Below are 121,896 nucleotides of genomic sequence, written 5' to 3' on the forward strand. Positions count from 1 at the left end.
TGTGATTTGGTTTTGTTTTGTGTCTTTGAGACAGGGCTATATTATATAGTTCAGGCTGGGCTTGAGCTCTCTATGTAGCCTAGGCTGGCCTCAAACTTATGGCGATCCTGCTGCATCAGCTTCCAGGGTGCTGGGATCATAGGCATGCACCACCAGGCCCAGCGTGGCTGACCCTTATGAGGAACTGCTAAGTGTGCCTCCCTGAGTTCTGTGAGCTGCTCTGGAAAGACTGGAACTCGGCCAGGGGGCACAGGTTCCCTGCCTGGCAGCTCCAAGGCTGCTGTCTGATGTGCAGGATGCTCGTAAGTCTTGCACAGGTTTTTGTGTAGATGCCTTATGCAGAATAGGCCTTGTTGGTGGTTGCTTGGGGCAAATTTCAAAGTCCATGCCTTGTACCTAGTGCCATATATATTCTTTTTTTTTTTTTTTTTGGAGTTTTTCCTTTTTATCGGTACCGGGGATCAAACTCACATGACTGCCTGCTTGCAAGGCAGGCGCTTATACCACTGAGCTAAATCCCCAGCCCCGAGATATATTTTCTTGAATTTTTATTTTACTTATTTATTTCTGAGACAGGGTCTCATGAGGTAGTACAGGCTGGCCTTGACCTCACCTGTGAGCTGTGTAGCCCTGGTTGTCCTCCAACTCACAAGCTACCCTCCTGCCTCCGCCTCCTGAGTGCTGGGATCACAGGTGTGCGTCACCACGCCCACCTTTCATCAAATTGTTTAATTAAATATGAGCAGTTTGCTGTGTGTCATTAGATCTCAGTAAAGCAGTTTAAAGTAGACCTCCCCTCCCTGGTAAGTGGAGGCAGGGTGGCAGACTGCAGCCCTTCAAGGGGGAGAACCAGCAGTGTCTCCTGAGATCTGCACCATGTTGGCACTGAAGACGCTGTGAAAACAAATGACCATTCTGCCTCCCTGCTTAGCAACAGTGAACCTGCTACATGGCCTAGAGTCAAATATCCCACTTACCCTATCCTCCCCCCCAACTCCCCCCCCCCCCGGCCCATTAGCAAATGGGAACCAGAAATCTGAGCATCTCCTGGGAGGTTGACCATAGCAAATAAGGGGGATTTCCTTCTACCATTTCTTTGAAGGCAAATATTTTTATTACTGTTTTGCTCTTTTCTAATTAATGGTACTGCTCTATTCAATATTCTGTTTTGTTAAGTCATTTTGATATATGTGACTGAAAGAACAACTGTTATAAAGATAACAAAATATACTGTGATACCTATTACTGTTATCCCGGTAATCTGCTGTGAAGTTCTGTAACAATTTCACTGTATGGTCTTAGTTGGCTTTATTCTCACTTGTTCTGTTGTATACTTTCAAAATTAAAAAAAAAAAAAAAAAAAAGCAGTTTAAAGTAAACAATAGTGGATTCCAGTTTTGACTGGTTCTGTGGGCCCGTCTTTCTGGAGAGCTTTTGCACCAGACTGTACAGGTGCTACATGGCTCTTTATTTTCTTTTTTCTATAGTGACCCTGTATGGCATTTGACTTTAGCGGTTTCCTGCTCTTCACTCTTACATGCAGTTGGTTTCCTGGCACTTTGAGGAATCAGGCCTTTCTGGAGGGCTCTTGGAGCCTCACAAAGCCCTCTCTTTTGCTGTGTTCACAGAATATGCAGAAGCAGGGCAAACTGCTGACTCTGCTTCCCTCCCACGCTGCACGGAGCCAGGGGGGTCAGCAGAGGCCGCGGATTCCTTCCAGGACATTTTTCAGGGACAGAGTCACATCCAGCTAGGGGTGTAGCCGAGCCAGATCTGCAGATGGGAGAGTTCCCGAAACCCGAAACACCCCCTCTCCCAGAAAGACCCCGAAAAAGGACTCTAGCTTCCTGCTGGCCTTGTCCTTCGCTCTGGAATTGACCCCAGTGCTCTCTGTTCCGTGTGGCCCCTCAATGCTGCTGCAGACCTCAGCACAAACCCTTTGCGCCCGTCTGCGTCTCCTTATTGCCCTCAAATGCACGCATGCCTCGTGTACCATTCTAACTAGTGTCAGGGCTACGATCCAGTAGCGCAAAGCACGTTCCTGATGTTTTGCAACCATCGCTGCCACTTATTTCCAGAGCTTTTCATCGCACTGAAAGCCTGCACACGCGGGACAGCAGGCCTGCACATTCGGGACAGCAGGCCTGCACGCAGTGCAACAGCCACGGCGCCTTCCAGTGCCTGCTTCTCCAGGCAGCCCTGCAAAGGGGCCGTCGGCCGCCTGTGCCAGGCACTGCAGAGACTCAGCATGGGGTGGCCTGGTCCGGTCTCGTTCCTCCAGTGGGTGAGCACAGCCCTGCATGGACTCCCCAACACCCCACGTTTTGCTCACGCATCTACCTGCCTCGCTTCTTGCGGCAGCTGCACCACTGTATACCCCCACAAGTAGTGCGGGACGGGGTTCAGTCTCTCCACGTCCTTTGCCAACACTCTCCTTTTTCTTTTTCTGGGTTTTCTGTTTGTTTTTAAAGTAGCCGGTTTAATGCGGCGGAAGTGCCTTGGGCCTGTGGCTCCCTAGTGTCCTGTGAAGCCACGGGTCTCTGCGGTGGCTGAGCCTGCATCCTCTTCACAGAGACGCCTGCTGATCTGTGTGCGCCCGCAGAGCAGGTAAGGGATGAAGAGATAGATTCCTCTGGGCTCCTGGCTCTAGGCCAGTGTGCCTCGTGGTGGCCTTTTGGATGGCAGTCTTGAGGTGGTACAGGGCATCACACGGCAGGGGATGGGGCAGGAGCCTATGGGCCCTCTGGCCTCCCTCTTGTTACAAAGCCGCCCTGAGGACCCCGCCTCACCTGACCACCTCCCTAAGGCCCACTCTAAGTCGCTGGGTTCAGTTTCCACCCTCTTAGTGGAGACACAGTGCTGGCCCAGGAGTCAGAGGGTACCGACACACCCCATGCGGCCCCTACTGAAGCCTGCTCCCCATTTGAAAGCGCTGCTTTGTTTGCTTGCGTGCTTGCTTGCTTTTTTCCTTTCTTTCCTTTTTCTTTTCATTATTGGGGTTCTTTCTAGATATATTTTGGATTGTAATCCCTTTTCATATCTGAACAATGCAAATGCTTTCATTCTGTGAGTTGTCTGTTTTACTCTGGGACAGTGTGTCCTTTGATTATTTTCTCCTTTTTTTGGTTTGCAAGTGATGGATGGGGAGACACTTACATAAATATCCTGTTCCTCATCAAATTTTTACTCACTAGTTTTAGCTGTCCAAGTGAGGTCATTGATTCAACTGATGGCTACATTTTTTTTTTTTTTAGAGTGAGAGAGGGAAAAGCAGAGAGAGAGACAGAGAGAGAGAGAAAGAGAGAGAGAGAGTCTCCTTACATTGGCCAGGCCTCCTGGGCTCCAGTGCTCCCCCAGCCTCAGCCTCCTAAGTGCTGAGAGTACAGATGTGCACACCTCACTCAAATGACAGCTACTTTATTTTTTCAGGACTGGGAATTGAACCCAGAGCCTGCACACTGAACTACATCCCCAGTCTTTCTTTTTCAATGTTTTTTAATTTTGAGACAGGTTCTTGCTAAGGTTACTGATTTGCTCAGGCTGGGCTCGAAGTTGTGATCCTCCTGTCTCAGCCTTTGTGAGTGCTGGATTAGAGGTGTATGCCACCCAGGCCTGCTCTGACAGCTACTGTTTGAGCAGTGATCAGCCGTTTCCAGGCTGTGTCATCTCTGTGTCATCAACATGCACACAGCCGAAGCAGTGGCCCAGTCACCACCAGCAACAAGCAACAGAGAATTTGAGCCCAGCACCAGGGACCAGGCTGGAGCTATGGCCCCTCCGAGGTCTACTGAGCAAGCTTGTTCCCCAAGCTCCTTCCTTGGGTTCCCAAGCACCCCCTCATGAGAGACAATGAGGCAGGCAGACTTACAGCCAATGCCACCCAGCTGTGTTCTGCAGTCAGGACCCAGCTTCCCAGTGCAGTGCCAGCCACTTGGACTGGTCCCTAGCTAAAGTCTCCTGGGTCACTGTGTGTCTGCAGTGTCCAGACAGGTACAGCTGGACTGCGGTGGCTTCTGGAAACCAGAGGCCCCAAGCTGTTCTTTGGCAGCTGTCAGTCACTTTCTCATTGCTGGGGGGGGACACCCAACACCCATGGTGTCCAGGAGGAGAGGTTATATTGGCTCAGGTTTTAGAAATGGGATGGCAGAGGGAAATAATGGGACTTGAGAGAAGGGAGGAGCCAGGACAAGAATCACCCTTCCAGGTCACACCCGGTGACAGCCTCCAGCCAGGCCCCACCCACTCAGCTCTGAACTCACCCAGGGATGAACCCACTGACGACATGGTGGTTGGTCCACAATCCAGTCTCCTTCCACACTCAGGCAACTTTGGGAGACAGTTTAGAGGACACCAGAACATTGGGCGTGATGGAGGCAACTGGTAATCTGGTGGGTTCAGAGTTAAACCCTTCCTTCTCCCCAAGGGGCCTTGGCTGTGAGGACCAGGTCATGGGTGGGGCAGGTTCCGGCCTGTGCTGGGCAAGCAGCCAGTTCTGAGTTGCAAGGCGACCGGGAGTCAAGGCCAGGCCAGGGCACAGCAGCCAGGATGGCTGGAGTGGAACCCTGGGCCTGAATTCACCACATATTGGCCCGGCCCAGGAGGGGTCGCAGTCTGGCCCGGAGCCAGGAGAGGAGTCCTGGGGCCAGGGGAGGGAGTGCGGCCCTAAGTATTGGTCTTTAGCTTGCCACTAACCAGCAGCAAAGGAGAGACCATGTATATACTGTGCCCTCTCTCAAAACCACCCCACATTTGGCATCCACGGGTGACTCTGGCCTAATCCTGACTTTACCATGATGGTTGCCAAATAGCGATTTAGGTACTGTCAGCCGCTCCACGGGTCCCAGCCGCTCCACGGGTCCCAGCCGCTCCACGGGTCCCAGCCGAGGCCTCCAGCTCCTGTCAACAAGAGCGCTCTCCTGTCTGTTTATGGCCTCGGCCTAGGAACTTGTGAATTCCTGTTTTTTCAGCAGTGTATGATTTACTGTTTAATGGTTTTGTACCAGATTTGCCAGTGGCAACTCTTCAAGCTGTCACTCGTGCCCTTGGGAAAAACCCTTCTGGCTTTTCTTTCTTTCTCTTTTATCTCTTCCTTATGTTGTGGCACCACAAGGAACACTTTCAAACGTCCCTGCTCTGCCAGAGCCACCTGGAGCCACCTGGCTGCCACAAGTCAAGCTCTGTCGGTGGCACCTGGGGTCAGAGATCAAGTTCAGGCTGTCAGGCGCCCCCACTGCAACTGGAAGGTCTGCGTTTCTTGGCTTTTTCAGCTGTCCAAGCTAGTGATGTGTACACATGCGCACACCCATTTCAAATTCATGTGTATGGACAAGTGACACGGGCAAGCCTGTGTGTATTTCGTAAATCACTGTTTTACGCTGGCACTTTCCACATGGTTACTCCCTTCAATATTTGTGCTATCTCCTCCTTCTTTGGTGAGAGTCTTGGCTGTGTCAACACAGCTTAATCCCATGTTACATCTAAACCAGTCTTTTGCTTGCTTTGCCGTACTGAGATTAAACCCAGGACCTTTATATTTTGAGACAAGGTCTTACTGAGTTGCCCCTGCCTCAGCCTACCCGAGTGCTGGAATTATAGGAATATGCTACCATGCCCAGCTAAAATACTTCTGCCGAGTCCTTTAGCCCACACCGTTAAAGCAGCAGACCTACTAAAAGGGTTCAGAATTGGTTTGTAGTTCTGTCCCCTCCCCTCTAAATGGCCTCCCCCCAATTAATGCTATGTGCTCAAATACTGTGTTCAATTCCTGGAATTTGTTCTTTTTTTATTCCCTTTCAGTGTGGTTACAGAACTAATGTGAAAAAGAATTGTATTCTTTCAGTTTGTGTTTAGATTTAGTGTACTTTCTTTCCATTCTTGCTGGTTGATTTTTTTAAAAATAGAGGATGTTGCCATGTTTTCAAAAGTCAGAACTATATAAAAAAAGACACCATGTTCAAAGAAATGTCACCTTGACTGGTTCACCCATCCCTGTGATTAAACTACACTCTTTCTGATTGATTTGTGAGTTTTATTTGATGGAGTATTTTTGGCTCTGTCTGAACACGGGGAAAAAGGAAGCACAGGAGAGATAAGAAGGAGACAGAGTATGAAAAGGTTTTTCATGAGGGGGACGGGGAGGCTGTGAAGAAATGCAGGGGCTCAGTGAAAACAAGAGGTGTAGCTGCTTTCATCAGTTCAGGCTGGGGAGGAGTTTGGGAGGTGAGCAAAATGACAGATTAACCACTGATTTGAAGGAGCATCTGCCTGTGCACAACAGGAAACAAAGCTTCACTGGGAGCTGGGGTGGAGGCTTGGGATCGGAGAGGGCTCCATGCATGTGCAAAATGGAAGCGGGAGGTTTATCTCTGGAATGAGAAGAACATTGACGTTACACTTGGGGAGATAAGCTGCTTTTCTCGGTCTGGTACCAAGTGGGCACCTGTCATGCTACAGATATTTAAGCCCCAGGCTAGCAGAATCTCTCATTCTTTAGTAAAGATAAGTGGTTATATGTCTGTTTTATTTTCCCTTATTCCTCAGGCTACACGTAGGTGATCAAAACCAGCAGCAAATGTTTAAATTCTTAAAAATGTATTACAGGAGAAGACATATTAGCCCCTCTAGATCTTCCTCTCACACTTTTCCCATCATTCTTGCCACTTTCGGCCGCAGTTCTGCAAGTCCCTTGCGTGAGGGTCTTCATTTGTGCCCACATGGCCGCCTCCATGTCCCCACTTGATGCAAAATGTGTTCCTTTCCTGGTCATTTTGGCTGTGGGAAAGATCAGAAGCTGCAGAGTGCCAGATCTGATGAATAAGATGGGTGAGGATACACAGTAACATTATTTGACAGAAATTGTTTTGAATCAACTGGTGACTTTCAGGCAGCTGTAAAAAGACACTCATGAAAGAGGAGCTGCTTCAGAAAGTGGCAAGAACAATGGCATAAGTGGGTCTGAGGTGAGGGTGTGCATCTCTCTTACTGTAATAATTTAAATTTTATTTTTAAAATGTAAGCACTCAGTACATTTTTTAATATACCTCCTATATGTTTTTCTACAATTTAAGTTCTTTCCTTAGTATCTTCTGGAACTCATTCTCGTAGAAACTTCCTTCATGCTTTTATAGCCCCAACACATACACCATAATTTAGTCCACCAATTTCCTCTGCTTGGACATCCCTTTGGAGGGGTGCATGTCGGAACCTCATACTTGCCAGGCAGGTGCTGTGCCGCTGAGCTGTATTCCCAGCCCACGCTTGGGCATTTAGGTAGTTTTCAATTTTTAGAAGTTTAAAAAGTATTACAGTGAGTAAGCTCTGCATATGTGTTTTGCATTCGGCAGGGTATCTTCAGGACAACTTCTCAGAATTGAGATTATTTCTTACTGCTGATTAGTCAGTCACCATGAACTTTGGTTAAAACACTCAGAAATCTGGGCAGGCTTGGCTGGGCTCTCTGGTCATGACATCCCAGACGTAAGTCAGGGTGGCGACTGATCTTATTGGAGGCTCTGGGAGAATCCACTCGAGGAAGCTCAGTCCCTAGCAGGGACATCTCCTTGTCTCGCTGGCTGTCCATTTCCAGAGGCCCTCCCACCTTCCTTACCAAGTGGCCGCCCATTTTCAAGGCTCAGCAACTTCCTGATTATTTCTGTCACAGGCTAAGGATGTAAAGAGGTCGCAGAGGGAAGGACACTCAGTGGTAACAACTATTTCCATCATGGAAGGAGCTTACTATGACTGAACTCAACTTTGATCTGTAAAGCAGTGGCTGGGGAGCTGGGCGTGGTGGCACATCCCGGCATCCCAGTACTCTGGGAGGCTGAGGCAGAGGATGCGGAGTTTACACTCGGCCTGAGCCATTAAAGGAAAGAGGCTCCAGGATAGCGCAGTGCAAAGGCCCTGGGTTTGTTTCCTACCACCAAAAAAGAAAAAAGTGAGTGCTAGAAGGAAAGGGGACAAACAGGCACTCTGTAGTCAAGAAATGAAAAATGACAAAATGTAATTAGGCCAACTGCACCTGTCAGCTGTTACCAGTCAGGATTCAGTCCTTCCAGGCTGGGAGACAGAGCTATGTGGTGTCCCACTTAGTCAAACTCATGGCAGCCTTCAGTTTCCTCAGGCAGGCTCTTAGCAGAGGAGCTGAGTCATCTAGGGACATGGCCTTGGGGTGACAGAAATTATGTCACTGTTTGTGCAGATCTACTGACCAAAGTTGAGGCCTAGTGGAGAAGACAGGAGCCTGGCTAGAGTTTGGTCAAGGAGAGAATCCTTGTTAGTTTCTCTTCTGTCACTCACTAAGGGTCTCCTGTGATTGCATTAGTCTCGCTGGATGCTATCTTTGGATCTAGATCATCCCCCAAAAGACATGGGTTAAATGTGGGGTCCTCAGCGTGATGCTATGGAGTGTGGGACCTTTGAGAGATAGGACCTAGTGGGAGGTTGTAGTGATACAGGGGCATGAAACTCCCAACCTGCTAGATGTCGGGTATGAGTTCATGTTCTCTAAAATCGAAGAATGAATTTTAGGAATAATGGAGAAAATATATTCTACTCTTAAATATATTCTACTTAAGAGTAGAATATATTTACTGAGAGAAAGAAAACTTCTGTTTGAGAGCGAGACAGAAGTGGTCCTGAGTGGGTTACCAAAGACCCACTGTCTTTTCTAGGGACTTTTATAGAGCAAAACCACAGGTGAAAGGGGTCTAAGGCGGGGGAAAATGGGAACTCAAAAGACAGACAGGCATGAGATTGATATAGGGGAATAAAACTCCCAACCTGCTATGTCCAGTACGAGTTCATGTTCTCTAAAATCGAAGAATGAATTTTAGGAACAACAAAGGTTGAGAGCAGAATATATATATTTATTTATTTATTTTGTCTTTTCCCTTTTTATCGGTACCGGGGATCGAACTCACGACTGCCTGCTTGCAAGGCAGACGCTTATGCCGCTGAGCTAAATCCCCAGCCCCAGAATATATTTATTGAGAGAAAGAAAGCTTCTGTCTGAGAGAGACAGGAGGGGTCCTGAGTGGGTTGCCAAGGACTCTGTCTTTTCCAAGGACTTTTATAGAGTAAAATCATGAGGTTATTTGGTCAAAGGTGGGGGAAAATGGGAATTTGCAAGGTGGGCATAAGGCATGACAGAACTGTGGTCAGCCAGTAAGATTAACTGCTTAGGTAAAACTGATTAAATTAGGAGCAAATGGGGAAGCTAGGAAGTAAGTAAGCATTCTTAACAGCAGTGACTCTTCCTGTTGAGGGGGTAGGATGCTGACTCCTGGCTTCCTCAGGGTGATAGAGAAGTATTTGGACTGTGGATCCTTAGGATGTGCTTGTGTTTGCTTTGCCTTTTGTCTTGAGATCTGGCCAACAGCAGGAGGTGACTGTCTCTTCCAAGGCTGCAAGATATCTGAACTTCTGCTCTGGCTCCTTTGAGGGCCCAGCCCTGTCTGACTGCCTATAATACTTCAACTAACTCAGCTGCCTGTAATAAGGTGGGACAGAGCTATGCTCAACCAATAAAATTAATTTTTCAGGTAAAATTGACCAAATCAGGGGCAAATGGGGAAGTGAGCCAGTAACAAGCAGGTAAGTTTAAAGAGCAATGACTCTTCCTATGTTGGGTTGGGATGGTGACTCCTGGCTCCCTCGGGATGATCCAGACCCATTTAGAATATCCCTGATGCTTACATTTAGGTGCGGCTGCATCTGCCTTGCCTTTTGTCTTGAGGTCGGGCCCACAGCAGAGGAGTCTGCTCCTCCAAGGTTGCGAGGTATCTGAGCTTCTACACTGGCTCCTTGAGTGCCAAGCCCTGTCTGACTGCCTGGAGTATTTTTAACTCAGCTGCCTGGGACAATAGGTCACACGCGGCAGGCCCTGAAGGGGACAGTAGGATGTTGGCCTCTTCCTCTTTCTCTTTGCTTCCCGTTGGGAGCATACCAGGAGGAAAGGTTGCAGAGACCATCTTGATATTCCCACTCCTCCATCCATAGTGACCAGAGCCACACCCACGAGAGTCAGGTGTGAACCAAGGTCTGAGCTCTGAATGGTATGGGTATTGGGTGAGCCTCAGGATAGGCGAGCCTTAGGTGCTTATAGATCGCGCTGGGCATTGGCAGAGTGAAACGTGGGTCAATTCAGAGTTCAGGCAACCTCAGGGCTAGGGTTTCGATCCAGGGCGTCCCCCAAAGCCTTGTGTGTTAGGAACATTGGCTCACAAGGGCACTGCACTGACAGGGGATTAGAGTCCACAGCGCACTCCTAGCTGCCCCGCTGTTTGGGGCGGGGCCTGTCACTGGGGTACCTCTCTCCCTGCCCCTCCCTTCCTCTCTCCTTCCTGAGCGCCACGACCTAGCAACTTTCCTCGCCCCCTCCTCCCATGCCCTTTTTGTCTTGAAGCCAGCCAGCCACAGATTGAATTTCTAAAAACCAAAAGCCAAAATAAGTAAGTTAGCTGGGTCTCTTTATCAGATGGGATAAAAAAAAAATTCAATGAATGCTGCTAACATCTTAACAGACAGGCAGGCTCATAAACACTGAAAGAAGTGCATCCTCCTCCTCTCTGCTCACCGAATCTGGCTCCCTGTGACTTCTGGCTCTTCCCCAAAGTCAAACTGACCATGCGGGGAAAGTGTTTAGAATCCATTCAAGACGTCACTGGTCATTGTATTTTTTTTTTTTATCACACCTCCTACAGCCCATCCCTGCCATGCCTTTTGTGAGCCGCATGGCCCTGGGACTCCTTTAGGCTTTTGGAATACACAGTTCATACCTTGTCGGTGGAAGCCTCACATACTTCCTTTCTACCTGTTCTGCCCTCTGCTGTGAGAGCCATGTGTGCTGGGCAGGCCTGCTGCTTCTGCCTGGGACCCATGGTGAGAGGCCACCTGGAGCATCACGCCCGCTGCCCCACACTCACGCTGTGTGTGAGCCACTGAGGTGTTGGTGTCCTTACTGCGGCAAAAGCTTGTGAATCTAAGAAGGAGCTTCATAAAAAAAAGAACAACAACAAACCCAAAGCCAAAGCACTCCTTTGAGCATTAAGCATATAGGGAGGCTGAGGCAGGAAGATCTCAGGTTTAAGCCCATCTTGGGCAACTTAGCAAATTAACAAGACTGTGTTTTAAAAAAATCAATAAAACAAACTTTAAAAGAATTTGGAATGTAGGATAAAGGCCCTGGACTCAATCCCCAGTTCCACACACACACAAGCCAGAAGTAAATGAAGTGAAGCATAAAGTTCCCCTTCTCTCCAGAAGGGGTCTTCACTGTCAACATTTCGGGGTTTACCCACTCAAAGAAATTTTCCAAATTGGTGGTCTCATTTTAATGTGAAACAATTTGATAAAACTAATTAGCAGATGAAAAACTTTTAATTAAGTTTCAGTACAATTTAGATATACATAATGACCAAATATAGGGAATTTGTACCAGCACATGCTAGATCTGATTTCTGTTCTTTTCCCGTTCCCCTCCCGGCCTTCAGCCCCTGTTCGCCTCCTTATTTATAAAGCTGGTTTCCATTTTATCCTTCTTCCTCATTTTTTTCTTTTTTCTTCCTTCCTTTTCCCTCCCTCTCTCCAGTTCCCTTTTCCTTTTGAACAATTTCTATTTCACAATTTCTGTTACACATTTTGGTTCTTAGTTACACTTTCACTTTCTCATACCAGAGAGAAAAAAAATGCAGTATTTACACACGTGTGTGATATATTCCACTTAGGCATATGGTCTCAAGGTGCATCCATTTAGCTATAAATGTCTCAAGCTTATCCCTTATGGCTGAGCAGTGCTCCATTGTATTAAAAAAAACCACATCTTTTTAATCCATTCATCAGTTGATGAGCATTTGGGCCATTGCCAAGATTTAGCTATCACAAATGTGCTGCTATAAACACGGGTGTGCATATATTACTGTGGTGTGATGCTTTTGGGAGTAGCTAGTCCTAGTTTTTTGAGGAATCCCTACAATGATTTCCACAGTGGTTCCACACTCCCACCAACAGTGGAGAAGGGCTCCTTTTTCCCCACAGCCTCACCACCATTTGTTATTGGTTGATTTCTTAATAATAGTGTGGTGGATTAACTAATGGTCACCACCCACCTGAACTGAACCAGTGTGGTTCTGGGTACAGAAGGTCCACCTGAGGACTGTTGCCAGTAGCATAAAAAGAGAAGTGGCGGGGAAGATGGTGTGCTGGGTTGATTCTCTGGAGAAGATTGTCACACTGGTTTTTCTGGTAAGAACTCTGTTGTTCTTATCCTTGGGGGAGCTCAGGTCCTTGCTATCACTGAACATGTCTGCAGTTCTCTTCAGGGGAGCTCTGGTCCTTACCTTGAGTGTGGCTTCCTGGCTCCAGTGCAGATCCCTCAGCCTGCTGGCACAGATTTTCTAGCTTCCATCGCTGATCTCTAGACCTTCCCAGTGCGGACCCTTGATGCAGACTTGGACGAGACAATGTCGTGGGCTCTAGGCCTCCAGCTGGACTCATACAGGACAGTGTTGTGGGATCCAGGCCCTCAGCTGGCTTCTCCGGGTCTTAGTGTGTGCACTGATCTCCTGCAGTCTTCTGTGTTTGACTTTTGGGTAAATATTATAAAATACTCCTATGAATTATGTGTCCTATATTAAACCTATTCCCTTGCAAACCCAGCTACAACGAATAGGCATTCTTTAACAGATGAACATATTTTATGACTTTTGAAATGATAAAAATCAAATTTCGTTGTCCAAAAATAAAGATTATTGAAATACAGCCTTGTTTGCTTACAATTTGGGGGGGGGGTAATCAGGGATCGAACTCATGACCTCACACTTAAATCCCTGGTACTGGACCCTGTTTATGTGTTCTTAGTGGCTACTTTCACAGCAAAATTGAGCACTGTTTATATGGCTGCAGAGCCTATAGTATTACCCGTCTGTCTCTTTAACAAAAGAAATCCATTTTTATCAAAGGTTAGCATTTGACATATTGTCACGTTCGTTTTATCTCTTTTATATGTGACTTTTTCCTAAACAATTGAAAACAGTGACACCCTGCCTTGTGCGCGTCAGCATGAGCCGGTATGCTGTCCTACATCAGCCGCCTTAGGTTTTGACACCCAAAGCGTTTAGCGTTAATATTATTCTGTTCAGTAATACTCAGAGTTCCACAAAACTGTCAAAATTTCTTCCTTGCCTTTTTTTCTCAGTCCATAGGACATTAAAAATCATGTGATTGGGGCTGGGGATTTAGCTCAGCTGCATAAGCAACTGCCTTGCAAACAGGCAGTTGTGAGTTCGACTCCCGGTACCGATAAAAAAAAAGAAAAAGACACACACACACACACACACACACACACACACACACACACACAAAGTCACGTGATCATACGGCAGGCATGTCTATTCGGTTGCCTTGGCTTATTTTGTTTGTTTGTTTTAATTCAACCCCGTGTCTAGGGCTGACTTGTACAGAAGCCTGGGAACCGGAAGTCGGTCCTGTGCAACAATTGTGCCCTGTCTCTCCTGGAGAGGTGCATTGTGGAGGGAGAGGGTTTGATCGCCTTTACTCTAAACAGCGCCCCCAATGGTTTTTGTGTCTCTGGTACACGGGATCGAACCGGTTTTTTGCCCTGAGTCAAATAAAGTCTCCGCTGTTTTTATTTTTGATTTATTTCTTTATTTGACAAACTCTTGCCAAATCGCTAAGTTACCCAGAGTGGGTTCAAACTTGCGATCCTTCTTCAGCCTCCCGGAGTAGCGGAATAGAGTCCTGCACCCCTGGTCTTTTTCTACTCTCAAAAAGCAAAGCAAAACAAAACAAAAACAAACAAACAACCCTGATTTGTGTGTGTGGTGGGGGTGGAGTCCGGGCTTTGCACATGCTTGGCAAGTGCTCTGCCTGAGCTACACCCTCAGCCACAAAAAGTGTTTTTGAAGGGCAGCTGTTTTACAGTTGTCTCTCAGTGTGGACTTGTCTGAGTTTTTCCTCTCATTATTAGATTCAGATGCACCATTTTGGGGGCAGAAGTTGTATACAGATGACACACCAGGTATTTTACAACATCATTTTGTCCCATTATTTGTGATGTTAATTTGGGGGAAGGTACTGCTGGTGACTGAACCGCGGGGCGCTTTATGCCTGAACTATGCTTTTTAAAATTGACCCTTTTTAAAATTTTGAGACAGGTTCACACCAAGTTGGCCAGTCCGGAGTTGCCCAGTTCGGACTCAAATTTGCAGTCCTGCCTCAGCCTCCAGACTGTCGGGATTACAGGCATGCGCCTCTATGCCCAGTGTTGACCTTCCAGTTTTTTTGTTTTTGTTTTTTTTTTTTGTTTTTGTCAGTGCGGTGCCTGCCAGATTTGTCTGTTCCAACGATCATTGTTCCCTTTTTGTAGTGAATGAGACACGTGGGGAATCTTCGAACTGTGTAGATAATCAGCTCCTTTTGCCCTGTGGTGGTGGCCTGGTTCTTGCCTCAGTCAGTTGTCTTGGGGGATGGAAATGAACATCCATATTTTTTAAATGGTCCCCAAGGTGGTTTTAAAGCACAGCCAGAGTTGGCATCTCAATCCGTGTTTACACACCCCGGGGAGAGCCTGTTAAAATGCAAACTTGTTCCAATTCCTGCAAAGGAAAAAAAAAAAAAGGGAACAAATTTGGATTTAGCAAGAGTGGCGTAGTTTTCTGATTATGCATTTCTAGCAATGTCCCAAGGCTGTTGATCTTGGCCCACTGGAACTACATTTTTTTTTCCTTTTTTTTTTTTTTTTTTTTTGCAGTACTAGAAATTGATCCTGGCCTTCACAGTTTTTGTTTGTTTGTTATTTTAGCAGATTCTTCCTTTAGTTTTACAATAGAGTCAGTCAAGAGTCTTACTTACAGACATCAGAACATTTTCCAGCTGGGCTGCGCAGAAAGGCACTGGGATCTTCTCAGAGCCAGCCAGAAGCTGAGCTCCCAGGCAGGGTGCCCAGACCACGTTGCAGAACTGACCAAATGAGGGACCCAGCCTGTCCATGGCAGGACAGCAAACCCATGGCCCTGACGGCAGAGGCACAAATCAGCACACCCTGTCCCTCTGTCAGCAGCTCTGATGCCACCTGTGCCTGGAACTGCTCCTCACCACACCGTGAGCCCCACAGCTGGACCCTCTGTGGTCACCTTCACCAGTGGGTGGGTTGTACAGAAGCCTGCTTTCTCTTCCAGATGGCTTCTCCTTGCAGCAGTTTTTGCAGTTCCAAAAGTAATAAGCTCTGCACAACCCTCTGCTTGCCTCCCATTTGTTAAGTGTCCAAAGCAAGTTAGCGTGATCGCAGGCCCTCTCAGTTCCCTCACTTCCTGTCTGTGGCCTGACTGGCAATCACTAAATGCCTTAACCATTCTTGCTATATCAGTCAATTCCTTGTTACTAGGACAAAATACTGAAAACCTACAATTTAGAGGAGGAGAGGTTTATTTTGCCTCATGGTTTAGAGGGTTTAGTCCATGATCTCTACTGGTTCCGAGGCAGAAATGGCATAGTGGAGGGGCCTGGGCAGAGGAAAGATGCTCAAACCTTAGCAGCTAGGAGAGAAGGAAGGAGCTGGAGATAAGAATTCACCCCTCTACGCCACACCCCAGTGACCTGGTGCAACCAGTCCTGCTTCCCAACAGTCAGCTTTGAACTCATCTGTGGTGGATCCATCGGTAACTATAGTGTCCCTGAAAGAGTTTGGGGGGGCTGGGGATTTAGTTCAGCGGCATAAGCGCCTGCCTTGCAAGTAGGCAGTCGTGAGTTCAATCCCTGGTAACGATAAAAAGGAAAAAGACAAAAAAAAAAAAAAAAAAAAAAAAAGAGTTTTGCCCTAGAATAAATTACTGTACAGTTATGGCGGTGGTCTAACGTGGCAGAGGGCCAAAGCAGGAACACTGACCACTTCCTGCTTCTTCTTCAGCCCTAACTGCAACTCCCCTTCAAGTTTGCATGCACAGAAAATTCCAGTCTGTTCCTCACACATCACCAATATCCGCCCCATCTGTCACTTTAATCAGAGATCATATGACCCTCTGCCTCTCTGCTTCTGCTTGAAGGAGACAACCCAGCCTCCATGGGTTGTGTGCTCCTTTCCATGTCCTCAACTCAAAAAAACTGTTCATTTTGTACTTTTGCTTCTCTGTTGTGCCAGAATACTCTAACAGTCCCCATGATTCAGTCACTTTCCACATACAAGAGACTTTGGGGGCATTATGCTAGGAAGCCAGCTGCAGGGATCACCAGTGGGCTTGAACCCGAGTAGGGCTTGAACAAGTCCAGGGACTGATGAAGGGATCTAAGATGTTGCCCCAAAATGTGATAGCTCGGACCCCAGAATAAAATCCAAGGAAGCAAGAAATTAGGAAATTTCAAGCAAAGGCTTTATTTTAGGCCAGGCTTGGTGACACAGCCTCAGGTAGCCAATATGGAAGACTGCGCACCTAACAGCTGAAGGGCAGGGTTTCTATCTTGTAAAACCGCAAACAGCTGCTGGTCTCACAATGCAAGGAGGGAGAACAGGAACACAGCGATTACATTTCTTAGGAAGAGCATGGTTCAGGTAAGGGTGGGCTAACAAGCAAGTTTAGATTAGGCAAACATCCTCTGGGGGAAGGCATGTCCTGCAAACAAGCAAGTTTCCCTGCAAACAAACAAATTTAGATTAGGAAGACATCCTGTTCTGTTCTTAGAGTTACCTTTGATCTTTTTCTTGCCTCAGAAGAGACTTATGAGGGGTTTTTTATATATAGGTTATAACACAAAACACTGAAAGAATACCTTTCAGTGGTGCTGAACCAAGTTCCTTAAACTATCTGTACCCTGGCATCCTGGCAGCGACATGCCAAAGTAGAGCTTCCCTTCCCCAGCTGTCTGTCCTGGGGGTCACCCACAGCCCCTGCAGGAAGAACTAATGGGTACCGAGCACGGTGGACTTAGAGTTTAATGCCTGGCTGGAATCCAAACCACCTCATCTCAGGGATCCCCTATGCCCCAGCCGTGGGGACAACCCCAAAGCCAGAGGCAGTTCGGGAGGTCACACAATGGCAGGAGGGACGCTGACATCTTGGGTAAAGGTCTCAAGACTGCCCTCCTTTAGAGGATTTTAATCAAAACTGAATATGAATAAGGCAAAAAAAAAAAATCAGGGCAGAAAGAACTACCAAAATTTTATTAGTGGCTGCCTCTGAATGGTATTTTAATGCTTTTGCTGTGTGTTGTAAAGTGCTTCTTAATAAGCACTTTTTTTTTATCATTGAAAAAAGTTTAACCGAGAGGTGGAGGGGAGGGAAGAGGAAGTGAAAAGAACCCGAATGTGTTAAGTATGTGCGGCAACCTCCCAGGAAGATGTGGTCACTGCGTGCCGCAGACACACGGTAGTGAAAATTTTAAAAGGAAGAAATTTTGGAAGGAAGCCGAAGGAGGGAGAAGGAAGACTCCTGAGGCTGATTTACAGCTTGGCGAGGTCTTGGTCTCCAGCCCACCTCCACCCTCAGCGGTGCTCTGCACATCTGCGGGGTGCCTCAGGCAGCGCCCAGTGGGGTTCCTCACCGGCTGTCCCTGGGCTGGGGCTCTGGCTTCTCCCAGTCTTTGGATGAATTTTTCTGTTTAAGCTCGGACTGAGGTTGGTGAGGCACGAGCAGCTGGAGATTCCCCGCTGTGGAGCAGGACAGGGTGAGGGAAGGGGCGGCCAGCACCTCCTTGAGTCTCACTGTGAAGAGCTGACCCTGGAGCTGGATGATTCTCACTGGCTCCCCCGGGCCCTGGGCCAGGGGCCCCCAAGAGCATAAATGCCCTCAGCATACCTGGCCTTCTTCCCTGGGGCACTTACCAGAAAGCACCAAATAACTCACTCTGCAGCTAGGTGCATGGTTTTCTATTTCTTGCACTAGAATGTAAGCTCCATGAGAAGAGGAGTCCTGTTTATCACTGCATCTCCCTTTCGTGGCCCCATTCTAGTTTCACGTTATAAATAGGGAATAATTGCCGTGGTTTGAGTGCTTTTCCTGAGCCAAGTACAAAATGCTTTAAATGATAATTTCCCTTGTTTTTTTCTTAGTCTCGAAGATTGAGCCAGACACCATGCAAACACTGGCACTGAGCTACAGCTGCAGTTCTTACAAAATTTTGTTTTGGGGGCTGGGGATTTAGCTCAGCGGCATAAGCACCTGCCTTGCAAGCAAGCGGTCGTGAGTTGGAGCCTCAGTACCAATAAAAAAAAAAAGTTTGTTTTGAAGTGCATGTATGGTGGTACTCACCTGTAATCCCAACACTCAGGAGGCTGAGGCAGGAGGATCACTCTGAGGCCAGTCTGGGCTACAGAGTGAGTTCAAGACCAGGCTGAACTACATAGCAAGACCTTGTCTTAATAAACAAAATATTCATACACAAGAGAGAGAGACAGAGAAGAGAGACAGAGAAGGAGGAACCCAGAGGCCACACCTCACCTGCACACTGTCTGTCCCTGGCCCTGTCCTTTCCTGCGTGAGGCCCTGTGCTGCCTCGGGCCCTTTCAGTACTAAGGAGGTCACCAGATGCCCCCTCGACTTTGGGCCTCAGGAACACGAGTCACAAGCAATCTTTTCCTTATAGTTACCTGTTTCATTATAGTGATACAGAGTGACCCGTGAGGGACTCCAGAGCCCAGACTGCTGACAGCGTCGTAGGCAGGAGCTGAGGGATGGAGGGCAGGGAAGAGTGCTGGACTCTCAGTCCGACTGACGACTGACATAGCCTTGTCTGGAAACTGACAGGGTCAGGATTCCTTTAAGGGAGCAGGAGTGGCTGTCAGAAGAGTAGGGACTGAGCTAGATGCTACCCACTCCAGAGCTGAGCTACCACCTCGGCTCTTTCAGTTTTATTTTGAAGGCAGGCATGGTAGGCGCCTCTGTCATCCCAACTTTCTGGAAGGCTGAGGCAGGAAGACTCCAAGTGCAAGCCTAGCCAAGGCAGTTTAACCATTTAAATAGACCCTGTCTCAAAGAAGACAAAAAGGTGCTGGGAATGTAGCTCAGTGCCCCTGACTGAGTTCAGTCCACGGTACCAAAAAAATAAAATAAAAGTTTTAAAAATCCAGTAGTGAAACCTCTTATATACCCTGATAGAGCAATGAATTAAGACTAGAGTGATTAATTTTCAGAAATCTTGTGAGGCCTACATTTGGTCTAGTCCAAGACTTTTCAACCTCAAAACCACAGACATTTGGGGCCAGGTGGCAGCTCGGCAGCACCCCGGCCTCTCCCTGAGGGATGGTCAGTGCCGCCCCCCTCCCAGCTGATGACCGATATCTCCAAACAGCTGTGGCTGAACTTCCCCGGGGAGAGGCGGCAGAGTCACCGGATGAGAACCACTGTCCTAGCCCCGTGGGTTATGAAGTCCAGATCTGGAAAGGGTACAGCAGCATCTTCTGATAACTTGTTAGAAATGTGAACAGCAACCTCAGCCTGGACCTGCTGGTGGGAAAACCCCATTTTAACCCGATGGGATATGTGGCTGCATTCAAGCCAGGAGCACGGCTCAGCATAGGGTCTAGTGCGGCGCTTATGGCGTTTGATGATCCAGGTGAGCTGACTTTCAGTGGCAGCCTTTGTCCTGTTATAGTCTCAGCACTTTTTAAAATTTTTATGTTGAGACAGAGTCTCACTAATTCACTGAATCCAAGCTAGATTTAAACTTGTGATCTTCCTGCCTCGGCCGCCCAGAGTGCTGGGATGACAGGCCATGCAATGGCCTGGCCTTATTGGTACCACATGCTTTTGCAGCAGCTTTTAACTTGGGACTTGCGTTTGAATCTCCACATCCCTTTATCAGAACACATGGGGTGGGCCCCGGGCCTGATTTGATGAGATTGAAAAGAGATTTTGGATCTGTAGACTCTGAAACATCTCTTCCGGTGACGGGCACCTCACCGTGATCCCGAGATCTGGCTGGGCTTTGCACTTAGCCATCACACACCAAATCAGCTCCCTTGAGAAGTGGCTCTGGCTGAGACATGAGCTTTGGCTACATTTCAGAAGCACGGAAGAAATAGGGTCATTCTGGGACGCTGGGGGCAGATTCTTCACCGTGGCCTCCAGACCTGGAAGCGTGGGTTCTCTCGGCACAGGGACAGTGGCCGGATTCTTAAAGGCCCTGGGACCTGCTCTTTCTGTCGTCACACCCTGCTTTGGACACAACCCGAGGAATCTCTGGCCACCAGGCGCGCACACACAGCCTTCTCCCAGGCTGGCTTGATTCCTCCGTGTCCTCAGAGGAGAGCGGCTGGAAAGAATGAGGGCAGGGTTTCTTGGAAAGCAATCTGGCCTGCATCAGCACTAATGATTAAAATGTGTCCTCGTGGGCCGTGCCCTCACCGAGCGCATGCTCCTAAGCTGCTTTAACCCTCAGTGCACGATTCTGGATCCTTGGTTTGTTTTTTTGTCTTTTTGAGACAGGGTCTCGCTCTGCAGTTCAGGCTAGCATTGGGCTCACTTTGTAGCCCAGGCTGGTCTCAAACTTGCAACAATCCTCCTGGTGCTGGAATTATAGGAGTGGGTCACATGCCCAGCTGCCAATTTTTTTTTTTTTTTTTTGTTCCAGGAATTGAACTCAGGACCTTGCACTTGCCAGGCAGGCACTTATGCTGCTGAGCTATATCCTGGGTCTCAGTTCCTTGTTTTGTTTGAGACAGGGTCTCACTATGTAGTCCAACCTGGCCTCTAACTCACAGCAGTCCTCCTGCCTCAGCCTCCTGAGTGCTGGGATTACAGGCGTGCACCACCACACCTGGACTGATCTTCATTTCTTGAGGTCTGGATTTTTTTCTTTCAAAGGGTCCAACCCAGACATTATTAACCAGAGGGCACTGTAAGTCCTGTGAATGATCTATCTATCTATCTATCTATCTATATCTAATCATCTATCATCTATCTATTACCTAAGTCAAGAGAGTTACAGGGATACTTATAATACAAGGTAACAGAATCTTGATCTGCAAAATGTGAAGCACAATAAACATCTTTATCATCCTGTGCAAGTTCAGCGGCCAGGATCCTTTTGGAGTTACCTGGGCAGCACTGAAGAGGCCAAGGCCAATACAAGCTTAGGAAATTTGACCAGTTTTCTTTGCTTCTTTGGCCACACCCTGCTAGGCATATAGTGTGTTTTCCCAGGGTCTCCTCCTGCATACGGTGGGGCTGGAGAGGAGTTCCCAAAGCCTTTTCAGAGGAGGAAAAAATGCGGGAAGCCACAGACTCACTGGTGTTCATGCAGCCTGTTATTCATCCTGTTATATTAGGTTTCTGAAGGCTCCGTGTGTTACCGCTGACCACGCATCCCTCTGCATATTTTCTGTGCAAACGACACCATCAATGGCTGTGTTGACCTTGAAGCTGAAGTTTGTGCTGGGTACGCAGGAGCCCCCCTGAGGTGACCTGAGGGATCCTGAGCCACCTGAGAGATAAAGAAATTCGAGCCAGGCGCAGTGGTACATACTTATCATTTTAGCACTGTAGGAGGCTGAGACAGGAGGGTCACAATTCTGAGCCCAGTCTCAGCAGTTTAGTGAGCCTCTGTCTAAAATAAAAAGAGGAGCTGGGGATTTAGCTCAGCGGCATAAGCGCCTGCCTTGCAAGCAAGCAGTCATGAGTTTGATCCCTGGTACCGATAAAAACGAAAAAGACAAAAAATAAAATAAAGTAAAATAAAATAAAATAAAAAGGAAAGGCCGGGATGCAGCTCAGTGAAAAGCCCCCAGGTGCAGTCCCCAGTATGGGGAAAAGGTTGAAATGTGCCCTTGGAAACATGCGTTGCACCTGTCAGCACGCAGGGTATGCAATGTGGGAAAGCCTACACTGGTCAGAATTTGAGTTTAGGAAAGTGAAATCTTATCCTGCACCACTCTTCCCTCTGGTCTCAAAATTCAGAGCCTCCAGTCCCATCCCTGGGACTCGGCCAGCAGTGCCGTGCCTGGACCACCATATGAGGCAGTGCTTAGACAGGCTCATTCAGTGCCGCACCTTACCAGGGGCCCTGTGACATTGTGACACACGCAGCACGCGCCTTTTAGGCCTGTGACAGCGCTAGGGTGATTGCGGGGTAATCTCAATGGCAACGCAATTACAGAATTCTAACCAGAGTGATATCTAAACGTAATAGTAAGACAGGAGCTTACGTTAAATAAATTCTGCATAAAAAAGAGGGTGGTGATTCCATCTCTAATACGTGTCCAAAATCAAGGAAGAATTCCTGCAGAAGCTGGGCGTGTTGGCACCTGCCTGTGATCTCGGCACTGCGGGAGGCTGAGGCAGGAGGATTGCAAGTTCACACACACACACACACACACACACACACCCAGCAACTTAATGAAACCTGGTATCAGATTACAAATAATTAAAAGGGCTGGAGGTGTAGCTCAGTGAAGAGACCCTGGGTTCACTCCCCATACTGGAAATAAAAGACAGTGTCTGCAGAGAATGGGAACACTGTCTGCCAGCCCTAGTGTGGGTAGAGAAAGCTAGGCTAGGACACAGGCAGGGGTGGAAAGCCGTCCCCACTGGGAACCTCTGGGGCCTCTATGAAGCCAGGTGCTCAGGATTCCGCACCCCAAATCTATTGCCCAGCACCCACTTCAATTCCTGCTCATCTGTACTTGGCTGGGCTCTTGTTTCAGGTGCCAGAACCCAGCTTACACCAGTTGGATTTTGAAGATGGAGGCGACGGACTATTTTCTTGTCTTGTTTCTAGGTCTCCCTGAAATTCACCATTTGTTTTTTCTTCAGAATTCATCTGTCACCAATCCACCAATCCACATGGTTTGGAACTTCGCGACAGAGAGTTCCCAAATCACACATCTTACACCTCAGATGCCAAAGATGCTTGGTTCAGTTCTCTTTGTAAAGCCTCCAAGCCAGCAGAGGTGTCATAGGCCTGTAATCCCAGCACTCAGTAGGATGAGGCAGGAGGGTCAATGCAAGTTTGAGGCAAACATGAGCTACATAGCGAGACCTGTCTCAAAAAACAAGCCAAACAGAGAAACCCTGTGGTTCTGAGCTCTGTAAGAGGACACCTACTGGGTGGGCCTGGGCGGTGACTCTGCTGAGTGAATCCATTGTGGACAGGGGACAGGTGGTGTGGTGACCCAGCCAGCTGGAGTGGGAAGAGGGAAGTCGGGCTGCTCCCAGAGGTGCGGGGCCAGGCAGACCCACCACCGGTGTCCGCAGAACCCACAACCCCACCACCATTTGATGCCTTCTTTTGCCTCTGCTGGCTTTCATTACCTTCTGCGTGGCTCAGGAGGAGTAGACCATGTTCACGCATCGTAACCATCAATTTTCCCCAGTATTTTTTATTCATCAAAATCTCAACATGGTTCTTCATAGGTTTTGATAAATAGATTCTGAGTTTAGAGGAAAATGCAAAGGAGCAGGAAGAGCATGTTCTAGAAGCTCTGGTCTAGAATTTGCTTTTACTTTTTTTTTCTTTGAGACAGGGCCTCACTCTGCAGTCCGGGCTGGGCTCACATTCTCTGTGATCCTCCTATCTCAGCCTCCTCAGGGCTGGGACTACAGGCGTGCACCACCACGCATCACAGAATTGAAACTGAGTCAGGGAACTGAGCGGAAACCTCTTCTGTACATTATGAAACTGAAGAAGACTGAAACAAAGTAGAGTTTTTTAGAGCAAAATTTACTGATTACTACTAACAAAAGATTGCAGTCTTAGACTTTCTCATGAACTGTAAAAGAAATCCTCAAAGTTGTAAAAAGATAAATAAGATTATTTAAAGGTGAAAGATTTAAAGACAAATAATTAGAGTTATTTCCATACATTTCCCCCAACTAGTAAAGGATCAGAAAAGTTTTTTGGTTTTTTTTTTTTTGCCCAAAAACTCTCACAACTCTAGATGTCCTTTACATTTTTACATAATTATTATTGCATAGTAGTCATACAAATTTATGGCTTTCACTGTGACATTCCATATATGCTTTAACCATGTCTGTCCTGCTCAGGGTCTCACTATGTAGTACATGCTGGCTGTGATCCTCCTGCCTCAGCCTCCTGAGCACTGGGATGACTACTGTGCACCAAACGTGGCCTGCTCTTATTTTTTATTTAATTTAATTTATTTAGTTTTTTGGTACCGGGGATGGACCTTGTGCTTGTCAGACAGGTGCTTATGCTGCTAAGCTAAATCCCCAGCCCCCCGGCCTGCTTTGAACATTTTAATTGCTTTTTTTTTTGTTTGTTTGTTTTGTTTTAATTGGTACCGGGGATCGAACTCACGACCACCTGCTTGCAAGGCAGGTCCTTATGCCACTGAGCTAAATCCCCAGCCCCTTTAATTGCTTTTAAATCAAAAGGCAAGAGCAATAGTGTTACTTCATGTCCAAGGTTGCAGAATTAAAATTCTGTATTTGTCTATTCCACCAAATTAATTACATTAAAAAGAACTTTTTGTTATTGTTTAGCATGCTGAGAATCAAATCAAATCTCACACATGCCAGGCAAGCACTCTACCATTGAGCTATCCCTTCACCCTAAAATAAAACAAAACTAATTTTTATATATTTTATTTGCTAATAATTTATAGTAGGAATATGATATATGACCAGTTTTGATGTTTGCTTGATTTACTGTTTCATTTTGTTTTGATACAGGGTCTCACTATGTAATCCAAGCCAGCCTTGAACTCACTATGTAGCCCAGGATTTAAACTTATGACCCTCTTGCTTTAGCCTCCCAAGGCACATGCTAGGATTACAGGCATGTGCCACCATGCTTGTCGGTTTTTTGGAGGTGGGGTCTCACTATGCAGTTCAAGCTGTACTTGAACTCACTGTGTAGTCCAAGGTGTCCTAGAACTCATGGCAATCCTCCTGCCTCAGCCTTTTGAGTGCTGGCATGACTGGTGTGTGCCACCACAACCAACTTACTTGGTATTTTGTAATGTGATTTTAAACTTTTGCATTTGAAATGTATTTAAATATGCAGTTTGACTTTTTAAAAAAATTTGAAACCCTAGTCACTTGTAAAATCCTACTGTATTAGGGCAGAACTTGAGAGGCAGAACTAGGAAGAGATGCACACATGGGCCGGGAATTTAGCTCAGTGGCACAAGCACCTGCCTGGTAAGTGCAAGGTTGTGAGTTCTATCTTCGCTTAGTGCAAAAAAGAGAGAGAGAGAGAGAGGCACATGTGTACCCAGAATCAGGCATCACCTAGGAGAGCCACAAAGTGGGGCCCACACCTGTCAATTACAGAAACTAACACTGCCAAATGAGTATTCTGCCAGTCATTGAGGAAATGTTCTGTGGCCACAGGACTGCCCAGATGTATGTGTAAACATACAGGGGGGCATAGGTTTATTTTTGCTATTGCTTTGGTGGTCCTGGACATCAAAACAGACAGAGCTATACCTGCAGCCCTTTCTAGTTTTTCTTTCTTTCTTTTTTTGAGACAGGGTCTCATTGTGCAGTTCAGGCTGGCCTTAGGCTCACTTTGCAGCGCAGGCTGATCTTGAACTCTCAATGATCCACCTGCCTCAGCCTCCCGAATGCTGGGATTATAGGTGTGTGCCCGGCTCCCTTTTTAGTTTTTTCTATGTTGAAATACTGGCTGGCTAAGTCACTTAATTGCCCAGGCTGGACTTGAATTTGGGATCCTCCTGCCTCAGCCTCCTAGAGTGCTGGGATTGCAGTCTTATACCACAAAGTGCACAGTGCCTGGGCCAAGGCAGGTGACGGGAGCAGCTGGAGCCCTCAGGTGCCGAAGGGACTCTTCTCCACAGCTGCTCAGGAAGGGAGGTAGAGGGAAAGGAGAATTATGGGCCGAGCTGCTCTCCAGGCTCAGGAATCCTAAACCCGTCTCGAAAACAAGAACAGCAGCGTAGGAGACAAAAGCCTCTTGCTTTTAGAACAGTTTTAGATTCACAAAAAGTTACGTGAGCACAAAGAGTTCCCTTTTCTCCTTGTACCCTCCTGCCCTTTGCCAGCATTTTCTATCTGCACGGTCATTTGTTACAACTAGTAACCCGTCACCGCTACATCGTTACTAACCAAGCCCATCTTGGTCCGGAGTTCCAGGTTCTGATCTCATGTCTTGTTTCTGTCCCAAGAGCTCATCCAGGACACCTTACATTCAGCTGTCCGGTCTCCTCGGGCTTCTCAGCCTCTCCCTGTTTGGATGGCTTTGGTAGATCTGAGGCAGACTCCTCCCATTGTTTCTTTGTAGATTGCCCTGGCTGGGGCTGGTCCAGTGTTTCTGTCTTGATCATGATGGGAAGGAAGGTCACAGAGGCAAGTCAGTTAGGGAGTGAACTGCCAGCGGGGTGTGGTGGCACTTGCCTGTAATCTTAGCACTCTGAGAGGCTGGGGCAGGAAGATTGCAAATCTGAGACCAGCCCAGGCAATTTAGCAATTTATGGAGTCCCTGTCTCAAAAATTAAAAAAGACTGGGGACGTAGCTCGGTCTGGAAGCCCTCGACTCAATTCCCAGTTCTGAAAAACAAAAGAAGATCAAAAACAAAAACTACCGCAGAAAATATACCGTTCCCTGCCCAGTCAGCTCCCCACTGATGGAAGGGGCAGGGGACCAGACAAGTGCATAACGGGGAGAAAACGAAGTGAAAAGGGGCTGCACTGTGGGGGCGCTGACCTTCTGGACAGGGTCCTCTGAGTCTTGGAGAGAGCCGCTCCCAGAGGAGCTGCGCTGTGGTGTGACGGGAACCTGCCTGCCTCTTCCTTGGCGGGGGTCGGCTGAGTGGGCAGCAGAGGGAAGGAAGCGCTTGGGCAAAGGACCGGGGTGGGGACGGCACAGTGACCTACGTGCAGCTCCCCAGTGACCGGAAAGTCGGCCTTGGCCTGAGTGCTTTGGCTAAGTATGTGCACCGTGCTCTCGCGAGGTTTGGGGCTGGAGCCTGTGATAAAACTGAACAAAACCGGATTATGGGGCTGGAGATTTAGCTCAGTGGCACAAGGGCCTGCCTGACAAGTGTGAGGTCATGAGTTCGATCCCCAGTACCAAAACTAAACAAAACAAAAGCAAAAAACCCAGATTAACAGGAAGAAAGGTTAACCTTCTTATGCCTCCAGAGCAAACAAAGGAAACAACTGATTTACTGGATGGCCCAGACTTCACTGGGTTAGTAAGGAGGTTAATAAGGTTAATAAGGAGGGCGCTCAGGGCTTCTAAGGTAAGAAGGTAAACTCATGGCAGAAAGGGGTAACTTAATAGATCTGGTTGGTCTCAGGAGACTCTGAGTTACACTCCTCATCCTGGTACAGGAGAGGTACTCCCCTCCATGGGGCAGGACAGATGTAACCCCAGGCCCCAGTTTATGGCCTTTTACCCATTAACATACAGCACGTGTTCTTCCCTGCCCTCTGGTTCCCCCAATCTTACTGACCTAAGAAACTGGGTGCCACTGTGTGTGATGGTGCATGCCTAAAATACCAGCTTCTCAGAAGGCTGAGGCAGGAGTATCGCAGGTTCAAGGTCACCGTGAGCAATGTAGCAAAAACCAGTCTCACAAAAACAATACGAGATTTGAAAAGCCTGTGCTGGTAGCTCAGTGGTACAATGCTTGCCTAGCATACATGAGGCTTTGTGTTGAACTCCTATTACCATAAAACAAACGGAAAATCCAAAACAAACCATAGACACCACACACACAGGCACACATGCACACACGAACATACAACCATCACCACCACCACCACCAACAACAAATCAGACAGGTGCATTCTGAAAGCCAGAATGCATTTCCCATCATATCTCCAAGAATAAACTCAATAACAAAGTGAAACAGCATCATTGCAGAGCAACAGAAGCCTCATCTTGAACGTTTTAATGAAGCATAAGAAACATATAGAAACCAGGCGTGGTGGCTCACGCCTGTCATCCCAGCCCTCCAGGAGGCTGAGACAAGAGGATTGTTATGAGTTCAAGGTCAACCTGAGCTACACAGGGAGTTCAAGTCCAGCCTGAACTACATAGCGAGATCCTATCTCGGAAAAGCAACCAACCAAACACACACACACACACACACACACACACACACACACACACACAAAGAAGCATGCAGAGAAGCATGCATCTGTGTGCAGCTTGACAAATGCTCACAAAAAGCGCACCCCCACAAATAAACACAGGACCAGCAGCAGCACACATCAGCTGACCTCGACAGAGCTGGCCTGCGCTGCCTCTGTCCCTGTGTCCATCCCTGGCCACTGAGACCATTCGCCTCCAAGAACTGCTGAGTAGCTGCCCAGGTAATTCACATGGCTCACTGGGTCTGGAGCCGCTCCTGGAAATCTCGGAATCTCTTTGGAGTGGAGCAAAACTTAAGGGTGCTTTGCTCCAGCTGCGTCTGCACAGCAGCTGCCTGGCCAGGTTACCAAGAGCAGCGGGCATTTCCTGTCTCTGGGGTCTGCAGAGCCTGGGCTCAGGAAGTCCAATCCGCTGGGCCCAGCCTGGGCATGTGGCTCTCACACGCTGCTGGCAGGAGCTGCATGGCAAGGTATTTTTGGAAGGTGCAGGAATTCTGTAGCCATTCGGAAAATGCCTGCTCACAGCCTGGGCCGGATTTTCATTTGAAAATGATGATGTGGCCGAGGGGCCTGACCTGGCCACTTTTCCGGGAGCTAGGGGTGGAGAAAGTAAGAGACATGTTCAGTTTTTTCCTTTTTCTTTAAACTATATAACCATTTTCTTTTCTGACTGTCTCAAATCCCTCTACCCTACAAGCATCGAGAGAATTCGGAGGCAGGCGCCCCTGCACCTTACAGGCTCCTGGATGCTTGCTGCAGGTAAGTGTCTTATCTTGTCCCAGATTTGCCTGGGCTTTAGGGTCACTTTAAATTGAGTGAAAGCTTAACTCTGTTTCTCATCAAGAATCTGGGCTCAGGGCTGGGGATATAGCTCAGTGGCATAAGTGCCTGTCTTGCAAGCAGGCAGTCATAAGTTTGATCCCCAATACTGATAAAAATGAAAAAGACAAAAAAAAAAAAAAAAAAAAAAAAAAAAGAATCTGGGCTCTGTCGCCCTCATCCAGAGATTCTTTGTGTTTCCAGATAGGAACCCAACTGCAAGTGTCCTCCCTGTCTTGTCCCTGTGTCCCTGTGCCTTTGTGGCCTTCATGGACAACTGTAGCTTCTGCTATTCATCTCTGCATTCATCACTCATCCATCCACCCACTCACCCACCTATCCATGCATCCATCCATCCATCCATCCATCCATCATCTATCCATTGTCCACCCATTCATCCACCCACCCCTACTCATCCATCCATCCATCATCTACCCATCTGTTCATCTGTCCTCCACCCATCCATCTACCCAGCACCAGGCCAGGATGGGCAGTTGGACAGACACAACCAACTTCTCTCATCATTATTTCTGTTCTTTCCCTTGAAAGGGGGACGCCCCTGTCCCCCCAAGTTGCTGCTCCTTCTGAAGCATCTCTGCTCTTGTAGCTGCAAAGGTAACTGTCCTCTCTTATTCCCAGCCCTTCTTCCTCTGCCTTCTTATTTGCAGCTCCCTTGGGCTGGGGTAGGAAATTAAGGGGCCACACCTTGGGCTGGGGACATAGCTGAACATGCACAAGACCCTCGATTTGATCCCCAGCACCATTTTAAAAAATAGAACATAGCATGATGGTTTTCTTTAGTTTTCCATCTTTCTTTCTTTTTTTGTTTGAGACAGGGTCTCACTATGTAGTCTAGGCTGGTCCTGACCTCATGCGGCCCAGACTGGCCTTGATCTTGCAGCAATCCTTCTGCTTCAGCCTCCTCAGAGCTGGGATTACAGGTACCACCACACCAGGCTAGATTTTCCACTTCTAAACCCTGCTGTGTGCCCCCTCTTTTCACTGTGCCAGATGTTGCAATGAAATACCATGGTGAGAGGCGGGGGGGGGGGGGGCAGCCTCTGTCCTTCCCTTAAGCAATGCAATGACACTGTCCCCAACCTCAAGTGCTGGAGGGCTCCAGCTGTGTCGCAAGTGACTTTCCTTCCAGGGGGAGCTGGTGCTGCAGTGGGAGTCACACCTACCTGCACCAGGCTTCCTCCCAGGGTGAACCCCAGGTCAGAGGTCAGCAAGCACCTGGCTGCCTCTTCCTTTTCCTTGGGGACAGAGGGACCAGCTGGGTTTTTCATGCACCTTGAGTTTCAAGGTTAGGACACTGAATTTTCTAGGAAAGAATTCTTTCCTTTAAGAAACTTGTTATTCATTTTAATTAGATAATCCAAACACAGGGCCCCAAACTTCAAAATGTGCCAGAGAGGGTAGTGATGAACAGGTCTTTCTCCCACTGGTTTCCAAATCCTTCGGTCCCTCCTAGGGGTAACCGTCCTTACCTGCTTGCTGCACCTCTGTTCAGAGATAGCCTCTGAAAACAACCATCTGTGTTGTTTGTGTGTTTTTAAAGAATGTACATGGAAACGTGATGTCATGATATGCCTTGTAATCTCAGCACTCAGAAGCTAGGGCAGGAGGATCTCAGAGAATTCAAGGTCAGTCCAGGTGTGCATGGTGAGTTCAAGTCTGGATGATGTAGGGAAACCCTGTCTCAGAACGTGAAAAACAAACAAACAAATAGAATATCCCCAAGCCCCAAATCAAAACAGAGGGGTACCTTATATGCATCACTTGGGACTTCGTTCTGTTCACATAAGAGTATATTTTGGCCAGATGTGGTGGTGGCACCCAGACGCTGAGGTAGGAGGATTGCCATGAATTTGAGGCCAGGCTGGATTACATGGTGAATTCAAGTCAGCCTGGAATACATATCGAGATCCTGTCTCTAAAAAAAGAAAGTATATTTTGGAGACTTTTTTTATTAGCAGATACAGTAGTATACAGTTGGATGAAGGACAATAACAGCAATAACAACAAAACAAAAACCAAACATACGAGGTGTGATGAAAAATAATGGTGAATGCTTATATTTAAAAGACTATTACATTAAAAGACAATCTGATGAACCCCCCTCAAAATACTCCTGACAGGAGTGGTTGTGTCTCACTTATCCCCATCATTCAGAAACAGTTCTAAAATCCTTTTTTTTGGAGACGGCATCTCGCTATGTAGTGCAGGTTGACCTTGAACTCCTTTATGTAGCCCTGGTTGGCCTCAAGCTCATGAGAACTCTCCCACCTCAGCCTCCCAAGTGCTGGGGTTACAGTGCTGTCATGGCTACCTTGATGCCCTGAACTGATTTAGTGTTTCCCTTTCACGGTCATTTTGACTTTGGGAAATGCTAGAAGTCACATGATGTCAAGATCTGGTAAATAAAACGGATGAGGACACACTATCATGTTTTTATGAGTGTGCCTTTCTATTAGATGGTGCTGGGCAGCAGCTTTCACAATATTTTTGATCACACCTCAGAAAGACATTTAGGATAGAGGACTTCCAGAACTGCTTCAGAACGTGGTAAGAATGCTGGGATAAGTGTGTTTGAAGCGAGGGGGATTCACAGCACAGTCCTGCACTGGTATAAACAGCACTGTATATTTTGATCATCCCTTGAATGTCAAGACCTTTATCTTAGGGAAGCACTGGTTTGTTGTCTCATATGATTGTTCTTTAAAAATCACAGCTTTATTAAGATATAATTCATGTACCAAACAGTTCACCACTTCAAGTGTCAGTGGCTTTTAATATAGTCACAGAATTGTGCAATCCTCACTACAGTTACTTTTAGAACATACTCATCATCCCCAAAGAAACCCCAACTCAGTCTCAGTCACTTCTCATTTTCCCTCAAATCCCTCAGCCCAAGCCGTCTATCCTGTCTTTAGGACATTCTAGACATTACGTATAAATGAAATAATACAGTATTTGATCTTTGGTGACTATCTTTTACATACCATATTTTCAAGGTTCATTTTATTTTACAGTCTGTCAATTCTTCATTGCTTTTTTATGTCTGAATGCTATGCCATTGTAGGCATAGATCACATTTTGCTTGTCCACTAATCAGTTAATGAACATCCAGGTTACTTTTTCCTTTTAACTATTATGAAGAATTCACGTAGACTTTTTGCGTGAATTAACGCTGGTCTTTGTAAGGTACCTACTGGACGTCATTCCTGTAGGTAACAAAACTGGTTCCAAGATGATAGGGCAGGAATCTTGGGAGTGAGCTGTTAGATCCTGAGTCCGTGCTTTCTCCAGTGCATGTTAATAGAGCTGAAATAACCCCTCAGGCAGAACCTCGTGTGGACTTGGAAAAGTGAATGATTAATTTGCAGTTGTGCAACTTGAGTCCTTTCCTCTACCTCTTCTCTTTGGCCCTCTCCTTCATAGTTTTCACTTCTTTTCTGTCAGGTAGTCAGTTCCCCACCCACAACTGTCGGGACAGACTCCACTCTCGCTCATTTGCACGTCGGGGTGCAAGGGAATTGTGTGCAATTCAGTGCATATTTGAGAGCTATGACCCAAGCTTTGACAGCAACTGCCAGCAGAGGCAGGAGGTAGGACACGAAGCAAAACCCAAGCAAAGGAGGGGGTTTCGTCGAAAAGCTCTTTCTCTCGTTCTGCTTTAGGGGTTCATGGGTGAAGGCCTTTGTGGCAATCCACGCAGCGGAGGGGACGCTGCGGACCGCCTCCTTCTAGAGACGCGCCTCCATTAGCCCACGTGTACCGTTGCTCCAGCAACCGCGCAGGCAGGTGACGCCCGGGAGCGTTGGTGCATGCGCAGATGCAGGGCGGTGGCGAGGTGCTGGGTGCTGCGGGGCTGCGACGTCAGACCCCGCCCCTCGGCGCCTGCCCCGCTAGCACCACTCTAAACCTCGACCCCCTCGTGGAAGAGATGCCTGGAGCTCACCAATCAGGGAGGCCGACACATTGTCTGGCCGGGCTCGCGGCAGCCAATCGCGACCTGGGTGAGATTCAGTGGCCGCCGGGAGGCTGGCGGCCAGCGCTGAGGCGGGGACCGTGGGAGTCGCTGCTGAGGCGGCCACGCGAGCGGGTCGTGCTGTTGCGTCTCCGCGGGGCCGGGCCGAGGTGGCGGCGTCTGGCGCCTGGCAGTGAAGGAAGGAGCGCGGGAAGGTGCGATGGCCGCCACCTAGGGCGGTGGGAGAATCGGCTGCGACCAGGATGCCGGCGAGGGGGCGCGGCGGGTCCTCGCTCGTCCCAGGTAAGGGGACGCCGTGCTCGCTGCGCTCCGCTGAGTCCCCGCGCCGCTCCCGCGCGCCCTGTCCCTGTCTGCCCGATCCCTGCTCCCCACTCCTTCCCCGTCTCCCATGTCCCTGGTTGCCTCTCTGCCCTCTGCACTCACTTCCTTCCCCTCCAGCTGTCACTGTGTGTCCTCTCCCCAGCTCTGCAGTCTGGAGGTTTCTCTAAATTGAGGTCCCTGCCCTCAGGCATCTGATTTCTGCCTCCCTGTACACCTCAAGGGGTCCTGGGTCGCCTGCGTCGCGTCCCCGGCCGCCTCCACGCACTCTGCCCTTGCCCCTCCCCTCTTGCGTCCCACTCAGCGATCCTGGGGGACTTCTCCTCGGGATGAGACCCCTATCCGCAGGCATCCGTCTTCCTTCTCCCCGTACCCTGTCCTTAGGTTGTGTACTTGTCTCCTCTCCATTTCTGTCGCCTGACCCCTCGGGGATTCCTGGTCGCTCACTCCTTCCTGCCCAGACACCTTTTCCCCATTCTCCGTTTGCGTCGATCAACCACCGCAGCTAACTCCTCTTCCTTTACCCTTGAACTTTCAGATACTTTTCCACTCTGTGAAGGCCAGGGCTGTAGTTTCAGCATCACTGTTCATCCTTAAATCAGCTCCCCCACATAACACGGAAGTAGCCCTGGGGCTGGCGCACAGTAGGCCAGTGCGTAGTGGGTACTCACGTAGGTTAGTCTCTTCCTCTTTCCAGGTCTGTGATGCTGGTAAAATCCTGTACCCACGGGAGGAGTTTTGATCCTGTACCTGAAGAGTGATGCTCGGAGATGGCAGGACTAATTAGTGAAAAAAAGGGATTAAATTACCAGCTAGTGACTACATTTATTCAAGAGAAACTGAATTCTGCCTTTGTGTTCTGTAGTGTTTTATCTTGAAGGATGCTTGGACTGCTTTGTGATACAATCACACCCGGCCTCTCCCGTCTACAGTGTTTATCTTTCCCAGCCGATGTCTCCCAACTGAAATAGCATTGGATGCGAAGATGAGAGCTATGAGAAATTTTCAGCCTTTAAGAGCCAGAGGGAATCAAGTTTGGCTTTCTTAGAATCAGCACCCAAAAGAATCATGTTTGCTCATCAGGACTTTAAGTTTTGACAAGTTTTCTAGGAATTATCCACCATTCCCGACACTGTTCTAGCTGTCAGAGGATATGAAATCATTTTTTTAAGAACAGTACATCTGACCTTTAAAGATTAATTGTAAAAATGCTGTTCTGGGCCTTGTGCTATGCTTGCGTTGTTTGCTCTGAGGATCTCAAGGCTGAATCAGCTTCTTCAGTTCCTGGGCTCTCAGGGGAAACTGGACAAAATCCTGTAACTGGTCAAAATCCTGTAACTTAGTGTTCTGGGTGCTGTCCTGCACTTCACATCCACACTTCACCTGCACTGTTTGGAGATCTTATGACTTCCTCCTCCGACTCCTCCCTAGCACCAAATCCTGTATTGCTATTTACATGTCTTTACCATTCTTTGACTTTTCATCCTACTCTTCACTGCTTATTTTGCCTTGTGCTTCACAGAAGAAACTGTTGAGCATTGGCCCTGAACTGTTAAGGATCTGTCGTTTTCATCTGTGGCTGTACTTAGCTGATTTCGGATCTTTTTCTTTTTCTCTCGGAGGAAGAGGGTTTTCCTTTCTAAGGCTACACCTCTGATCTCTTCAGTGTTATCCTTTCTTTACCCTTTAGATGCATATAAGCTCTAGTTTCCACCATCCAAAACAAACCAAAACACCTTCCCTAGATAGTTCCCTCTTCTCAGAGAACATGGTGTTGTGTTCCATGGTCTCTGCTCTCTAATTTCCTTGTGTGCTTATATTTCTGTTCTTGGCTTCAAGTAGCATCTGTATATTTAAAGTTCTCAAAGAAGTATATTTAGTTTCCACTTTCTTAAGTTTTAGATTACAATTTTTGTGGGTCCCTGTGGGCATGGCCTGGAAGGTCTCTCTCCCTTCCCTGTGCTGTGTGTTACACATAGATACTTCGTACCTTAAGCATGGCTATCTTTTCCTTCCCCATTGACTCTCGCATTGCTCCCGCAAGCACAATATGAACATTCCTTTTTAGATGTTTGCTCTAGATAGTCCTCTAGAATCATCTTCATTTCTCCTGACGTGTTTGTCACAGATCATCACAGATCTTATGGTTGCTACCTTAGACCTTTTTCTGTCCTCATTGACTGTAGATTGGTCCAGGCCTTGGTTGTGTAATTTTCTGGAGAGCCAGCAGCTGCCTTTGGGCCTCAGTGCCTCTGGGTCTCACACTCTTCAAATGTAAATCCTGTCCTACCACTTGCATTCTTTAAAAATTCTCATTAGCTTTCAAACACAGCACAATAAACCAGCCCTTGCAGACCTCCTGTCACAGGGCTTCTCTTTCTGGGCACTCCTGAGCTGGTACAGAAAGCAGTTAAGGACACAGGCCATTTAACTCGCTGTGCTAATGACTGATGGAAATGACTACAGGGTCCTTCCTCTCTGAGCACCACCCTGGTCAGGGTTAGGCAGAATTTCTGTCCAAGGCCACAGACTGCTTTTTCAGGTTCTTCCCCAGTTCAGCTTAGGTGACTTTTCCTTGTGTTCCATAGCACCCTGTTGCCGTCTCCATTACTATTATAATGCTGTGTTCTCTTACTTTCCTCCTTGACTAGTTAGTGATTGTTATGCTTTATAGCTAAGATAGTATTTTTGAAATAAGGGCTGATCCTGCACCAGACCAGACAAATGAGAATCTCAGTACAGATTCCATTGTGCACACAAATCAGGGCTTTTGAAGGTAATTGCATCGTGGGGAGTTGTAGGTAACTTGCTGCCAGGAGGTAGGGTCTAGTCAGAACAGGTGGGTCACTGTGGGCATGGCCTGGACAGTCTCTCTCCCTTCCCTGCGCTTCCCTTGACTCTGCTTCCTCTCCCATGCCCCTCTGCCATGCCCTCAGACTGTGGCCTGACACCTCTACAAACTGCCAACCAAATAAACATCTTTCTCTTAAGCATGTCGGGTATTGTGTCCCATAATAGGAAAGTAACTAGGACAGTGGTAGTGATAAGTCCAAAGGTATTTTGGTATCCAAAGGTAATTTTGATCCTTTGCCTAAAAAAGCCTGGTATGGGAAATGGCAGGACAAATTGGTGAGCTCCAGCGGCTACGGCTACGTCATATTATAGAAAAATGCCAGGCACATTGTAGCCATTCAGCAAAAGTAATAATGTTTTCAGAAGAGTGGACTCTGACCAGGAGAAGTGAGGGAACACCAGTGTTTTGGGAAGAAGGCATCACATGTTCAGAGGTGCGTGGTAACCTGCTGCATTTGAGAAGCAGCTGGCTTTGGGAAGGCTGGAGAAAGGGCAAAATGAGAGGTGAATCTGGAAAGCAAGCCATAAATGACTTTTTGTGTCTGAGGGCCTAGTTTTATTCTGAAATGGTGAGGAAATTTGGGAAGATTTTAACCTGGGACAATCTGGCAAATTCTGCCTTGTTCACATCCCAGGAAATGTCTTACTTCACGGAATGCTTAAATCCATCTGGAAAGTATACATGCTTACTATTATCATTGCATGCAGTAAAGCTTTCCCACATCTACCCCCAATTTGTCTTCCTCTTGATGTCTGTTGTCAAAGTACCTGTGAGTGCCCGCAGTTCCAGCAGTTGGGAGGCTAAGCCAGGAGGGTCACTGCTGTATACTGAGTTCAAATCCAGCCTGAACTATATGGCAAGACCCTGTCTCAAAAAATAAAAACAAACAAACAGAACCCAAAGTACCAGTGATCATATTATTCACTTCATGTCTTCTCTTTTTAGCTCTAAGGCCAGGGCTTTGAAATCAAGATGGGTTTTGATCCCTGTCTGCACTGGTCACATGAATGAGTTATGAAGAGATGCATTTTGAGAAAGATTTTGATAAAGGCTCTTCTGGAGGCACTGTGGAGAGTAGGTTAGAGAAGGTCAAGGCTGGAGCTGCATGGAGGGCATTATAGAAACCCAGGTGAAAGATGAGCCAGTGAGGCCAGTGAGTGGAGCTGAGGCTTGATTTTTTTTTTTTTAAACGTTGAGGATGAAACTCAGGGCCTTGTGTATGCCAGACAAGCGCTCCACCACTGAGCCACATCCCCACTCCTAAAATGACTTGACAGCTGGCTTGGAGGTTCCATTCATCTGTTAAGGGAATACAGAAAAGGAACAGATATTGGAGGTGGTAGAGAAATTCAGTGGTACCGTCTTGATGTCCAAGAGATCGCTTAAGGATGGTTCTATTACCAGCGGCTGAGTTAGATAGAAATATTACAGGCAGTCAGACAGGGCTAGGCCCTTGAAGAAGGGTGCACAAGGCCAGATACCTTGCAGCTGTTGGGGAGACAGACACCTCTGTTGTGGGCCAGACCACAAGACAAAAGATAAAACAAATGCCCACATATTTCCTACGGATAAGCATCGGAGTTGATATTCTAAGTAGGTCTGTGTCACCCAGAGGAAGCCAGGAGTCACCATCCGACCCCTACAGGAAGAGTCACTGCTCGATACGCATTCCTCCTTGCTATGTGATTCACTTCCCCATTTGTCCCTGATTTAATCAATTTTACCTGAACAGTTAATCTTATCAGTTGGCCGTAGTTCTGTCCCACCTCATGTCTACCTTGCAAGTTCTCATTTTTCCCCTCTTTGACTCACCTCACTCTGTAGTTTTACTCTCAGAAGTCCCTAGCAAAGAGAGCCTTTGGCAACCCTTTTGGGACCCCCTTCTGTCTGTCTGTCTATCTTTCTCTCTCCCTCTCTTTGTCTGTCACTTGGACAGAACCTTCTTTCTCTCAAATATATTCTGCTCTTAACCTCCATTGTTCCTAAAATTCATTCTTCAATTTTAGAAAACATGAACTTGTACCACACCCCTAGTAGGTGGGGAGTTTCTCTCCCCTGTGTCTGTTTGGTCTTAGATGGAGAAGTAAATGGAAGGTCTGTGCCAGGATGGAAAAAGAAGGCATCAGAAGTAGGTGGGATGGCTTTGGCCAGTGGGCTTCAACACAAGCACTACATGAAAACCAGCTGGGGAGCTTCCGTGGGTAAAGATGGCAGAATTAAGCATCTGTAGGGATTCTCACATTTGGTCTGGTGCAGAGTCAGACTTTGTTATTTAAAAAATGCTTCCCATGGGTCTGTGATTTGCATCTAGGGCTGAGAAGGGAACCTAGAGCAGAAAGTAAGGGTTCTGAAACTCTGAAGAACAATAGCATTTAACTGATCATTTCAGAATCAGGATAAATATCACCTTTGTTGGCATGATTAACTTGCCCGGACACTTTGTACATAGAGTACATGTTTGGTATGATTGCTCAGGAGCCCATTTTTTTCATGACTAGGAAGGAGTTCCTTGAGGTCGGGGATTGTACTTCATTTGTCTGTTCATCACTACTTTGAACAGTATTTGCTGTGTTTTAGAAACTCAATGAAAGTAGGTTGAGTAAATCCGCTGGTAAATATTGTAAAACAGACCTTGAATTTATGGTTCTGCAAGCTGTCCAACTATTTCTTTTCTTGGTTGCTGAGCAGATCACTAGTCAAACTTGCATAGTCATTCTTCTTTTAATCACAGACACACAATCTTTATAATTTAAAGTGGATTGAGAGAACTTATTTGCTCTATAATGACTTGGGCTTAAGGTAGTTAAAGTATGATAGTTTCTACTTTGGGCTTCATCTTTAAGAGATGCTATTTAAAGTAAACTTAGTTTCAGATGGTTGAATCATGTTGATCTTGTATCTTTTAAAAAATAGCTGTTTTATGACTTTAGGCTCATAAAGTTTGACATTTTAATTAGAACAAAAAGTGTCAAATTGATAAAAAAAATTTGAACAGAGGCATAACACTTTCTTTTTAATTAAGAAAATTAAGGAAGTAGGAAATAGTCATTAAGTCCTGCATCTAGCTGAATCTCACTAGTGTTAGAGAGCAGGTGATAAGAGGAAAATCTATGATTTCCAAATAATTACTATCATGGGAAACATCTGTAATTACTCATATGTTGATATCAGTATATTTTGTATTTTCTCATGGTTTCTTTGTTTTCTTAAGATTTTGTCAACTCACCCTTTGTGTTTTTCTTTTTGTGACTGTGGCCATTGAATTCATGGTCTTCATACTGACCTACATCCTCTGTTTTTTATTTTATTTTTTTAAGACAGAGTCTCACTAGCTAGGTGCAGTGATGTATCCTTGTAGCACTGAGGCCATCCGCTGAGGCAGGAGGACTGCTGAGCGTTTGAAGCCAGCTTGGGCTACACAGTGAGATCCTGACTCAAAAAACAAATATAAACAAAAACAAAACAAACAAAAACAAAGACAGGGTCTCACCAAGTTGCCCGGGGTGGGCTTGAATTTGTGATCCTCCAGTCTCAGCCTCCCAAGTGCTAGGATCACAGGTGTGCACTGCTAGGCCTGACTAGCTCTTCCTCTATACAGAATTTGTGGTTGACAGTTCTTTATTATTATTTTTTTTTAGTTTTTTATTTTCGACATTGAAAATGGGCTACTTTCTTCACACTCCCATGATTTCAGATGAGAAATCCTATCATTGGTACTGTTTTTGTGATGTTCACTTTTGAAATGTACTGTTTGTATTCATACTGGTCCTTTTTTTCTCTAGGCTTTCTGTTTTGTTCTATTGATTCCTCTTAGTATCATGACTGTTAAAACATTTTTGTTAAAGCCTTATTATCTGAAAGACTCTTCTTGGAAAAATGATCACCCCCCCTACATTAATTTTGTAATCATTTTGTTGATTCAAGAAAATTCTTTTGGGATAATGATTTAAATTGCAAAAGTTTTTCATTGCTTCCAGATTTGTTTCTGTGTGCTGGTAGTTCCTCATTTCATTTTTGATGTTTGTTGAATATTTGCTTTGTTTCACATGATTTTATGGGTATTTCAAGGAGATTTAGGACACTGTTTTAGTCAGTGTTTGCAAGAGAAAAGATTTAATACAGGAGATAGAAACTCACGAGACTAGCTTATACTATTTGCCCACAGTCGGTGTCGAATGCAGAAGCGTGCAAAAGCTCTCCTGGGGAGCTAGAGAGTTGAAGAATCCAGCGGAGGGCCTGGACCCCACGGCACTGTGCTGTGCAAGTCCGCCTCAGGAGGCCGAGAAATCCATGATGGAAGGCTGAAGGTGCTGTGCTGCAAAGCCCGCATCCTGGCTGGAGCTCCTCCCAAGAGAACAGTAGCCACCCCTGGCCGAGACCCGAGCTCAGCTGGAGAGAACAGCCCAAAGGAAAATCAGCAGCAGAAGCCCTTCAGGGGAAATCAGCTTGAGCTCCTGCCCTCCTGTTCACCTTTAAACCATTGCGACAGCACGCCTCCTTCAGTGGATCTTCCACGCCTAGAACCACGCTGACTCAGTTCATCTGGGTGTCCCCACGCAAGCTGCCCATTGATTAATTAACCACAACAGATTCTCAGTCTCGCTAGTTGGAAATCCCCGTCTGTGAATCCCTCGCCTTAGGTTTGGCCTTGTTCACGTGTCCATGGCATGCCACAGCTTAATGGAGTTCCCTTTTGTGCCTTGACGGAGCCTACAGTGTAGAGGAGTCAGCTCACCTCAGTCCAGGCAGGAAGTGGACAAAGCAAATCCTTCTGTGAGGCTGCCTGCAGGTACAAGAAGAGGGAACGGGTGTTGGGGCCAGAGGCTGGGAAAGACCAACTGGGGAAACGTTTATGAGCCATATGTGCGAAAGAGAAAAGGAACAGGAGGACCCAGAGGCAGGCAGAGGCCAGGTTTAATGTAGATGGGGTGTGGCCTCGCAGGGGCTGGCAGGTGGGCGTGGCCTTTAGGGCCAATGCTGGGAAGTCCAGTCTGGGGTCAGGAGCCAGTGTATGAAGGATGCGTGCAATCTGTTCTTTCAAAGGCTGTCACATGTGACCCATTTGATTTGCCATGGCAACACTGAAAAGCAAGTTGCAGATGTCCATTTTCCTTTTGAAATCTCTGCATAGTGTTTCTCATTAGGTCTACTTTAATTACCTGTGAAAAAGTGTGTGGTTATCATTATACGTGTTTTATGCAGGAAAAAACTATTCCTCAGTGATTCATTTAAGGCCGAGTGATATAGAAAAACTTGATTCCAGACTGTGTAATCCAGACTGTGTTTTTTTTTTTTTTTTCTTTTCAGACTGTGTTTTTATTATCAAGTCCTCTGACTCGGTACGCCAGAGCAATCCTCCTTTCTCCTTTTCCTTTACTTGTTTTAATTCCAAAAATTGTGCGTTTGGTAGGGAAATGGCATAAATTTGAGTTACTGTATTGGAATATGTAATTCAAACGGATTTTCTTTGTGTCCCTTGTTGTGAGTCATTGAAACACACTGTAAATCAAACTTGAAGACTCTAGAAGAGGAATAGGTTAGCTGACAGTGATCTTATTTGTAGGTTAAACACCGCCCTTCCACCCTGCCCCCAAGTACTGGGGATTGAACCCAGTGCCTTCTCACTGAGCTATATCCCTGCTTCTTTTTAAAAATTATTTTAGAACAGGGTCTAAGTCACTAAGTTGGCCATGCTGGGCTTGACCTTGGCAGTCCCCTGCTTCAGCCTCCAGAATGCTGAGTTCATAGGCATTTACCATCATACCTAGCTAGAACTTGAGAACTTGAGAATTTAAACTTTTTGTTTTGTTTAATGTTTTTATCATGGAAAATTTCAAACATGATAGAAACAATGTCAAGCCCTTTAGTACCGTTACTTCAGCAATTAGCTCAGCCATTGCATTTCCTTTGTAACCTTCCCTACACAGCTACCTTCTGATATTACTTAAGCAAAACCCAGATATCCTTTCCTTTAACCTGAACTTTAAACAATGTTATGCTTGACCTTAACTTGAGCTCTTGTCTCTACTTGTGTCCTAAATATTAGGTCCAGCTCTTTGTTTTTGACCAGCTGCTTTCCCTGTGACCGTGACATTTATTGAAGTTTAGTATTCCAGTAGGAAGAGAAGGCCCAGTTGATGTTCAGAAACTGCAAGCTGTGTGCACTGTAGTCTTCTTGCCACTCGCTTCCTATTTTCTGTGGTCTAATGACTGCTTCCAGTGTGTAGCTAAGGAAATGGGCCCCAGGTTGGTGCCCTGGCATGAGCCGGTGTAAGGGTGAATCTCCAATAAAATCAGCCATTTGGGTCAGGTTTTAAGTTTCTTCTGAATAGCAAAGCCATTGGTCAAAATTAACCTCTAGACCAGTGACAGCGAATCTTTTAGAGCTTTCAACAGTACAGATAGCCAGCTATGGTGTGCCCTAGCTCACTACCATTGCTGTACTGGCAAGACTTACTGGCAAGCTCAAACATGTAATAGGGTTAGTTTCCTTTTTCTCACAAGCTAGAAGTAAATGGAGAGACCAGGTAGAGTGAAGTTACTGTGTGCCACATTGGTTAGCATCGTGGGTGGGCATGGGGTGGAAGTGATGGTGAACAAAGGAGAGAAATGTTTCAGGGAGAGTGTTAAATTTCCCCAGCCTCTCTTTGGACCTAGACCCTGGTAGTCTCTTGATCATAAATACAGGATATGGTGAGCGTGCATGTGTGAGCGTGAGCCTGGCCTGTGTGTGCAGTAAGAGTTAGGACACAGCCTCCATGCCGGTATTTGGTGAGTGATGCCAGTTTTGATGAACAATCTTATAAGGCTTGCAGATATCAGGACCTGAGAGTGTAGCTCAGTGGCAGAGGACTTTCTTGAGTTGGATCCTTATTATTGTAGGGGGGAAAGTCTGCAAGATCTAAGTACAGAAGTCCCATGTCAGCACTCTCCTCTACCTGCAGCTTATTTTTGGGAGTCTGTTTCATTTGGCCTGCTGGCAAAGAGCATCTATTAATGGTGATCACTCAGATGTTTATTACAGAGTTCCAATGATTTTTTCTTCCCTTGAAAATAAAAATGAGAGGCAACATTTATAGTGTTTCTCCCTCAGCCTCAGCTCTATAAATGTCCAAATAGAGAATATTGATGATGCTTGTCTGAAATACATTGACATGGTATTTAAGGAAGTGGAAAGAGGCCTCCGTATGTGTGTGTGTGTGTTTGTGTGGGTACGCATGCATGCACACGGTGGTTGACTATATAAGACTCATGGTTACACCAGGCGTAGTGGTGTGCATCTGTAATCCCAGCATTCGGGAGGCTGGCAGGAGGATTGACATGAGTTCGAGACAAGCCTGGTTTACACAGTGAGACCCTATCTCAAAACAAAACAAAAGCTCGTGTTCATATCAGCTTTTACTGTACTTTCTTCTTAAATCAAATGACTACTTATTCAAGAATTTGAGAAAAAGTTGTTATCAAACGTGTTAATCTTGATTGTTACCTTGACTGGATGAAGAAACATCTTGAAGAGTAGGAAGGCACACTTCTGGTTCTGTCTGGGGGCTCCTGAGGATCTGATCCCCATTCCTTTAGAGCTCACATCCTGCTGCTAGGTGCTTTTTATACTCATGAGTCTGCAAAGGGTGGAGTCCGGCCAATTTCTGAGATGCCTTCAAAGCATCTCTCCTCTGGTCCTGATGCCAAGTACTTGATGTGTTTTGTACTGGTTCACAGATTCCCACACCATGCTTTCCTAATGAAAAATGTACTTTAGTTTAACAGTTGCCGGCTATGTGGGCCTCAGTAGATGCACTAGGGGAATATAGGATGTGATCTTTGGGTTTCCCCACTTGGTATGATTAATTGCAAGGTATATACACGTGTCAGAGTTTACATGTTACATGCCATGTTACATTTTATGTGTTTGTAATTTTTATTACATGTTTTCTCTTGGTTTTTCTTATAGAATTAGTCCAATGCATTACAGTGTTACATGAAAATCTGCTTCTACAACTTGGGGAGGAGGTTGAAAGTGAATCATCAGGTGACAGCTACTGATGATTAGTTGGATTATGTGTGCCAAAGAAGTTAGCAATCTATGACAGATGTGACATACAGAGATATGGCAGACCAAGAAGTACCTGAATGTAGACCCTGATTCAGATGAGGAAGAAACCAGTAATGTAAATAAATATCTCCTAGTCAAAATGCTACAAAATGGTCTGTATACCTGGACTATGCAATGTTGAAACTAGCTCAGAAAATGTTATTAAGTCCTTGGCAGGGGTGAGACCTACTGGATGGAATGTCAAGGTTGTGATTGAGGGTTGGGAGTTGTAAGGGACGATATGCTACAAGATGTTTTGAAATACACTAATAATGAAACATAAAGCATTCTATATGCATCAATAGTAATACTCAAAGATATATTTATTTTACCTGTCTGAACTAAAAGACAAAAGATGGCTTTATCATCTAACCATCAGAATCTAAAGGATTTATCGAAAAGAGGCAGATGTGGCCTTGAGATTTTCAGAACAATAATGACACTCAAGAGATTTGACTTCCTTCAAATTGCCTACATTTTGATGACAGAAAGACCCTCCAAGAAAGAAAAAAATCTGACAGTTTGGCTGCTATTCACTTGTTTGTTGAAAGCTCTGTTTCAAATCCAAATCCGTGATAGCTGATGAACAACTTGCATCCTTTTGGGGTTGTTGAAGTTTTCGGCAATATGGGTCAAGTAAACTTTCTAATACAGGGTAAAAATACTTGCCCTGCTAGATGCAAAGACATTTTATACCTTGAATTTAGAAATTTATCCTGGGACTCAGCCACCAGATCTTTCTTCGTGTAAGTAGTAGTAAACTGTATGACTTTGTGAACAGACCTGTCGCGCTTATTTCAAATAGCAACCCAAATGTCACAGACAGCTGTATTTTCATGCTCGTCTCGTGTGTGAGAGCTGCTGCCTCAGGCGTGACAATTGAAGTAAAGAGTATTTTTGTAGTAGAGTTTTATTTGTATTTTCATTGTAGTTCACATAGCAATTTATTTCTGCTGTTATTTTTTAGATGCAGTAAATAAACAGTGGATGTAGGAAAAGTTAATGTTTATTCTAAGCCCTCATCACATATTTAATATTTTATTTTATTGATATTTAATTTTCCTGCTAAGTAGACATTGTATAATATAATAGGAAATTCCTGGCAAAAGAGGAAGATGAAAGAGCTGCAAGTATGGCCTGCCCAATAGGAAAGGAAAGCTAAACATGCATGCTTTCAGTGTAAGGGAGACTTGTCTATGGAAGGTGCTGTTGTTATGTGTGAAAACTGCCTCAGATGTAAGGAAAAATTATTTCTGTGGCAAGTTGTGTTTATATTTTCATGGTACTTTGCACAGAAATTTTATTTTTCTGTCATTTTTTAGATCTTGTAAGCAGGTAAACAGTTGATGTTGAAAATATTGATGCTTATTCTACACACTCGTTACATATTAAAATTTTAGAGTTTTATTTCCTGTTAAGTATACATTGTTTAATATAATAGAACTCATAAAATTAAAATTAATAATTCATTGATAGAAACACTCCTAAAATATAAACAAGTTCATTATACACCCCCTTAATGTGTCTTTTCTAAAAATTTGCTGTGATCCCCTGGGGTGTTAATTGTTTTAGCAGTGATACTTTCCTTTGACCTAATCCTGCAGGTGCTTTGTTTCTGACAAAGCTTTGCCTTCTGCTCCTGATTCTCCAGGTAGATCAGGCTAAAAGCAAGAAGTACCCATGCCACATCTTGAATGTTGGGCTTCCCTGAAATTTCCTCGGCTACATCAGTTAGTCCATTGCCTTTAAGTTCAGTCTCACGCAGTCTAAGGACACAGACAAAATGAGAATAAATTTTCTGCAGGAGTTTAACACACATTGTCTACAGTCCAGCTGCCAATAGAGACCTTGTTCCCAAATTAAAACTTTTGAATCTGGCTTTCTGTCTGCGTTCTTATCTGCATTCTGGTCTTTTGAACTCTGACCAGAATCACCCATCAAGCTCTGCTAACAGCATTTGAAGGATTCTCTAGCTTCCTTCTCCAAACTTTTCCAAATTCATTTTACAAACAAGTCCTAAAGACTTCTGGGCCACATTGTCAGATACACCATTTCCAATACCACTTTCTATATTGGTCATTTTTCCATTGCTGGCACAAAATACTCAATACCCACAATTTAAAGGAAGATAATTTGGCTCATGGTTTTCAGAGGATTCAATCCACAATTGGTTAGCTCCATGGAAGAAACAGATTGGCAGAGGAAAGCCCATTGCAGCCAGGAAACAGAGAACAAAGGGAGGAAGTAGGGGCAAGAATACATCCCAGGCCAGGGATTTAGCTCAGTGGCGTAAGCACCTGCCTGGTAAGTGCAAGGTTATACGTTCAACCTCCAGTACCAAAAAAACCCAACCAACCAAACAAAAAAACCCCCACAAAAATCCCAACAACAGCAATAACAACAACAACAAAACACCCTCCCAGGTCGCACCCATTGACCCATTCTAGCCAGGCCCACCCCCTAACATCACATCCAGCTGCTGAACTCATCAGTAGATGAATCCACTGGTGAGTATCGTGTCCCAGTGATCCAGTCACTGTCAACACACATGAAGCTTTGGGGGACATTTTAGATCTAAGCCGTGTCATAAAATTTCATATTGTTATAACATTTGACGTCCTGCACTTGATGCATGAGATACCATTTTCCTCTGCCTTGCCCTACCTGGCCTGTCTGCTTCCTTCTTCTGTTGTAAGAACCTTGTTTGGAAAGCTTTCCCTATACACTGCCTGACTCCTCCTACTCATCCTTCAAGTCCTTGTCTAAGTGCCATTTTAAATGACAGATTGCTCCTATGCTTTTTAAAATACTGATTTATCTTTTCACAGTTAGAAAAGTAACATATGTGTTCATTATGGTGCATTTAAAGAATACACACACACACACACACACACACACAGAAACCAGAGGATAAGCATTCAGTATCCTGGGCACTTCTAATGCCAGTTTGTTTTTTGGTTCTTTGGTCCGTGTTTGGAAGCCTGAAAAACTATTTCCCACATATTTAAATTGCAGGATATGTCCAGATGGGGTTTTCCTTTGTTATGCTTGAAACACAGGCTCTCAATTCTACTGAATGTCTTTTCCAGTCCAGAAAATACAAGAGAGTTTATTTTTATACTTTGTGTGTGTGTATGTGTGTGTGTGTGCACACTTGTAATGTGGCTTTAGTTTGGTCAACCAACATGGAACTGTTCAAGGGTTGAATTTTAATTCTGTTTTCTGTCTTTTCTTGCCATTCTTTTTTTCTTCCCACTGTTTCCAATTGAATACTGGAATAACAACGTAAGTGTGTCTTCTGTATTATGCATACAGTTTTCTGTTTGGACCTTTCAATGTCATATTGCCACCAGTTATCTCTGGTAACACTTTTAACACTTTTTTCTTGGCCGTCTTTTTCTTATTAAACCAGCCTTTTGACCTCAACCTATTCTTCATGATTCTTGAGTCTTGATTGAAACTTTATACAGGGCCTGGCACAATAATGTGCTCAAATGTGTAACAATGAAAGTGAATACACAAATAAAAACCAGATCTTGGTTGGTATATCCTATAGGGACATTAAAATATTTTCTAGTAATGTGTTCTCTCTCTAAGAACAGCTGTATTGAGGTGTGATTTATATATCAAAAAACACCCATTGTAAGTGTATAACTCAATAACTTTATTAGATTTTAGAGAGCTGTGCAACTGTGACAACAGTCCAGGTTTAGAACACTTCAGCCAACTACACTGTTCTTTCATGCCTGTTTGCAGTTAAATCTTCGCTTCTGTGCCCTGTGTCATTGTCAAGTTGCCTTGGGTGGACATTTATGTAGTTGTATGCACATGTCACACATAAATACAAATATGCACACACATGTATATGTATATATGCTTTTATACTAGTTTATCTATAAACACATTTAAGCAAAATATATAGGCACTCGTATGAGTTTTGTTTTGAAGCTGGCTTCCTAGGAGTCCTCCCCTTCTTACTGTAGCCCAGTGGTAGGGGTCAGGTTCAAGGCTCAGTCACTACTTGTCAGACATCATGAGCCAGTGGACCTGTGTGGGCAGGAAGTATGCACAGTTTGAGCTGTGTTCACATCTGCACTGGCTTGCACTTTACACGGCGTCCTTTCCTGTGTCCTTTCGTGTCTCCTTTGTACCTGTGTGTGGGCTCAGGGTGGGCCACAACTTGTTGCCACCCCAACCCCCAGCCCATCATTTACACTGACAGTGCAAGCCGCCACAAATACAGCAAATCTTCTCCACCCCAGCACCAAGTCATGGGCCCTGGGGGTTTGCCTTGCCTCGCCCGGTGCCTGCAGGGGAGGTGGGGAGGTGGGGAGGTGGCGAGGTGGCGAGGTGGCGAGGTGGCAAGGTGGCAAGGTGGCAAGGTGGGCGTGTCCCTACCAGACTTTTTTTTACCCAGCTTCTACAGTTTTCAAGCATGAATCATTCTTAGGCTGTTAGAACCCATTGATTTCCAGAGTACCTAAGGGGTAGTTTGTCAGTTCCAACTTTGTAGTTGGCTGTAGGGAGAGGAAAGGCCTGCTGCTGGAAGTCCTGTCACTCAGGATGGATTTTTCTAGTTCAGTTGGTCATTGCCCAGGTGTACTTACTGTGTTAGGACGCTCCAGAAACACAGAACCTAGAGAGCATGTGTAGGATGACAGGGTGAGTGGGGGACGGTAAGGTAGTGGTTGATTTTAAGGAAATGGCTCATGGGATTGTGGACCTGACACGTCTGAAATCCATAGAGCAGTCAGGAAGCTGCTGTGATCTTGACTCGCAATTCCATAGTCAACAGACTGGAGAGGAGAGGGAGAAGCAATGATTTGAAGCCACTGGCTCACGTTGTGATGAGGGGCTGGCAGGTCTGGACCCCCCACAGCCATTGGGCAGACATGAGTTAACGTGGTGGTCTCAAATCCAAATTCTGCTGGTCAGTAACTCAGAAACTCGGGCATTGTTTCTGTGTTGTAGTCCAGAGATGAGTTCCTTCTTTTCCAGGAGACCTCAGTGTTTCTCTTAATTGTTGAATGAGATGAGATCCTCCTGTATTGTGTAGGAGAATCTTCCTGACTCCAAATCTGTGGATTTAAATACTCATCACATCTTTAAAAAAAAAAGTCTTTCACTGACCACTGAGTCAAACTGACAAACTTTTTGTTTCTGGAGGAGACCTTTTTGAGACAGGGTTTCGCTATGCAGTTCAGGCTGGCCTTGAGCTCACTTTGTAGCCCAGACTGGTCTCAAACTTCAAATGATTCTCCTGCCTCAGCCTCTCAAGTACTGGGATTACAGGAGTGCACCACCACGCCTGTCAGACACAGAAAATTAACCATACACTTGCAAGGATTCAGGGGAAAATAAAAATTCTAAGTGTAGTCTGGTTGCTGTCTGCTTCCCAGTGTTGTGGCCATAGTTTGGCCCCAGAATATGCAGCTTGGAGTGCCTGATGTGCCCAGATCTTGCCCGTCCTGTGAAGACTCAGTCACAGGCTGCGCAAGGCTCCCCTGGGGACTTCCTGTCACCTGCTTGTGCTGCCTGTGTGGTCCATGTGTGAGTTCCCATGACTTATGATACTCATTTCTGCTGTTTTCTTTTTAGGTTTTTTTCACCCAGTACTGACTGCTTAGTGAGCCCAGGGCCTTGCACATGCCAGGCAAGCTCACTAGCACTGAGCTATATCCTCAGCCCTTTAAATTTTTTTAAAATTTGGAGCAGGATCACTAAGTTACCCAGGCTGGTCTCAAACAGTCCAGCTTCTTGCCTCAGTTTCCTGAATAGCTGGGATTATGGGTATAAATCACACCCCCTTTCCCTCTTGGTTTCTATGGAGATGGGCTTACAAGGCCCTTTTCATTGTGTCCCCATCGTCCCTTCACCTATTCTGTTGAGGCATTGGTCACATTTCATTGTCCTTGTTTGCACATCTGTCTGTGCCAAAGACTTTGCTTCTGAGAACACTTCAGAGGTCATTCTCCTGCTGTCCTTTTAAAGTTTGGCCTCAGTCCAGCTTCACTATCTGGTCTGCGTTACCTAAATCAGATCATGTGATGAATACATTAAATCTCCGTTAGAGATCTGGAAGTTACATTTGGTGTTGTTTCTGTGATTTCTCTTTATAGGAGAATGTGGAAATAGTGACCATTAGGCAATGAAGTGAATGTAGGTGCAAGTGGTCAGTCCTGAGATGGCCTTCAAAGATGTGTGGGTGTATTAAAGATCTGCTTGACTCTGACAGGGGTAGTAGTGTTTATTTTTTCATTCCGTGCCAGACACAAAGCTTCAGATCTGTTGCATTAAGCAAAGCTGTTTCTCATTATAAACTCTGATTTATTTGTACTCATGTTTGTGTGTATTGTGTTCTAAGATCTCAGTGCATCCAAGACTGCTTCAGCTTCCTTCTAGCAGCAGTGCCATAGTGGTAACTGATGACTAATTTATAAACAATTATAATATGATAAAAGGGCCTTTTTCCTTTTTCTACTAGGTGTTGATCTTCTTGTTCAAGTAGAATCTCCATGGCCTGAACATTTTTTGGAAATCGTTTTGAGCACAGGATCTGTTTACTAACAAGAGAACCACACCAAGATGGTTGGGAAACTGAAGCAGAACTTGCTCTTGGCCTGTCTAGTGATTAGCTCTGTGACCGTGTTTTACCTGGGCCAGCATGCCATGGAGTGCCATCACCGCATAGAGGAACGGAGCCCACCAGTCAGGCTGGAGAATGTGAAGCCGACGGTACGAACCAACCTGGATCCCAAAGCCAACAAGACCTTTGCCTACCATAAAGATATGCCTTTAATATTTATCGGCGGTGTGCCTCGGAGTGGAACCACTCTCATGAGGGCCATGTTGGACGCACACCCGGACATCCGCTGCGGAGAGGAAACAAGGGTCATCCCTCGAATCCTGGCCCTGAAGCAGATGTGGTCACGATCCAGTAAAGAAAAGATCCGCTTGGATGAAGCTGGTGTCACTGACGAAGTGCTGGATTCTGCCATGCAAGCCTTCTTACTGGAAATCATTGTGAAGCATGGGGAGCCAGCCCCTTATTTATGTAACAAAGATCCCTTTGCCCTGAAATCCTTAACATACCTTGCCAGGTTGTTCCCCAATGCCAAGTTTCTCCTGATGGTCCGAGATGGCCGGGCATCAGTACATTCAATGATATCTCGCAAAGTTACTATAGCTGGGTTTGACCTGAACAGCTATCGGGACTGTTTGACCAAATGGAATCGTGCCATAGAGACTATGTATAACCAGTGTATGGAGGTTGGTTATAAAAAATGCATGTTGGTTCACTATGAACAGCTTGTGCTGCATCCCGAGAGGTGGATGAGAACACTCTTGAAGTTTCTCCATATTCCGTGGAACTACTCAGTACTGCACCATGAAGAGATGATTGGGAAGGCGGGGGGAGTGTCTCTGTCAAAGTGAGTAGCAGTTATTATTTCTACCCTATATCCAGCTAATATTATAAAGATTATAATTAATCTGATTAAAATGATTATAGTCAAAGATATGCATATATATGTGTGTATGTGCTTGGGTGTACATGTGCATGCAACTTATACATTCTAAATCTTTCTTATAAAAGATACAGCTTCATTAATGGGGATTTTTTGTAGTACTTTGTGTATTTTCCATTTATGTAATTCACTTGTTCATTTGTATTTTGTTCTTTACTTATTTATTTTGCAAGTATTACAGATTGATGCAGGAACTCATGCATGCTAGACAAACTCTCTAGCACTGAGTTATATCCCCAGTCCTGTTTTCTTGATGGATGCAAATTTAATTGGCAGACAGTGGAAAGCCTTTATCACTGGACATTAAGACTACCTTAATGTCTATCACTCAGTGACCTCTGATTTTTTTAATTTTAGGTACTTTTATTGGTAAGGATAGTTGTCTTTGTGTGGTTTAAGATTAATAGCAGAAAGTGCTTTGTCAAAAATTATGCACCACAGAACCGTGACCAGAACCTTCCAGTGCTTATTCTAGGATTCTCACTACTACATGAATTTTTTAAATTAAAGTTTTAAGATGCATAGTAAATATACAGGTGTTCAGCATACAGGCTGATGAATTTTCCCATCTGTGTTCTCTGTATAATTTCCATATCCAGCACTGAGGAGCCTTCTTTATGCTCCTTCTGTCAGCATCCTCCTCCATCCCAACGTAACCCCGATTCCAGACCTTTGACACCATGAATTAGCTTTGCTTCCACTGGAACTTTGCATAAATGCAGTCACCCTTTATATGACCTTCTGCCTGGCTTCTGTCATTCAGTCTGATGTGTGATACTGATCCATGTTGTTGTAAATTAGTGATACGGTGCCTTCATTTTTATTACTCTCTGATGTTTTAGTGCATAAACCACAATTTAACTGTTCCTCAATTTATAGCTATTCGAGTTATTTCCAAGTTTATGTCAATATGCATAAAGTTTCATATTACTTTTGGTGGATATAAGCATTCATTTCTTTTGGGTACACACTGATGAGTAAAGACTGGATCATATGCAGTGTATGCTCATACACGAAAACATGTTAAAAGATTCTTTCTTTCTTTCTTTCTTTCTTTCTTTCTTTCTTCCTTCCTTCCTTCCTTCCTTCCTTCCTTCCTTCCTTCCTTCCTTCCTCCCTTCCTCCCTCCCTCCCTTTCTCCCTCCCTCCCTCCCTTCTTTCTTTCTTTCTTTCTTTCTTTTTTTTCCTGTACTGGCAATTGAACCGAAGAATTTAACAGAGCTATTCCCCAGTCCTTTATTTATTTTTATTTTGAGACAGGATCTCACTAAGCTGCTAAGTTGCCCAGGCTGGGCTGGCATTTGCCTCTGATTCCCAGAGGGTGGGGATTATAGCTTTGCACCATGTGTGGCTTCTTTATAAGCTTTAACAGATATATTCTTGCAGTATTCCAAATATTGGTATCATTTATGGATAGCTGTACGATTCATGCATAGCTATACAATATAAGTAAATGTGTTCTAGTTGCCTTGTGTCTTTGCCAGCATTTAGTATAGTCAAACCTTTAAATTTTGACCTTTCTGAAAGTGTACAAATGTGTTTTGAAACTTAAAAATAAAATTGAAGGGGCTGGGGATTTAGCTCAGGGGCATGAGCGCCTGCCTTGCAAGCAGGCAGTTGTGAGTTCGATCCCTGGTACCGATAAAAACGAAAAAGACCAAAAAAAAAAAAATAAAATTGAAAGATGGCATTTGTATTCTTTCTGAAGCAAACTCTTACTAAGTTCCAAGCTAAAGCAAGAGTAGAGCTCCTTTGGGTGAGTCTAAAATTAGTCTAAAAGATCTAGTGCAAAGAAAGATGAAGTAAATTAGGAGAAAGTAATACAGGAAAGGGGGCCAGGGATTTAGGTCAGTAGCATAAGCACCTGCCTTGCAAGCATGTGGTCATGAGTTCAATACCCAGTACAAAAAAAAAAAAAAAAAAACAGGAAAGTTTTTTGAAATGGAGATATTGGGGAGCAATGGAGAAAATGATTAATAATCTATTAAATTTAGAATATCTTTTTTTTAAAATTTTATTTAAGGAGAAAAGAGAAAAAAACAGTGAAAGGGTACAAGTTATACAGATTTACAGAAAAAAAATGAACAGTAGGAAATCACTAGTTAATGGATTACATATTGCCATCTTAGAAATAATTGTTCAAGTCACAAAATTAAAGCTTGTAGAGTGGACATTCCAACAATGATACTGCAAACAGTTCTGTTCAATGATCCAATAAAACTCTGTGATATCATTTTCTATCTTATACACTTAAATATACATGCAGTTATATAGTTTAGAGCACTTTCTTTTCCTCTCTTTTGTACAATGACTATTACACATTTTGGGTTTCATTGCTCCCACGGTTCTTATTGCTTTTTTGGAAGAGAGTAAAACCAAATGTGACGTAACAGAACAGAATCGGTCAAGTCAAAAGGGTGGACATAATAGATAATGTAAAAACATAATACAAGGTGATCAACAGTGGTTACCATAATGCCTCCCGCTATCTCTAATAGAATTGCCTATATCATTAGTTATAATACAATTGAACAAAACAGTAAAGAACAAAACCGACAAAACCAAACCATTGGAGACATTGTACTTCTTCAAAAGTAGATAAAAGTCAACGAGAATGGGCGTTACAATGAATCTCATTATCTTCACAGCTGATGCCTAAACTTTCGAACCTGATACTATCCAGCAAAACAGAATAGGGGAACATCAGTCAAAAACAAGATGGTGAGAGTAATACAGGGTTTCAAATCGAGATAATAGAAAGTCAAAGTGGGTTACTACTATAATATATCCTGCTATTTTTTTCCCTTTAATTAAACGGATAAAAATAAAAAAATAAATAATGAAGTGGAGATTGGGATAAAAGAGGGCATAACAGCGAAACAGCGCAGATCAAAACATAACCATTTAAGCAGAATAGTGTTTCACCACCAGATAATTCCGACCCAAAAGTAGTTACCATATTGACTCTTTCCTTGAAGTCCTTGAGTACAACTTCGTATACTGTAGCATTAAGTATATCAAAACAATGTAAAACCATTTAAGAGAATGACAGCATTACAGAGTATTTAGAATCAATTAACAGAAAATGAACAATGGTTTCTGTATAATCTCCTTGTCTTTAAAAGGTTTTTGCTTATATTATCGTACATAATAAAATTCAATAAGATACAACCTATTTAGACCATTGGAGACAGAAGAACAAAAGCTAGATGAGACTTCAAAACAAGATGATACTAAATCAGTATTACCTATTAAGATGTCATTTTCTCCAAAATAGCTGTTCCTATCATCCAATCTTCTCTGTCTCATTTCTGTTGAGCTCTTTTTCTGTCAGTAGCTGTCAGTTTGTCTTCTTCATTTTGTTCTCTGCTCCATTCGTTGTGGCCTCCCCGCCACTATTTCTGGGTTCTTTGTATTTTTCTTTTTTTAGAATATCCTGCAATACTTTCTGTAGAGTTGAATTGGTGGTTGCAAATTCCCCCAGTTCCTCTTTATCCTGGAAGCACCTTGTTTTTCCATCAGTTTCCAGGGACAGTTGTGCAGGATATCTCAATCTTGGCTGGAGATTATTATCTTTCAAAGCTTGAATTATTTCCCCCCACGCTCTTCGTGATTTGATGGTTTGTGCAGAGAAATCTGCTGTAATTCTGATGGGTGTTCCCTTGTAAGTGGTCTGTTTCTTGTTTCTGACAGCTTTTAATATTCTGTTCTTGTATTGAATTTCTGGAATTTTTATTATTATATGCCTGGGTGTTGCCCTGTTTGGGTTGTAGGTAGCTGGGGTCCTGTATGCCTCATACATCTGAGTATCTTTACCTTTTGCTAAATTAGGAAAGTTCTCCTGGATTATTTCTGTGAATAGCTTTTGTAGTTCACTTGTTTGTGTCCCTACTTCTTCTTTTATGTTCTTAATCCTTAAGTTATGGCTCCTCTTATCATCTTCTTGTCTTTGTATTATTGCTGTTTGTTTCTTTGTTATTTTTAAGAAGTTTTTCATTTCATTCTCCCATATTACAAGTCTGCCCTCCAGTTCAGATAGTCTGTCCTTAGTTTCTTTCAAGCTGTTATGCCAGTCTTGGATAGACTTCTTAGTTTCTTGATAGTCCCTTTGAACCTGCTTCACGTACTCTATGCTTTCTCTCTTTTCTCCATCAAACAATTCTCCCCTCTTTTTCTGTTCTTCCATTCCACCATCTGTTTTTTCCTGGGTGGTGCTTAGCATTTCTCTAACTATTCTGCATACTTCTAGCTTCAGGTCATTGATAACTTCATTCCTGAATTGGTCTATGAGGCTCTCTATATGGCGCTTTATGTCTATTGGTGCGGTGTCCGCTATTGCCTGTTTCTCAGAATTGGGGGCCGAGGAGCCTTTCTTGTTGCTGCCTTTTCCCATATTCTCTGCTCCTTATATATGCAAGCTTACATAGGAGGCCCAGCTTCCCTCCCTGTCAGCCACAGCCTGATCGAATTGCGCTGGCTAGGTGTTCCCGCCCAATGCAGCGCACCAGGGAGTTACGGACTAGGCAGCCTACGCGGGAGTCGCCCCTCCGGGCCACCGTCAGGCACTGGGATCTGGGTTGGGCCAGCCTACCGAGTCCGCCAGCAGTGTCACGCAGGCCAGGCACTTTTCACCAATCCCGTCCGAGAGGGGAATGTGTGGCTGGAGTCGCCACTGCGCCCTGCTCCCGCAGGACTGCCCGAGCCCAGAAAGTCCTCCGCTGGAGTCAAACTGTGGTAGAGTGTCAGTTTCTCTCACTCACCTCACCACAAGTCAGTGCACGCCTCCCTGCCCGTCCTGTTTTTGACTCTGTTCGCAGACTCCCGTTCTCAGAGCTTCTGTGCGTCTTTCTCCTTGCTGAGCCGCTGTAGAGGCAGCGAGCCGCGGCGCGGTGGGAAACCCAAATCGTGGCTTCCAATGGCGCGGGGTCTAGCCTCCACACCGAGGCTTTTCTGTTCCTGTTTTAGCACCAGGACTGCATTCCAAGTTGGTTTCTCTCAGCCCAGTTCGTTCCTGAGTCAGCAGAGCATATCTCTACCAGCTTATGTCTCCTTAGTCCGCACCATTCCTGACTTCTGAACCAAGCCTTTCAGAGAGCCTCCGTAGTATCTGCTATCTGTCCGCCATGTTCTCCCGGAAGTCTAGAATATCTTTTTTTAAAATTTCCAAAATAGAAGTTAGTTTTGCTAAGGAAAAAAATTGTTCAGTGGTACTTGTTGAAATATCAAAAGTTGATTTTTATTCAAGACCATTATAGGAGATATAATGGAGTAGGAGATAGAGACTGAGCTTAATTCTGAGTGCAGCCTGCACCAGTGACAGTCGATACCTGAAGGAGCGTGGATGGCAAGCTACTGCGGGGACCCATCCAGGATAAGGAGGAGGCTGGAAGAACCTAAAGGGATTCTTGTCACTAGGGTGATTGGATGCTGTGTGTGTGTGTGTGTGTGTGTGTGTGTGTGTGATGAGGATCTTAATGTATGAGGGGGTTGCTAAAATAACTTATCACAGTTCTTTGCTAAGAAGTGGATTTTATAAAGAAACATGGGTCTTGGAGAAGGTTCAACTAAAGTTTGCAGCCATTAAGAATCTTTGTCAGCTTGAAAGTTTTAAATTCTTCTGTCTTACAGGATTAACAGAGAAAGATAATTAAACATCCCCTTAAAGATTTTTTAAAATTTAAGGAAGATAAGAATATTATGGGGGGCCGGGTGTTTAGTTCAGTGGTGTAAGTGCCTGTTTGGCAAATGTGAGATCATGAGTTCAATCCCCAAAATAATAAAAAAAGAATGTTATGAGCTAATCAAGAGAGTGACAGTCTGTATTCATAAAAGTTGTGAGCATTTTAAAAGCTTGGAGAATTAGTGGTATACTAATTAGCATTACCTGAGCTCTAGTAACTCAGATTGAAGTACTCTAGAAAATTTTTACAAAGCTTACATTGTTTTCCCATGAAGTCATTAGAGAGTGGTTCTGCTGACTTCTCGTTGCTCATCCTTTGTGAAGGCAGTGGACCAGTCTCTGGAACCGAGGTGTTAAAAGTGGAGGGTACCAAGAGGTGGAGCGGGGAGGGACAGTAGGATTGGGGAAAGGCATAAAAACGAATGAAGATGAATGAAGCTGTGTGATGCCTAAGAACCAGCTCCCCCCAGAGAATACGATCGATCATTATAACCTACAAACATCCACAAAAAAATCAAGGTGTTAAATTCTGCCTGAGAAAATGCTCTCAGTTTGATTGTTTGGTACCAGGGATGGAACTCACAGCCTTGTGCTAAATCCCCAGCCCTGTACCTGAGAGAATGGATCTTTGCAGGTGATACTGAGGAGATAAAAGTGGCTGAGACCCTTCACTGGAGAAGGGGAATGGAATAAACAAGGGGTAAAAGTGACAGGGCAGGGGGCTGGGGATTTAGCTCAGTGGCCTAAGCACCTGCCTAGTAAGCATGAGGTTATGAGTTCGATCCCAGGTACCAAAAAAAAAAAAAAAAAAACAAACAAACAAACAAACAAACAGTGACAGGGCAGAGCAAAGTATAAATGGAAAGCAGCCAGGGAAGCGCTGTGTGCCCAGGTTTGGTGATGAAGAATGACTGGAAGCAGAGCAAGCAGATAAAGGAATAAAGCAAAATCTGTTCTTTCCTGGAGGAAATAATAATTGGTAGCAAATAGCAGACACTGGACATTGTCATTTATTAGTTTGGATTACATTTTTTTTTCTGCAGATATTAGAGATCCAAAGTAATAAAGATTTCAAAGAAATCATGGCTGCTTCATGAAGGAAGGCGGCCCAGGGCTGCTTGTCCTGCCCTGTAGCCCCCTGTCACCTGGACTGCCTGGCCGTGGCTCCATCATCCCCATGACCTGGGCCAGAGCTCCCGTGTCTTCATCTGCAGCCGAAACAGTGAGGTGGAGAGGAGCTGTGTGTGCAGGAGATTTCTCACTTTCCATTGGCCATAGCTTAGTCACAGTGCCTTAGGTAACTGTAAGAAAGGCAGGAAAAGGTAGTTTGTATTCCAGCAACTGCTCAGCTGAGTCTTGGGGTTTCTTTTGTAAGAGGAGTAGGTTGTATTGATTGGGATGGGCAGGTAACAAGTGCCACGTTTTACTGAGCACCTACTCTGTGCCAGGCCCTGGAGCCAAAAGTTTCCACTTTCAAGGAACACAGGATCTAATGGAAGGCACAGATGCTTATGCAGGGCACTGATAAGAACTATTGAAAGCCAAGCAGAGATCGCTAACCCAGTCTGGGGTGTTCAGGAAAGCCTTCCAAGGCCTGTGCTAAAGAGATCAGACCCGAAGCACAGGTTCCACCTCCTTGGGGCCACGTGACTCTTTATTGTGGGGGTTGTTTAGCTGCATCCCTCCTTTCTACTCTCCAGATGACAGCAGCTTCCCTTTCCCACTGGCCAGACTGTTAACAACTAAACATGATTCCAGATATTGCCAAATCTCCAGCTGAGAGCCATTGACTCAAAGCTGAGTAGTTGAACAGATAAAGGGAAGAGTGTCTGGGGCTGGCGTGTGGGGTACTGCGATTCAGGGGTGTCCTTGCTTGGCTGTCTGGACACCTTGCCTCTTCCCTAGCCTGATGGGAAGAGCCCAGCTCTGTCCAGCTCTGGTTTGCAGGTCTCAGGGCAAGAGGTGAGGTGAGGTGGAGGATTCTTGCACCGGCTACTAGCCCACAGCAGTGGCCCCAGAGGGCCCGAGAACTGGCTTACCCTGTGACTCAGGCCTGTGGAGGTTCCTGCTCACCCCACTAGTGGGAATCAGCCAGCACAGCCCCACTTGGGGGCAGAATGTAGTATTTGTATCTCATTGGTTCTTATAATTTAAGAAATAATAAAACCAAACCACCAGGCAGTAGTCATTAGGAAGTCACAATTTGAGCGTTAACAACGCTGAGAATCTGTGGTCTTTGGGAAATACAGGCCATTTGCTGTTGGTGGAAAGTTCGTGTCCAGGCAGGAAGTAGTGGAGAATAAGACCTGAGAGGGGACCAGGCATGGGGTCTTAGAATATATTGGAGAGCTATAATTTTATCTCACAGACCATTCGCTTTCATACTTCTTTTAGCAATGCAATGATCCTTTTTGTAAATGAAGTCCGCTAAGGAACCTTGGTACATAAAGTACTCAGAGATGACATGCCTCTCACTAAGGCCATAGTGTAAATTTAACAACAGCAACAAAAACTGAAGTGAAACTGCAGTGTTGTGGTCACAAAGCTTCAAATCTATTTTCAAAAGAAAAAATAATTCTGGTATCTTTTAAGATTTTAAAAAAAATTTTAAGAGTTTGAAATTATAGTGATTTCCAGAAGCCACTCTAGAAGGCAGTTTTAATGATGTTTCAGGGTATGACCTAGACCGTTTGGACTGCTATAGCAGAATGCCATAAAATTGGTTTCTCAGTTCTGGAGACTGGAGTCAAAGGCCAGGCGTGACAGAGTTCTCTGGCTCATAGATGATGCCTCTCGTCCTCACAGTTAGAAAAGGAAAGTGGTTTCTCTTGACCTCTTATCAGCAGTCAGTAAGGGCACCACCAAGGGCACATCTCGTGTGTGTGTGTGGAAGGGGGACTGGGGATTAAACCCAGGGTCTTTGCACTGGGCTCCGTCACCAGCTCTTTTTATTTTGAGACAGGGTCTCACTAGGTTGCTGAGATGGAAGCTGAACGTACTAATCTCCTGAACTATTTGCCCTCTCCCCGGTGTGAACCAGCTAGGATGGTACCAGGTGCACCACAGGTTTTAGATGATGATATCACATGTTCTCCTTTGAGGTTGTCCAGGGCAGAGATAATCTGAAACACCTAAGTGGTGTCTAATTAATCAAAGTGAGCTCGATTTTAATGGCTCTAGTAGGGAAGCTGGTAGGACATGTTGGGAATTTGTATTTGAAATTATTTGGTGATGATTTGTGATCCTTTACCATCATGTTTTTCCTGTCTTGTTTGCCTGTAAATGAACCTGGTTGGATCAGTGTAATTTTTTGTCAGCTTGCTTTGTTTTGTTTTGTTTAACGATGTCAAAATGTAAAATTTTTTTCTTCTCCATACACATATATGAGACAGTTTGAAATTGTTCCTCAGCTTATTATTGTCTTTCTCCATTTTACTGTTTACGTATTTAAAAAATTTTTCTGGAGACAACATCTTACTCTGTAGTCTAGGCTGGCCTTAAACTCATAGTGATCCTCCTGCTTCAGTTCTCAGGTGCTAGGATTACAGGTATGCATCTCCACACCCAGCTCCTTTTTAAAAAGAGTAGTTTTAGTATTATAGCAAAATTCAGCGCAAAGTACAGAGAGCTCCCATATCTGTTCTGCTCACGTATCCACACAGCCTACCCTGCTATCAGAATCCCGCCTCATACTGTTGCATTTGATTGGTCTGTACTGACATACTGTTATTACCCCAAAGTCTATAGTTTGTGTTAGGGTTCACCCTTGTTACTCTCCCTGGCTACAGTTTTGACACTTGACTGCCGATATAGATCTTCCATATAGTATCATGTGTAGCATTTTCATTGTCTTAAAAATCCACTCTGCCCCATCTGCTTGTTGGTTCCTGACAACTATGAACTCATTTTCACGCATCTGTAGCTTTGCTTTTTCTAGTGTGTTAGAGAGTGGAGTCGTACACTATATACCACTTTGAGATCAGCCTCTTTCTTAGTATACTTAGTATTATTCATTTAAAGTTTCTCCTCATCTTCCCATACCCTGATAGCTTATGCTTTTCTCCACTGAATAACATTCCATTATCTATAGATACCACGTTTTTGTTGATCCATTCATGTACTGAAGGACGTTTTTGTAGCCTTCAACCTTTGCAGTCATGAATGCAGCTGTGTTCAACATCCATGCCAGTTTTTGTGTGGGCATAAGTTTTCAGCTCATCTGGATAAATGTCAAGGATGAGTGCTGATTCTTATGGCAAGAATCTGTTTAGATTTGTAAAAACTCACAAACTGTCTTCCCAGGTTTTTTGTCTTTTAAAGAGAATAAAACCTAACAAAATAAAGCCAATCAAAGCAAAACAGTGATAGTGGTACAGAACTTCAAAACAGGATAATAGGAAATGAACAATAGCTACCATAGTGCGTGTTCTTATCTTCAAAACACTTGTCCATACCATCAGACATAATAAAATCAAATAAAACAAAACAGAATAAAACCAATCAAAACAGAACATTGAATAAAACAAAACAAATCAGAACAAAACAAAATAGTGAAAACAATATTGGATTTCAAAAATAAGACAGAAGGAAATGCCCCCATATTTTCTATATTGCATATTGTTATCCTCTTAATAGATACTTAGACTACTGGCCTTAGGCCTGCAGAGTCAATCAAACAATACAAAAATTTAGTTGTTTTTGTACCTCAGTTGCTATCAACTCAGCCTGTCCTCCAAATCAGCTGGTTACTTACAGTGGGTGGGGGTAGGACATAGTGTTCTTGATTCTCAGTCCATGCACTGATCAGCTCATACAAAGGACGAATTGGCTTAGTTCCCTTCCTGGGCCCTGCATGGTTTGTGCAGCTCTTGGGAAGGGTGAATTGCCCTCTTGTTGTACTCCTCCCAGACCCAGCATGGCTCTTCCAACTCATGAGAAAGGAAAACTGGCTTGTTTTTCTTCCTGGGCCATTTATGATTTGCATGGCTTATGGGAAGGGCAGGTTGGCTTCTTGTTGTACTCTTCTTAGACCCAGCATGACTTCCGCTGACTCACAGAATGGATGAACTCCACAAGTTTTGATTTTCTATCAACAATGGTGAAAGTTCTTGTTGTTCTACATTCTTACCAGCATTTGGTTTTGTGGTTCTGGATTTGGGCCACTGTAGTAGGTATGTGGTAAAATCTCATTGTTTTAATTTGCATTTCCATAATGAGATATGATGTAGAACATTTTTTCATATGCTCTTTTTTTTTTGTACCAGGAATTGAACTCTGGGTCTCACCCTTGCCAGGCTGGCTCCATGCTGCTGAGCTATATCCTCAGCCCCTTCCATATCCTCACTTACCATCTCCGTTAACAGTTGTGTGCCCAAATGTTTGGCCATTTTACAAACAAGGTTGTTCATTTTCCTTCTTTCGTTTTTTATTATTTTAAAGACAATAAAACCAAACAAAATAAAACAGAATAAAGCCAATCAAAACAAAACAGTGAAAATGGTATAGGACTTCAAAAAAAGATAATAGGAAATCAACAATGGCTACCATAATGCCTCTTGTTATCTTCAAAATAGCTGCCTATATCATCAGACATAATGAAATCAACCAAAACAGAACAGAATAAAACCAATTAAAACAAAACAATGAAAGTGATACAGGATTTCAAAACAAGATAGTAGGAAATCAGCAGTGACTATCCTAATATATCTTGTTCTCTTTAAAATAGCTATCCATGTCATCAGATACAATAAAATGAAACAATACAAAACAATAAAACAAAACCAAACCAAACAATGAAAATGATACAGGACTTTAAAATAAGATAATAGGGAATTAACAATGGGTACCACCTTCAGAAGGAAATTCCCCATAGTTGCTATATTGCCTATTGTTATCCTTTTAGGCCTGCAACAAACAATACAAGCATTAAGGTTTTTTGTTTTGTTTGTTTTTTTTGTTACTTTAGTAGCTGTCATCTCAGCCTGTGTTTCTCTGAATCAGCTAGTTGCTTTTGGTGAGTGGTGCTCAGCACTTCTTGTCTCCCAGCTCGTGCTCCAGCTAGCTAGCTAGCTCACAGGAAAGGGTTAGCTTCTTGGTTCTCTCCCTGGCCCGTGTGACTGCCACTGGCTCACAGGTAGGGGTTGGCTCAGCCCATGATGGCCCTCATTTTCATATTATTTAATTGTAAGAATTTTCTTGTATATTTTGGCTAATAATATTTTATGAGAGATAGATTTTTCAAATATGTTTCTCTTGGTCTCTGGTTTACCTTCTCAGTCTACTTACAATGTTTTCTGCAGAACAGAAGTATGTAATTGTAATGAAGTCCAGCTCTATTAGCTTTTCCATTCCTAAGACTAAATACCTAATATCTATAACACAACAAAGGGAACATTTCATAGTTTTAGGTGTTTCAGTCTATAGTGCACTAGCTCCAAGATGGACTGGTCGATGTGTAATTTCAGTACATGGTTCCATAATCAGCAAAACAAGAAAAAGGATACAACAAATCAGGCATTGGCTCTTAGAAGTTTTGCTGTTTATATGTCATTGGCCAAAACAGTAGCATGGTTAAAGATGTGTATTAGTAAAAATTTTGTTGCTAGGATGCAGTATCCAACATCCACAATGTTATCGTTTGTCAAGATGTATCCACAAAGCTTCAAACAGTCAAACAAGACTTTTCATAGAAGGGACCAGGAACCAGACACAGTCCCCAAAGTCATGCCTCTGCAGCCTGCACAGACATACCCAGAACTTTGTTTTACTTATCTAGGAAACTCTCAGGCCAATCAAGTTGATGAAATAGATTAATCACCATGCCAATTTATCAAATTTTCTCTTTCATGGATCATGTTTTTGGTATGTTATCTAAAAGGCCATGGTCTTTCTTAAGGTGATATAGATTTTCTGTCCTGTATTATCTCTCAAGAGATTTATGGTTTTGCATTTTACATTTATATTACTGATACATTTTGTGTTAGTTTTTCTAAAATGTAGAAGGTCTGCATATTAGCTTTTTGTTACCATAATGAATACTCAAGACAGGTTACTTTATGAAGAGGTTTATTTAACTTATAGTTTTGAAAGTTTCAGATTTGGGGAGAAAGAAGTAATAAATCAGTGAATTTGAAGATAGGCTGATTGACTTTATCCAAGTATGAACAACAGAAAAAAATAAAAGGCGTCTCTGGGACAAGTGAGAGACCAATGGAACACTATCAGGTGTACCAACATCCATATGATGGGATCTCAGAAGAGTAGAGAGAGTAGGGAGCAGAATATTTAAAGAAGTATGACTAAACCCCCACATTTGATGAAAACATCTGTCTACACATCCAAGAAACTTAGTAAACACTAGCTAGGGTAAAACGAGATCTGCGCCTAGACACATCATAATCAAACAATCAGAAGATAAAGACAGTCCTAACGGCAGCAAGAAAAATCTTTTCACATATGTGGATCCTCAGAAAGATGAATAACTGATTTCTTATCAGAAAACTTGGAGCCCAAAGGGACTGGTATGACATATTCACATTACTAAAAGAAAAACTCAACTAAAACTTCCATATCTGGAAAATCTCTCAAAAATGAAATGGAGAAGAGCCACTTCAAGATTTGGTATCCAGATACTGGCATGGGAAAGAGAAGGAGGGATCTGGGTTCCCAGGACCCAGCAAGGATCTGAAGCAAGAATTGAAGCTCACAGGGAGAGCAAAGAGATAGACTTCAACAAAGGAGGAGGTAGTAAGCTGTGGTTTTTTTCTGAGCCTCCATTCACTGCGTAGGAAGGATGACAAACCTGTAAATGCACAGAGAAACGCCCAAGTGGAACAGAGCAGTGGGCACAGTGGACTGCAGTGGCTGATGAGTTACTGGGTTTCAGAAGAGGGTGGCTGGCTGATAGCTGTCTTAGAGAGCAGCCAACTGAGCTCAGAACTCAGAGCAGCTGTGGCTGGCTTCATCTAGCAGCTTCCAGTGTCAGGATGAAGTGAAACCAAGTTCAGGTGAACAGGAGGTCAAGGAGCCACGTTCAAGTCAGCAGGAAGCACACAGTGTTACAGGATCAACAAATTGGGCTCTAGCCGCAGCCAGAAACCAAGCTGAACTTTGATGGAACTAAAGGTGTAGGCTTGCTAGGATTATCCACTATCCTGCCGTAAATCTATGGCCTGCTTGCTAGTGTTAATCAGCTGTGGAGTCTGTCTGCCCACTTTGTCTGCAGCTGACAGCTGAGACACATACATGTTGAAGTGGACATTTTTCTTTTTTTTTCTCTCCTTGCTTTTGTTTTGTTTTCTATTTTTTGATTGTTCTTGTTTTTATGAGTGTGAACACAATTTCTAGTTTTTGTGTTTGTGATTGTTCTGTTCTTTTCTTTTTATTTCGTCTCTTTCCCTTCTTCACCAGTTTCCCAAAGTTTACATAATCTTCTTTTGTCCACCTGCCAGTCTTGCTTCTAATCTCTTCTGCTTTTTCTGTTTCTCCCCCTGCCAACCTTTTGTTTTTGTTGTTGTTGTTTTGGTCTTTTTGAGACAGTCTCACTATGCAGTTTAGGCTCTCAACTCACTTTGTAGCTCAAGCTGGCATTGAACTCATGGCAGTCCTCCTGCCTCAGCCTCCTGAGTGATGGGATTATAGGCATGTGCCACCACATATGGCCCCCCAGCCCCTTTTAAGTTTTCTCCCCTGGTGGTAAAAATCACCATACTGATGGCATACTTACTGTATACAATTTTCTGGTTTTTTAAAAAATTTTGTTATGTAGCCACAAATCTAGTTCATACAGTTTACTATTTTGGTGTGCAAGTAATTGCTACCACAGTTTGTCATTTTCTAGGTTGTGTTTGATGCTATTGTTACTGCTGGTTTACCACTTAACCCAAGGTGATATAATTATTCTAATGAGTTGTTCTTCCTGGTATGGTAAGATGCAGACTGCCTAAAAGTCATAAACAATACTATAGGCTAGTGGCAAAGAACCATGATTAGGCCAGATAGGCATCAACTTCTTATCTGCAAGAGATTGAAGAAATAGGATATATTGCAACAGACTCAAAACCCAAAAGCCAGCTTCACCTGAAAGACATCTCTGACAAGTAATAATTTCATAAGAGTTACAAATACAAAAAAATAAAGCTACTTGTCTTAATCAATTTATAAAAATCAATCCAAGAATCAAACTTAAAAAAAGAGAGAGAATGAGTAGATTCTTAAATAAAATGCAATTCCAGACTTCCAGCTCACCAAAGCAAACCAGGAGGCAGTGAGGTGGGACAATTCCAAAGCTCACCCCCCCCCTCCAGGTTCTCTGAAGTGCTAACAGCAGAAATAACAAAGCAAATGAATGAGGCTCTAGGAAAAAAATCAAATCAGAAATTATTTCTCACATAGCTACAAATATGGTAACTGAAATGAAAGACATAGTGACTCTAGAGGGGATACAGATTTTAAAAAATAGAGGAGCTAAGGAAAATGATAGAAACCATGAGTGCCCAATGTATGAAAGGAATGAAATCCATGAACAAAATTCAAACAGCTATCCAGCAGATTAAAAATTTCTCTGAAAGAGTCCACAGCAGAAAGAGTCAGTGTGAGCCACGATATCAGATACAGAAGACAGGATTGCAGTTAGGAATCATGAAAAGAAAGATTACTTAAAAATAAGAAGGGACCATGAAAAATCAATCCAACAGCTGGTAGATGATATAGAAGAATAACAGAAGAATAACAGAAGATTGATCAGAGCCGATGAAAAAGCAGGAGCTGGGCATGGTGGTGCACACCTATAATCCCAGCACTTGGGAGACTGGGACAGGAGGATCTTTGCAGATTTGAGACCCGAATGGGCTACAATGTGAATTCAGGCCAACCTGAACTGCATATTGAGATCTTGTCTCAAAAAAAAAAAAAGCAAGAGATAGTACAAAAAACATTAAAAACAAAACAAAAAACACCAACTGTTCACAGAAGTCACAGCAGAAAACTTCCCAGGCAGGCAAAAAGATTTTTTCATATAGAAAAATGAGGCATATAGAACTCCAGTTACCCATGATCAAAACCAGTGTATACCAAGATACATAATAGTTCAGATACTAGAAATTCAGCACAGGAGCAGAATATTAAAAGCTTTTAGAGAAAAGAAACAAATCACCTATAAAGGAAAGCCCATCACAATCACAGCAGACTTCTCAACACAAACCAAGGAAAACTTGGAGTTAAATATTTCAAGCCATAAAACAAAACAACCTCCAATTCAGATTGATGCACCCTGCAAAACTATGTTTTAAAATTGATGGAGAAATAAGATACCTCCATGACAAAGAACACCTGAAGAAATTCATGAACATCAAACTAGCACTCCAGGCTGTTTTGGAGAACATCTAGCAAGAGAGAAAAAGTCCTAAAACTTTATGAAACCCAACAGAAAGATTCCATCAGTCAAGACAAGCAGTTGATCAGCAGAGAAAAAAGGAACCAACAACAAGAAAATAATATGACAAAGATAAGTTAATACCTGTCAGTTATAACTGTCAGTGTTAATGGTCTTAGTTCAACAATCAAAAGAAACAGACTTGGAGGTGGGGATTTAGCTCAGCGGCTTAAGTGCCTGTCTGGCAAGTGTGAAGTCATGAGTTCGATCCCCAGTACCAAAAGAGAAACAGACTCAGAATAGATCAAGCAAGATTAAGCAATATCCTGCATTCAAGAAACATTTAATTCAAAAAGAAATTCATAGACTGAAAGTCAAAGGATGGAAAAAATATTCCATGTAATAGGAGCCCAGAGAAAAGCAGAGGTAGCTATTCAGTTTGCAAAAAAAAGTGGATTTCAGTCCAGGACTAATTAAGAGAGACAAAGAAAGTCACTACATCCTTGTAAAGGGAACAATCCAAGAGGAAGAGATAATAGTCATAAATATATATGCACCAAATACACAGCACACTCAATTATATAAAACAAATATTAATGGACTTAAAAAATCAAATAAGCGGGGCTGGGGATTTAGCTCAGCGGCATAAGTGCCTGCCTTGCAAGCAAGCAGTCATGAGTTCGATCCCCAGTACCGATGAAAAAGAAAAAGACAAATAAATAAATAAATAAATAAATAAAATAAGCACTAATTCAATAGGAATGGGGGACCTCAGTACCCCACTGTCACAAATAGACAAATCACTAGACAAAAAAATCAACAGTGAGTTATCAGAATTGAACTCAACTCTTGAACAAACGGACTTAGTAGCTGTCTACAGTGTTCTACTGTACATCAGAAAGTACATGATATGTTCTCCAAAATAGACCATGTACTAGCTCATAGGACACACTTAAGTAAATGTAAAAGAACTGAAATTGCCCCATGCATATTATCAGACCATAGTGCAAAGAATTTGGAAATCATGGCAAAAGAAATCACAAGTACTTCATAAACACATTGAAATTAAATAATGCCCTCCATGCAATGAGGAGTGAAAAGGGTGAAATCAACAGATTCTGCAGAAATCTAGATGGTTTTGTAAATGAGGAGGGGTCAGGGGTTGAAGGGAGAATAGTGGAATGGAAGAAAAAGGAGTCAAGTTATATCATGTACAGGTACAAATTCCCTACAGTGAATGTGATCATTGAGTATACCTAAAATTTTTAAAATGCAATGGAAAAAAGGAGAAATAAGACATTCTTTGTGTGTCTTAGACTGAGAATTTGTGAGCCTGCCTGTGTCAGTTGCTAAAGGGGATTCTTCTAGCTGAAATGAAGGTGCACTGGATGCTATCTCTAATCCTTGTGAAAAAATAAATAACATAGATAAAGTTAACTGCTTGAGTCAGTTAGACCTGCTCCAAGCTGGTTCACAGCAAAAAGAATAATCACTGTCTAAGAACAGGAAGCATGAGATCATAGTCTCTCTCCTCTGCATAGTGGTATCCTTCCCTCATGTGGTGTCTGCTGGGTAAAGTAGTGAGGTGAAATCTTTTCAGTATTTGAATTGTGGTTTTACAAAAAGTCAGTATAATAGTATTAGGAGTCAACATGAAATGCAAATTAAATCCACAATGAGTTACTCCTATATACCCACTGGAATAGTTTCTATTAAATGAATGGAAAAAATGTGTTGGTGAGGATTTTAATAAACTGAAACTGTTAATGTTGGTCACAGTGGAAAGTCATATAACCATTTGGGGAAATTATTGCTTCTTAGCAAGATGACCCAGCAGATCCACTCATGCATATCTTCCCAACAGAAAGAAATGTGCATGCTTTAAAAATTACACCGGAAGACTTATACAAGAATATTGACTGATAGATAGTAGCACTATTTATTGTAAAAGCCAAGAATTGGAATGGCTCTCACTGCCCATCAACAGGGGAGAATGTATAAATAAACCATGGTATATTCACACATATGACTCAGCAATAAAATATGACTCAGCAATAAAATATGACTCAGCAATAAAAAGGGATGAATCACTTACACGTGAAACGTGGCTGAATTTTAGAAATACACTGAGTGTAAAAAGCCAGATGCAGATGAGTACATACTATAGGTCTCCACTTACATGAAGTTCAAAAATAGGTAAAATTGATCTTTGGTGAGAGCTGGGATAGTAGTTATCTCAGGGAGCCTGGAATGTCTCCTACACCCCAGTGGTGGTTCAGTACAGTGAAAAATGGTGCTGTTCCTGGAATATGTGTGCCATACTGGGAAAGATTATACAAGGCCTCTTCTTTAAAAATCTTGATTGCTGTGTCAGTGTTGTTCAAATAAGGAACATATAAAAATCAGTAAGTGTAGAAGGAAGTTCAGCTACATTTACATTCTTTGCCACTGCTGAAAGCCTAAGGTATAAACATGTTAAATAATTTCCTTGAGATAAAAACCTAAGCTTAAGTCTAATGATGAGTCTGTTGATTGCCCTATTGGATTTTAGCCAATATTTAAATATTTGGCCACGCATGTTATTTGTGAAGTCTAGAACGGTCTTAGGGTAATTATTAACAACATGTACCAAATTGACTTTTTATTTCATGCTGGAAGACCAAAGCTGAATTACTAGTGAGGAAACTTTTGAGAAATGAAGTGCCAGTGTTTTTATAACCACTGATTGGCCATAAAAAAGAAATTAGATTTGTTCTTTGCAAAGAATGCAAGGCTGGCCACATACCAAAATGTTGCTACACAGAAAAATAAAACAAGCAGACAAATAAAACAACCAGTTCAGAACCGCTTTTGTCCCCAAATTGAAGAATAAAGTATGAGACCTGACCAGAGAGACAGAGACAGAGACTGAGAGAACAAAGAGGGAGAGATTTGATTTTTTCTTGATCTTGTGTCAAGAAAACTGTCAGTCTAAACCTAGAAATGTTTATTATGTCTGAAGAATCACAGACTTCTCTGGGTTCTTCATTTATTCAGTAAGTGTTTGTTACAGATAGAGGGGCAGCAGTCCACACATGTATCATATATGCAGCCACACTTAGATTTGATAGTCAGCTTTCACCTATACCCACCCTCTGGGACCTCAGGTTTATTGCTGTCCCTAGAACATTTTCATGAGACCCCTCCTCAATTCTTTAATAATAAAATGTCCTTGCCAGTGAATCAAGGTTGGGTTTGTCTTCATCAGTAGCAAAGAAACAGAACAAGAAATAGATACATACTGTATGGGAATTTAGGATAGAATATCTTACACAAAAGGGTTGGGTCCCAAAGTCAATGTTTAAATAAAAGCTGAAATTAGTAAAAGAGAGAAAAATAAAAAAGATAAAAAACTAAAATTGTGCACACCTCTACTCCCAGTACAAAGGAGGCTGAGGCAGGAAGATTGCCCTCAGTTTGAGTCCAGCCTGTGCTACATAGTGAGTTCAAGGCCAGCGTGAGATATATAGTGAGACTCTGTCTCAAAAAATGCCCCCAAAAACTAAAATTAACTCTTTGAGTTGATTGTGAGAACATAAATCTTTGACAATATTGATAATTATAGAGGCAATGACTGTAGCATATAAAGGATGAGAAAAGAGAAGTAATCTCAGATATAAAAGTAATTTTGTTTAAAAAAAATTTTTAAATCCATTTTGTTCAACGATAAATAGAAAAATAAGAAAAACTATAACGAAATTTCAAAATACGTGAATCAGAGGTAACAATGGTACATACATTGTACATTGTCATCCCAGAATCATTTACCCAGAGCATGCGATACCTGCCTTCAATTATCTGAATACCAGTACAAATCTTTTTTTCTTTAGTAAACTCAGATAAATCAGTAGTATAATTATCTTAACTACTTTTTACACATATATACATACACATATACATATGTTTTTTCTAGAAAAGAAATTTTAAGAATACTATGTGAAAGTACATTTTTAATAAATTTGAAAATCTAGAGACAGTAGCTGATTTTTCAAGATAGATTGATCAAAAAGATTATGAAGAGATACCATTTAAAAAGGAATTGATCAGGGCTGGGGATTTAGCTTAGTGCTTAAGTGCGGTAAGCACAAGGTTGTGAGTTTGATCCCCAGTACCAAAAAAAAAAAACTAAAAAGGAATAGATGAGTCACACTTGAATTATACCAACCTTCAAAGAACAGATTATGATCATAGAAACAGTTAGGAAACCTCCCAGTCATTTTATGGAACCATGACTTAATAGCAGTAGATATCACAGAAAATTTAGATCAGTTGTCTTATGCATATTGAATGCTAAAATCATAAATGCTAATAACTGGAATTCAGCAGTATGTCAAATATTTATAAAGTACTGAAAACTATAATAGTTCCATATTGGAAAATTCTGTCACCATAGTTTACTATGTGAGAAAATTAAAGGAGAAAACATTACTGGATCATATCATTCAGTGCTAAGGAGACAACTCTTGGTTAAAATTCAGTTGTCATTCATTCAAAAAACTCTTAAGAAGAAATAGGAAAAGGCTCCTTAAATATGAAGGTGATTTTCCTCACCATGTTTTTACTGAGTGCCAGGTAATGTTCCCCCTGCTGGGCAACAGACAAAGCAAACCCCTCTAATTTACGTTAGCATTTGAGAGCCATCCTGTGAAATTAGTTTTAAAAAACAAGTTAAATGTCTGCTTTGTCCTGGGGTACTAAGTGCTAAGAAACGGGAAGTAAAGCAGGGAGTAGGGAGATGCCAAGAGCTCGAATGCTGGGTTGCTGCACATGTCAGGAGGCCTCTCACTCCTGGTCGGTCCAGAAGATCTTCCATGTACCTCCTCCACACTGAATCCTCCCTTTCCTCCCTGTCCACTGTCCTGGTACTTTTAGAAGCCGCTTCCTGTTTCTTCATAGTTTTATCTTCCAAGTATGCATGCCCTGACACTGTAATCTTAGCCATTGAAAATAATTGGACAGGGCCAAGGATTTAGCTCAGTGATGTAAGCACCTCCCTGGCAAGGGCACGGTCATGAGTTCGATCCCTAGTATCAAAAAAAAAAAAAAAAAAAAAAAAAAAAAAAAATTGGACATGTCTTACAGGTTCCTTTTCTTCTTTCTTTTCATTTCTCTCTTTTTTCCTTCCTTCCCTTCTCATCCCCTCCCCTCCCCTTTCCTTTTTTTTTGTTTTTTTTTTTTTTGTATGGGTACTGAAATCCAACAACCCACACGCTTGCAAGGAAGGCGCTTATATAAGCCTCTGAAATCCAGGCTGGCTTTGAACTCACTATGTAGTGCAGGCTAACCTTGAAATTCCAGTAATCCTCCTGCCTCAGCCTCCCAAGTGCTGCAATGTTACAGGCATGACGTACCACAACTTGCTTTACAGATTTCTTTTAATCTAAAAATTTCCAAATGCTCCATTCCTTACTTCACATAAACTCCGTTTTGAAGAAGTCAGGCCAGATAGCTTCTAACATTATTCACAGTCTGAATTTTCCTGATTGCACTTTTTCCATTAAATTGCTGGTTGTCCAGCATGTTTTTCTGAATTCTGTACTTCGTCCAAATTGGCAGCTGAATCCAGAGGCATAATCAAACTTAAGGTCCCATTTGGCAGCGTTACCCGTTACTTGTGCTCATATTTTATTATTTTTTTTGTGTGATCTTAGCAAGCATTGATTCTCAGTGCCTACATTCATTAAGATGTTGAATATTGCAACATTTTGATAGTAATTCTTTTTTTTTTGTCCTTTTGAGACAGGTCTCACTATGCAATTCAGGCTGGCCTTGAACTCACTTTGTAGCCCAGACTGGCTGCAATCTCACAGTGATCTTGTCTCAGCCTCCTGAATGTTGGAGTTACAGGCATGTATCACCACGCCTGCCAGAATTCTGATTTATTTTCCATATATTATTTAGAAAACTTTTATGAAGAGATATATCCCTGCATCTAATGTTTGGTTACCCAGTGATAGAATTGTGGCGCAGCTGAAAAGAAGTATGAAATATAAATGACCATTATTTTAAGAATGCGGGGGGAGACCCCGACCCTCTGGGGTCCGACATTGTCTCCCTGGGGTCTGTGATCTCTCTGTGGGGCGGGCATACATGTAGCTTAGGTTGGGGGTGGTGCCTGAGGGGCATTAGGGATGTGCAGATATCTCATTGGTATTCATTTCGTGCCAGAGCAAATTCCTAGGGGTGGGAAAGATAGAGCTCCTTGGTTTCCGCCTGAGGCTTTACCGGCTACAGTGTCCCGTCTGGGCCATAATCCTTTCACCCAGGGCTTTAGTTCATGTAGCAAAGGCATGATAAATGCTTGATTCTTGCCCTTTATTTGCCAGTTTTAAAAATAAAGATAGATTTCTTTTTTTTTTTTTTTTTTTTTTGGTACTGAGGATTGAACTCAGATCTCATGCTTGGCAGGCAGGTGCTTGTGCTGCTGAGCTAAATCCCCAGCCCTAGATAGATTTCTTGTTGCTTTTCCAATGACCAGTTTGATAGACTTCTACTCTAATCAGTTTTTACTATTGTTGTTGTTTCAGTGCTGAGGATTAAACCCAGGGCATCATGCATGCTAGGCAAGCACTCAACCACTGACCTACATCCCCAGCCCTAACTGGAAGTTGTGTTGAATTTAGAATTATCCCTCTCTGTCTGCTAGAAGCATCTGCAGGTTGGCTCCTAGTAACATTGGATAGCTTTCTTTAAGTCTGGTTTGACAAGATATTACAAGTTTGTTCAGTTTAGGAATCCAATTACCAACATGCTCTAGTTTGCAAAATTTACCAGTGCACCTGGAGTCGTCTTCTGGTTTGGGGAAACTTCCCGGTTCCGACTGATGCCCGAGCTGATCCTGCCATGGATATCCTGGCATCCACACAAGAAGCCACTGCCCTCTTCGCGCCCCTGCAGAACCGCTCGTTCCACGCAGACGTGGTCTCTCTCGCGAGTTGCCCCTGTCTACTTGTGTTTTGGGGTTTATGGTCTCCTTTGCACCTAGTTTTGTCGTCGGTGTTGTTCATAGTTTGGGGGATTTTGTTTTATAACTCTTGTCGGTTTTGAGATGAGTTGGAAAAGCATCTTGCCGTTTGCCAGATCTGCGCTCCTTTGCGGTGCTTTGACACAGCACCATGTGGCTGGCGTTCAAAATGGCTCAAATAAGGGGATCTGTTAGAAGGAGACTGCAGAAATCTTGGTGAGAGAGGGCCCTGCCTTGGATCAGGTTGGTGGTAATGAGAAGTGGTCAGATTTGGATGTATTTTGAGGTGTGGTTGGTCAGATTTTCTGATGGATTGGTTGTGGCCTATGAGAGAAATAATGTAATCTGAAGGGCTTCAGATAGCCAGGTGTGGTGGTGCACACCTGTAAGCCCAGTATAGAAGCTATTTTAATGGCAGAGAAAAATTTAAAACTTATATTTCTAATCCTAATCATATTCCTAACGATGTTCAAAAATGAGCCCGGAGACACAGCTGGTTCCCGTGGTTAGAAAGCTACAAACTTGGGGCTGGGGATTTAGCTCAGCGGCATAAGTGCCTGCCTTGCAAGCAGGTAGTCGTGAGTTCAATCCCTGGTACCGATAAAAACGAAAAAGAAAAAAAAGAAAGCTTCAAATTTGACGAGCTTTGAGGCTCCAGGTGCCAACTGCAAGATAAGGGTCGCTTGGCCAGGAAGAAATGTTTCTCTTGCTTCCAGGTCCCAGAGAGTTCCCACTGCAAGGACACCTCTGCCCAGTCTCAGACAATGATGAGTTGTTCCTCTATGTCATACGATAATAACCTCATTTAGTTGCTGTTTCTGTAAGAGTAGATTCTGCTTAGCAATTGATAAAGATCAACTATAGGATATTATGTTATCTGCCTTTTGTACTTCCTTTTGGAAACATATAACTGATTGGAAAACTCCAATCACTGTTGATGATTGAAACTGAGATTCCGTCAGCCCACTAGTGTGATAAAGCTGCCTTCTCTGGTGCCATGTCTCCATTTGGTCTGGTTCTGAATTCTGCATCCCCAGTGCTCTGGGAGGCTGAGGCAGGAGGATCACAAGTTCAAGCCCAGCCAAGGCAATGTAGTGACTCAGTAAGACCCTGTCTCAAAAAATAAAAAGGGGTAGAGATGTAGCTCAGTTGGAAGGTCCTCAGTTTCATTCCCAACATTACAAAACAAACAAAACATTCTAGCCAAAAGAATAGAGTTGTTTCCACCCAGATTTCATTGCAGATGTAGTATATGGGAGGCTCAGATTAGGAGTTTGGTTTGGATTTTGTTGAGTTCGAGATAGTTACTGGGCTTCTGAGTGAAGATTTCCCTTGTGATCCTGTGAGTGTCATTATTGCGTGATGAAAAAGAAAAAGGCATTTTTTATCATAGAAAATAAAAACCACACTTTCTTCCGCTACTTGCACCGTCCGTATGCTGACATGAGTGTGTGAGCGTGCATGTGTTGTGTGTCTGTATCTGTATACAGCATGTGTAACACATTGTAACAAAACTGAATCTCTATTGTTCCTACACTGGCAGCGTGATTTTTAACGCCATCTCATCAAACATCTCACTGTAACAAATCCAGCCCCTGGGATTCTGTAGCTGCACTCCTTCCTTCCCATGTCTACCCCAGCCCCGATGCTCTGATCCAGAGGGTTCAGTTTCCTGTAGCAGGTGCAACGCATCGTTATCTGGACCTGTGGTTTGGCTCACAGCCTGGCTGTTGTGTTTAGTTGTGGAAGATCCGTGCTCAAAACGAGTGTCTTGAAGGATTCTATGCACCTTGGTCTTTGAAGACTTTGACGTTGACCCTGGTCCTTGAGGTGAAGCTACTGTCACTGTGACTGCTGCAGGGAGAAGGGTGTGGGCGGCCGGGACTGGAGGGGGAATCTGCTGATTCACAAGAGACCTTGCTGATTACTCTTCCTCGTGTCCTGGGTAAAGCCAGCATCCTACTCACAACATAAGAGACTCCGTGTGAGGCCTCAGTGCTTACCCCAGTGGGTTTCATACTTCAGCACCATTTGGATTCTAGAAAGGTGCAGTAATGTGGTGTGGGTGACACGCATGCGCTGTTCTCCGCTTCCTCGGTCTGTACTCCGTAGCCGAGCACATCTACATCTCTGTGTCAAAGGGTACACCCACTTGTGTCCACTGGGAGGAGGACTGAAAATAGATTGCTTTGGGTTCACATCTGTTTTTGCAGCCGAATGAGTTACAGGAGAAAGTTTATGTCGGAGAATTTCGGATTTCAGCATTTGGGACGAGGCTGCACCCTCACCCATCTCGAGTGGGCTGCACGAGCTGGCCAGCAGTGAGCAGTGGCATGTCAGTGTCTCGAAATCTGTCATAGGAGAAGTTTTGTATCATGGATGCAGGGAAACGCTGTAAGTCCTGCAGTGTTTTCTCTCTGGAGCACAGGCGGTAACCCTCATGACTGCTCTTCTCTGGATACCTGTGACGTGCTCGGTGCATCGGTAGGTTTTTCTCATCATGATGAACCAGCTCGTCTTGCCGTGTACAGCAAAAGGAGACTGTTTACAGGGAAGCACAGAATGTAAGAGTCAGTGTGATCAGCAGGATGGCAATAAGAGACTGGGAAAAGCAGCAGCTTTGACGTCAGATGGACCTGGGCTTAAATTCTGTTATTTTCAGAGTGTGTAACTGTAGGCAAATCATTGCCTTTCTCTAGGCTGCAGTTCATCTGTTTCAGAATTAAGAACTAGGCCAGGTGTGGTGGTGCACACCTGTAATCCCAGGACTCAGGGGGCAGAGGCAGGAAGATCACTGGGAACTCGAGGCCTGCCTGGATTACTTAGTGAGATCCTGTCTCAAAAAGCCAAACAAGAAAAGAGAGAGAGAGAAAGAAAATTAAGAACTAACTGCAGTACACCCTGCACCAAGAGAACTAATGACCTCTATCCTAAGGTTACTGTAAGAATTCAATTAGAGGGCTGGGAATTTAGCTTAGTGGCATAAGTGCCTGCCTTGCAAGCATGTGGTCGTGAGTTCAATCCCCAGTATAAAAAAATTAATTAGTTAATTAATTAAATTAGATACATGAGAATTACCCAGCATAAATGCAGAAAATGTTTACCCTAAGCCTTTATTTTTTCTAGAGAGTTTTTCATTTTTTGTTTTGTCTTTTCTGAGACAGGGTCTTGCTATGCAGTTCAGGCTGACCTTGAGCTCACATTGTAACCCAGGCTGGTCTTGAACCCACAGTGATCCTCCTGCCTCAGCCTTCTGAGTACTGGGACTGCAGACGTGTGCTACCATACTCAGCTTTTTCTGGAGGTTTTTAATCTCTCCAGACACAAGACCTGTTTTCTAAAATTCCTAATGTACATACAGTAAATCCACAGTGTGGCACCTGGATGTTCTCAGGCTGTTTAATCCTACAAGTTCATTAGACGTGGTTGTGTAAACACATAGTACTTGAGGGCAGGCACGGTGGTACACAGCTGGAACCCTGTCGCCTTGCAAGTTCAAGGCTAGACCAAGCTACATTGTAAGACCTGCCTCAAAGGAAAAAAAATTAATATTTGACTTTTCTTCAGCATGTTCATGTAAACTACTATAACATGTTTTTTGGTTTGTGTTGTATTTTCTCATGGTAGTGGGGCTGAACCCCAGGGCCTTCACAACGAGCCACATTCCCAACTTTTAAAAAAACATTTTGAAAACTGGGTGTGGTGTCACAAACCTGTAATCCCAACACTTGAGAGGCTGAGGCAGGAGAATTGCTGTGAGTGTGAGGCCAGCATGGTCTACAAAGTGAGGTCAAGGCCAGCCTAAACCATATAGTGAAGCCCTGCCTCAAAAAAGACCAAAAAAAAAAAAAAAAAAAAAAAAAATCTGAGACAGAGTCTTCTTTAGTGACTAAGTTCCCAAGCTGGGTTCACACTTGCAGTCCGCCTGCCTCAGCCTCCCAGAGTGCTGCTGCTGCTTTATTCTTTCTTTCTCCCCCTTCTATCCACCTCCTCCTCTTCTGCTTCTCCAAGAAAGCTTTTAGTTATTCACTTAATCAACATTTATTATATAAATATTATATTAATGTACTAAGTACTACTGTACTAAGTATAGTATATTAATGTACTAAGTATTGTATAATCTAGTAGGATGACAAGTTAAATGGACAAGGAACCCAGCAGGGAAAAGAGGTGGCTTTGTAGGGACCTAAGTGAGAAACAATGATAATAGTAACTAAGTGAAGACAAAGGGAATGGAGAAAAGGTCCTCCTTAAAGCACAGGATAGTGTGTAAACTGACGAACATAGGAGTGATCTCGAATTTTCCTTGTCCTGTCCTAGCCTCCGGCTTTGCCTTGTGGGTGGTGACAGTGTGTTGACTGAGAGTGGGCCATCCTGGTCTCAAGGGGCACATGTTCCCCCGGGGGGCGTACATGGGATTCATGATGCAGCCGTGGGTGGGGACTGGAGGTGCTGTTACTGAGCAGGCCAGAGTGTTCTTTCCACAGAAGCGTTAAAGAGCATCAAAGCAGGATCATCCCAGTGGAGCCACGCAGGGGCCGGTGTACAGTGTCAAGGAAGCGTTGGGCTCCTTGACAGAGGATAGGTCGAGGCGGGAGAGTGTGGGTGCCCGCGGGGTCCCACAGAAGAGCCGTCTTATTTTTGCTTCCTGTTGTTTGAGGAGTGAAACCCTTCTGAAAGAATCCTCACTGGTTATGGTTATCTGCAGTGAGAGGTCAAACACCTAACGGCAAGGGACTTTTAACTTCTGTTAGGTTAAGAGCTACTCCCTGTGGGTCACCTCACATTTTATAGTCATTTGAGCAAAATCTAATCCAGGCCAATTTAAATCCAGATGTCATTTAGTTTGTATTTTATCCTAAGATTACTGCTTATTGATCAAACAGTGCGTATAAGCACCACTGGTGAAAAGTACTGTCAAGTTTCTAGGTCAAGATGTAGAATGCATCTGTCTAACGGTGTTGAGACTGGTAATGTAGAAAATCATGAACAGCACTTGTTTCTCCTGTGGAAAAATAAGATTCTTTGAGTTGTCAACAGAAAAGTAGAACAAGTGAATATTTGCATTCTTAGTGATTTATAGTTGGCCATTTTCCCTCCAGGGCTTTCTCATGAAAAATTTCAAACACACAGAACTGAAGGTTATACCCACCAGCTCCCATCTGCAGTTAACATTTTTGCGTCACTGCGTATCTGTCCATCCATCCATCTTTCTTTAAATGTGTTTTTAGTAAGTTGACAGGCAGTTTTTCTAATTGGCTTTTTCTTTTTTTCCTGAATGTTATAATTAATGTGTTACCACATTTTTTCCAGATGTTTTCAGCTGGCCCTTTTTCTTCTAGAAACCTGAGGTTGCCAATAATCACTGTCAAACTTAAAATATCCTTTAAAAAGCCTGGTAAATAGTGTGGAACCTTATTAGTGCCCTATTTCGCAGCTTCTTTATAGTCCAGACAATTCTAATTTTAAAAATTATTGCAAGTAATTTACAGAGGATTTTTAACACCACTTGAGAAATGCTAAGTATTTGCTTATGTTGTTTTCAGAGTAGAGCGATCTACAGACCAGGTCATCAAGCCTGTCAACGTGGGAGCTCTGTCCAAATGGGTGGGGAAGATACCACCTGACGTCCTCCAAGACATGGCCGTGATCGCGCCCATGCTTGCCAAGCTCGGATATGACCCATACGCCAATCCACCTAACTATGGGAAACCTGACCCCAAAATCCTTGAAAACACTAGAAGGGTAAGTGAGATTTTCAAAGTGACTATGAAAGATCTGGCCCTGGCTGGTTTTTTCTTGCATTTTTATGATAGGGAAATTATTTTAAATTAGCATATTTCTATCTGTGGGATGCTTTGTTATCAGGATAATTCTGGCTCTTTCCAAGAACAGTGGGGACATTTCTCTATGTCTGTTGCCGAATTTCTAAGAACGATGCCCAGCATCTAGGAATGGTACTCACAGTTGGGAGATTTATTCCTAGATCCATGGCCACAAATTTGCATATACACCAGAAGCATTAGTGACTTTACTTCCAGTTTCTTTTTCCTTTAAATCTAAGAGCCACTTTTCCAGATACCTGAAGGCAACATTAGCTTCATGAGAAAAACAATGGGACACGCATGCTGTTCTGGCCCTCTGATTGAGAGAGAGAGCTGCTGTTTAAGTGAAACTGACATTTTTCTTTGTATATATTGAGCTCGTATCTTTTTAAACTATTGTTTTAGAAATGCTGAAAACCCAATGAGCCAATCTAAATAAATGCCCTGTGGGTTTACCGTATCTCATATCAGACTCCTACCTTCTTTAATTTTTTCATTGTGGTAAGAAGTACATAGCATCCTTTTCCCATTGTAACAATTTCTAAGTGTACAGTTGAGGGCATTAAGTGCATTCACACTGTCCTGTGCCTGTTGCCACCGACATCACCAGCACCTTTTTCATGTGCCCAAGTTAACCTTCCATACTCATTAACCCCTGGGTCCCATGCCTGTGGCCCCAGCCCGAGCAGCCACCATCCTGCTTCCTGTTTCTCTGTATACTTTTTTTGGAACAAAAATCGAAGCAAGATAACCGTTGACCATAAATTCGGTAAGAGGCTGTTTGACTTCCAAATTAAAATGCCTTGGCTTTCTCCAATACTCATTTATATCAGTGTCCTTCATTCTCTACAACCTCTATCATCTGTTTTTCTTTTGAAACTTTTAAAATTTATTTTTATTTATTTATTTATTTTTGTGGGTATGGGGAATCTAACTCAAGACCTTACACTTGCCAGGCAGGTGCTGTGCCACTGAGCTGTATCCCTGGCCCCTCATCTTTTGATGCTTTTTTTTTTTTTTTTAAAGATTAAGATAAAAGAGGACATAACAACACAAGTCAGAACAGAACAGTTTAAGCAACATAGTGTTTCACCACAGGACAACCCAACATAATAGTAGCTTCCATAGTGTCTCTTTCCTTGAAATATCTGAGTATACCTTCATATACTATAGTATCAAACATAAAAAGACAGTGTAAAACCATTCAAGAGAATGAAAGTATTACAAGGTATTCAGAACCAACTAACAGAAAATGAACAGTGGTTTCTATATTATCTCCTTATCTATAAAAAATTTTTGTTTATGCTATCATATATAATAAAATCCAGTAAGATACAACATGATAAAACTGATGGAGACAGAAGAATAAAAGCTGGGGATTGGGGCTGGGGGTTTAGCTCAGCGGCATAAGCACCTGCCTCAAAAAGCAGGCAGTCGTGAGTTCGATCCCTGGTACCGGTAAAAAACGAAAAAAGCAAAAAAAAAAAAAGCTTGGTGGGGCTTCAAAACAAGATATTAAATCATCCCTAGCTATTATAATGTCTTGTTTTCTTCAAATCTTTTGATACTTTTAATTGACAAACTTATGACAAATTTATTGGATCAGGTTAATTGCTATGGATTCCTTTCTCTTAGGTATCACATCCATTTCCCTTTTTCAGTTCGTTATTCATGGGAATACATACAGAAAGAGCTGGCTTACTAGAAATGGTCGCAGGAAGGCAAAGATTTTATATTTTAATGATCTCTTTTTATATTTTTCATATCTATTACATATGTTATATACATTGTTATATATATTTCTTGGGCCAAGGGTTTAGCTCAGCGGCACAAGCACATGTTTGGTAAGCATGAAGTCGTGTATTCAATCCCTGGTACTAAAAAAAGAAAAAATCTTATTATAAAAATATTATTTTAAATATAGGTTCACCATGTAACCTTACATAACTAAAAAACGTAAGAGAATAAAGATCACCTATGATGTTACCACCCTATACATTCTGTAGTATTTTGATGTGTTCTCCTTTCTCTGCATTCTGTTATGTAATATATTGTATTATAGAATGTTCATGTTTATGCAATGTGTAATCATAGGTGCTATTTTAAATCCTTTTTTTTTTTTTTTTTTGATGTGGTCTTTTGAGACAAGGTCTCGCTGTGTAATTCAGATGGGCCTTGTACTCACTATGTAGCCAAGCCAGGTCTTGAGCTCGGGGTAATCCGCCTGTCTCAGCCTCCCAAGTGCTGGGATTACAGGTGTATTCTACCACGCCTGGTTTAAATATTTTCTGAAGCATAGTAGTTAATGAAAACATGAACAAACAATATGTTTCTGTAGTGGATATTCTGTCATTAATTTTATATTTTTTGTTGTCCATTCAGTTTTTTCTTTAACAGATTATGCTACAGTGAACATCTTTGTACATACTATACTAAATTGCTTTATATATGTGAATAATATGAAAAATACTTTAGAATTACCAGCATATGGGATTTGGCTCAGTGGCGTAAGTGCCTGCCTGACAAGTACAAGGCTATGAGTTCGACCCCAATACCAAAAAAAACAAAAACAAAAAAACTACCAACATAGAACTACTGAGGTGATTTTACTTTAGATTTTTCTAATTTTAATAGATTTCATTGAAACCAGGGATATAGCTCAGTGGCACAAGCACCTGTGTGGCAAGCACAGGTTGTGAGTTCAATCCCTACTACCAAAAAAAAAAAAAAAAGCAGGATTCATTGGTTAGCACAATTGAACATTTCCGTTTATTTATTATTAGTAGTATGTATATATTATTTTATGAATTGTCTCTTAAGCTTTGAAAGTTTTATGTGCATTGAAGTTTTGTGAAGTATGCTGGGGGTTTAGCTCAGTGGTGTAAGTGCCTGCTTGGCAAACGCAAGGTTGTGAGTTCAATCCCTGGTACCAAAAAAATTTTTTTTAAAAATGTGAAGTTTTGGCTGGTCCAAGTGCAGTGGTGTTTACAAATAATTGATCACAACCAGTAACAGATTTCTTTATTACTTCTCCACTCCCACTGCTTCACTTGACTAGCCTAAAAAAAAAAAAAATAGTAAAAATGTGAAGTTTTGTGAAGTATACTTTGGTAAAAGTGAAACAAAAATCAGCCTAGCATTCTATCTTCATAGCCTTTGATTATCTCTTTGTAATTGGTATTTTATAGCTTTCTTCTTTGCAGAATTCTGAGGTTTGTCACAAACCAAGAGACATATGTAAATGATATTCTGAGGTTTCCAGGGACAGTAGACATTACAGTTTTCTCATATACAAGTTGGCTTGGCTAGATTATTCTTGGCTTTCTTGAGTGATAGCTTGGCATGAATGGTGTGCTTTGAATCCCTGTAATGAAAACACATAAACATTGTGGCTTTTGAAAGGGTTTCAAGATGTACAGTGGAAGAAAATCTTTCTTTCTCCTCTGTCTCCAAAGTGACATAACTTTGAGGAAGAAAAGATAATATAAAATATAATTGCATAATGCTTATGGAGTGATATCTTATTTTTAGATTGGCTTTCATATACTTTCTAACCAATTCTGTCTGTTTCAACCCAAATCTGATATACCTTCTGAGCTCTACGTGTGTGCGCACACGTGTGTGTGTGCACGTGTGCACCTTCCCACATGCCTGTGCCTGTCGTAATTCCGGTACTTATGCATCCAGCATAAAAGAACATGGGGTGTCATAAAAGGATACTTGGAAAGGGATTGTTGACTGTCAGAGAAGGGCTCCGGAGAAAATGTGACAGGAGAATTTGTTCCCTTGTTTGTAGTGTGGAAACAGGAGGAGAAAAAATACATTTTGAATGGGAGTGTAGAATCTCAATCTTAGTATCTAGGCCTAAAACTGCTAGTTTTCCAGAAGCAATAATATCTCAGCACATTCTGAATATAAAGTCATGTGTCTCAAGGCTGCTGTGACTCAAGTGGTAAATTGGAAGTGAAATGTTGTTTTGCGAACTCCTTCCTACCATAACCCTAGTCCCAAAAGTATGGCATTGGCAGTAAGTGGTGTTCTCCAGGTTACACCTCGGCCTTCTCCTTCCTCCTTCTTTTTTTTTTTTTTTTCCTCTATAGATTCTTAACCCTTTTGGACTTAGGAATTTACTTGAGACTCTGTTGAAACTTACGGATCCCTACCTCAGAATTACTGACACATACATGTACAGAATTTTACCCACAATTTCTGTGGATTCTTAAATGCCCCTTATATTAGTCAAAAGGAACAGAATCAATAGAAAATATATATATGATTATGCAAGGGGTTCCTTAGGTAGCTTACAGGATCGGGGCAGGCGAGTCTGCAGTGGCCATGACCACGCTGAACAGCTGGAGGACCCAGCAGCTGTTCAGCCCAAGAAGATGGTACCTGCGGCACAGAGAGACCAAGGATGCAGCTCCAGTCCAAGCTGAAGGCCTGGAGGCTCACTGGAAAGAAACTGCTGCGAAGCTGTGTTGGCAGCGTGGATACTGGAGACCCATGTCCAGAGGTGACTGCAGCAAAGGCCACACCCACTCAAGAAAACCAGAGTTCAAACAGAAGGACACACTTCCTTCTTTCCACCTCTCTCCAGGCAGGCTGCAGGCTGCTGACTGGGGCCAGCCGTAACCGGAGTGGCCTCTCTCCCTCTGCTAGCCCATATCTCGGTCACCCACAGACGCACCCAGAACTGAGTTTAGCTTTGCTGGGCACGTCTCACTCCAGTCAAGAGGATACCCCACAGTGAACGGTCACACCGCGGAAGTCCTTAGGCTAAGGACTCCAGTTTTATACTCTTCTTGGTTAAGTTCATCCACCAATACTTGGTGACGCGCATGACTCTGTATTTCCCAGGGGGTTTCTTCCCTGTATCCCGGGTTCATTGTTTCCAGCTGCTTCTGTGTATCTCCGTCTGGATGCCCTAAGGAAACCCAGATTCAGTGTCCAAAATCAAACTTCCGGTCCACACTTCTTTCCTAATGGGCAGGAGGTGTGTGGAACTGTTCACTGCACTGAGCAGGAATCTGGAGAAGGGGCAGGAATGAGGCTCTGTTGATCTTGCTGGTAAAGAGCCGGAGAGCCAGATGTGAGTCAGGGTACAAAAACACTTCAAAGGCCTGGTTGCTACCCTTGGAAAGTGAGCCGGAAAGCAGACCCAAGGGTGAATATGAAAACCTGAGTAGACCACACTGAGAAGGAATAAACAGATGGAAAGCGGGTCTCGGTACAGAACCAAGTAGCAGGTAAGAAGGAATTCAAGGTGTGGGGGGAGCAGGGTTTGAGTTAAATCCCTGAGCTATGCAGTAAGAACTGCAGCAGCTGATATTTAGATACTTGCAGAGAAAGTAGAGACTGTAACGCTCGCGCAGGTTTCTAGGTTCTGATATCCAGCAAAAACAGCTGCTTCCTGTCCTCCCTGTCTCCGTGAGCAGAATTCCTATTAATTCAGCCATCTAAGTTAGGATTAATGTTTCAGATCACAGGTGAAAACTGTTGAGTAGTTCCCTTCTTAGTATAAAGCCCAGATTTGTTAAGAATGACATTTGCTTTTCAAAATATTTGGAGAGCTTTTAAGTTATCTTGTTGTTGGTTTTCTTCTTCTTCTTTTTTTTTTTTTTTGGTACCAGGAATCAAACTCAGTGACTTCCTCTTGCCAGGCAGACACTTGTGCTGCTGAGCTACGTCCCCAGCATGTTGCTGGTTTCTGATTCCCTCGTGGTCAGCAAATACACTCACCGTGGTCTCAGTCCTTTAAAAAATATTGAATATTGCTTTATGGCCATCATATATTCACTTGAAAAAAATAAATGTTCTGCTGTTAATATGGAACTCCATATTTATTAGGTCAGAGCGTTGTTCAGTCTTCTAATTCTTGCTTGATTTTGGTTTGGCTTGACAAATTTTAGGAAAAGTTCATGGATGTGGCTTTGTCTTTGGTTTCTATCAGTTTTGTTTCATGTATTTTGAATATATATTATTAGGAACATACTCATTTAGCTCTTGTTGGAGAATTAACCTATCACTGTGAAATATCTTTTTGTCTCTGAGTTACTCCCCGGAGATTTGCCTTGTCTGATACAAATAGGGCCAGGACAGCATGGTTATGTGACTACATACACAGGCTGCACTTTCCCATCCTTTGAACTTTAACCTGTGTCTTTGTGTTTAAAATGTGTTGCTTCTAAACAGACAACACTGGTACCGTTTGTTCATCCAGTTTATATTCTCTTTATTTACACGGAATATTTAATCTATATCTAGTGTGATGACAGGTCTGGTTGGCTTGAAGAATACACCTAACTACTTGGTTTTTAATGGGACATCTATCTCTGTTGTCCTTAATTATGCATTGTTGTGTGTACTTCTATGCATGTCTTAAAGGTTTTGTTTTCATACTGGACCATTTGTATAAAGGTAATGCAGCAGATAGACTAAATAATTTTTTTTTGGTTTATTTTCCCCAGCAAGAACAAGTTCTTTCCTCCTTCTGGTAGCTACAGTGATCAGTCAGCTCTCACAGTGAGCTGAGCTGGGGCAACAGGGACTTTAATTTCATCTCACTCCTGGCTTCAAATGAGATTACAGAGATATGACTTCTTTTCCTGTATCCTGTAGATAAGGGGCTAATTTCTTTTTATGAAAAACTCAGCTGGCTTGAAGTTTATGTAAATTTTTGTCGCCTCTGAAGCACAGCTGCATCAAGGCCCTGGGACCAGAGGGCCACACGAGGTGGGCTTCCTCTGCTTCTTAGCCTGTTCCACATGGCCTGGAAGGGTCCTGCAGGGGTCCCACACTCAGGCCAAGAGGGGAGAGGGTTCCCACACTCTCCGGGCCTTTCCAGGTCCGAATCCATCATCACAGCCCTGCTGTCCCGAGGTTTTGCCTAGCTCCTCTTTGTCTCAGCACAATCTTTTCTTCTAGCCTTTCCACTGCACCCAGATGGGGCAGCCACTTCCGGGCAGAAGGATGCTTTTGCCTACCTAGTTAGGAAGAATTTGTCTTTTCCTGGAGTTTGATTCACAGAGACCTCTTTGCATTCACTACTATTAGATGACCGTAAAGAAAAAGATACAGTTTAGTTTATCAGATATTTTCTTGTTTGGATAGAAGGAGAGGTATTTTGAGACATACATTGTAACCAGGATGAGATTTCTAGAGTGGCATTAAGATTCTTATAAACTGGGCATGGTGGCACAAGCCTGTAATTCCAGAACTTGGAAGGCTGAGACAGGAGGATCTCTGTGAGTTTGAGGCCAGCCAAGGCTACATAGTCCAGTCTGAACTGCACAGGGAAACCCTGTCTCAAAAAGCAAAGAAAAAAAAATTCTTTACCTTCTGTTAAGTTTTCTTTTCAGTTTTACCACCCCCCACAACAAAATATTACTAAATTTCCAGGATGGCCTCAAATTTGCAATCCTCCTGCCTCAGTTTCCTGAGTAGCTGGGGTTACAGGTGTGCACCATGGCACCCGACCCAACTTCATCTCTTTGTTCTTCCACCGTGTCTGCCTTTCTTTCACATAGCACAGTTTTATACCTTGATTTCTTTGTCTCTTGTTACTCCTTCTGCTTTGGTTTTCTGGGCTTCCTCTCCTCTTGATTTTACAAGTGTGTCCTTTAAGACTCAACTCAGAGCTGGGCATGCTGGTGCACACTTGGGATCCCAGCACTTTTGATACAAGCCTGGGCTACCAAGCGAGCTCAAGGCCAGCCTGAACTGCATAGTTAGACCCTGTCTCAAAGAAGACAAAAAAGAGCCAGGGATTTAGCTCAGTGGCATAAGTGCCTGCCTGGCAAGTGTGAGGTCACGAGTTCGATCCCTGGTACCAAACAAAAGACTCAACTCAGGCCAGACTTGGTGGTGACCCATGCCTATAATCCCAGCAATTGGGAAGGTCACTGCTATGCTTTCAAGCCAGCCTGAGCCATATACTAAGACACTTGTCTCAAAAAAATAGTAAAAATTAATACACACTGACTGTATTTTGGAGATATGATGATATACATTTTAATAAATGTACATTTACAAAAAATAGGCTAAAGACTTTTCTTTTTCTTTTTTTTTTGTCTTTTTCCTTTTAATCAGTACCAGGGACCGAACTCACAACTGTCTGCTTGCAAGGCAGGCACTTATGCTGCTGAGCTAAATCCCCAGCCCCCAGACTAAAGACTTTTCAAAGACCATGTCTTTTGCATTTTGCATTTTGAGCACCAAAATTAACACCTGAAAATTAGTAGATTATGTTAGCTTTCCACTATTGTGACAGAACCCCTTTGATAATTAACTCATAAAGGGAACAGGTTTATTTATTTTCACTCACAGTTTTGGAAGTTCCAAAGAATGGCTCTTTCTTTTTTGGGGGTGGCGGGGGTGGTAGGAGGGTAGTACTAAAGCCTTTGCATTGAACTATATCCCCAACCTTTTTTTATTTGGAGGGATCTCACTAAATCTCTGTATTGTCCAGGCTAGGCTATTCTGAAAAGCATCACCTTTACTTATAAGACCCACATACTTTTAATAAACAGAGAGTTTAATTTATATTGCTTTAATTTATAAACGCCTTAGTTTTTGGTGTATGACTTTATTTATTTTCGTTTTTATGGGTACCAGGGATCAAACTCACAACTGCCTGCTTGCAAGGCAGGTGCTTATGCCGCTGAGCTAAATCCCCAGCCCCAACTTTATTATTTTGACTCAATTCTAACAACCTAATAGAGTTTGAAAAGCAAATAGCGTAGTGGACAGTGGTAAAATGATTTCAGAGTTCACCCAGACAGGAATTACTTGGAGACCCCTTCCCTTGTAATAGTATTAAGAATTCTTTTAAAAATTCTGAGTGGCTGGGGTATAGTTCAGTGGCACAAGCACCTGCCTGCAAGCAAAAGATCCCGAGTTTGATTCCTCGTACAAAGAAAAAATTCTGGTATTACTGAACAACTTTCGAAGTAGCTTATTGTTTAGAGCCACATATTTCTAATTGTGCATTTGGCTCTATTTTGTCCATAAATAATAGATATATAGAATATAACTCTGAGGGTTGTTTAAATTATATTTATGTTATTCATTTCTAATTTCATTATAATATGATCAGAGAACATCACTTGAATGATACTGATTCTTTTTTTTTTTTTGTCTTTTTTGCTTTTATCGATACCAGGGATCGAACTCACGACTGCCTGCTTGCAAGGCAGGCGCTTATGCCGCTGAGCTAAATCCTCAGCCCCATGATACTGATTCTTTAAAATGTTGAAGCTTGTTTAATGGTCCAAGACAGTCTATTTTCTTGAATCACATATGTATTCTTGAGAAGACTGTGTATTCACTACTTATTGGGGGTTTAGTTTTATTTTCATCTCCAAAATCAAGCTTGATAATTATGTAGTTCTTAATATGCATTAATATTTTTCCTTGGTTTATAAATAATTGAAAGAACTGTATTAAAATTTCCCACTAAGCAGGTAAATTTGTTCATTTCTCCCTGAAGTTTTCAACTTTTGCTTTACTTTTAGGCATTTTATTGAGCGCTTACTAGATTAGAATCATTACTGTTTTTTGGCTAACAGAAAATTTCATCAAGATGAAACCCTCTCTTTGTCACTCAAATTTTTTGTCTTAATTTAGGGTTGTCACAGCCGGGTGTGGTGGCTCACACCTGTAATCCCAACACTGAGAAGGCTGAGGAGGGAGGATTGTTGCAACTTTGAGACCAGCCTGGGCTACAAAGTGAGCTCAAGACCAGCCTGAACTAAATAGACCCCGTCTCAAAAAAAAAGACCAAAAAAAAAAAAAATTAGGGTTGTCAGATAAAATATAGACTGCTCACTTAGATGAATTTAAGGTAAACAATGAATAATTTTTAGAATATATATGTTCCAAATATTATAAAAAGATACTGGTGTTCATATGTGGATTTTGTATCCTGTGATCTTAATATGTTAGTAGTTTTGAAAGCTTTTTGTTAGAATCTTGATTTTTTTCTATATATAAGATCATATCATCTCCAAACAGGAATCATTTGACAAACTCCTTTCCTGTTTGATGCTTTTTATTCTTTTTCTCGTCTAAGTGCTATGGCTAAGACTTCCAGTACTACATTGAAAAGAGGAGCGCAAGTGGTCATTTTTGTCTTGCTCCTGATCTTAGAGGAAATAGTTTCCAATTTTCTCTATTCAGGCAGACGTAGGCAGTGGTTTTGTCATATAAGACCTTACAGTGTTGGGGTGTACTTCCTCTATACCAAGTTTTTCCACTGTTTTTATCTGAAGAGATGTTGAATTTTATGACATGCTTTTTCTAAATCTGTCAGTGATCATATGGATTTTATGCTTAATTCGAGTATGTTGAATCATCCTAGAATAAATTTCACTTGATCTTGGTACATAATGGTTTTTTATGCTGTTGGGTTCAATTTACCAGTATTTTGGTAAAAATTTTGCTTCAGTGTTCACCAGGGATATTACTGTGTACTTTATTTATCTTATTTATTTGGTTGTCATTACTGTGTCTTTGGTTTTAACAAAAGAATAATACTGGCCATGTAGAGTAAATTTGGGAGCATTCCCTCCATTTCAGTGATTTGGAATATTTTGAGATTAATGTAATTATTCCTTAAGAGTTTGGTAAAATCCATCAGTAAAGCCATCTAGTTCTGGGCTTTGTTTCAGAGATGTCTTATTACTGATTTAATCTTGTTAATGGTTACTGGTCTGTTCAGGTTTCCTGCGCCCACACAGTTCCATTTTGGGGTTTTATGTGCCTAGAATCTATTTCTTCTTGGTTTGCTAATGTGCTGTATATAAGTGTTCATCATGGTCGTTAATGATCATTGCTGTTTCTGTGGTACCTGTTGTAATGTCTCCTAGTTGATCTCTGCCCCTCTTTACTTAATCTTTGTTAGTCTTAATAAAGTTTGTCTGTTTTAGTTAACTGTTTTAAAAAGTCTCTTTATTTATTTGGTTTTTGTTATTCTATTAATTTTGGTTTTGGTTCCTTTTTAGTTTCTTCAGATGCACTGTTCGTTTGAAATGTTTCAATTTGTAAAATTAGGCTCTTAACTGTTTTAGGCATCTTCCTTCTTAGTACTGCTTTTGTTGTATCCTATCAGTTTTAATATGTTGTGCTTTCATTTTCATTTAACATAAAATTTTAATCTCAAGAAATTTTTTTGTTTCAAAACATTTTTAAATTTCCTTTTTGATTTCTTTATTGACCTATTAGTTGTTCAAGAAAATATTGAAGTTCCTTTGTTAATATACTGTATTGTGATCAGAAAAGATACATGCACTGGTTTCAGTTTGTTTTTTTAATGGCTGTCCTGGAGAACAATTTGTATTCCAATACAAAGGATGTGTATTCTGTAGCTGTTTGATGAAATGGTATGTAAATGTCTGCTAAGTCTGCTTGGACCAGAGCAGTGATTGCAAACCTTTAAGAGTGATAACAGCCAGCCCACTGCAGCACTCATGCTAAGCTCCACTGTGCTGTAGAAACTCCAGTGTTTCTTGTTAGCTTTGGGGGGGGGGGACCTCTGGGGGACCTGAGCACTGACAAAAGTGCAAGTGTTGGGCTCTGCAGCTCTTACTGTGTTAGAATCACTTTCTCCTTTAGAGCTAATAACATGTGCTTTATATCTATAATTGGGTGATCAGCATTGGGGGCTTATACACTTATAATTGTTATTTGTTATTGAATGATCCCTTTATCATTATGTAGTGGCTTTCTTTGTCTCTCTCTCTCTCTCTTTTTTTTTTTTTTTTTTTTTTTTGGTCTTTTTTTCTTTTTATCGGTACCGGGGATCAAACTCATGACTGCCTGCTTCCAAGGCAGACGCTTATGCCACTGAGCTAAATCCCCAGCCCCCTCTTTGTCCCTTTTCATAGTCTTTTATTTGCATCTACTTTATCTGACATAAGTATAGCTATTCTTGCTTGTTTTTGATTTCCATTTGCATAATGTTGCAAAGTTTCCATTCCCTTCACTTTTATGTCTATGTGTGTTTACTGGTAAAGTGATTTTTTTTTATAGACAGCACATTAACCGACCTAATTATCTTATTGAGTGTAGTTTTTTTTAATCCATTGAGCCAATCTGTATTTTTAATTGTTGTAATTAATCTGTCTACATTTAAAGTTATTAGTAAATAAATTCAAACTATCATTCTGTTTATGGTATTCTGTTGGGTTTGTTTGTTTAGTTTTGTTTTCTTTTTGGTACCGGGGATTTAACTCACAACCTTGTGCTTGCCAGGTTAGCGCTTATACTGCTGAGCTAAATCCCCGGCCCTTGTTTTGTTTGAAACAGGGTCTCACTATACATTTCAGGCTACCTTTGAACTCTGTGGAGCCCAGGGTAACCTCAAACCCACAGCAGTCCTCCACCTCAGCCTCCTGAGTGCTGGGATTACAGGCATGCACCACCACCCCTGCTCTGGTTGTTTTATATCCTTTTCTTGTTCATCTTTGTAGTTTGGTGGCTCTCTCCATTGATAAAGTTTCATCAGTGGTGTCTGTTGTAATTTTGTCTCGTCTCTAATTTTGTTAATTTTGCCCTTCTTTCCTTTGATAAATTTGACTATGGGTTTATCAATGCCTTTTCTTTTCTTTCTTTTTTTTTTTTTTTTTTTTGTCTTTTTCCTTTTTATCAGTACCGGGGATCGAACTCACGACTGCCTGCTTGCAAGGCAGGCGCTTATGCTGCTGAGCTAAATCCCCAGCCCCAATGCCTTTTCTTTTCAAAAAACAATTCTGATTCACTGAACCTTTGTATTCTTTTAGTCTTTATTATTAACTTCTAAAATACTTTTAAAAATTGTATGTTTGTGATTCACACAGTTTACAGTTGTCTTGGGGAATTGTCACATGTACATATTACAGCATGTTTCTTTTTAAAAAAATCTCCTCCCCCTTCCTCCTTCTTCTTTCCCCCTTCCCCCTCCAGTTCTCCTGTTACATTTTTCATTCCTGTTTATATTATTTGTCAGTATCATTTGTCTTCCTGTATCATTTCTTTTGGTCTGAGCTTTATTATTTCTTTTGTTCTACTGGATTTAAATTTGGTTTTTGCTTGTTTTCCTAGGACTTTGTGATACTTCATTAGGTTATTTATTTGGAATCACTGTTTTGTTTTTTTCTAACATAAACATTCATCACTATGAACTTCCCTCTTAGAACTGCTTTCTTTGTTTCTTACAGATTTGGATATGTTTGATTCCAGGAATTTAAAATATTTCCCATTATATCTTCAATGACCCATTCACTGATCATTCCACAGCAGTGTATTAGTTGCTCTTTATATGTTTGTGTAGTTTCTGTGGTTTCTTTTGCAGTTGATTTCTAACTTTATTCCATTGAAATCCGATTGGATTCTTTATTTTTATTGTCATTTTGAGGCAGGGACTCACTATACACTTCAGACTGGCCGTGAGCTCACGTTGTACCCCAGGCTGGTCTCGAACTCGAAGTGAATCTGCTGCCTTGGCCTCCCAAGTGCTAGGATTACAGGCGTGCACCATCATGCCGGTCTAAGATCATTAAAATATTTTTAAGACTTTCTTTTTTTTTTTTTTTTTTCTTTTTGAAACCAGATCTCCCTGTGCAGTTCAACATGGCCTTGAGCTCACTTTATAGCCGTGGCTGATCTCGAACTTGCAGTGATCCTTCTCCCTCAGCCTTCTGAGTGCTAGGATTACAGGTGTGTGCCACCATGCCTAGCAAAGACCTTATAGCCTATTTTGGGAAAATTTCCAAGGACTACTGAAAGAATGTGTATTTTGCTGTTGTTGAGTGGAACATGTTGTCAGTGTCTGTTTGGTCCATTTGATCTAGTTGAAATCTAATTTTTTTGTTAATTTCGTCTGTCTGATCAACCGTTTATGAGAACAGAGCATTGAAGCATTCCATCCACTAACTATGATTATATTGGTATCTCACGGGCTTTTTTTTTTTTTTTTTTTTTTTTTGAGACAAAGTCTTGCTGTGTAATTTATGCTGATCTTGAACTCACTATGTAGCCCAGGCGGGCTTCAAACTGACAGCAATCCTCTTGCCTTAGCCTCCTGAATGCTGAGATTACAGGTATGTACCACCATGCCCAGCATTTTCACTGGCATTTTATATTAAGTATATAAGAGTTGATTTTATGCAACTAGATGTTCCTGATGTTCAGAGCATACATATTTACAATTATTATCTCTTAGTGAGTTATTCCCTTTGACAATAGTTAGGGGTCTTGTTTGTCTCTTCTGAGTAGTTTTAGTTTGAAGTCTGTTAGATACAAGTATAGTTATTCTTGTTTTTGGTCTTTACCCCATGAAAGTATCATTTTTTTCTTTTTCATTTTCCACTTTTCACTGTTAGTCTGTATATGTGCTTACAGGTTAGGTGTGTTTCTTGCAGGCAACATATATATCAGTGGGTCTTGTGTTTTGACTTAATTTGCCAGGTTTTTTTTTTTTTTTTTTTGAGAATTAAAAGTATATTAGGGCTGGGGCTGGGGATTTAGCTCAGCAGCATAAGCGCCTGCCTTGCAAACAGGCAGTCGTGAGTTCAATCCCCGGTACCGATAAAAAGGAAAAAGACAAAAAAAAAAAAAAGTATATTAGGGCTATAGAGGCTCCCTGAGATAGTCAACTTAGAATTCAACATAATACAGAGTGGGGAGCCCCAAACAGAGGGAGATGAATTCTCTCATCCCAAGAAGAAATTAAGAAATTAAGGTGAGAAGAACCAACCAAATATATAGTCCCAGTGCTATTACTGGAACAGCAAAAGGTTCAGTGTTCCCGCTGCACTGGGCGACTGCCAACCATCTGAGGTCCCGTCGCGACATACTGAGGTCCCACCACAACTTGCCGAACTGTCTGAGGTCCTGCTGCTTTGACTCACTGGAGATGCAGTTACATTGATTTCAGGGGTTGGGGAGCTGACCTGAGAGCTGAGTTGGCGGGGTGCCAGAATCAACCTATGGTGAGTGACGGGAGTGGAGTCATTCCACAGAAAGGGGGCTCCAGCGGGACAACATTCTGGGACTGGGCAGCACTGGCAAGTACAAGGGGCAGCAGTGACTTCAATCAGTTGTTCCCTTCCTGAACGAGATTGGTGGAGTGAGCTAGGCCTGGGTCACACAACCTGGCTGAGACCCAATAGGTTATCCGAAATCAGGTCCCTACAATGGTGGTGCACACTAACCACACTAACCCAGTGAAGCCTCAGAAGTTTGATTGAACCAGAGGGGAGGCGGCGCAAAGTAATACAGTGCAGGCCACAGCAGCTTGACTGATCCGGAGGGAGGGGCCAGCATAAACTGCCCCTGTCTGCAACTCACTAGCACATGGCAATAGCCAACGCACTTCAGAAAAAGTGTAACCAACAAAGAAAGAAACTGGGGCCTCCTGGAAGAAGCAAAAAAGATAGGAAGAGGAAGCAACAACAAAAAGCCTCCAGGTCCCAACCTTGAGAACATTGACCCAGGACAGGTAAATACAAAGGAGAATGAGGACAGCAAACATGCAATATCAGACACAGCGCCAGTGGACATAAAGAGATATCAGGGACCTCATAGACGAGTTCAAAAATGAAATATTTAGCCAGGTAAAGCAAGATATAAGAAGATTAATAAAAGAGATACTGAGCACCCCTCAAGCAGACACAGATGGAAGAAAGGAGGAACTCAAACAAAGGAGAGACCCAATTGATGAAGAATATAAAAAAATATTGAATACATGAAGCAGATCCAAAGAGATCACCAGAAAATTAAAAACTTTATGGAAAGATGGAAAATCAGCTTGAAAGAAACTAAGGTGAGATTATCCAAACTGGAGGACAGTTTTGCAATGTGGGATTATGAAAGGAAAAACTTTTTAAAAATAACAAGGAAACGAGCAGTACAATACAAAAGCTAGAAGATGACAAGAGGATCTATAACTTAAGAATAAAGAATGTGTGGTGCTGGAGGTTTAGCTCAGCGGCATAAGCGCCTGTCTTGCAAGCAGGCAGTCGTGAGTTCGATCCCCGGTACCAATAAAAACGAAAAAGACAAAAAAATAAAATAAAATAAAGAATGTGAATGAAGAAGCAGGGGTACAAACACAGGAACTACAAAGGTTATTCACAGAAATAATTAAGGAAAACTTCCCAAGCATAGGAAAAGGAAATGATACTCAGATGTATGAGGCATAAAGGACTCCAGCCACCTACAACCAAAACTGAGCTATACCCAGGCATATAATAATCAAGATCCCAGAAATTCAATATAAGAACAGAATATTAAAAGCTGTTAGAGACAAGAAACAGATAACCTATAAAGGAAGGCCCATCAGAATAACGGCAGACTTCTCCACACAAACCATCAAGTCAACAAGAGCCTGGAGCAAAATATCCCAAGCCCTGAAAGAAAATAACCTCCACCCCAGATTAATACACCATGCTAAACTGTCTCTAGAAATTAATGGAGAAACAAGATGCTTCCAAGAAAAAGAGGAACTTGGGAGATTTGCAACCATCAATCCAACTCTACAGAGAAGTACTAGGATTCCAAGAACAGTGGCAGAGAGGCCTCAATGAATGGAGCAGAAAACAGAATGAAGAAGATAAGCAGACAACTGATGGCAAAAAAAGAGCATAACAGAAATGAGGCAGAGGAGATTTTATTCAAAACTGATATGATGGATAGTATCAAGTCTGAGAGGCAACTACACTAAAGGTGACAAGACTCAACGATACACATTCTGGTTTGATAACTGCTGGTTTTTGAAGTTCTATACTATATACAAAGTTGTGTTTTTATTAATACTGTTATTTACTGATATATTCTATTATACTATGTCTGATGATATAGACAATTCTATTGGAGATAACAAGAGACAACACAGGAACCATGGTAGAACTCTTCTTTTTTTTTTTTTTTTTTTTTATTTCTACCGGTACCAGGAATCGAACTCATGACCACAGGCTTGCAAGGCAGGTGCTTATGCCGCTGAGCTAAATCCCCAGCCCCCAGTTTTTTTTTTTGTTGTTTCACGTGTTTATAGGAATATGTTTTGTTTTTGTCTTGCTTTGTTTTGTTTCTCTCTCTAATATAGAAAGGATAAAAATACATGTTAAGACTCATGCATGAGGGGCTGGGGATTTAGCCCAGTGGCATGAGCCCCTGCCTTGCAAGCAGGCAGTTGTGAGTTCAATCCCCGGTACCGATAAAAAAAAAGGAAAAAGACAAAAAAAAAAAAAAAAAAAGACTCATGCATGTGTAGAATCTATAAACAGTTTATGAGAACTGATCTTATGACACATGATGAAATGAACAGACACTTTGAAGAAAAAGAGACACTAAAACACCCAGTGCTTATCCTGGAGTGTCATAATGTGAAACCCAGCAATATTATTCTTTGTTCAGAGTGATATTAGTCTGTTTGGGTTTATTCAATCTCAGCATAATTGAAGAGATGGGTAACTGCATGTATATTTAAGTGTATAGGATTGATAGCCATATTTCTAAGTTTCTGTTGGATAGTGAACAGAACTTTTTGCAGTCTCACTGTTTGAAGAAGACAATCTGTAATCATCAACTAGTGATTTCTTTCTGTTTATTTTTTTCTTTGAAATTATGTACTGTTTCTACCTGTTTTTTGTTTTTAGTCTTTCTTTATATTTTAAAAAAAGACAGACACTACAGTAAAAAAAAAAAAGACTATATTATCATTCAAAAGTATGTAGTAGTTTGTGTCACTTTATTGTTTTTCTAGTGTCTGATTTGTTCCTTGCTTTTATTCCTATACTTTCCTATTGGAAACCCAAATATCAAATTCAGTCACCCAAATATTGTAATCCTTAGTTTTCCTCACAATCCAAACAGTTATATTTGTAATCCTATTGAGATGTTATTGGAATCCCAGCCGGTCAATTCTAATCTACCACCATCAGTGCAATGCAAGGTGAGAGTGAAAACAGAAAAAGTGTATTCCAAGTTAAGGGCAGCCAAGGGGTCCAGTCCATTTCCCGTGAGGACATGGGGACAAAGGCCTCGATCCTAGGCCTCTCCCAGCCTTTATTCTCTTGTGAAGAAGGGGGCGGGTCTCTCAGGGATGAGTGATCGTCAGGATGTCAGGGATTACTGAGTAACTTGAGCTGGCTGGCCAGGTGCAAGGATGGCACCTCTGTAACTTGCAGAGATAAAGATATGCAGAAGGATCGGTTTACATAACCTAATTAAGGTAGTAATGGAATTGTTTTGTGGGGGCTATTGCTTTGGTTTTTGATATGCGAACTCTTGTGCCCTGGGAAGTCATAGCCTCTTGTCTTGAGGCTTCTACCCAGTTGACATTCCCGAAGCTATTTGCTCTGCATCTCGCAACATGGAGAGCACCATGTGAGGAAACAGGACTGTGTGATGGCTAGGCTTTCCACAGTAACACCTCAGCTAGCCTTACTTGCAATGCTTAGAGCCAGTTGAAGAGAGAAGGAAACACCCTAGCCAGCCTTTCACTTATCAGTATAAGGAAATGAGTCTCCAAGTAATCAAAGTCACAGCAATTGTTTTGGATTCACAGGAAGTCACTGAAATTGTCTCTCACGTCTGTGATGGCTGCACATTAGCACCTGGGCTAGCCTTGTTTGCTATGCTCAGGGTTAATTGAAGAGAAGGAAATACCCTAGCCACCTTTTCACATATCAGTATAAGGAAATGAGTCTCCAAATATTCAAAGCTATAGCAATTGTTTTGCATTGAAAGGGAGTCAGTCACTGGAGTTGCTTCCCACACTTTCCCAATGAGGTTTTTTTTGCTCCTGGTCCTAGGGAAAGTGTATTTAATGTCCCACTTTCTTCAGTGCTGCTTCAGTGGCCTTTAGTTTCTTTGGAAGGTTTTTATTTCTCATTCAATAAGGATAGCCTTGCCAGTTATAATAATCTAGGTGGGCAGTTATTACTATCTGAACATTAATGGTGCATACACCTTGCCTTCAAAGCCTGATATTTTTTCTGTTGATTCATCTTGCCTGCTGCTGAGACTTTCAATTGAATATATTGACTAATTGAAATTTCATTTCCACCATTTCTATTTGGTTGTTTTTCAGAATCTCTGTCTGTTCATCAAAATGGTATTTCACATAGTATATTGTTTCCCTTAATTTATGCAGCTGTTTGTCTCTTTTTATCTTATTGATCATTTTAACTGTCAGTTTTTAAAAAATATTTGAAGCCAGGTATAGTGGTACATGCCTGTAATCCCAGCACTAGGGAGGCTGAGGCAGCAGGATTGTGAGTTCAAGACCAGCCTGAGTTACAAAGTAAGCTCAAGGCCAGCCTGAACTGCATAACAAAAGCCTGTCTCAAAAAGACCCAACATACATACATACATAAATAAATAAATAAATTTGGAATTTGATCTAATATTCTATGGGATAATTTGGGAGGGCAGTTATAAATTTTTAGGGGCATTTGGTTCCCCTGTTTTCTCATGATTCTTGTGTTTTGTGTTAAAGTTTGCAGATCAGTTGGCATGGATATATCTCCTCCACTGTTTATGTGGAGGTCTTTTTGGTAAGTAGACTTCTCTTTGAGATGTGTTCTGGCTGTGAGTGTGTCTCAGCATCAAGGCACCCATTCAGCCTCTTCAAAGGACTCGTTTCAATCTGTGGGACTGCTTTGTGGGGAAAGGAAAACTACTGGTAATAGCAACATCTAAGTAACCAACCATTTATCAACATATAATTTAAAACCTGTTTAAAAGGTTCTCTACTGTTTCACTAAGCCAGGGGAAAAGAGAGTAATAATTTAGGGTTAGCCAGAGGAAAAACAGGAAAGAGTAGGCTTCAATGATAATATTTCTATGCAAGAAAAACAAAGCAGGGAATTTAAGAGGGCGTGAGAGGAGAGGGGAATGTAGGTGAAAAGCTGCGAGCAGACACAGGGAGATTGGATCCCACTAGAGAAGGTGGAGAAACACCCATGAATCAGCCCTGGTGCAGGAGCACATGCAAAAACAAGGTGAGGACTGCAGAAGGAAGAGTGGTGTGTGGCACCAAACATACTCCACACACACATGTGCGCACGCACAGCCACACAGAGACAGTTAGTTACTCTGGACCTCTCTTGTTGGATGTGCCTGATTAAAGGGGGCCTATGCACCCAGCGTTCTCCACCTCTCTCCACGTGAGCAAAGCCACCAGTCTAGAGCTGGAGCTCCTCCCTTCTGTGGTGACAGATGAGTACACAGGCAGGTGACTGGTGGCAGGACAGGACAACACCAGACAGTTCCATCTCCTCCATCGATGGGAAAACCCAGGCTGCCCTCCAGAGTGCCCGCTGACACAGTCCTGAGTGAGTGTGACGTGCCAGGGCTCTGCACTAAGGCTTTACTCTGAGCGTCTGCTGGGAGAGTGGAGGGGGTGCACAGGCAGGGTCTGTGCTGAGGTGCATAGCCTTGCACTGGCCTCTGCAAGTGGCTCCCAGACCTCCCTCCCGCTCATTGCAAGAACTCCTACAGGCCGCACTCCCTTCCTGCCTTGCTGTTCCCATAAGTGTTCATGCTTCCTGCCCTCCCCGCCCCCCCACCCCATCTGGCTGAACTTGCTCTGCATCCCTGGGGTTCACTCCATCCCAGTCTGGGGTTCAGTGTCACCAGCTAGCATCGAGGGCCTTTCCACTTGTGCAGTGATTTTAGTTTTCCTGTGTCACAGACACCGTTTTCCCGAGTCCAAGCTGACTTAGGGAAGTGCCCCACTGCCTTTCTGGACAGAAACATCTGTCGTGTCTGGGAGATACAAAAAATGAGGGTGTTTTCTGTTCTCTGCCACCACTTGCAGAGGCTCAGTAGGTTATTTAAGATGACTCCCCACACCAGTTCCATTTTCTGCCTGGTTCCCCCCAACACGCACGCGTACACATGCACACACACATCCGCATCCTGAGGAGATACTGGGAATTGCCAGTCCCCACCCGTGGCTGAACCCAGGCCCTGAACCCGGCCTTCCTTCTGCTCAGGCTGCATCTCTGGCCTGTAGCAAAGCCAGTGCTTGAGAGCATGCTGGGGCTTTCTTTTTCCTTCTGCTGAGCATTCATTCAGTGTTGGTGTGTGGTACTTCTGCTTCTCTTTCTAGATACCAAAAATTCTGGGTCTCACTTGATGGCCAACTCACTCAGGGTGCAGCCCAGCAATTTCCCATGGTTCCCCTGGCTCTTGGCAGGGTCTCAAACCTGCCATTGGGATCAGTCACTGATGCAGCGAGGGTGTTGCCTGCCTCTATCCCAGCATCTTCAGAAACTAGAAGTCTAAAGTCATTGGAAAACAAACTAACAAGACTCCTTTAATGGAGCTGATATTCTAAAGGAATGTCCAAAAGTAGGTAATAATCCTGGTGGATAAATCACCATACACTCTCAAGAAAGACGTGAAGAATGTTTCGGCTCGATGCCAGGAGTTGAGCTTCAGAGCAGCAGGGCAGCTTGTAGAAAGGCCCACAGGAAGAAGGGCTGTTCGGTGCATGGCACTGTGGTTCACTAATGTGGTGGCTGGAGCAGAGGCAGAATGAGAAGAGACTTCTGTTTCTAGCTGAACCAGTGCCCACAGTCAGACAGCCTTCCTAGTCCCTCTGACCATGGAGATCCCAGTGTCTTAGCTGTAGTCTTTGGTACCCTCTTCATCCCCTTCCTCAGCTCTTAGACAGCTTTTGAGGCTCTTAGACCTCTAACAGCTTTTAAATAAGTGCTGTTTCTGCCTGTATCAGCTAAAGGTGGTTGCTATTGCTGAGTTCAATCCCAGAATCACAAACAAAACAAAAATGATAAAAGACAACCACAGATGGTACCTAGAGATTAGTATACATAATATACAAAGAACTCCTACAACTCTATAATAAGAATTTACATCACTCATAGGTGGAATAAGTTGTCTTTATATGTGTAAATTATCTTTTTTTTTTAATTTCTGTTGCATCAGGTAATTCATGGCAAATCAAAACCATTCAGCTAGGCAGAGAGAAACACACACACACCAAAATGAAAACATAAAACTGCAATGAGTTACTATTTCACACCTGCTAGAATTTATGCTATGAGTTAAAAAAAAAAAATAAGGAAACCAGTATGGTAGTTCCTAAAAAAAATTAAACATAGAATCACCATTTGATCCAGCAGTTCCACTTCTGGCTATACGTGCAAGAGCGTGGAAAGCAGGAATTCAGTTATTTATACAGTGCTCATAGTATTATTCACAGTAGTCAAAAGGTGGAATCCACCCAAATGTCCATCAGCAGATGAATGGGTTAACAAAATATGTATCACAATCAAATATTACTCAGCCTTCAGAAAGGAATGGAGTGTGAAAGGATCCCATGTACTTATTTCTTCTTTTATCCAGATGAAATTGGTTTTATGTTTCTTGCTCCTCCATCCAGGATCTAAAAATAAGGACAGTCTCTTGCTCAACATGTCCAGTGGCAGGCTGGGGTGTAGCTTGGAAGTGGGGCACTTGACTGGCTTGTGTGAGGTGCTGGGCTCCACCCTCGGCCCCACAGGGAGAACAAGTCCAGTGCAGGACGGACAGACGTGTCCTTTGCTGTAGATCAGTGTGGTGACTGCCGCGAAAGTAGGGCGTTGACAGTGCCTGTGGGCAGAGATCCAGTGCTAATGAAGTCCCGTGTGCAAAGCAGGAGCAAAGTCCCCAGTGTGAGAGAAGTGGCGGAGGGGAAGCGGCCCGGGAAAGGAGACCAGTGGTACTGCACTGCCTCTCAGTATCTGAAACTTGACTTGCTCCATTTCCTTTTAATGGAAATTGCTTACCGTTCTTCCCTGTGCTCAAATGATACAATTTATTTTTAATTTAAGTTATACTTAACTTTTAAATGATTCATCACAATTATAAATATTGGTGGGGGACTGTGTGGTGTTCAGATATCTTCTCTACAGTGTGAAATGTTTCAGTGAGGCTACATATATCCATAAACTCTAACGTTCGTTGTTTCTCTGTGGCGAAAACATTCAAAATCTTGTCCTCCAGCTTTTTGAAACGTTCAGTACAATGACATTCTCTGTGGTCACCTCTGCCTGCTGGAGCTCACCTGAACTGTAGTGTAGTAGGCACTGATCCACCCTGCTAAGCTCTCCCTCCCGTTACCGTGCCCGCCTCTGGCGACCACCTTGTGGGCTTGGTTGTATGAGACCAAGGGTTTCAGATTCCAGATGAGTGCAGCTATGTGGCACTTGCCTTTCTGTGCCTGGCTCATTTCATTGAGCATAAGGATCTGTATTTCCATCCACAATGTTCTCCAGTGGCAAGATTTTGGTTTTGCCAGGGAAAAGTATCCCAGCATCTCCCCCCGCCATTTGTTCGCCCCTCCCTTTACTGGCTGTTACCCCCAGTGCTGCAGCAAACGAGGCTGAGGCCTGCAGGAGTCTTCACCACGTTGGCTTTGTTTTCTTTGGATCCCAGCAGCAGCATTGCTGGGCAGATGGGAGCTATGCTTGCACATTTCTGAGGAAGCCGCATTCCAGCTGGACCCTTTACCTTCCTGCCCACGGCAGGCAAGGGCTTCCTTTCCTCTGGTCCTCTTCAGCTCTCGATGGTCCTTGTGCTAACAGCCATTCTCACTGGGTGAGGGGATGGCTTTCTCGTTGCTCTTGTGTGTTTGGTTTTTATTGGTACAGGTACATAGTGCATCATGAACGCGGGCCTCGTGGGGAGTGGCCTACGCACGCAACACATCGTATTCTTTTTCCTTCCCCTCTGCTCCCCTCCCTCCCTCCCTCCCTCTCCTTCCACCTGTGGGTTTGATTTGCATTTCCTTGCTAATCAGTAATGTTGAGCATTTTAAAAAATATACCCGTTGGTCATTCGTGTGCCTTTTTCTTAAAAAAATTTTTATTAGACTATCATACATCTGAGCTGGTTCATTTCTTTTTCTTTTTTTTTCTACAGGAGAATATTAATAACATTTACTTGTTTCTAGACAGAACAAGACAGTTGAACTTTCTAAGAACCCAATCTGAGATTTGCAAAGCAGTGCCTGGAACTATTTTAAGGCAAATGAGAATATGTAAATATACATGTTTACAAAATAGTTATCAGCAGCTTTGTGACATTTGTGTTTTAGAGATAATGAGTCTCTAGGGAACCACAAAAGCCCATAGGGATGAAGGATGTAAATTCCAGAATCTTCCTGTGTAATCATATCTGGCTAGAGTTGTGTTTTCCCTGCATGTGAACTATCAAGTCCTAATTCCTCAAGGGGGAGATTTATTACATTATTAAAATAATGAATTCTATTACTAAATGAATAACAGCAGGCTAAGCATGGACCAATAATGAAAGTCTGTCAGGAACTAAGAATTATGATTAATCTAATTCTGTGACTTGAATAGAATCGGGAGGGGAGGGGAAGGAGGGAAGAAAAGAAGGGAGGAGGAGAGAAAGAGGAATTAGAGTTTTTGAGGATACAGATAGGAGGAGGAATGGTAAATGGGATTTGTCTTTCCTTTGAACTTGCAGCCTCCCGTTGTGAGAGTGGTGTTTTAGTCTTTGGTGTTAGATGTGTACGCTGGAGAAAACCATGAGCGAAAGCAGTCTGTAAAGTGCACTGTCTGGGCCAGTGCTCAGCAGTACAAATAGTATCTCTAGAGATTGCTTACAGTCGTCTTATTTTGAAGGAATTGTTTCAGTTACATCAGAGCTTAGGAAATCACAGCTTACAGACCAGAGCTGTCATGGCACCTGTTTTAAATAAACTTTTATTAGAACACAGTATCTTCCTGTCTGCACATCATGCGGGGCTTTTGCCTTGTGACATGGAGGTGACAGGGACCGTGTGGCCCCCAAAGCCTAACATGCTTACTCTCCACCTTTGCTGATAGGTTGCCAGCCTCTGAGTTTAGTCCTTAGCTTCATGTTCATCAGTGGTGTGTTTCTAATCATTACTCCTGAGAGCTTTGGAAGATGAATATTTGTTGTGCAGAAGTTGTATCTCCCTGAGAACCCACCAGCAGAGTGAAGAGACAGCCTACAATGTGGGGAAAAGGTTTTACCAGCCACTCCCCAAAAGACTCATATCTAGAATGTATAAAGCACTCAAAATAATCAGACCCCTTAAATTTAAAGGCCCAGTCTAAAAATGGGTATCAGAAATGAATAGACACTTCTCAGATGAACAAATACAAATAGCAGATAAATATATAAGAAATACCATCACTGCTCATTCAAAGCATGCAGATTAAAACACCACCAGGATTCTGTTTCACTACAGAAAGCATCAACCAGTCACAGATGCTGGCGGACTGTGGGGAAAAAGGAACCCTTTTCCATCGCTGGAGGGAGTGTAAATTGGTGAAACCAATATGGAAATCAGTGTGTGGATTTTTAAAAAAACTAAAACTAAAGGTTCCATTTGACTCAGCTGTTCCCCTTCTTGGTATCTTCTCAGAAGAATTATAAGCATCACACCACAGTGATACAGAGCACTCATGTTTACAGCAGCGCAGTTTATAACAGCCAAATCTTGAAAACACTCCATATTGCCTGTCAGCAGATGAATGGATCAGGAAATGTGGTATGCACACACAGTGGAGTACTACTTTGTCCTAAAGAAAGTTACGCTTGAGTTATTTGTAGGAAAATGGGTGCATCTCAGCAATAAAGTGAAGTGAATCAGACACACACATTTAAATATTGCTTTGTTTCTCTTATGTGAGAAGCCCAGAGGATAAGTGAGGAGCAAAGTGGAGGGTAGATGTTGGGAACTAGGAAGAATGGGAAGGGCAGCAAGGAAAGGGAAAAAAGAGAATGGAAGAGAAAATGGAGACAAAGCTTTGGCAAATGGGGAGAGGAAGGAGGGTGCCAGGGAGGGGAGAAGGGAGACTGGGGAAAATGAATTGAGATATATTTTGTCCAGGTGCATATTCTCTACAGAGAGTATCATCAGTATGTGTGACAGATGCCTACCAAATATATTAAATATACATTAAAAACTTTATCACCCTGGCTTTTACCCAAGTGTTTCATACTTGGAAAAAAATGAAAGATCACTAGGTAAGTATCTCTGTCTGGAGCGCAGCATCCTTAGTTGTTAGAGTTTCACCCTGCTGGCCTCTCCTCCTCGCTGTGTCTGCACACGTGTGAGGTTTCCTTTGCTGCTGCTCAGTTATTTGAGGGTTGCAGGTATTATGCTGCTTCCATACACATCTCTTAAGCACAGAAGTTTTCCAAAGAACCCATTTGTGTTAAAAGGCACAGACAAGGGTTTTGTTGGTAAGAGCACCATGAAGTCCTCATTTATAGGCTACAGAAACTCAGTAGAGTGCAGTAGTTACCCGTCCCTTACATTCAGCAGGCAGGCTGAGTGGTGCCCTTGTAAGGGGTCCCCTTCCAAATCCCTGGAAGGTGAACGTGTCTCTCCCTGGTGCAGGAACTTCGTGGATGCAAGCGAGGGGTTTTCCATGCGCTGGTAGGCCTGCTGTCTGTGTGGCTCAGGAATGCAGGTCTTGCTGCCCCTGCTCTGGGTCCCTCATGAAGGTGCAGTCCTGCCCCAGGCTCAACAAGACCTGCTTGGGAGCTCGCTGTGTGACTGCTGGAACCTTCTAGACCTCCTTAACCCCTGGCTGGAGGTGTCAGACCTAGAATGAGCGACCAAGACTTTCCTTACCTGGCCTTGGAAGGAGCAGCCATGCACACTGGTGGTGAGAATTGAGTGTTTCAGGGCACACAGAAGGCTTTGCACAAAGTCACGGACACCGGAGGCTGCTGCCATCCACTGCAGGGCACACATGCTCAGGACGTCGCCACAAACACTGCTAGTGTGGAGTCCTGCAGGAAGCTCACTGTTCTCTGTGAAACCAGCCCGCCCACAGACTGGGCCCCATCTCTCAGAGGGTTTTTTAAAATAGCTTGTAAAACCTTGGCGGTTCGGAACCCTTGTGGAATGAGTCACTGGAAAGCCAGAGTTTTAGCCGGATTTGTCCCCTTTGGGGACCAGATCCTAATTCAGTGTAGAATGCCTTCCATGTGTGATCACTTATTTCTTTGTTTTCCTGACTGAATTACTGATCATTACTTCAGTGATGCAGGCTTAACGTGAAGAGTTAATATGTGTCACAAAGTGAAGCGGTTAGGAGTTGGTGGTGTGGACTGAAACGTGAGCAGGAGACACAGCAGTGACCAGTGGCCCAAGACTGCTGGCCACCTTGTGCTGACCTGGCTGTGGACAGATGTGGAAGTTCTCTGGAAGATCAAGATATGAGAAAACCTTCCCTGGAGATTTTAAACGATGGTAAAATGATGCAGTGTTTGAATTTGAAAAGCATAATTTCAGAAGTTAAAATGTCCCACTTTAGGAGGTGCACCCAAATGTTTCCTGTGATTAGAAACAGTGTAAGTATGTGAACCACATTGTTTTTAAGTGTACTTTTCACAGTTTAAAAGGAGCTGTACTCAGCTGATTGAGGCAGATAACAATTGTAACAAGAAAATACTACACTACAAAATTAGTACCTGGGCATGGTGGTGCACATCTGTAATCCCAGCGCTTGGGAGGCTGAGACAGGTGGATGGTTACAAGTTTGAGACCAGCCTGGGCTACAAAGTGAGCCCAAGTCCAGCCTGAACCACATAGCGAGACCCTGTCTCAAAAAAAGGACCAAAATTGGTTAAAAGTTACATCTCATGTTATCTTTGTGTCACAATAAAAAAAAATGATTGCCTGGCAAACACAGGGTCCTGAGTTTGATTCCTGGTACCCCAAAAATAAAAAATGGAAACAGAAAAAGAAGATACCTATCTTCTTGTATGTGATACAAAATTGTTGGTCACTTTCCATTAAGAACTTGAGGCTTGTTTGGGGATTTAGCTCAGCAGCATAAGCGCCTGCCTTGCACGTGTATGGTTGTGAATTCGATCCCCGGTACCGGTAAAAAAGAAAGAGACAAAAAAAAAAAAACTTGAGGCTTCCGACCCACCTGTTATAATTTCCCTTGTTTCATTTGTCAGTCCTCAGTTACCGGGTAACTGCTTATGCTGCAGGTTTGCTGTGTCTAATTGCTGGAGGCTGAAACCAAGCCGGTTAGACTGAAAGCAGATAATTTAGTTTGGTGACAGCTGCGTGTGGCTCAGCGACAGGCACCTGCCAGTTTGCATGAGGTCCTAAATTCAGTCCCCAGCACTGGAAAACAAAAGGAAAGAAAGATGCAATACTGAATTGTGTATACGTGAGACCCGTGCATCATACAGTGAGGCTGTGGTGGCAGTGAAGTGGCATTGGGCTGGGCAGTTCAGTTCCCGTTTAACCTTGCAAGAAAGCTGAAAGTGACCTCAGGACAAATAATAGGAAGACACATGGCTTCCTTGAGCCAATATTTAGAACCATTTCCTGGGCTTTCGAAACTTTATAGGCAGTTTAGGCAAACTCTCCTCTGTCCACTAGCTCTGGATTCTAAATTGAATCCAGGCTGTGCTTGTTGTGGAGCCCTTCAGGCTACAAACCCAAAACAGGAAATACAATGTACTTTTCTACTTGACTGACTTCTTGGGCCGTATCTGTTGCCAGCCAGAGCTGCTCGGATGAAAGTATACTGTCCCTGGCACGAGAAAAAGCTAGAGAGCAGCGTGGAATATGTGGGGCGCATATTTTCCTAGCAATTCTTTGAATCCTGTAGACAGCACTTTGCTCTGCAGGAGTAACCTTGTGGCTCAGGAGGTGGAAGATCTAGAGAGTGCAAAGGTAAACTAAGAAGGCTTGCAGTGCGCAGGCCTTCTGCAGAAGCTTCCTGCAGAACCGCGGGAGATAGCGCTTTAGGGAAGCCGGGATGTACTATGAACCCTCAGTCCTGTCCCTTCCCAGCTCCAGTCATTACACAGAGCCGACAGTGAGGCGGACGATTCGTGTCTGTCTCTCAACAATCCCCTTAGCCAGCTGGAGTCTCCTCCGGCAGTGCACTCCCCTACCCAGCAGTCCCATACCTGGTGGTTTAACATCTACGTAGACCCTGTTGTAGTCAGGGGTTGTGCAGAGAACAATTAGAATCAGGACATGGAGTTATAATATTATTTTTATAATGGTCACCCAGAGTTAACACAAGAAAATGCAGGAAATCTATCCACAACACTAAAGACATAGAATATTTAGCCAAGGGCCTGAATCCCATGGCAATGTCCCACATGAGTCCAGATGAAGACCTAGAGCTCATGACAGTGCCTCCACAAGTACAACTGGAGGTCTACAAGAAGGACTCACACCAGTCTCTTTTATGAATCCTTGCTGGGAAGGCCCAAAGGTCAGTGGTGGAAGCTAGAAAGTCCATGCCAGCGGGGTGAAGGAGCTGTGCTGATAAGTTGAGGGCTGTACCCTGGAGCCAAGAAGTCACACTCCCAACAAACACCAGGACTGGCCTGAAAAGCACCACAGCTATCCTCAGCGACAGGGAGGCCCCGAGCTACTCCGATGACAGGCAGTGTCTAGTATCTGCCAGGAAGCCAGCATGAGGAGTTCATCCTGGAGACCAAGCGGCATGTCTTCCCCTCTGGAGCCAGGAAGCAATGCTCAATGTGAGGACCAAGGCTTCTCCAGGAGAACCAGTGGCTCAAACAGCAACTTGTAGGAGAATCCACAATGTCACAACACCTCAACACATAGCTGCTACTTCTCCACGTCTCTATTTGTGCTGGCAACTTTCCTCAGGTGGGACATCTACGCTCAGCACCATGATGATTTAATTCAGCAGTTGTTAAGTTGACCACCAGTTCTTAATCCATAACAGACTCTGACAGTTCCAATCACAAGTGACTCTCCTGAACTCAGATTTTACCTACTTTGTGTGCACCCTAACAAGGTGATTCCTCAGAACTAAACACTCTTGGTCCTTTAGCTGCAGCCCTTCTCCATGTCCAGCTTCATCAAACAGAAGCCCCCTGCAACCTGTTTCACCTTCAGAAATGCCATGTGGAGACGAGAACCCAATGTGTGCAAGGTGAGCGTGGACACAAGCAAAGGGACAGGACATAGGGCAGCTCACCGTCACCCCAGGACACCTGGGGAATTGGAAACCTCAGGTGTGCAAATAGTGTGGGTCTGTGTGCGTGTGCGTGTGTTTGTGCATGTGTGTGTGTGGGGGGGGGTCTGACTCTAAAAACAGGAAGACTGAAAGTTGTGTAGAAACAGATTCCAGAATCCACACACAGTAGCACAGAAGGACAAAGGTGGGGTACCAAGCTGACTGCCAGCAGTCAGTGAAAAGTGAATCTGACCTCAGGTGCGCCTACCACCCCGTGCCTCCTACTGGCAAGAGAGTGGGGCCAGCTCCATGTACAAGGTCACCCTCTGTGAGAGACCTGTAAAATACCAGCTCAGGAAGCACCCCAGGATTACACACAGCCCCCAGACACAGAGCTCCTGGAAACACAGCACCTTCCTGCCAAGACCTGCCAGATATTTGAAGAACATCTCTACAAGAGGGGCTGGGAGGACCTCAGGGGAATCACAGTGGTGTAACGAAAGAAAATATGAGGGTAGTAAACATTCAGGTGAGAGGAGGGCAGGGATAAGAAGAGGATGCTGTTTTGCAAAATAAAAACAATCACCCAGTGTGATGGTGCAGGTCTGTAATCCCAGCAGCTCTGGGAGGTTGAGTCAGGTGGATCAAAAGCTCCAGCCCAGCTTGAGTGACTTGGTGAGACCCTGTCTCAAAATAAAAAATAAAAATGGACTGGGGAGGTTGCTCAAGTGTGAAAGTCCTGGGTCCGTTCCCTAGCACCACGATAATAATAACAACAACAGGTCAGCGGGACTCTAGGATACTTAGGGAAAGAAGTGCGCTGTCCACCACAAAAAGACACAGAAGGACTGTATAGGAATTTTTTTTCCGTACCGGGGACTGAACTCACAACCTCACACTTACCAGGCAGGTAGGTGCTTATGCCACTGAGCTAAATCCCAAGCCCTAACAGAAGAGCTTTAAATACACTTTGCTAAGTGAAAGAAGCCAACCTGGGAAGGCTGCATACTGTGTGAGTTCAGCTGAGGTCTGGGAAAGGCAGGACTGTAGAAACAGTAAAAATCAGATCAGCGGGCAGAAGGGGGAGGGAGCAGCAGGAGCCTAGCTGTGCCGGGCCCTGGGATATGCTGTGTGGTGCTGCAAGGCAGCGACACATTAGTCAGAAGCCTGTAGGGCACGCCATAACAGCACCGTTAGCCATGAACTAGACTTTAAATTAACAGCATTGTGTTAGCACTTGTCCCTTAATTCTAGCAGACCACAGTATAGTAAGAGGCCAAAAATAGGGGAAGCCAGGTGTGGTGGTGCACGCCTGTAATCGCAGCACTTGGAAGGCTGAGGCAGAAAGGATTGCCACGAGTTCAGGGCCAGTATGAGCTACCTGGTGAGTTCAAGGATAGTTGAACTACATAGCGAGACCCTGTTGTAACCTCTAGGCCAAAAATAGGTGGGAGGGGAGGAAGTATATGAGGGGTCTACCTTGTGCCCAATATAAATAGAAAACTGCTCTGAAAATAAGGCCTATTAATAACTACCTGGTACTTTTATAAAACCTCCCACCAGAACACACAAGTCACTTGAGGAAGAAAACGTGACTGTGCAATCATTACTTTGTCACATTAAGTAGGACACAAGGTGCGTCTTTAACCACAGCTCAGACAGGCTGTGGAGGGCGCTGGGGCACAGGGGCTTCGTCACTGTCCTAACAGGAGGTCTGTTCACAGAGAAGACATCCGTGCTTCCCTCCCAACACACTTCCTCCTCATGAGCCTGAGTGATGCTTTCTCCACATCCCCCGTTCCCAACAAGATCTTTCCCATCGACGAACACGGACGCCAGCCACAGGGGCACACACCTGTCATCCAAAAACTCGAGGCTGAAGCAGGAGGATCGCAAGTCAAAACCCAGGCCGGGCAAATTAGTGACTTAGTGAGACCCTGTCTCAAAATTTTAAAAAGTGCTCCTATTTCTTGTATCTTAAAAAACAAAACTTTAGACCAGGGATTTAGCTCAGTGGCATAAGCACCTGCCTGGCCAATGTGAGGCTGTGAGTTTGATCCCTGGTACCAAAAGACAAAACTTTTTTTTTTTTTTTTTTTTTTTTTGTCTTTTTGAGACAGGGTCTCTCTGCAGTTCAGGCTGGCCTTGAGCTCACTTTGTAGCCCAGGCTGGTCTTGAACTGGCAATAATCCTCCTGCCTCAGCCTCCCAAGCGCTGGAATTATAGGCATGAGCCACCACACCTGGCTTCAAAAGACAAAACTCTTGGGGGCTGGGGATTTAGCTCAGCAGCATAAGTGCCTGCCTTGCAAGCAGGCAGTCGTGAGTTAGATCCCTGGTACCAATAAAAAGGAAAAAGACAAAAAAAAAAAAAGACAAAACTCTTGTCCCAGTAACCGCCACTGCACGGTATGAGGGCCATGCATGCTGCTCTGCCTGTGCCCGAGTTACTTCGTCAGACACGGTGTGTGACTCCTGTGTAGGTAGCCCAGCCGAACTTCTGCCTGACTGGTTGACACTTTGGTTTGTTACCCCATAGACCCTCAGGCTCAGCACTGCCGCAGCTGTGTCTGCACACGCGTCCTTCTTCGGGCTGTTCCCAGTGGAATGGACACAGTTTCCATGTCTTCTTTGCCACCACCTATGTCTTCACTGCATCTCTGATCTGTGAGCAGATCCAGATATGCTCAGCAGTGGCAGCAGGGTGCATAGTTCCCATCACCCCGCAGCCGTCACCTGGGCCTAGGTCACCTTGGCCTAAGTCATGATCGTCACTTGCTGGGGCCACAGACAGTCTTCCTACTTCCTCCTCGGCCCTTTGCTGAGCAGTGGGCAGGTTCCTTCATTTTTCCATGCCTTAGTTGCTTCATTTGTAGAAAGGACAGTATCACCCTCAAGATAGTGGGACTCTGGAGGGGTGGTGTGGTGGCCCTGCTTTTCCAAAGTTTAACTTGCTGTGATTGCTGTCACCTGCTTGTGAAACGATTGAACGCAAAATTCCATAACAAATAATGCATCCGGTTGAGTGAGCTTTTATCCCAGTGTCTTGTTCTGTGTTTCTGTTCTTCTTGTTCCTCTCTCCTGGTACCTAGCTTGGAAGATCAGTTATATTGTAGGTGCTGTGCACCCGTGGGGTCGGTGCTGTCACTGCCTTTGGCCACTGGCTGGGAGGCCGGAGCCGCAAAGTCTAGCTTGGTTTTCATTTGTTTATTTTGTTTTTGTTTTCTCAGCACTGGCGATTGAACCAGAGCCTTCTGGCTGAGCTACATCCCAGCCCTTTTTTCCTTTTTCCTTTTGGAGACAGGAACTTGCTCCAGCTGAGCTTCAATTTGTGATCCTCCTGCCTCAGCCTCCCAGAGTGCTGCAGTATGTAATTTTTAATCCCTTCGTGCCCTCCAGACCAGCAGCTTCCTTGTGCTCCTTATTTCTGCAGAGCTGGTGGTGCGAGGGTCTGTAGAAACATGGGATTCTGAGCGCCTGCCCACCACTGTGGGGCAGCTTTCAGTGTCTGAGAGGACAGTCACTTGACTAAAGGAAATCCAGTTCATGACTTCGCTGTTTTTACAAGCAATGCAGTAATTGGTTTTGTACACTAAACAGAGACTGCTTTGTCGATGGAAAGTGTTCTTTTTGTCAGTTTTGTGGTTCTTCTAAAGCGCCTGTTCCCCAGAGGGAACTGAAAGGAGAAAATTCCAGGCAGTGCCCCACTGGCTCTTAACTGAGCCTTTCTCTGCTCTCAAACCCTGCCTGCCGTGGGTTTCTTTACCCCGTGACCTCACATACTTATGCCCTGCTGCATATAACCCTCCCCTGTCCGTCAGTATCTGGGAGATTTAATATTTATTTAATGTTGCCACTCATTTCATCATTCCTTGCTGATTTTTTTAAACTTTTATTTTGAGGGTAGTAAAAATACAATGGAACAAGACAGAACAAAGCCAGTCGAGACAATGCAGTGAAATTGGTACAGAACTTCATAGCAGGATACCGGGATAACAGTAATAGGTTCCATATATCTCGCTATCTTCATAATCGTTGTCCATTCAATCAGGTATAGCAAAATAAAACCAAATACAGAACATTATAGAACTTACCAAAATAGAATATTGAATAGAGCAGTACCATTAATCATAATAAAGCAAAACAGTGACAACATTTGCCCTCAAATGGAAGATAGAAGGAAATCCCCCATATCTGCTATATTGCATATGGTCAACCTCTCAAGAGATGCTCAGACCTCTGTCCCAGTTGCTAATGGTGAGAGGGGGTTGTGGATGTTTGATTCTCAGGCCGCACGCTGGTAGGCTCATGGGAGATGTTGACTGGTGGCGCTTCCCAAGAGAGCAGACAAGTTGCTATCTTGTGCAGCGCCTGAGTTCTACCACACAGCTGGATCTCAATTTTTTTTTTTTAAAGACAGGGTCTCACTATGCAGTTCAGACTGGCCTTGAACTCATTTTATAGTCTGGGCTGCAGCAAGCTTCCTGCCTCAGCCTCCCAAGTTTTGAGATTACAAATGTGCACCATACCTAGCTCCTCACTCATATTTTTAAAAGCCAGTCAAATTTAGTAGTGGGGGGGGGGTATACCAACTTTAGTGACACTATTGTTAATAAGTTCTGATAACCCACCAGCCCTCACTCATTCTTTTTAAAGGGAATAAAACCAAACAGAATAAAACAAATCAAAACAAAGCAACGAAAGTGATACAGGACTTCAAAACAAGGTAACAGGAAATCAACAATGGCTACCATAGTATATCTTGTTATATTCAAAATAGCTGTCCATGCTATCAGACATAATAAAATCATACAAAACACAACAGAATAAAACCTAAGAAAACAAAACAATAAAAATGACAGAACTTCAAAACAAGATAATAGGAAATTAACAGTGGCTACCACTCTCCTTTTTTGTTTCTTTTTTTCACCTTCCCCTTTAGACATTTCTTTCCCTTTCACCTGCAAAGTATCCGCTGTACACTTTGGATCCCACTGACTCCTTCAGTGTTGTACTAGGGTTGCCTTTTTATTCATTTGGATCCTTCATTTCTCTCAATAATGTTTTATGGTTTGCTGTGTAAAAGTTATACATATATTTTATTATTTTTATTCCTAGATATTTGGTGGACTTTGGTGTTATTATATATGCTATTTTTAAAAAATCATTTTACAATTACTGTTGTATCAGAAATCTTTTTTTTTTTTTAATCAGTACTGGGGATCGAACTTGCCACCACCTGCTTGCAAGGCAGGTGCTTATGCCTCTGAGCTAAATCCCCAGCCCCTCAGAAATCTTTTTATATATTGAAAATAAGTTTTTGTTACAAGATATTCTGACGTGGAAGTATGTATCATCTTAAGAGTTGTCTGCGGAGCGGGCCCTGGCCTGGGCTGTGCCGTGGCTGCAGCTCTGGCATCCTCGGCCACTGGGACTGAAGCGAGGCACCCAGGCAGAGCAGGTGTCACGTTGTCCTCATGCCTGCTGCCCCCAGCTCACACCTGCCTTGTTTCTTGCAGGTCTACAAAGGAGAATTTCAACTCCCTGACTTCCTGAAAGACAAAGCCCAGGTACGCAGTCTCCTGCATCTGCTTCCTCCTCTTCTAAAGAAATTGGTTCTTGCATTGAAGTAATCTTTTAAATAAAATGAAATAAAACTAAAGGAAAAAAGAAAAGGTAATGATTTGTGCTGTAGTAGGAAGATTGATATCTGATATTTGTTAATTTTAACAATAATTGAAGCCAGGTGTGGTGGCGCACGCCTGTAATCCCAGTGCTCAAGAGGCTGAGGCATGAGGATCGTTGCAAGTTTGGGACCAGGTTGGGCTAGAGAGTGAGCCCAAGACCGGCCTAAACTGTATAGGGAGACCCTGTCTCAAAAACACAAAACAAAACAATAATTGAATCCTGTTTTAATTTCAGAGTGCTTAGTATCATCCAACACTAGGAAAATACTGTATTGATTTGTACATTCCATTTGTGAGTGAGGTCACACACAAGCCACATGGAACTTTGCGTGTAAGGAGTGTCTACTGGGGACTGCACCTCAACCTCTGATGATCTAATTTACAATGAAATGTACAGCTGTACACTCATACAGTGCTTAACTTTTTTTTTTTTTGCGGTACCAGGGACTGAACTCATGACCTCGCGCTTGCCAGGCAGGTGCTTTTGTCACTGAGCTAAATCCCTGACCCAGCTTTTTTCTTTTGGAGCCTGGAAGACTGGTGAACATACTACATACCCAGCTGTTAACCCTCAGGAAGAATCTGAGAGATTGAAGTTTGTCAGTTTTAGTCTTTAAAAAATTAGCCAGGTGTGGTGCCACATGCCTGTGATCCTAGCACTTGGGAGGCTGAGGCAGGAGGCTCTCTATGAGTTCACGGCCTGCCTGGGATACTTAGTGAGTTCAAGATCAGCCTGAGCTACATAGCAAGACCCTGTCTCAAAAAAAATTTTTTTTTAATCCAGAGGTGGGGGGTGTGGCTAGCAGCAGTGGTAAAACAGTTGCCTGCATATGCGAGACTCTGCCTTCAATGCCTAGCACCGAAAAACAACAACAATGAAATACAAATTAAGTTCTAACTGGTTCAGTTAGACCTGAATATCACACTCACTGGCATTCCGGTTGTGTTTCCTTAGTTGGGGAAAATCAGGCATTGATAGGGCTGGTGAACCAGCGCAGACAGTGTCCCAGCTTTGAGTGCCAGCTGTCACCCTGGCGAGGGGTGGGGAGAGATGGTGACACCACTGAACGATGCCGACTCGCTGCTAGCGCAGTGCCCAGCCTGCAGTGCTGAGCCCTTGTTACTTGGGAACAAGACTCAGTACTGTGCCCAGGTTCTGGAAGTGTCCCGACGTCACGTCACTGACGGAAGTACCCATCACAGGTGTGGGTGAGGCCCCGCGGCTGGGACAGGTAAGCGCTGGGGATGCAGGCCTGCGCCAGCACCGCTGGTCATCTTTATCCTGTGTGTAATGTTCAGTAAGAAAAGGATTTCCGTAATGGGCAAAAGACTTTACAGGCTCTTCCAAGACACTTACCATGGGTAGTTGTATTGACTGCCTCTCCCTTACATTTAGAAGGGGGCAAGAAAAGATGGTGGTTTAACTGAGAAAACAGAAACCCACGAAGCATCTTGGATGTGGGCTGGAATGGCTCATGGAGCTCAGGGCAGCACTGCACCTCTGGGTAGAGCTTTGGAGCAAAGGGTACAGGTCAGGAGAGACGCAGGCGAGGGCCAAGGGCTCCTGCCCAAGCTCCAGGGCCCCATCCCTGTAGGGCCAGGCTTGTGTCTTGCTGGCCCCTCTGTGTGCTCCTAAGCCTCAGCACCCACACTCAGCTCTAGGGGCTGCCGGGCTCTGCTGCCCTGGTCGCTCACAGTGGCGATCTTTCTGTGACGAGGCCTCCTCCTCAGTCATCTTCTCTCTTAATGTAAACTCTGGGGTGAATCTAGGGCTCATGAAGAACAAAAATGCTCCTGTCACTGAGGAAACTCCAGGGTTTAGAGCCGTACCCTCTGAAACCCCAGGGGATGGCCAAGTTCTTTTTTGTTGTTGGTTATACTGAGGATTGAACCCAGAGCACTCTTCTACCAGGTTACCCCCCAAACCTTCTTATTTTTTGAGACAGGGTCTTGCTAAGTCACTAAATTGCCTAGGTGGGTCTCAAACCTGTGATTCTCCAGCCTCAGCCTCCCTCGGTGCTGGAATTGTAGGTGTGCACTACCCTGCCCAGCCAGATTCTGTGTGCGACAGTTGTGAAGTCTGAGCCCCCAAACTGCCCCTGCCAGTGTCTCAGAAGGAGCAGCGGCTTGTTATGCTGACTGATCTCAAGAGCTTTAACCATCTTTCACTTCTTCTAGCAAACCGAGCAAGTGGAGTAGCAGATCCCGGAGCATCTTTCCCACTCGAGGTGAGGTTGGGGACGTCAATTCGGGTTTCCTGCTTAGGCTTCCCTCGGGGCAGTGCAGCCAGGTGGAAGCACAACTTTGAAACTGGGGTGCCTGGGTTGGAATTCCGGCTGTGTCACAACCCAGTCACTTAACCTCTGTGTCTCCATCTCTTCTATAAAATGAGGTTGTCTCTTAAGAAATTAGTGGTAACATTACCCATGAGGTCTGCAGTGAGCCCGGCACAAATAAGCATGTAAATAGTGGTAGGTGTTACGTTCATCATGAAGAAGGACTGAAAATTATACAGTGGGGGCTGGGGATTTAGCTCAGCGGCATAAGCACCTGCCTTGCAAGCAGGCGGTCGTCGTGAGTTCGATCCGCAGTACCGATAAAAATGAAAAAGACAAAAGAAAAAGAAAATTATACAGTGTGTTAGTGCTACGGAACCAGGGGACAGTGAAGCCCCACTGCCTATTTGCTAATAAGGACACTGATGCTGTCACGGAGTAAGGGACACCTGGAGCCAGGGCTTTTCCTGCCACCCCGCACTGCTTGCCTGTGTGCCAGACTTGCAAAAGCTTTGCACTAATTCGTCTGTTTCTGAGTTGGTTGCTTTTCCAAGTGCACCCTTGCTCATGGTTAACGATTCATTGCCTCTCTGTAGCTAAGGGCCGCACTGCGAGCCTGCCAGCGGCCTTCAAAGCCTCTTCCTGTTGCATATGTGGACCTTGGCCAGGACACAGCGCCTGGGTGATGGAGCTGGTTCAAACCCAGGTTCCCTCCCATGGCTGCTCGCCCCATCTCCCGGTGTTCTGGAGCCCTCTCTTGCTCTGAATGATATGGTGGTGCTTAGATCCATTAGAGCTTGGAAAGCTTTTCTAAACTTCCAGCATTGATCTTTTCTCATAGTTTTGTTTGCTTGGTACTTACTGTTTTAAATCGTCTTTGGAAGAAAGGAGGCCATAGTTTTAGTGAATTAAGAAAATCATTTTCACGATCCATTTTTATACCTGTTACGCCAGGAACCTATGAGGGAACCAGGCCCCAGTAGCTCCCTGGGCACCCAGGGCTGCACTACCCTTGAGCCCAGATGCCTTTCTCCCTGGCTTCCTTCTCACTCTGGTCATTTCCTTCCGTGGCTCAGGAAGGCCCGCGCGTGGAGGCTCCGTGTGCTCAGGGCACTGTTCACCTCGGGGCAGGGATCCACTGGTGCTGGCTCAGTCACACCACTGGACTTCCGGCCGTGTCGGGACCACTGCAGGCATCCTTTTTAGACACTGTCCTTGCTCTGGCAGCCCCAGTCACCCCCTGCTTGCAGATTCGAGTGTAGGCATCCAGGGAACAGCTCCACGCACTCTACAGGGCCCAGATGCCTTTGCTCTCTGCTTTGTGTACTTCCTGGCAGGTGGCGGTACCAGCAGAAGCTTTATTTTTATTTTATATAATACCGTGTACTGGGTATATGCTGTAAACCAGGCGTAAGACATAGATGAAGATACAGGACATGACACATGTAAAATGTAATGTAGGGTATGTTTACAATTCCACTCCTCAGAGTGCCTGGTAAGTTCTATTCTTCCTGTTGTACTACACAGAAACTGGAGTTATTCAGTGAGAGATGTTTCCAGCCTGCGTGGATTAAAACATAAGCCCATGGTCTTCTGTATCATGTCAAAGCCTGGATGTTGCAAGGCTGCCTTCTTGGGAAGGGGCACATGCAGGATATGGGGCGCACACTATAGGGTGGGGGCGGGTAACAGCAGTTCTTAGATCTTGGGTGATGTCATTTTGATGCTTTCAAAATGTACAGGAAATATGCCACCCCCACCCCCACTACTCCCCTCCCAGATACAGGGACCCACTTAGTGGCCAGGTTTCATAGGACAGAATGTGCCTGTGCTGGCCCGAAGCTGACTTCCATCCTGGTTGGCTTATGGGGGTCCCTGGGGCCCAGTGCAGGCACAAGAGGCTGGGGAGCCTGGAAAGCACCCTAGGAGAGACCCTAGTGTGTCTTCCTGTCTTGTGAACCCCTTGATGGTTGCTGCTTCTCTCTCTAACACTCCCTTTAAAGAACCTCAGTGTCTGCTCCTAAGGGTTCAGGGAGCCTGGTGACCTCAGCATCCTCAGGGCCAGTGCCCCTGTGGTGGCCTCAGCTGCAGAGAAGGCTGTGTCACTGAGGAACAGGCAGGGCAGCCCTGGCTTTGGCTACCACTGTATGTTTTACACAGAAAAGCTTCTTGCAGTCCGAGGCCTCCGGAGCAGCCCTTCCTTTGTAACCACCTGGGCTCCCCTGGTTGGTCCTCTGCCTGCTGCTGCCTGCTGCCAGGCATCATCCCGGAAGGGAGCGCTGGTGGCGTGGGAGGCAGACAGGAGCGCCACACCTGTAACACTGGGTCTCTGCCCTAGGAGAGACCTCCGCCTCTTCAGCCAGAGGGCGCTTCTAGGACCGCTGGCCCCTGCCGAGCTCGGTGGCCCCGTGCGCAGTGACCAAGCGACCTGTCTTCCCGCTCACCCGCTGGTGGCCTCCGAGGGACCTGCTGCCTGGAACACGTGTCTGGGGTGGGGGGACTGTGCGTGCCCTTCTTTCCTTCCCGGATCCCACCCTCTGTTCTTTGGGGAGGCAGGAAAACGCCGCTGTGTTGGAGTAGGTGGTCCCGACATGTCCCAGTGTTTTGTCCCAGAACATTTGTGCCTGTTTAAATGTATTGATGTGGATAGTATTAAAGCTTAATTATTTAAGTAATTCATCGTATTGATTCTGAAAAGTTTGGAAAGTACCGTATACATTTACAACTTAATGACTTTTGTATTTTATTTTTCAAAATAAAAGCTTTCAAAGTGAAGCATCCTATTAGTTCTGTGTTTTCATTAATGTGACTTCTGAGAAGCACAGGCCTTCCCTTAGGGTGCTCTGCTGAACCCCTTTCTTGGCTGGCGTCACGGAGCCTCCAACTGCGGCATCAGCAGTCTGAGTGAAGTTTTCTGTCACTGATTGCAGAGAGACTTATTGCTGCCACCTATTTTCAAAACCCTGTCCTACACGGTACCTTCCTGGCAAGCTCGAGGTCATGAGTTCAATTCCTAATACACACCAGAAATCAAAACAACTTCAGCAGCCCATCCTAGCTTTTGCTGGCCCGTGTTTAAGGATAGAAAGTTATGGTCTCCCGCTGACAGGAGGAATCCCACTCCTGCAGGCACTGAATGAGGAATCTGGCATGTGACCCTGGCCCCCAAACCCGACCTCCTCATCCCATCCATGTCAGAAGCACAGTGTTTGCCAAGCTGTCACCCAGCCAGCAACCTTAGGATCATACTTCTCTCCCCTCTCCCCCCAGGATCTTGGCTCCCACCTTCAGAGGATTCCGAGCCCATCCCCTCCCTCTGTCCCTTCTGTGGCAGGACATCATGGCATTCTGTCATGGCAGAGCCTCCCAGCAGTGTCCTCCCTCCGCTCTGGCCTCCTCCCCTCTCCCTGGACCCAGTGCTCCTGGCCTCTCTGCACTTCCTGGAGCACAGCCGGCT

The 121,896-nt window shown here is 43.7% G+C and overlaps 1 protein-coding gene across 2 annotated transcripts; it reads left to right on the plus strand.

The window, feature by feature from the left end:
- Nucleotides 1–32,848: 32,848 nt before the first annotated feature.
- Nucleotides 32,849–121,217, plus strand: Tpst1 (tyrosylprotein sulfotransferase 1). 2 transcript variants are annotated; one of them, XM_013148256.3, is made up of 7 exons: nucleotides 32,849–33,123; nucleotides 40,179–40,802; nucleotides 50,590–51,535; nucleotides 80,233–80,431; nucleotides 115,996–116,046; nucleotides 118,342–118,391; nucleotides 120,778–121,217. In XM_013148256.3, exons 3-6 carry the CDS (start codon nucleotides 50,691–50,693, stop codon nucleotides 118,360–118,362), a joined length of 1,116 nt encoding a protein of 371 aa, XP_013003710.1. In that variant the 5' UTR covers nucleotides 32,849–33,123; nucleotides 40,179–40,802; nucleotides 50,590–50,690; the 3' UTR covers nucleotides 118,363–118,391; nucleotides 120,778–121,217. The 2 variants fall into 2 exon arrangements, with proteins under 2 accessions (XP_013003710.1, XP_003465849.2); XM_003465801.5 differs by lacking the exon at nucleotides 40,179–40,802 and having other exon boundaries at nucleotides 32,851–33,123.
- The last annotated feature ends 679 nt before the right edge of the window (nucleotides 121,218–121,896 follow it).

This window comes from Cavia porcellus, unplaced genomic scaffold (genome assembly GCF_034190915.1).
Source record: "Cavia porcellus strain 051 isolate PalLab524CR breed Dunkin Hartley unplaced genomic scaffold, mCavPor4.1 scaffold_23, whole genome shotgun sequence".
In the NCBI taxonomy this organism is placed as follows: Eukaryota; Metazoa; Chordata; class Mammalia; order Rodentia; family Caviidae; genus Cavia; species Cavia porcellus.

Bases quoted from the DNA above. Each gene is read 5' to 3' on its own strand.
- Tpst1 (XM_013148256.3), top strand. From the start codon at position 50,691: ATGGTTGGGAAACTGAAGCAGAACTTGCTCTTGGCCTGTCTAGTGATT. The intron at 51,536-80,232 runs GTGAGTAGCAGT...TGTTGTTTTCAG, and splicing joins GGGGGAGTGTCTCTGTCAAA to AGTAGAGCGATCTACAGACC. The intron at 80,432-115,995 runs GTAAGTGAGATT...TGTTTCTTGCAG, and splicing joins TCCTTGAAAACACTAGAAGG to GTCTACAAAGGAGAATTTCA.